Source organism: Elephas maximus, chromosome 11 (assembly GCF_024166365.1).
Source record: "Elephas maximus indicus isolate mEleMax1 chromosome 11, mEleMax1 primary haplotype, whole genome shotgun sequence".
NCBI lineage: Eukaryota > Metazoa > Chordata > Mammalia > Proboscidea > Elephantidae > Elephas > Elephas maximus.
Window position 1 is genome coordinate 97315843 of NC_064829.1, and position 140570 is coordinate 97456412.

At 46.3% G+C, this 140570-nt stretch overlaps 8 protein-coding genes across 11 annotated transcripts; all 8 read left to right on the top strand.

Annotated features, from left to right (window-relative positions):
• Window positions 1–16160: 16160 nt before the first annotated feature.
• KLK12 (kallikrein related peptidase 12) lies at window positions 16161–20754 on the top strand. Of its 2 annotated transcripts, XM_049901111.1 has the most exons (5): window positions 16161–16197; window positions 16724–16883; window positions 17741–18000; window positions 19246–19379; window positions 20599–20754. In XM_049901111.1, exons 1-5 carry the CDS (start codon window positions 16161–16163, stop codon window positions 20752–20754), a joined length of 747 nt encoding a protein of 248 aa, XP_049757068.1. The 2 variants fall into 2 exon arrangements, with proteins under 2 accessions (XP_049757068.1, XP_049757069.1); XM_049901112.1 differs by lacking the exons at window positions 16161–16197; window positions 17741–18000 and having other exon boundaries at window positions 16757–16883.
• Window positions 20755–22797: 2043 nt separating this feature from the next.
• On the top strand, window positions 22798–26567 carry LOC126085560 (kallikrein-11). Its single transcript, XM_049901099.1, has 6 exons — window positions 22798–22847; window positions 23711–23785; window positions 24268–24424; window positions 24807–25072; window positions 25595–25731; window positions 26144–26567. Exons 2-6 carry the CDS (start codon window positions 23746–23748, stop codon window positions 26294–26296), a joined length of 753 nt encoding a protein of 250 aa, XP_049757056.1. The 5' UTR covers window positions 22798–22847; window positions 23711–23745; the 3' UTR covers window positions 26297–26567.
• Window positions 26568–28394: 1827 nt separating this feature from the next.
• KLK10 (kallikrein related peptidase 10) lies at window positions 28395–33362 on the top strand. Its single transcript, XM_049901098.1, has 6 exons — window positions 28395–28450; window positions 28969–29068; window positions 29923–30106; window positions 31276–31550; window positions 32054–32187; window positions 32860–33362. The coding sequence occupies exons 2-6, from the start codon at window positions 28978–28980 to the stop codon at window positions 33010–33012; spliced, it is 837 nt and encodes a 278-aa protein (XP_049757055.1). The 5' UTR covers window positions 28395–28450; window positions 28969–28977; the 3' UTR covers window positions 33013–33362.
• A 4677-nt stretch (window positions 33363–38039) lies between these two features.
• KLK9 (kallikrein related peptidase 9) lies at window positions 38040–45087 on the top strand. Its single transcript, XM_049901109.1, has 5 exons — window positions 38040–38082; window positions 38299–38455; window positions 41686–41951; window positions 44411–44547; window positions 44935–45087. The coding sequence occupies exons 1-5, from the start codon at window positions 38040–38042 to the stop codon at window positions 45085–45087; spliced, it is 756 nt and encodes a 251-aa protein (XP_049757066.1).
• Window positions 45088–47148: 2061 nt separating this feature from the next.
• LOC126085565 (kallikrein-8-like) lies at window positions 47149–52897 on the top strand. Its single transcript, XM_049901108.1, has 5 exons — window positions 47149–47212; window positions 48213–48372; window positions 48879–49132; window positions 51574–51707; window positions 52742–52897. Exons 1-5 carry the CDS (start codon window positions 47149–47151, stop codon window positions 52895–52897), a joined length of 768 nt encoding a protein of 255 aa, XP_049757065.1.
• Window positions 52898–70879: 17982 nt separating this feature from the next.
• On the top strand, window positions 70880–75306 carry LOC126085564 (kallikrein-7-like). 3 transcript variants are annotated; one of them, XM_049901104.1, is made up of 5 exons: window positions 70880–70958; window positions 71525–71678; window positions 71963–72210; window positions 72493–72629; window positions 75151–75306. In XM_049901104.1, exons 1-5 carry the CDS (start codon window positions 70880–70882, stop codon window positions 75304–75306), a joined length of 774 nt encoding a protein of 257 aa, XP_049757061.1. The 3 variants fall into 3 exon arrangements, with proteins under 3 accessions (XP_049757061.1, XP_049757063.1, XP_049757064.1); XM_049901106.1 differs by having other exon boundaries at window positions 70880–70952; XM_049901107.1 differs by having other exon boundaries at window positions 70880–70952; window positions 71531–71678.
• A 13248-nt stretch (window positions 75307–88554) lies between these two features.
• On the top strand, window positions 88555–98302 carry LOC126085563 (kallikrein-6-like). Its single transcript, XM_049901103.1, has 5 exons — window positions 88555–88600; window positions 89173–89329; window positions 94146–94393; window positions 95817–95953; window positions 98123–98302. Exons 1-5 carry the CDS (start codon window positions 88555–88557, stop codon window positions 98300–98302), a joined length of 768 nt encoding a protein of 255 aa, XP_049757060.1.
• Window positions 98303–101567: 3265 nt separating this feature from the next.
• Window positions 101568–111972, top strand: LOC126085558 (kallikrein-5-like). The gene is made up of 6 exons (XM_049901097.1): window positions 101568–101649; window positions 101883–101966; window positions 105386–105644; window positions 106554–106810; window positions 106918–107051; window positions 111696–111972. Exons 2-6 carry the CDS (start codon window positions 101894–101896, stop codon window positions 111849–111851), a joined length of 879 nt encoding a protein of 292 aa, XP_049757054.1. The 5' UTR covers window positions 101568–101649; window positions 101883–101893; the 3' UTR covers window positions 111852–111972.
• The last annotated feature ends 28598 nt before the right edge of the window (window positions 111973–140570 follow it).

Consider the following 140570-nt stretch of genomic DNA (forward strand, 5'->3'; position numbering starts at 1 on the left):
CTTAGAAACTCTATGAGGCTGTTCAACCCTTTCTTATAGGGTCATATGAGTTGGAATCGACCCAACGGCAGCGAGTTTGGTTTGGTTTGAACAACAGCATCTGCTGACATTGGATGGAGGAGTAGGAGAAAAAGGGAAAAGTCAAGGATGACTCCAATGTTTTGACCTGAGCAACTAGAAGAATGGAGTTACTACCATTTATTAAAACTTTGGGAGGAACTGGTTTGTAGTGAAAGATCAGAAGTTTTTTTGTTTGTTTGTTTTTAACTGCTTATTGGACAGGCAAGCGGCAATAAATTCTGCCCTCCAGGAATCTGCAGAAAATAAATAAGCCGAATAATCACAGATTATTATGATTTCTATGTGATCATTTTTGTGATGATTATAAACAGGGTTTTGTGTTAGAGAATGAGGGGAGAACTATTTTGAATAATGAAGTCCCCGGGTGGCACAAATGGTTAAGTGCTCAGCCACTAACTGAAAGGTTGGTGGTTTGAATTCACCCAGAGGTGTCTTGGAAGAAAAGCTTAGCAATCTACTTTTCCAAAAGACCGTAATCATTGAAAACCCTATGGAGTGCAGTTCTAGTCTGAAAAACATGGAATCACCGTGGGTTGGAATCAACCCCATTGCAACTGGTTTTGTTTTGTTTTTTATTTTGAATAGTGTGGTCAGGAAGGGCTTCTTGGAGGAGATGGCATTTGTCTAAAGACTTAAAGGATGAGAAGGAGCCAGCTTTGCCCTGGATATGAGAGAAATATCCCTGAAAGAGGAGGGCCACCAGTTTCAAGCACCTGAGTTTAGCCTACTCCAGGATCTAATGAAAGGCTAGTACTAGTAACTGGAGAGTAATGATGGGGGAAATGAAATTGGAGGATTTCATTTCAGTTAGGCCCAAACACAGAGGATCTTTAGGCAGTGGTGAGGGGTTTAGTCTTTATTCCAGTGGAACGGGAAGCCCTTAGGAGTAGTGAAGACGGGAAGGATCATATTTGAACTTACTGTGGCCACTGGGTTGGGAGGTGAAGAGAAGGAGGTAGGAGGGTAGATTCAGGGAGACCAGTCAGGAGGCTATTGAGGTGACTGGGTGGACAAGGATGAGGGATGGCTTGGGCCAGAATGGCAGCACAGATGGAGAGACCTGGATGGATTGGGGAGAGAGTTTTACAGGAGCATCAAAGAAACTAGTGATATTTGTGGGGGCGAAGATGAGGGAAGTGTGGAGGATGGTGCCTCCATCATCCTTGGTTCCTACAGGGAGAAACTATAGCTAAGTGGTTAAGCGCACAGATGGTGAAGTCTGAATGTTGCCACTTTTTCTCTTGGAAGCCTCAGTTTCATCACCTCAGTTTCATGACCAACTGCTCAGAGCTATTAGAAGGATTGAGAGATAGACTGGCAACACAAAGATACATAATAATAAAGATAATAGCAAAAGATACACAGTAATAAAGATAATAGCAAAAGATATACAATAATAAAGATAATAGCAAAAGATACATACTAATAAAGATAATAGCAAAAGATACACAATAATAAAGATAATAGCAAAAGATACATAATAATAAAGATAGTAGGAAAAGATACACAATAATGAAAACAACAGCAGAAGATACACAGTGATGCAGACAATAGCAGAAGGGAATGGAGATTAAAAGGAATGAAATAAACAAGAAGGGATTTGTACGAATCACCAATGAGGATGTGCTGTCAAATAATTCAACTCTCTCCGCCTGAGGACCAGGAATTATCGAAGTGTATTATTAACCTTTCTTTGTGTGTGATGAACATATATGTAACAGATCATTTGCCATTTCAACATTCTTTATGTGTACAATTCAGTGACACTAGTTATGTTTATCATGTTGTTCAGCCATTACTATCAGCCACTTGCAAATTTTCCCATCACTTTTAACAGAAGCTCAGTGTCCCATAAGCACTGAGTCCCCCTTTTTCCCTCCCTCCCGTGCACTCCTGGTAGCCACTATTAAACTTTGGTCTCCATACACTTCCTATAATAAACTTTGATCTTCATGCACTTGCCTATCTCAGATATTCCATGAAGCGTATTATTTAAACTTCTAAAAATAAATACATCACCTGTGAATAATGTACTCCTTTAAAAAATTATTTATAGGAGACCAAATGGTTAAAAACTACTCTAAAGCAAAGATGAGAAGGTAAGAGGTCAGGGAAACAAACAAACAAAAAAAAGTAGCCTTTGAGTTGATTCCAACTCATAAGGACCGTATAGGACAGAATAGAATTGTAATCTTTATGGAAGCAGACTGCCACATCTTTCTCCTGCAGAGTGGCTGGCTGGTGGGTTCAAAGCCCTGACCCTTTGGTTAGTAGCGGAGCACTTAACCAGGCTGCTGCAGGGAAACTAGGGTACTGGAAATAGTACAACCACAATGGAATGAATGAGAATGATGACACATTATGAAAAATATAATCAATGTTGCTGAATAATTTGTGTAAAAATTGTTCAATGGGAACTTAATTTGCTGGGTAAACTTTCACCTTAAACACAATATTATTCAAATAATAGTAATGTACAATGAAACCTGTGAGAGCCAGAACTTGATGGGACTGCCTTGTTTTTCTGAGTTTGCCAAGTCTTCTGTCTTTGAAAGCATGTCATCTTACCACTCGTTTTAGTGGAAAATATTTGTGTTTTCCTTCTCTGACAGGTTTCCTTCTTATACGGGTTCTGGCTTTTGTAGGTTTTACTGTAATAAAATAACTAAATAGTACTTATTTCAGAGGGCTATTAAGGGGATAACCTGACCTAATGCATGAAAAGCACTCAGAGCAACGCCTACCACAGAGTGAGTGCTTAATAAGTAGTAAAACCCACTGTCTTGTAGCCATCATTATTATTATTGTTGAGATTATATTAACATAATTGTTGTGATGTTTGTCTCCAAGGACCAAGTGGCAGGACAAGCTGCTATGGGTGACAGCTGGAATCTGTGAGAGTGGGAAGGAGCCACCCAAATCCTTCCTGTGGAACAGAAAATAATGACATGCCTGAGCTGGAGATTCTGACTGCCAAACTCACTGCAATCGAATCAATTCTGACTGACCCTGTAGAACAGAGTAGGGTTTCCAAAGCTGTAGATCTTTACAGAAGCAGACTGCCACATCTCTCTCCCAAGGAGGTGGCTGGTGGGTTCGAGCTGCTGAACTTTTGGTTAGTAGTCGAGTGCTTAAACACTGCACGACCAGGGCTCCTGATTGCCAACACTTTAATTCAGAAAGGGCAGCCAGGTGATGAAGTTTTGTTCCTCCCTTCCTCCTCCCTCTCCAGGGATTTCACAGCCACCTGCCTTCTGCTTCCTGTTTGTACACAGGATAATTTTAATAACTATGAAAGCCTATGTAGGAAGGAATTTGGAGAGCAGGCTGAGGAGACAAACTGGAGAAGGCTAGACAGAAAAGTGTGCGTGTGCGTGTGTGTGTGTGTGTGTAGTAGTAGTAGTAGTAGTAGTAGTAGTCATCAAGAGGTGCCTTCTCTAAGGAATAACTGCCCTTCTTTGTATTTCTCTGGCCCAGGTACAGTACTTAAAATCCTTTCATTCTATTCTCAAAGGCCCCAGTTGGAGAAATGTCAGCTTCCACATTTTACTACACCATACCCATTGCCGTGGAGTCAATTCCAACTCACAGCAACCCTGTAGGACAGAGTAGAACTGCCTCATAGGGTTTCCAAGGCTATAATCTTTACTGACGAAGACTGCCACATCTTCATCCTGGATGTAACCAAGTACTTTAACCACTGCACCACTAGGGCTCCTTCTGTAAACATTACAACCTCTGGGACAGTTCTACTCTGTCCTATAGGGTTGCTATGAGTTCCAACCATCTCGAAAGCAGTCTGCCCATTTTACAGAAATATAAACCTAGACTAAGGAAAGTTCACCTGCACCAATGATCTTGAAAACCCCAATCAACACTCCTTCCCTCCCCCTCCCGTTTTCTTTGTCTTGCTAACCACAGGCTTTTTTTGAGAAACATTTTTCAGGAAGTTGCAGCAGGTAGTGGCTCCATTCACTGAACTAGCCCAAGCTACACCTTGAAGCATGCGCAGATTAAAGCAAGGGGTCCCACTACAGGCACATCGGATGGAAGATGATTTAATATCCGGACCTCCAAGTATGGGCTTGAGAGGGCTAAGAGTGGAGAGTTCCGGGTAGCAAACCCAACCCCCAACGTCACTGGAAACAAAAAGCTTCCCAGCCCTCTTAGACGGGAGCATGTGGCCTTATGATCACTAGACACCACGTTGCTTCTTGTCTGTGCAGACAATAAATTTCCATTTTCTGTTTCCCTTACAACTGGTGGTGTGGCATCGGTCTTATTTCCATCATCTAATAAGACAGGACAAGAACCCTCCTTCAGTTACAATTCGAACCCATCCAGGCTGATGAAAGGAGTCCCAGGGTGGCATAAAAGTTTAGTTTGGCTATTGCCCCAAAGGTTGGAGGTTCAAGTCCACCCAGAAGCACCTCAGAAGAAAGACCTGGGAATCTGATTCTGAAAAATAAGCCATTCAAAACCCTGTGGAGGTGGAAACAATGGAGATGTCCGTCAACAGATGAATGGACAAACAAAATGTGGTATATGCACACAACAGAATACTAAAACCCAAAAAACAAACCCATTGCTGTCGAGTGGATTCTGACTCATAGCAACCCTACAGGACAGAGTAGAACTGCCCCATAGTTTCCAAGGAATGCCTGGTGAATTCACCTGCCAACCCCTTGGTTAGCAGCCTTAGCACTTAACCAGTATGCCACCAGAGTTCCAATGGAATACTACTCAGCCTTAAAGAAAAACGAAGCCCCAATGCATGCATCTATATGGATGAACCTTGAGAACATTGTGCTGAGTGAAGTAAGTTAGACAGCCATGGCCGAGCTCAGGCACTTCGCTACCATGAGACTGTGTGGTGTAAGGTACACAGGTGGTATATTAACTTCCTAGGGCTGCCATAACAAAATACCACAAGTTGAGTGGCTATTAAGAACAGAAGTTTATGGTCTCACAGTTCTGGGGGCTAGAAGTCCAAAACAGGATATTGACCATGTTGATTCTTTTGAGGGCTCTGAGGGAGGAACTGCTCCATGCCTCTCTCCTAGCTTCTGGCAGTGACCAGCAATCCTTGGCTTTCTTTGGCTTGCAAGTTGCATCTACTTCTGTTGTCATATGGCCATCTTCCCTCTGTCTCCCTGTCTCTGTGTCTCTTTTCCTCTTTTATAAGGACACCAGTACATAGAATTAACACCCACCCTACTCTAGTATGACTGTTATGGATAGAGTTGTCTCCCCAAAGAGTATGTATCAATTTGGCTAGGCCATGATTCCCAGTATCATGTGGTTGTCCACCGTTTTGTCAACTGCTTTGATTATCCTATGTGTGGTAAAACTTAAACTCTATGATGTTAATGAGGCAGGATTAGAGGCAGTTATGTTAATGAGGCAGGACACAATCTACAGGATTAGGTTTTATCTTGAGTAAATCTCTTTTGAGATATAAAAGAGGGAAGTGAGCAGACAGAAGCCCTCTCCTCATTATCAAGAAAGAAGACCCAGGAATGGAGTGTATCCTTTGGACCTGGGGTCCCTGCACCGAGAAGCTCCTAGTCCAGGGGAAGATTGATGACAAGGACCTTCCCCAGAGCGGACAGAGAGAGAGAAAACCTTCCCCTGGATCTGGCACCCTAAATTCGGACTTCAGGCCTCCTAAACTGTGAAAGAATAAATTTCTGCTTGTTAAAGCCATCCACTTGTGGTATTTCTGTTATAGCAGCATTAGAGAACTAAGACAATGAACTCATGTTAACCTAATTGATGACATCTTCAAAGACTCTATTTCCAAACAGGGTCACATTCACAGACATGGGGGTTGGAACTTCAGCACATCTTTTTGTGGGACACAATTCAACCCATATAACAGTTGGGATTTCCAGTCTAGTGAAGGCAATGGGCATATAAGCCCAAGTTTCCATGATAAGAGGTTAAGTGAGAGAAGCAAACAGGTTGTAGGAAGGTTGAGGAGGCAAGAAATCTAAGTCGGGCTTTTTGGAGAATGGGGACATTTCAGATGCGTACTGAAGGATGATGTGATGGTCATCCTCCAGGAATAGGATGGATTCCCCATCCAAAATTTGGTTCAGATGTCAAGACTAATAACACTATACATGCACCAAGACATCCATCCCATTTCTGTGGGGTGATCACAATAATTGGCACTATGAACAGAATTCTAGGTGATCACCACCTAGAAGCAAGGATGGCGAGACTTCATCTCAGATACTTTGGACAAGTTATCAGGAGAGACCAGTCCCTGGAGAAGGACATCATGCTTGGTAGAGTAGACTGCCAGCAAAAAAGAGGAAGGCCCTCAAGGAAATGGACTGACACAGTACCTACAACAATGGGCTCAAACGCAGCAACAATAGTGAGGATGGCATAGGACCAGGCAGCGTTTGGGTCTGTTGTACGTAGGTTCTCTATGAGTTGGAACTGACTCAATGGTACCAGGCAACACCACCACCACCACAACCATTGTAGTTTTTCTTCTTTTGCTTTGGCTCTGCTGCATGCTGGTGTGCACGTACTTTGAGCTGTGCTGCTTAGTTTTGCATTTGCTGAGTCCTACAAAGCTTCTGGAAACTCTGGTGGCGTGGTGGTTAAGTGCTACAGCTGCTAACCAAAGGGTGTGCAGTTTGAATCCACCAGGAACTCCTTGGAAACTCTATAGGGCTGTTCTACTCCGTCCTATAGGGTCGCTATGAGTCGGAATCGACTCGACGGCAGTGGGTTTGGTTTGGTTTGTACCAAGCTTCTGTTATAGATGTAATCAATCTAAGTCAGAAGTTTCTATAATTGGCATTTCAGGTACCAGAGTGCTAGATTGGGGTGCTCCTTAAAGTGGTCTTGGGTGATGTGTCTTGGCCTGGACCTGTGTATCTGTGTATCTCAGTGTCTTGATTCCATTATACACCATGACTGAGCACTGACTCAGGTGAATGATTCTTACCTGTGACCATCTATTGTGTGTCTCAACCAGGCATTGGGCTCCATTCTATACAGCATGCAGGAGAAAGACTGATACCACATGCAGTATGCAGACCCATTGCATGTCTTTTCTTGTGGTTGGATAAACAAAATGTGGTACCTACACAAAACAGGACGCTACACAGCCATAAAGAGAAATAAAGTCCCTGATGCATGCAACTACATGGATGGACCTTAAAAACATCATGCTGAGCAAAATAAGTCATTGTATGAGAAGAGCGGTTACAGTGTAATGTACTGAGGTCACGCTCCTTAAAGCAGAGGGTTCATTTGTTGTTAGTTGTTGTTGAATTGGCTCCAACTCATGGCGCCATTTAGTATAACAGAACAAAACACTACCCCTTCTTGTGCTATCTTCTAAAGGGCCTCGGTGGCACAGTGGTTAAGCACTTGGTTGCTAACCAAAAGATTAGCACTTCAAACCTACCAGCCACTCCGAGGGAGAAAGCTGTGGCTGTCTGCTGCCATGTTTACAGCCTTGGAAACCCTATGGGGCAGTTCTACTCTGTCCTGTAGGGTTGCTATGAGTCAGAATCCATTCGACAGCAACGGGTACTGGTATGGATGCTCTGACCCAAAGAGTAATAAATTAAATTAAGTTTTTGGCACTTACAATTAGCTTTACAAAATGGGAGCCATTGACACCTCCACCTCCCCACCCCACACTGAAATAGCTGATACAGCTCAATATAAATCAGAACAGGTCCTTCAAGGATTGAACACATTATACAAGATGTATTTAGGGAATAAATGATTCTCTCCACTGCTTCTCCATTTAACAGGCCAATTAGGCCTATTCTGAAATCTGGAAGCACAAATGACACCTCATGGTGGTTTATCACAACCTTAACTGCCATGTCTCCACCAATTAAAGCTATAATACCAAATATTATCAAAATAACATCTCTCCTTATAATCAGCAACTTAGCCCTGGCCAGCAATCACCCCCATCTGCAAATTTTTACAGACTCTTGGACCATTGGAAACCCTGGTGGCATAGTGGTTAAGTGCTGCAGCTGCTAGCCAAAACGTCGGCAGTTCGAATCCACCAGGCGCTCCTTGGAAACTCTATGGGGCAGTTCTACTCCATCCTACAGGGTCACTATGAGTTGGAATTGACTCGACGGCAACAGGTTTTGGGCCATTAGGTCCCTGGGTGGTGCCAAAGATTGGTGCTGGACTACTAAGGTCGGTGGTTCAAACCCACCTAGTGGCACCTTGGAAGAAAGTCCTTAATAGCGATTACAGCCAAGAAACCCCTGTGGAGCACAGTTCTACTCTGTAATACATGTGATTGCCATGAGTCTGAATCAGCTCTTCAGCAATGGGTTTTGTGTGGGTTTTGGTGTGATCGATGACAGCAGCAACAATTTCTTATCCAAGGCTGATCCCTTTGGGGTAAAGAACTCTGCAACTCTCTTGTCTCACAGATACCAGAATATTAACCAAGGTCACATACACATACTAAAGCCACAATCCAAGGCCTCGCCAGGAAACCCTGCTGGCATAGTGGTTAAGTGCTACTACTGTGAACCAAAGGGTTGGCAGGTCAAATCCGCCAGGCACTCCTTGGAAACTGTACCGGGCAGTTCTACTCTTTCGTATAGGGTCACTGTGAGTCAGAATCGACTCAATGGCACTGGGTTTGGTTTTTTGGTTTTGTACACCGTTTTTACTACCCTTTTCCAAATGGTTCCACCACCATGAACATAAACTCTTCCCTGGGTGGTACAAATGGTTATGTGCTGGAATTCTAGGTGAAAGTTGGCGGTTCGAACCCACCAGCGGTGCCTTAGAGGACAGGCCTGGAGATCTGCTTCTAAAAGATCACAGCCTTAAAAATCCTATGGATCCCCAAGACTATCGCCCTGAGATACTCTTTAAACCTTGAACCAAAACTATTCTATGAGGTCATCTTTTAGCTAAATAACAGGTTACCTCATAAAATAAACAACACCACCTTTGAGTACTGTGCTCCTTTAAAAAACCATCTGTCCATCTACCTAAGGTCACCTGATCTTTGACAAAGGCCCAAAGTCCATGAAATGGGGGAAAAGACAGAATTTTTAATAAATGGTGCTGGCAAAACAGGATGTCCATCTGTAAAAAAAAAAAAAAAAAATGAAACAGGACTCATACCTCACACCATACACAAAAACTAAATCAAAATGGATCAAAGACCTAAATATAAAACACAAAACTATAAAGATCACAGAAGAAAAAATAGAGTCAACGCTAGAGTCCCTAATACATGGCATAAACAGGATACAAACCATAACTAACAAGAAGATAAGATAGATAACTGGGATCTTCTAAATATTAAACACGGTCATCAAAAGACTTTACCAAAAGAGAAAAAAGAGAACCCACAGACTGGGAAAAATTTTTTGGCTATGAAAAATCCAACAAAGGTCTAATCTCTAAAATCTACAGGAAAATCCAACATCTCTACAACAAAAAGACAAATAATCCAATTTAAAAAAGGGGAAAAGGATATGAACAGACACTTCACCATAGCAGACATTCAGGCTGTTAACAGACACAAGAGGAAGTGCTCGTGATCACTAGCCATTAGAGAAACACAAATCAAAACTACAATGAAATACCATCTCAACCCGATATTACTGGCACGAATCAAAAAAACAGAAAATAACAAATGTTGGAGAGGCTGTGGGGAGATTGGAACTCTTATGCACTGCTGGTGGGAAAGAAAAATGGTACTACCATTTTGGAAAATGATATGGCACTTCCTTAAAAAGCTAGAAATAGAGACACCATACAATCCAGCTATCCCAGTCCTAGGAATATATCCTAGAGAAATAAGAGCCATCACACAAATAGACCTATGTACACCCATGTTCAATGTAGCATTATCCACAATAGCAAAATATGGAAACAACCTAAGCTCCTATCAACAGATGAATGGATAAACTATGGTACATACACACAATCGAACACCAAGCAACAATGAAGAACAATGATGAATCTTTGAAACATCTCACAATATGGATGAACCTGGAGGGCATTATGCTGTGTGAAAAAAAGTCAGTCACAAAAAGACAAATATTGTATGAGACCACTATTATAAAAATTCACGAGAAGATTTATATAAAGAAAGAAACAATCTTTGATGGTTATGAGGAAGGGGAGGGAAACCCTGTGGCATACTGCTTAAGAGCTATGGCTGCTAACCAAAAGGTCAGCAGTTGGAATCCACCAGGTGCTCCTTGGAAACCCTATGGGGCAGTTCTACTCTGTCCCGTGGGGTCGCTAGGAGTCAGAATTGACTCGACGTCAACAGGTTTGGTTGTTTTTGTTTTTTAGGGAGGGGAGAGATGGGGAGGGAAAAACACTAAATAGACAATAGATAAGTGGTAACTTTGGTGAAGGGTAACACAGTACACGATACTGGTGAAATCAGCACAACTCAACCAAGGAAAGGTCACAGAAGCTCCATAGACACATCCAGGCTCCCTGAGGAACCAAATTACTGGGTTGAGGGCTGTGGACCATGGTCTCGGGGAACATCTAGCTCAAATGACATAACATAGTATATAAAGAAAATGTTCTACACCCTCCTTTGGTGAGTAGCATCTAGGGTCTTAAAAGCTTGTGAGCAGCCACCTAAGATACTCCACTGATCCTACCCCATTTACAGCAAGGGAGATTGAAGAAAACCAAAGACACAAAGGAAAGATTAGTCCAAAGGATTAATGGACCACAACTACCACAGCCTCCACCAGACTAAATCCAGCACAACTAGATAGTTCCTGCCTACCACCACAGACTGTTCTGACAGGGATTGCAATAGAGGGTCCCAGAGAGAGCTGGAGAAAAATGTAGAACAAAATTCTAACTCACAAAAGAAGACCAGACTTACTGGTCTGACAGAGACTCAAGAAACCCTGAGAGTATGGCGCCCATGGACCCTTTTAACTCAGTACTGAAGTCACTCCTGAGGTTCACCCTTCAGCCAAAGATTAGGCAGGCCCATAAAACAAAACGAGACTTAAAGGGCACACCAGCCCAGGAAGGCAGGAGGGGACAGGAAAGCTGATAATGGGGAACCTGAGGTCAAGAAGGGGAGAATGTTGACATGTTGGGTTGGTAACCAATGTCACAAAACAATATGTGTATTAATTGTTTAATGAGAAACTAATTTTCTCTGTAAACCTTCATCTAAAACACAATAAAAAAAGAAAAATATATATCACCTATGTGAGACCAAATGGTCAACACTCACTGTAAATCAAAGACAAGAAGGCAAGGGGATAGGGAAACTAGATTACTGAAGAGGGAACAACTAGAATTGAAATACTGAGAAAGTTGACACACTATAAAATGTAACCAGTGTCACTGAACAAATTATGTAGAAATTGTTAAATGAGAACATAATTTGCTATGTAAGCTTTCATTGAAAACACAGTAAAATAATATTTACTTAAAAAAAAAAAAAAAAACCCTGTGGAGCAGTTCTACTCTGCACACATGAGGTCACCAGAGTCGGAAGCAACTTGACTGTAACTAACAACTACATAAACTCAATGCCCCATAAGCAAAAACTACCCCCCCCACCTTCCTCTTATCTCTGGTAACTACTAAGAATCTTTGGTTTCTATATATTTATTTCTTATAAGTGAAGTCATACAGTATTTATCCTTTTGAGTCCGACTTGTTTCGCTCAGCATAATGTTTTCTAGATTCATTTGTGTAGTGGCTAAATCTATTTTTTACTTTTGACTGCTGACAGCTTTTAAGCCTCACCCCTCCTTCTTGCCCTCTGCCCCACATCTGGGCAAACTGATAAGAAAGACTGTGGGATCTGGGAACAGGTTTGTGGGGAAAGAAGGAGAGCTCATTTTGGGTTCTCCAGGAGGCTGTTGGATGCACAGGGCTGAAGCTTGGAAGAGTGACCTGGGCTGGAGAGAGAGACTTAAGAGCCATCCGGCCATGAAGGACAGGCGAAACAGTCAAGGTGTATGCACTCACTGAAGGAGAGCTTGAGAAGTGAGGAGATCAAAGGGTGAGATGAGGCCCTGGCAACACCCTTGTTTTTAAGAAATTGGTGGAGAAAAGGTGGCCTATTATTCATGAAGAAGCGCCAGTGAAGTAAGGGGGAAACCAGAAAAGTATGGTGCCCTGGAAGGCAGAAGAGGAATGTGTTTCAGGAAGCAGGGAGTGGCCAGCTGTGTCGAATGCAGCTGAGAAGTTGAGTACGATGAAGACAGAGAGGTGACCGTTGGATTGGACAATGTGGAAGTCTCTGGAGACCCAAACAAGACAGTGGCCGTGGAGTGCAGGCAATGGAAACCCAACGGGAGTGAACTGGAAAGAGAAAAAAAGGAGGCAGCAAACAGATCTCTACAGAGAAGTTATGCTGGAAAGGACAGCAGGGAAACAGGGTGGTAACTGGAGGGAGAAGTGGGACTGCTTCTAATTTAGCTCTGTGGGCCCAGCGTGATTCGGAGGCAGACACATAGGGCATCTCAGAAAATGTTTGTTGAGTGAATAAATAAGTGAATGAATGAGAGAGGCAAACACAAAGAGAAACAGAATGAGAGAGGAGAGAGATGAAAAATGAAGAGGGCCAAAGAACTATAGTTGTAACTGATATTTCTTCACATCTAGGAAAAAAGATTCTGTCATCTAAGCTGGCTCTGAAAATTCCTTCTTTCAAAGGAATAAACCGGTAAGGGCAATTCTGGTAGCATATACACTTAACATGCCAGATATTCCCATTCATCTTTTGTTGCTTTTTTTTTTTTTGATGTTCCTGAGAAAGGAAGCAGCCCCATTTTTCAGGTGGAAAAACTGAGATTGGGAGAAGAGATTAAATCATGCAATGAGGAGGTATCAGCCCATATCTGTATGATTCCAAAAACCATCTTCTTTTTTTTTTTTAATATTTTATTGCATTTTTGGTGAAAGTTTACACAGCAAATTAGGTTCCTATTTAACAATATCTATTTTTTTTTATACATACTGTTCAGTATATATACTGTTCAGTAACAGTGGTTACATTTTCCAACATTGTGTCAACATTCTCATTATTTCCGTTTTGGTTGTTTCGTTTCCATTAATCTAGCTTCCCCACCCCCATCCCCTGATCTTTTCATCTTTGCTTTAGGATATGTGTTGACCTTTGGGGCTCATATAGATGATTTTTTTTTTTTAAAGGAGCACAGTACTCATGGGTGATATTGTTTATTTTATGAGCCAATCTGATACTAAGCTAAAAGAGGTAACCTCTGGGAGTGGTTTCAGTTCAAAGTTTAAAGGGTATCTCAGGGCAATAGTCTTATGGGTTCTTCTAGTCTCTACTGGTCAAGGAAGTCTGGACTTTTTTAAAAAATTGAGTTAAATTTGAGATTTTTTATTTGAGCTTTGTTCCACAATTTTCTCCCATTCCATCCGGGATCAACTATTGTTTCACTAATCTGAACGGTCAATATTGGTAGCCAGGCACCATCTAGTTCTTCTGTTCTCAGAATAGATGAGGCCATGGTTCATGTAGTCCAAAAACCATCTTCTTTATTTGAAACTGTAAAAGGATCCATGCCTTTATTTATTCATGTATGTGCATATTAATTCATTTAGTCATTTGTGTATTCATTCATATATTTGGGTAATGATTAAGAATGTAGTTTCTGGAGCCAGCCTGCCTGATTCAAATCCTCGTTCTGCCACTTACAGGATGTGTGACTTTGGGCAAGTGACTTCATCTTGCTGTGCCTCAGTTTCCACATCAATGAGGGGCTCCATACTCTGTGCCTTCACCCCATATGTTGCGATGGCTGGGTTCTTTCTAGGGAATGGGCCTCATAATGAAGTTATTACCATCCCCGACAGTAAAGACTTGAGGCATTGAGACTTGTGAACTCTTGGGAGCTGCCTGGGGGAGATGGCAAGAGGTGTTCAAAGCTCCAAGATTTCTCTGAATGTAGGATCTGTGCGGCTACAAGCCAGTACTTCCCTTCTTTAGGTCTCACTTAAACGGCAAAATGCAGGAGCTGACTTCATCCGGAAGCCATAAATTGGCAGTCCATGGATCAAAAGAGAGCCACTACTGGGGACTATGGTCTTGGGGAACATCTAGCTCAATTGGCATAACATAGTTTATAAAGAAAATGTTCTACATTCTACTTTGGTGAGTAGTGTCTAGGGTCTTAAAAGCTTGTGAGCAGCCGTCTAAGATACTCCACTGGTCCCACCCCATTTGGAGCAAGGGAGAATGAAGAAAACCAAAGATACAAGGAAAAGATTAGTCCAAAGGACTAATGAACCATGAACACCACAGCCTTCACCAGACTGAGTCCAGCACAACCCTGTGGTGCCCGGCTACCACCACTGACTGCTCTGACAGCGATCACAGTAGAGGGTCCTGGACAGAGCTTGAGAAAAATGTAGAACAAAATTCTAACTCACAAAAACAGACCAGACCTACTGGTCTGACAGAGATGGAAGAAACCTGGAGAGTATGTATGGCCCCTGGACACATTTATAGCTCAGTAATGAAGTCTCCCTTGAGGTTCACCCTTCAGCCAAAGTTTAGACAGGCCCATAAAGCAAAAATGAGACTAAATGGGTACACCAGCCCAGGGGCAAAGACAAGAAAGCAGGAGAGGGTAAGAAAGCTGGTAATGGGGAACCCAAGGTCGAGAACGGGAGAGTGTTGAGATGTCATGGGATTAGCAACCAATGTCACAAAACAATATGTGTAGTAATTGTTTAATGAGCAACTAGTTTGCTCTGTAAACCTTCATCTAAAGTACAATTTAAAAAAAGCCATATCAGAGAATTTCAACAAAAAAGAGAGAGAGAAACAGCCACTAGCAAGGTCCCTGGGTGGCACAAATGGTTTGTGCTCAACTGCTAACCTAAAGGTTGGTGGTTCAAATCCACCCGGTGGCACCTAGGAAGAAAGGCCTGGTGATCTGCTTCCGTAAGGATCACAGCCAAGAAAACCCTGTGGAGCACTTCTATTCCATAACACATGGGGTCATCATGAGTCAGAATGGACTCTCCAGCAACAGGTTTGGTTTAGTTTTTGGTGCTTCTTGAAACAGGGAAAGTGAGGGTCCTCCAAGATAATCAAGAGTTGACTGTACATTTCAAAAATTTGATTAGAATCAGACTTCCATAGAACCCAGTTTCGAAATCCTCTTCTCTCTCTCCATGATCCCCTTATGCCTCTCCATGATTGGAGTCTCCTCTCTCCCTCTCTCTGCTCTTGGACTTCCTGCCTCTCACTTCCAATCTCAAGTCCTCTTCTGTTTTCTCAGCCTCAGTGTCCTCTTGCCTCTCCTCTGACCTCGGTGGGATCAGGCCCCAGTTGTCCCTGCTCCCCACCCTCCCTGAGCCCTCATCATAGGAGTCAGGATTAGAACTCAGCTCCTCTGTCACCTTGAGTCATCATGAGTCCAGAGGTGCTGGTTGCTTTGGAGAGAAGGGTAGAGGAAAAGGGGGCTGAGTTTTCCCTCCTGAGCCACCTTAGGCCCCTTTGTCCCTCCCTGCCCCCTCCAATGACCTATAAAGCTCAATTAAGTGTTACTAAGCTGAAAAGATCTTCTACAGGATTAGAGGAGACCTGCCCCACACTTGCCTTCCTTGCCCCACCCTTGCCTTCCTTGTCCCCTTCCCTCAACCAGGAAATTGGATGAGCTGGAACAAAGGGAGTTAAAAGCTTGGCCAGCATCTGGTTTGGGGCGGGCAGACAGAAGGAAGAGGACAGGTGGGGCAGCATGACAGGTGGCTGAGGAGCCAAGTGGCCAGTGGACAAAAGGACAAGCAGGTAGGTATATAGAGAGATAGCAGACAGGCTGACACACAGCAGAAACTCTGACATCCACATAGAGGATCCAGCAGACAAAGAGACAAGGTGAGAAGGGGACAGACAGACACAAAGGAGATGACACACGGGGGTGGGGAACGGGAGAGGATGGGCTTCCCTGAAAAGGAGGAAGACAGGGCAGAGGTGGGAGGGACAGGGAAAGAGTGGAAGGTGGGTTGATAGGGAAAACAGCCATCTTCTGAGAACCTTTACCTTTCCTCCAGATCTTGGTGGTAGCCCCACCATGGGGTCCAGCATCTTTTTGCTTCTATGTCTTATCGGTGAGTTCCCCCAGGGGTCTGGGGCTTGGTCCCACAAAGAGACCCTCATCTCCCCATCTCAGCTCTGGGTCCCAGCCTGGTTTTGAAGAGGGGAGGGAAGTCCCTCTGCCTCCAGCCCTTGGGGTCATACTTATCTTTGTCTCTTTATATTTGATCCATCTCTCTTTCTATCTCTGTCATTGTCTCGAATTCCTGTGTCTCTGAATCTATTTCCCTCCTGTCTTTAAGCATCTGCCTCTCTAGCTCTGTTTCTTTCTCCTCTTTTCTGTGTCTGTCTTGGTGTTTCGCTGTGTCATTTTCTGTACAGCACTGAGTCTTTACATCTCCCTGCCTCTGTCTTTCTCTTGCCTATTTTTCTCTCTGCCTAGGGCTTTCTCTTCCTTGTTTCTCTCTCTTCCCTGTTTTCCTGTTGCCTGTTTCTCTATCTCTTTCTCTCTCTCCATCCTTCTGTGTCTATCCCTGAGCCTTCTTATCTCAAATCCACAATCTCTATGTCCCTGACCCTATCTTTCTGATTTGTCCCCAGGACTCAGTCAGGTGGCCACACTTCAGATTTACAATGGTACCGAGTGTGTCCCTAACTCACAGCCTTGGCAGGTGGGCTTGTTTGAGGGCAACAGCCTGCGCTGTGGTGGTGTCCTCATTGACCGCAGGTGGGTCCTCACGGCTGCTCACTGCAGTGGCAGGTAAGCCTAGTCTGAATCCCTTCCTGGGGTAGTGAAGGGAGCATCTTTGGGGGGGATTGCTAGGATTAAAGTCTCAGGGGAGGGGGATACCAAGGGGTAAGAAGCTGGCCGTGAAGCAAGAGAGTGTGAGGTTAGACAAGTAGAACCTCCTCAACAGTGGCCTGGGGTGGAGTAGGATGAAATGGAGGGGAGGTAAGAGGAGGGCCTTGGGATCTTCCCACCCATCCTCTCCCATTTCTTCACACCTCACTTCTTTCCTAAATGGCAACAATCACCAGCCCCAGCCATTCCCTGACCCAGTCTGGGCCCTGGACCCGTATCTGACTCAAACTCCTTGTGCAACCTCAAAGACTAAGTCTGGTACCTCTCTGGGCCTCAGTGGTCCCATCTGTAAAATGAAGGGCTTGGGCTTTCCAGGTCTGTGCTCTGGATTTTTAGATGCAAGGAAACAGAGACTCAGGGATGGGACAGAGAGAGCCCATTCATTATTCACCCATTCATTTATTCAATTGTTTACAACACTTTCTCTGTGTCAGACAGTCTTCTAGGTTCTGGGAATCCAGCAGGGAACAAGACAAACAGGTGTCCCTACCTTTGTGGAACTCACAGTTAATAGAATCAGAGAGAGACGCAGGTGTACGCATGGGAATCAATACACAGGAGAAATGCGGTGAACACCCAAAATGGGAAGGCAGAGACTGAGACAGAGAATGAGAGCTTGAAAGAGAGAGACGTTGAGAAAGAGTGAGGAAGAGGAGTAATTGAGATGCAGGGGAGCAGAGAGAGGCAGGAGGGTCTAGGAGTGTGACCAGTGGTGTGGGTGCCTGGATGCCTGCTGAGCCACCACGACCTCCCAGCAGGTACTGGGTGCGCCTGGGAGAGCACAGCCTCAGCCAGCTGGACTGGACAGAGCAGATCCGGCGCAGCGGCTTCTCCGTGACCTACCCCAGCTACCAGGGAGCCATGCAGAACCACGACAATGACCTCCGGCTTCTGCAGCTGGGCATGCCCGTCCGCTTGACCCGCGCCGTCCAGACTCTGCCCCTGCCCAGCAGCTGTGCAACCGCTGATACCAAGTGCCACATCTCAGGCTGGGGCACCACCAACCAGCCATGGAGTAAGGAAACCCTGAGGTCAGGGGTCAGGGTGGGCAAACATTTGGGGTGTAAACGAGCAGTCAAGAGTTATGACATCTCAAAGGAAGGGCAGGTAAAGGGTCAGGGTGTGGGGCAAACATCCGGGATCTTGGCTTGGGGTCAGGGATCATGGTGTGTCAGGTGGGTCTTGAGAGTCAAACTGGTTAAGGGATTGGGTATGGAGTCAGAAGTCAGGGGTCATGGATGTGATAAGTTCAGAGTGATGTTAAAACAAACAGACAAAAAAAACATTGCCATTGAGTCGATTCCAACTCATAGCAACCCTATAGGACAGACGAGAACTGCCTCCATAGGATTTCCAAGGAACAGATGGTAGATTCAAACTGCTAAACTTTTGGTTAGCAGTCAAACTCTTAACCACTGAGCCACCAGGGCTCCAAAGTGATGTCAGGGGTCTTCAAACTGGGGCAAACATGTATATAAATATACGGAAACCCTGGTGGGGTAGCGGTTAAATGCTACAGCTGCTAATCAAATGGTAGGCAGTTCAAATCCAATATATATGTAGTAATCCAGGGAAGTCAAGAAGGGGTCACGGATCATGGGCTCTGGTGTTAGAGGTCATTATAGAGTTATGTTCATGGGATCCAGATGTTGCACTACTATCTGGTCACAGTCTAAGAATGGCAACTAAGATTCAATCAAGGATCACATGTCTGGGATTGGAAGTCATGGGGTTTAGGGTCTGGGGCCAGAGGTTAGGGGTTATGGAGTCTGGGGTCAAATAAACTAGGATCAGAGGTCACTGTGGAGTTGGGGTCAATGAAGTAAAGGCTTAGAGGATATAGAGCTGAGGTTAGAGATTAAGGTGAAGGCAAGAAACATGGGGTTAGGAGAGAGAGAAGACAGGTGGTCAAGCTGGGATGGAAAGAGAATGAGATTGAAGGTCAAAGGTCACAGCACCAGGGATTGGATAAGAAGGCCAGTATGGATTCACAGTATCTGAGGTTGGAGGACAGGAAGGTCTTGAGTCCTGGCATTTAAAGTCGTAGGTAAAGGTCATGGGAACTGGGCCAGTGAGCAGGGATCAAGGGTCACCACGAAATCAAGTCATAAATATGAAATTTAGAGGTTTTAGGTTTGTGAGCTAGAGGTCACCAGGGGGCTAGCAGTATTGGCTTGGAGCTGGTGGTCAGAAGCTGGGCTTCCTTGTGAGCAGGGGTGTGGCTTTGGGAGATGCTGCAGCACCCACCTTCCATCCCTAGACCCATTCCCGGACCGGCTTCAGTGCCTCAACCTCTCCATCGTCTCGGATGCTGCCTGCCGTGCAGCGTACCCAGGGAGAATCACAGACAACATGGTGTGTGCCGGCGGCATCCCCGGGGAGGACGCCTGCCAGGTGTGTGAATGCAGGATTCCAGGTCACCCAAGAGAGGAAGTAGAGGACAGGGAAGGGAGAGGGAGAGACTAAAGGCAGGAGGGAAAGAGACAGAGAGCAGGAGGGAGGATAGAGAGGAGAAGGAGTCGGAAAAGGGAATGGAGGGTGGGGGAGAGATGGAATGAGAAGGCAGGAGAGAGCCAGAATAAGGGAGGGAGAGAAGCAGAGGGAGAACCAGGGAACATCGCAGTGAGGGAGGGGGTGGGCAAAGGAAAGAGAGCGAGAGAGCGAACAGAGGAAAGATGGGGATAGTCACAAAAAGAGGGAGAGGAAGAGATAAAGAATGGATGGCAGGACTTTGAACGGTTAGCCAGGACTTGGAACTCAAGCTGGAAACCAGTTGTCTTGGGTTCTGAGTCTTCCCTATACCATCGTCCAGTTGGTGCTAGTCTAGGTGAGGGATGAAGGCAGGAAAGGGAGTCGACGGACCATCTCACTCTCTAATTCTGCATTCTTCCCCTCTTGGGTCCTTCAGAGGAGGTCGCCCCATCCCACTGGCCAGGACCGGACCTACGGTCCTTGAGAGAGAGCCTTCTACCTTTTAAAGTATCCCACCCTCCTCCCCTGGAATTGGTCATTGAATATAATATTGTCTTCACTCATTGGCTAGGGCCCCAGCCGTTATCCTTCAGGGAACCCTTTGCCCTTCTTTGGGACTGGTCCTCGGCGATAGTGTTCTCTTCCTTTATTGGTCAGGGCTCCGGCCTTGTCCTTATAATAATCCTCTGCCCTTTTTTTTTTTTTTTTATGGGGTGCCGCCCTTCCTCCCTGGGATTGGTCGCTGTAGACAGTATTCTCTTCTCTCATTGGGCAAGGCCCTAGTCATTGCCCTTAAGAGACATCTTGCCTTAATAGAGTCCCACCCTTCTTCCCTGGGATTGGTCGTTAATGTTCTCTCATTGGGCAGAGGTCCAGCTATTGTCCTTCAGACAATCCTCTGTCCGTTGTTATGGTGTTCCAGCTCTCTTTCCTTGGGGTTGAATCCCCTGCAGCTTCTTCTCTATTAGTCACGATTCCTGCCATTGTCCTCAGCGGACCTGTCTGTGTATTTTTCCCCAATGACCAGGCTTGGCGTCACCGTCCTCAAGACCCAGGAATAGGTTAGTGGGTTGGGGGGAGGAAAGCCGGAACAGGATTTGTCCAAGATTGAGGAAGTGCTTCTTTTCCTTCTTCCCTCCAGGGTGACTCTGGGGGCCCCCTGGTATGCGGAGGAGTCCTTCAGGGCCTGGTGTCCTGGGGGTCCGTGAGGCCTTGCGGGAAAAAAGGCATTCCAGGAGTCTACACCAAGATTTGCAAATATGTGGACTGGATTCAGAATATCATAAGGAACAACTGACCTGCTCATTCCACCTCCACCCTCAGGTTGGGGGCCACTCATCAACACCAGTACCTCCTCCATCATCACCCACAGCTCCCACTCTTCTCAGTCTTGGAGGCTTCTTCCCGGAACTCCAACCACAGTCGGCCCTTCTAAGACCCATGGTTGGGAGGAGGGTGACTATTTGGAATAAATATAACTGGAAGAAGGGTTATGTCTGTCTGTTTGATGTCCCCATGCTGGTTGAAACTGGATGGAGGGTTCATGGTTCCCCTACCTACAAGTGTAAAAATAGAGATCAGAGAGGGTGAGAGTTTTTCCCCAGGATCACACAGGAATGGAATAGAAAAAGTTACTTTTGACAATAAGATCAAGAACCATTTTTTTCTCCAGTCAGCTTGATGAGAACAAGGCCCAGAGTAAAGCTTTTCAAGGGCCCATGAAGGACCTTAAAAGAAAAAAAAAAGTATTGGCTCCTAAACTAAATGAAAACTGCGAAATAAAAACTTATGACTGTTTAATTAAATGTCTATAAAATGTAACATTCTTTCAACTAGCCAACTGCAATTCGACTCTTGTGTAGTTGAACACTCATTATATTTAATGTGGGATTGGGTGGGTTTATTTTAATATGTCTGTGATGACGAAGGGTGGTGTGCAGCTTTGCAAAGCAAGAGAGATCCTGCTCACCTCCTGGATTCTGTCTTCACCACCTCTCCCAGGACAAAGGCAGGAGGGAATGTGGAAAGAGACCATCTTCTCCCCAAATCCACTGAAGTGGAACTAGAGATGGGAAAGAGTGAGGGACGATCATAACAGTGACAGAACATCTGCTGAGTATATACTGTGTTTGGTTCTTTCCAGTCCTCACCCCAACCCTATGAGGCAGGTTTGCCACCCCCATTTCACATGCATAGAAACTGAGCCTCACAGAGGTGGAGTCCCTTGTCCCAGGTCACACTGGTAGGAATTGCTAAGGCCAGCTGCTATCAGCACCTAGGCTTACCCCACCTTGTTCCACATCTGGTAGGGGAGAGAGGAGAGGAAGACAGAGAAGGAGATCTAACTGATAACAAAGAAGCTGGGAGAAGTAGGGATCAGCACATTTGCAGATGACGAAATTGAGGTGGCTCAGAAATGGGAAGTCTTTCAGCCAAGATCACAAGGAGAGTAAATGCTACGAAGCAGCTGGGTTAGGACCCTAGGGTATCTGGAGGCCTGGGAGGCTGGGAGAGGGAACCAAAAGGAAAGGTCAGCTGGGAAACGCAGCCCCCAGAGGAGCCTTGGGGGTTGGGGAGCCTGCAAAGGCTTAATTACCTTTTCCCGGCCGTGATTCCCGCAGGCCCTGACCTGTCTCCCCCACCCTTCTGCTCCTTCTCCTGGCGGCAGCCCCACTTCTGTGACGCCCCAGTTTTCCCCCTCCTTGGAATGGAGAAGGGAGAAGTGGGGGGGAGGGGCAAAGGAGGGTAGAGCCTGGGCTGGGGGATGGGGAGGGAGGGAAGCAGAGACAGAGAGACACGGAGGTTAGGTGGAAAGAGAAAAAGAGACAGAGAGACAGGGGTCAGAGAGTAGAAGAGAGACATAAGAAAGACAAAGACCAAGCAAGAAAGATATAAAGAATCAGAAAAAGACACAAAAAGACAGAAAAACAGAGAGACAGACAAAGAAAGGTACAACAATGAATAAGAGACAGAATTAGAGCAGAAATACGGACAGGAAGAGAAAAATGACAGGCACACATATACAGAGAGAATTAGGGAATGACAGGGATCAAAAAAGACAGGGAAGGCACAGATTGAGAGAAAGGAGAAAGGAAGGGAAGGACCAAGACTGGCGGACCGACAGAGACAAGAAGTGAGAAAAGCAGAGAGAAGAGGGCCTTGGGGAGGTGACAGTGGTGGCCGTAGAGCCTCCAAGGCCCTGGGCCAGCCTGGGAGGGCCCCCCCACACACCCCGCCTCCAGGGCGATAAGGCAGGGCTAGGAGGCCCCGTGATCCTGGGCCCGCCCGGGGCCACCCCCCCGCCTGCCTGCCCGCCTGTGCCTCTCGCTCCAACCCAGCCTGTCTCCACTGCCACCGCCGCCAGGCCCCCAGAGCCCCAGCCCCAGAGCCGTGAGTACGGGAAGGAAGGGAAGGGAAACTCTCTCCCCCCACACAGCCCTCTCCAGGCTCCTGCCGGCCCCAAGTGCGCCATACCTCTGCCTTCCAGGCCCATTCCTCCCTTGCTCAGACCTTCTCAGCTTAGGTGGTAGATCTTTGCCTCTCTGTGTCTCTCACCCCCAACGAGCTGCCCCAACCTCAGTGACCTCTGACCCAGCTTTAGTCGCTGCTGAGCTCAGCCCTCCACCCCCACCCCCACTGGCCGGGCAGCTGAGGGCACTGGTCCTCCACCTGACCAGCCCCACCCAGCTCTGTCCACCATGCCTCAGAAGAAAAGGGGTTCAGCAAGGTGGGGGCCAGGACATTGTCCTGGGGTGAGTCCCTACTCTACCCTGGGCAGACTTCAAAGGCCCTGTATCACTCTGTTGTTGGGATAAGAAAAATCAGATGGTTACCAAATGGAGCCCGGTCCCCTTATTCCTCCCACCCCAAACCCTGGGCCAGGTCTCAGATGGGCAAGAAAGAAATCATTCTCCAAAATGTGTCTCAGACAGGCGTTCAGTGGCTGACTTAAAACAGGGCCAGCCCATTCCTTGCCCCAAACAGAGCCTCTCCCAACAGCTTCCACATCCTCCTCGGCATACCAGAAGCTTCTAACTGAGATCAGGCCCCTTCCAAGGCCACCCTGGGTACCAGACTTATTTTATACGTTTGGAGGTTGGAGCTCTGTGAGAATCAGGACTTCCCAATCCCTATGGCTTCTCCCTGGGGGAAGCAGGGAGCTAGAGCAGATGAGGGAGAGAGGAGAGGGCATGAACCTGTCCCCAAATCTCCTAGTAAAGTGATTTTGTCCCTGTGTCCCTCCTTGTTTCCAGAAGAACCTGGGGCCTGCCCTTCTCTGCTCCGGGCCATGACGATTCTGCGATTAATCATGTTTGCTCTGATGACAGGTACGTTGAGGGATTGGGAAGGGCAGGGACCTCCTTCTCGAATCTCTAGAATCCCCCAACCGTCTATGCCTGGACATTGACAGGGCTGATGCTTAAAATATAGAACAGCACATAGGGCATCTGCACAGAGAGAGCCGTGAGGAGGCTCTGAGTATGTCCCATGCTGTACCAGGCAAAATCCCTTTAGATGCTAGGATGAGGAGGGGTCAAGGAGGGTCCTGGAGGAGGGGCTAGGGCAGCTGGAGTGGGGTAGGGGACACTTGCATAGAGCTCAGGGCAGTGGCTACTGACCAACCAGTTTGGATCTATGTATTTCAATCATTTAATGCCTAATCCACCTCCACAGTGCATTACAATGGGACATTGAGCTGGGACCCAGACCACCGACCTTCTCTCTCTCCTCACCAACCCCATTTCTTGGAGTCTTCCCATACTACCTCCTCTCATGCCTGAGTCCCCTCTTTTACCCCTACCCCCTCCAGGGCATGTAGGGGGAGAGACCAGGATCATCAAGGGGTACGAATGCACTCCTCATTCCCAGCCCTGGCAGGTGGCACTGTTCCAGAAGACCCGGCTGCTCTGTGGGGCAACCCTCATCGCTCCCAAATGGCTCCTGACAGCAGCCCACTGCCGCAAGCCGTGGGTGCGGGGGCTGGGGTGGGGCTGGGAGGGGGCTGGAAATGGAGAGATGGGTGGAGATGGGTTTGGGGATAGAGAAGATGTGCATGGGGGTGTGGGGAAGTCAGGGTGGAAGATGGGGACAGGTAAGTATAGCACTAATGGTAGGGATAGAGTTGGGATTAAAGATGGAGGGAGGGATGATGATGGAACTGGAATGGGGTTGGGCATTGTGTTGAGGATATGTCTTAGGTGGGGGCTTTGGTGGGAGATGGGAGTGAGGTTGGAAGTGGAGCTATGTTCCTTCATTTTTACAGGTGTCACTCATCTCTCCCTCTGTGTCTCCCCCATCTCATGTCTCTCCATACCTTTTCATCTCTGACTGTCATCTCTTCCACCTCAGCCGTTACGTGGTACACCTGGGGGAGCACAACCTCCAGCGACAGGATGGCTGTGAGCAGACTCGAACAGCCACTGAGTCCTTCCCCCACCCAGAGTTCAACAACAGCTTCCCCAACAAAGACCACCGCAATGACATCATGTTGGTGAAAATGGCGGCACCAGCTTTCATCACCCGGGCTGTGCGGCCCCTCACCCTGTCATCACACTGTGTCACCGCCGGCACTCACTGCCTCATTTCTGGCTGGGGCACCACATCCAGCCCCCAGTGTAGGGGCTCCGAAGGGGAACATGGGGGAGTCAGGATTGGGAGGATCCAGGGAGCCAGAAGAATCTTTAAAAATGAGAATCATAGTGACATAAGAGGAGGCTACCTGGGGGTATCACTGGTGGGATAAGTTGAAAGGAAGAGCGTTAAAGTAAGGGCTGGGGAGGGTGGAGACAAAAGTTTGGGCCTTGGAGTCAGACAGATATGATGTGCGATCCTAGCTCTATACTTGCCAGTTGTAGAACCTTAGGCAAGTGGCTTCACCTCTCTGAAACTTGGTTTTCTTCTTTATAAAATGAGAATAATCAGACCTACCTCCCAGAGTTGAATCAGAGATAATGTAGATAGAGCATCTGGCATAAAGAACTTACTCAATAGCATTATTATTGCTGTTGCTACAAGCACAGAAATGAGTTGGCTACAAGCAGGAAGGAAAGGGAGTCTTTCCAGACATTGGGTTCAGAGCAACCACTACAGGAAGAAGAGGATCCCGCTTCTCACACTTTCTCATCCTGTTTCCACAGTGCACCTGCCCCACACCTTGCGATGTGCCAACATCACCATCATTGAGCACAAGGAGTGTGAGGACGCCTATCCTGGCAACATCACGGACACCATGGTGTGTGCCAGTGTTCGGAAAGAGGGCAAGGATTCCTGCCAGGTCAGAGGGCAAGGCCTGGATCTCCAACTACATTCTTATCTCCATCTCCAATCTCACTTTAAGTCTTCATGTCCATCTACAATCTTATCCTCAATCTCAACCCCATCTCCCCCTGCAACCCTAAATCAGTCTCCATTCCCAATTCCCATGTCCAACCTCAACACAACCTTTATCCCAGCCCCAGCTCCATCCTCATTCCCACCCCCTTTTCCAATCCCAACCATCCCTAAACTCTTTTCCAGCTCTAATCCCACCCCATTCCCATCCCTAACCCCAACCTCCTATCACTAATTCCATTGCCAACTCAATCTTCAATCTCAACCCCACTCCTAACGCCAGCTCATCTACTTCCTAAGACCATGCCCAACACTTCGCCTTTTCTCTGACTGGCATTCTCTCATCCCATCCCCAGGGTGACTCTGGGGGACCTCTGGTCTGTAATGGTTCTCTGCAAGGCATTATTTCCTGGGGCCAGGATCCATGTGCTGTCACTAAAAAGCCTGGTGTCTACACAAAGGTCTGCAAATATGTGGACTGGATCCAGAAGACCATGGAAAGCAATTAGCCGGGATCAGCTTGCCACAGTCCAACCTTAATCCTTACTGGGCGACCTGGTTCCTGTTCATTAAACACTAAACCGGTACCCTTTATGTACCTTCTTTGGGTCTCCTTGACTGCAGTTGGGAATGATGTTGGAATCGACTTGGGGTTTGGAATCAGCAAGACCTGGGTACAAATCTTGGCTCGTACTAACTTGTAATTGTGGAAATGATAACAGACGTTTTGTTTTGTTCAGTGTTTCCTTTTGTTCATTGTTCCCAAATCCCTAAGACAGTTCCTGGCACACACCAAGAGTTCAATAAACATTTGCTGGATGAATGAATTTATTGAGTACTCGCCTTTAATATCCTTATTAGTGCCAGACCTTGGTCTAAAAGCTTTTAAATGTATCAACTAATTTAATCCTCACAAAATTCTATGAGGTTGGTATTATGAGGCACAGATAGGAAGTCACTTACTCATGGTCACACAACCTGTAAGGAGGCCAAAAAACGAAACCCGCTGCCATCTAGTTGATTCTGACTCATAGCGACCCTAAAGGATGGAGTAGAACTGCCCCATAGGGTTTCCAAGGAACACCTGGTGGATTCAAACTGCTAACCTTTGGGTTAACAGCCATAGCTCTTAACCACTATGCCACCAGGGTTTCCTCCTCTAAGTAGAAGAGCAAGGATCTAAAGCTAAGTGGCCTTTTAACTGGAAAAGCTTAGTTTCCTTATCTGTAAAATTATGCATGATGCAAAGCTATGATAGCACAGGGCCTGCACATAGTAAGACCTAGCAAAAGAGCACTATCATTATTTTTCCCAACATCCAAGATGGGTAGTAGCTCATCTAGATCTTTGCTGGCCAGTAGGGTAGCCCCTACCCACATGCGGCTATTTAAACTAAAATAAGATCGGAAATGCAACTCCTCACTCACACTGGCCACATTTCAGGTGCTCACTAGCCACTTGCGGCTGATGGCTGCCATGTTAGATAGCACATATAGAACATTTCCGTTATTGTAGAAAGTTCTAGCAGAAAGTGCTGTGCTATGCAAATTCTGGAGTTAATTCTCGGTGGAGAAGGTATCCGACACCTACTCCAGAACTTGGGATCTTTTCCAAAGGTTCTGCTCACCTTGTAGGGGAAGGTAGCTGGCATGAGGAGTGGGAGGCCAGAGCTGAAATTGAGGCTTCCTGGTTTTAAGGATGATTTACTGTGTGACCCCTGTTGTGAGTCACCTCCCCTCTCTGCACCTCCCATTTCTCACTTGAAGTAAGGGAGTTGGCCAAGCCAATGCTGATGCCCTCTTGTGATTCATGGACCTGTGTGTCATTCAGGGACACGCAGGTGACAGGGAGGATGTGAGATGGCCACACAAAGATGTAATGCGGAGCCTCAGCTCCTCAACCTCCATGAGAAATTGTACAGGGGGAGACATACACTGAGCCCGCTGCTCCAGCTGTGGGGCTGGGCTCATGCCAGAGAGACCAAATCTCTCCATACACTGGGTCTGCATCTTTCTTTTTCTGTCTCCCTGTCTTTCCCTGTTTCTGTATCTTAGCCTTGCTTGGCCTTGGCTTGTTGCTCTTTCCTTCTATTCCTGTTGTCTCCCTCTACCCCTGTCTCAGAGCTAGTCTCTGTCTGTCATACTCTTTCCTTTGATCTATTCCCACCTCTCTGCCTCCCCCTCAACACTCTGGCTTTTCTTACTTAGTCATTTTAAGTATGCATTTCCTTGTTTATTTATTTATTTTCCTCTCTTGATCACCTGTCTCCAACGTCATCCCCACCACCCCCAGGTCCCCTGGGGACCTGCTACTGCTCTTCCCACCAGGGAAGTTTTCTTGGAACAGAGGCATGGGGGAATCCCCACGGAATTCGGCTGGAGAAGGGTGCGGGCACAGCACAGGGACAGGGCTGTGTTCCTGGGCCCCTCCCAGGACAGGAATCTGGGCCCAGGGTGGGTGCCAGCCCCACCCAAGGTATAATTAAGGAGAGGGAAAGGGAGGGGGTGAACCCCTGTGGGGTGGGTGGGAAAGCTTCCGGGCTCTTAGGGGTTAAAAGGGAAGGCCGGGCCAGGGGTCCCCTGGCAGAGGAACCAGCGACAGCCCACACCGCAGGGCAGAGGAGCCTCTGGGTCCCCACCCCCCTTCCCATCCGTGACTCCCAGGTGAGGTGGGATATACCCCACCCAGGTTGGGGCGGTTCGCGAGATGGGTGTGGACCCTCCGGCCACCGGCGGGGATCTGCTTGAGCCTCAGTTTCCCCACCTGCGGGACGCATATTAGTTGCCCGAGCTGTGCGATTTAGGAAGAGGCTCCCACCGGCCCGGAGCCTCCGACCCCTACTCCACCTGCGAAGAAGACGAAGCCCCCGCGCACTGTGTGGTTAGCAAAGCCAGGGTAGCCGGTGTTCGGAACGTGCTCCCCTCGGGCGCAGGGAGGACGCAGGCACACCAGGACCGGCGTCATTAGAATAATTGCTCCCATTACAGCTGATCCGCCCGAATCACCTGTCCTCCTGCCCTTGCAGTTGTCTGTTGGACCGGAAGCCTCTGGTTAAACGCCTCTTCCCCGCCACTCCGACCCGCGGGCTGCGGTGGTCCAGGCTGGGCAAGCGCGGCGGGGTGGGAGTCTCTGACGTCGGCACTTGTCTTAACCCGCGCCCCCCCCCCACTACCCCGCCCAGATCCTGGACATGAGACCCTCGCACCTCCGCCTCTCCGCGGCCTCTGGCGCCCGGGCCCTGAAGAAGTTCCTGCTGCCGCTCCTGATGGCGCAGCTCTGTGGTGAGGCGGCGGACAAGGGGTGGCGGAAGGCGCTGGGGGTTGGCGGACACCTGAGGGTGTGTGCTCTTGTCACCAACCCCGCACACCTCTCCTCTTGGAGCTCCAAGACCCACCCAGCGACCCGGAGCAGGGTCCGTCCCGCAAGTCAGCTGAGCCCCCCTCTGGGAGCCTGGTACCCAATCTGGCCACGCCCCCTTTTCGCTCCACCACCATCTAGAACCCCATTTTCGCCTTCCCGGGTTCTTTCTCCACCCCTTACTCCTTCACTCCGCCCCACTCTGTCCCCGCCCTTTCTCACCGCAGAGTTAGCTCGCTGTCCCTTTTTCCTCCCGTACCTCTGGGACCTCAGTTTATCCCATTTCTTGCCCTATCTCCTGTCTCCGCCCCTCTGTCCCCTTCTCCTCTCCCCTGGATTCTATGCCCGCCTCCTTCTAGCGCCCCTCCGCGTTTTATCCCCCCCATCCCTTTCACTCCACCCCCTTCCAGCCACACCCCTCCTCACATCGAGGAGTTCAGGTTCTGCTCACTTCTCCACCTGTTCTATTCCGCCCCTTGTCTCACCGCTGCTTTCTGTCCCCGCCCCCTTCTCGCCCAGCAGCGTTCTGTTCCAGCCCCTTCCATACTCAGCGGGGTCCTGTACCCTACCTTCTCGTTTCGTGCCGTTCTTCTCCGCCCACTGCTATTCGGTTCCCGCGCGATGCCACAATTTTCCCTTGATGCTTGCGGGCTCTGATAGCGTCCTCTACTGTACCACCCCACGGTTCCTCCCTGACCCCAAACCCAGCCCCTGCCCTACTCTGCCCTGCCCTGCCCTGCCCTGCCCTGACTGCTCCAAACCCCTCTCTTTTCTCCAGCTGCGGAGGTGGCTCTGCTCCCCAGAAACCACACCGGCACGGACCCAGCCACTTTCAGCGCCCCGTGCGCTCATGGCTCGCAGGCCTGGCAGGTCTCTCTCTTCAACGGCCTCTCGTTCCACTGCGCAGGCGTCCTGGTGGACAAGAGCTGGGTGCTCACGGCTGCACACTGCCAGAACAGCGGGTAGGTGGAGCTACGGAAGGGCTGTGAAGGTAGGCCCCCGAGAGGTGTGGGGAAGGACTGGGACACTTGTGGGTATGGCACTTTTCCAGCAACATGTGGGGTCAAGCATGGAGAACTTCCCGTAGGGGGCGGTGTGGTTCTTCATGTTTCTGAGCTCATCTATCGCCCTTGTCCTGCTGATACTCCTTGGTTTCCGTTTAGGTGTAGGTAGTTACATGACTTGAAATCCACTCGATAGCAGTGAGTTATATGCAGGAGCCTTGGTGGTGGTTAAGCGCTCCACTGCTAACTGAAAGGCTGGTGGTTCACCAGCCGCCCTGTGGGAGAAAGATGTGACAGCCGGCCTCCGTAAAGATTACAGCCTTGGAAACACTATGGGGCAGATCTACTCTGTCACATGAGGTTGCTATGAGTCTGAATCGACTGGACAGCAGACAACAACAACAGTTATGTGCAACCACCTCTCTGTCAGTTTGTTGCATCGTGGTGGCTTGTGTTTTGCTGTGGTGCAGGAAGCTATGCCACTGGTATTTCAAATACCAGCAGGGTCACCCATGATTGGCAGGTTTCAGCAGAACTTCCGGGCTATGACAAACTAGGAAGAAAGCCCTGACGATCTACTTTTGAAAATTAGCCAATGAAAACCCTGTGGATCGCAGGAGAACATTGCCCAATGTAGTGCTGGAAGATGAGCCCCTTAAGTTGAAAGATACTCAAAATACAAAGTGGCTGAAATGATGGATACCAACCGTCACAAAGATGGCAATGTTTTGTTCTGTTTTTGGGACCGCCCTGAGTCAGAGCATACGCTAATAAAGTTGTATGCTATAGAGAGAAGTCAGGTCTGATGTGGCTAGGAGTTCAGAACTAGAAGAAAATGCTCACCTCATGAGTCCCCAGCGATGGAAGAAGGGCTGGGCTTACTTAGGAGCCCCAACCTCCAGCCCTAAAATCCTGCAGAACCTAGGATCCCAGACACCTGATCTCTTCTCTCCAGGTCCCAGGAGTCCCACATCCCTCCTCCCTCAGACCCAGAACTCCTAGCCCCCAGCCCTGTCCCACCTCAGGCCCCAGGTGGCTTCCCCCCCCCCCCACCATTTTCCTCCATTCCAGCAGCTCAATCCGAGTCCTTACCGGGATTGCCTACATGTGACTCTTCTCCCCACCAGGCCACTGTGGGCTCGGATCGGGGATGACCACCTGCTGCTTCTCCAGGGTGAGCAGCTCCGCCGGACTACTCGCTCCGTCATCCACCCCAAGTACCAGCTGGGCTCAGGCCCCATCCTTCCCAGGCGCACAGACGAACATGACCTCATGATGCTGAAGCTGGCCAGGCCCGCTGTGCTGGGGCCCCGAATTCAGACCCTGCGCCTGCCCTACCATTGTGCCCAGCCCGGAGACCAGTGTCAGGCTGCTGGCTGGGGAACCTCAACCGCCCGAAGAGGCAAGAGCTGGGGACCCTGAAACCTGTCTTGGGGAAGAGGGGGCAAAAGGAAGGGGGAAGCCAGGACTTCTGGGTCTAAGAGAGGAGGGGACTGAGGGTCTGGACTCCTGGGTCTGAGGGAGAAAGGGGCTGGAGACCTCCTGGGGTCTGAGAGAGGAGAGGGCTGGGGGTCTGGACTCCTCAGTCAGAGGGTGGGGGGGCTGGGAGTCTGCACTTATGGGTCTGAGGGAGAAGGGAGGAGGGAGCTGGGGTCTGGACTCCTGGGTTTGAGGAAGGAAGAGGCTGGGAAGCCTGAACTCCAGGGTCTGAGGGAAGAAAGGGCTGGGGGCTTGGATTCCTGGGTCTGAGGGAAGAAGGGGCTGCGGGCCTGGGATTCTGGCTCTGAGGCAGGAGGGGGTTAAGGGCCTGGTCTCTTGAGTGCTGGGATGGGAAGAGTCTGGATTCCTGGGTCTGGAATCGTTGGGGGCTGAGGCCAGGAATTACCCGGTTTTCTTCTCCATCAGTGAAGTACAACAAGGGCCTGAGCTGCTCCAGGGTCAGTGTTCTGAGCCCTAAGGAGTGTGAGGTCTTCTACCCTGGTGTGATCACCAACAACATGATGTGTGCTGGACTGGATAATGGGCAAGACCCTTGCCAGGTAGGAACTGGCCAGAGAGGATCTCTGAGTCATAGGAGGAGGGATAGGGAGGTTATGGGAAAACAGAAGACCCCACCCCTGCCCTCAACCCCATAGCCTCCCTCAGCCCCAACCATATACCCAACACTATCCCACACCCTACCCCAAGTCCAACCCCATCCCCAACTCTACCTCCTTGGGTTCCATTTCCTTATCCCCAACCCCAATCCTAATCCCCTCCCCAACTCCATCCCTATTATCCTCAACCCCATTCCCATCCTCATACCATTCCCCAATCCCATCCCTATCTCCAGATCCATATCCATCTCCTAACCTACCAAGAACCACAATTCCAACTCCACCTCCTCTCTGTTCTCATCCTCATACCATTCCCCAACCCCATCCCTATCTCCAGACCCATATCCATCTCCTAACCTACCAAGAACCACAATTCCAACTCCACCTCCTCTCTGCTCTCATCCCCCAGTCCAACCCACATAGCCCCAAGTCCAACTCTATTCCCACCCATCACACCCGCCAACCTCAAACCTAATTCCAACCCCAACCCAACCTCGTCTTTATCCCAACTCAACTACCCTAACCACAACCTTTTGCCCATCACTGCCCCAGCCCACAAAATGGCAGCTCCCAAATTGATGTATTTGTTTGATCTCTCCTTCCTCTTACCTCCAGAGCGACTCAGGTGGCCCCCTGGTTTGTGATGAAACTCTGCAGGGCATCCTTTCATGGGGTGTTTACCCCTGTGGCTCTGCCCCGCATCCAGCCGTCTACACCCAGATCTGCAAATATGTCCCCTGGATACAGAAAACCATGAGTTCCAAATGACCCAGATGCCTAGTGCTTTCTTTACTACCTATCCTGTTCCTCTGACTCCTGCCCTTCCTCACCTGTTAACATCTCTCTTGTCCACTCATTTCCTTTCCCCCTCCCGATTCTCTGTCTACACTGTGCAGAAAAGTGGTGGTAAAATTTTGTTCCAGAGAAGAAAGAAAGCTCATCACCCAGTCTCCAAGAAAACTTACCAAAGGTTATGTGGAGTTACCCAACTTGATTTCCTCTACCTCTTCCTTCTGTGTGACCTCGGGCAAGCCAAATGCCCTCTCTAAGCCTCAATTTCCTCACCTGAAAAAGGGGCACAATGAAGTGCCTACCTCATTGTTATGAGGAGCCCCCTCCCACATGATATAATATGGATTAAATCCTTATGGTGATTATCATGTGTTTAAAAAGTGTTTAACATAGTAGAGGTGATGCTCTCTGAATAAATGTTACCTATTGTCAGGATCTGAACAAGTTTTAGCAAGAGTGTGTGTGACTCCGTGTCCGGGGCAAAAAGCCCCCAGTGCCAACCCTGCAACACTATCCCCATCCTCTGGGCTGATGGAAGGATCACATTCCCTGCTATTCTCCCCAAGGTCCAGAAAGCACCTCTTAACCACTTCCTCCTTCCCCTCCCACTATTTCCCATTTCTGGGTCCACCCAACACCAGTTTCTCCTGTCCCAGCAGGGTCTGGGCGAGCTCTGAGTCATCTGGTGCCTTCTCTGCCTTGATGGGGCCACTGGAACTCAGGGGACCTCACCCTACATCCATCCCAGCCTCCAAGACCAGAAAGCTGAGCAAGTGGGTAAAGGCGGGAGACATACAGAGGGAAAAAAAAAAAATGAGAAAAACAAACCCATTGCCATAAAATTAATTCCAACTCATGGCGACCCCATGTGTTACAGAGTAGAACTGCTCCATAGGGTTTTCTTCACTGTAATCTTTATAGAAGCAGATCACCAGGCTGCGGGTGAGTTCAAACCACCAACCTTTTGGTTAGTAGTTGAGCACAAACCATTTGTGCCAACTAAGGACTTGTGCAAAGAAAGCCCTCTGAAATCTAGGGAAACCATTTTTGGTTTATTTGCTTGTTAATTAGCTTTTGTTTTCGCCCCACTCCCCCTGAAAACTTGGGAGAATAGTTTTCCTCTCCCTGAAATTGTCCCTGTGTAACTATTGCTATTTCTATGCTGGTGAGGGGGCGAGTCATATATAGAATCCAGCCAAAACTAATAGATGTCTGTGTGTCTCAGCTTAGCATAGACTTTGGAGCAGTAACATAAGCTGAACGTATACACAACAGAAAATTTCCATAAAGCATAGGTTGCTTTTGTTTCTCTTTTCAAACACCAGCTTAAAGGTACTGACCATCTATTATATGCTTGGAGTCCCTGGATGGTGAAAATGGTTAAGCGCTCAGCTACTAACCCAAAGGTTGGAAGTTTGAATCCATCCAGGGTGCTTCAGAAGAAAGGCCTGGCCATCTACTTCCGAAAGATCACAACTATTGATACAAAACCCTATGGAGTGCAGTTCTACTCTGAAACACGTGGGGTCACCATGAGTTGGAATTGACTCTGCAGCAACTTTCTTTTCTTTTTCTTTTTTAATGTGCTGAGTGCTGGGGTTTAAGTGGTGAGCACAACACACGTAAAGCCCACAGAAGACTGGTATACAGGGCCTGGTATACATGAGGCGCTCAAGGCATGATTATCAGATCCCTTCCACTGACTCTTCCCCTGCCCCTAGTTAGCACACCCAGGAAGCATCAGTCAGGCATATCAGCTGAGTTTGTCACCCAAGAATTAGAAGGGAAGTAGGCGGGAACTTGAAAACTCAATTTTTAAAGGCAATTCACCCATTTGTTGAGTCACTCCGCAAATGCAAATGTTTATTGAGTCCCGTCCTGTACTAAGCCCTGGAGATGAATCAGACCAGGCCCTACCCTCAAGGAGCTGCTAGTCTAGTCTTGGAGACTGGCAGGGTTTGCATTCTTCTCATTCAGGCCTCTACTCAAAGGTCATCTCCTCAAGGAAGCCTTTCCAGATTGCCCTGGCTAAAGGATCCCCCCCGCAATCACCAATTCTACTGCTTTGTTTATTTCTTTTGCAATACTTGTTATATCTGAAATTATCCCATTTATTTGTATACTTGATTATGGTCTGTCTCCCCCCAGCCCTCAGTCCATGAGAATTTTGATTTGTTCATTGTGATTTTCAAAGCACCTGGTTCAGTGCCTGGAACACAGACGTCACTCAATGCACTATTGAATTAATGAATAACCGCACCATGATAGAAGAAGATACAGGGCGTAGGTACAGGGACAAAGGACCCTGCCTGAAGAAATCAGAGAAGGCTTCTCAGAGGTTTCTGTGGGGTTTTTAAGGATAAGTAGGAGTTTACCAGGTGCCCTGGTGGTGTAGTAGTTAAGAGCTTGGCTCCTAACCAAAAGGTCAGCAGTTCAAATTCACCAGTTGCTCCTTGGAAATCCTATGGGGCAGTTCTACTCTGCCCTATAAGGTTGCTATGAGTCGGAATCAACTTGACGGCAGTGGGTTTTTGGTTTAGGAGTTCAACAAGTAGAAAAGGAAATGCATTCCTATCACTCACTGTGTAATCTTAGACAAATTACTTGAATGCTCTCTCTACCTCAATTTGTCCCTCTGTGAAATGGAGATAGTCATAATGGCTGCTTGATTACACTCTTGTGAGAGTTAAATGAGATAATATACGTAAAATGCTTACCAAACTGCCTGACAAGAAGTAAACAACAAAGGTATCTATTAAAGTACATTTAAAAGCAGTTAGTATGGCAGTTAGTGCATAGTGGGTATTCAGTCACTGGTCTTAAAGAGTTCCCTCTCTGGAGAGGAAGTAAGACAATTTTAGTACTGGGTGATATGTGCTGTAACAGAGCCCTGGGATCCATGGGACGAGGATAAGCATATTTATTGAGTGCTCACTATGTACCAGGCACTGTTGTAACTGCTTCATATGTGACAATTAATGTAACCTCTCCCCACAACTCTGGTTATTATTACCACTTAACAGATGGAGCAACTAAGAGAGATCCCATGACTTGCTCAAGGCTAAAAACCAAAAACCCATTGCCATTGAGTCTATTCTGACTCCTAGCGACCCTATAGGACAGAGTAGAACTGCCCCGTAGGGTTTCCAAGGAGCACCTGGTGGATTTGAACTGCCAACCTTTTGGTTAGCAGTCAAACTCTTAACCACTATGAAACCAGGGTTTCCTGCTCAAGGCCACACACTTAATAACAGTCAGTGTTGAGTTTGAACCCAGGTAGTCTAGTTCTCAAGTCCTCGGGTGGTGCAAATGGTTGATACTTGGCTACTAATCAAAAGGTGGGTGGTTCAAACCCAGCCAACAGTGCCATGGGAGAAAGGCCTAGCAAACTGCTTCTGTAAAGATTACAACCAAGAAAAGCATATGGAGCTCAGTTGTACTCTATAATAGATGGGGTTACCATGAGTTGGACTCACCTTGATGGCAACAGGTTTGATTTTTTGGTTTGGGTCCAGTTCTAGAATCTGTGCTCCAAACCACTACACCGTAGTGATGGAGCATTCAAGGTGAGCCCAGACCCAGCTTGATAATCAAGGCTGTGGTAGAGGAAAGTGGAAGGGGCTATGAGTGCCCAGGGGAGGAAAAAATTGATTTTGCCTGGAGAAATCAGAGGTTTCCTGGAGGAGGGGGCATTTAGATTGCTTTCTGAAGGATGAGTAGGGGTTCTCCAGGAAAAGAATATGGAGAAAGATGTTCACTCATTCAGTTAACATCTCCTGAGACCTCCCCTGAGCCCAGCCCTGAACCAGGTGATGTTGGGGACAGAGAGATGAGTCAGACCTGGGCTGGACATTCCAGGAGCTGTTCACCTGGTGAGAAGGAGAGATGGAGAGAGAGATAAGGAGGATGGGGTGATGGGAAGGGCAATGGTGGACAGATGGGTTGGAAAAAAATAGGACATAAATCTGATGATACCAAGAGAAGGGGAAAGGTGTTTGGTTCTAGGTAGGTTGGACACCGAAGTCTTTCGGGGTAGTAGAGTGTGGGGAAGGGGGTTTTCCTCCAGACAGGAATGAGTTAATTCAGTTGGGACTGGAAACCAAAACCAAACCAGTTGTCTTGGAGTCAGTTTGGACTCATGGGGGGCCCATGTGTTGGAGGGTATAACTGTGTTCCATAGGGTTTTCATGGCTGTGATCTTTTGGAAGCAAATCGCCAGGCCTTTCTTCCGAGGCACCTCTGGGTGGGTTCGAACAATGGACCTTTCAGTTCACAGCTGAGTATTTAACCATTTGTGCCATCTAGGGGCTCAAATTTCCAGGGCAGAGAGGGCTCTTAGGGTGAGTACATGTGTACAGCTTTCATACTTGGTGCTCTTTGTCTGTCTCTCCCTGGGTCCTTCCGTGTCTCTATCTCCCTCTCTTTTTTTGTCTCTCTTTCTCTGTCCCATCCCCTATGGTGCCTGCCTTCTTCCCTCAGAGTCCTGGTTCTTACCCCCACCCCTAGCCTGCTTTCTGGGCCACCCCCCGCCCAGCCTTCCCTATGACATCAGAGCCAACTCACTCCAGCTTAATTCAAGACAAACTTGATTCCTCCCCCAGGACCCTGCCTTTAGGGATCTTCCTCCTCTCCCTCTTCCTTCTCCAGGCTACAAACTATCCTGTATCCAGATCTTGCATCCTGAGGTCATGGGGATGGGGATTGCCCTCTGGTGACCCGAGATAATCCCACAGCATCTCCACATTCCACCACCCCCTCCCCCAATCTAGCCAAACTTCCAATGAGCTGACAGCCAGCTCATCCTGACAGGGGTTCCCTGCCTTGCCTATCCCTCCCAAGGTCCCGTCATGGTCCCAGGGCTTCCCCCTCCCCCTGTGGCATTACCCAACTCTGATTAATCAGGGAGGCGGCCCCAGGGTGGAGGAAGGTGATGGCATGGCTTACCATAAAGAAGCACCCTGGGCAAAGGAGGGCAGGTTCGGAGACCCAGGCGTCTGGAGGTCATGAAGCTAGTGTTGGTTTGTTCTCTGCTCTCTCTTCTGGCAGGTGAGGCCCCTGCCCTTCACCACCGCCCCCACCCGCCATCCATCCCGGCTGCCTTTCCCTGGTCCGGGTCACCACCCACCCATCTTGCCCTTAGCTCCCCCACTTCCACCACTCTGTGCTCTAAGCTTCTCAGCATCCCCTCAGCGTCCACCCCCCCCCGCCCCCGCCATTTCCATTTGCCTTTCATGAATCCTCTGCTCCCCACCTCCACTCCAGGGTACATCTGGGCAGACACTCGGGCCATCGGGGCAGAGGAATGCCGCCCCAACTCGCAGCCCTGGCAGGTAGGCCTTTTCTTCCTCACCCACCTCTTCTGTGGGGCGTCCCTCATCAGTGACCGCTGGCTGCTCACAGCCGCCCACTGCCGCAAACGGTGAGTGACCCGGGCTAACTATGCTGGCGGGGCGGGGGGGGGGGGTGAGAGTAAGGGAAGGATGGAGGAGCCCCTGTTAGGGAGCTGTAGGCAGGAGCTTTTGTAGTTGTTGTTAGTTGCGTTAGATTGTGGAGGCCCCATGTGTGCAGAGTAACTGCTCCATAGGGTTTTCAAGGCTGTGACCTTCTAGGAAACAGATCATCAGGTTTCCGAGGCATCCCTGGGTGGGTTCCAACCACAAACCCTTTGGCCAGTAGTCCAGCACTTAACCATTTGTGCCGCCCAGGGACCTAAGCAGGAGCTGTAGCAGCCTCTATGTATGTTACCAAAAGTTCAACTCTTAGTAGACTTCCCAAATTCTAAAACTTAGAGAATCTGAAGGTATTTGATCTTTAGAGTCTAAGACTGGAAACTTAGGCTCTTAGAACCCTAGACTGTGATCCAGAGAAATCTGGAGTCTTGGAATCTGAAAGTCTTGGATCCTTGAAAGTCTAGAACTTTATTACCAATTCTGGCTCATGGCGACCCCGTGTGTACAGATCAGAATTGTCCCACAGGGGTTTCAAGGCTGTGATCTTTCAACAGCAGATCTCCAGGCCTGCCTTTTGAGGAACCTCTGGGTGGGTTCAAACCACCAACCTGTTGGCTAATAGTCAAGTGTTTAACCATTTGCACCACTCAAAGGCTCCTCTAAAACTCTAAACCAATACCAAGCCCATTGCCCTCCAGTCAATTCCCCCATAGGATTTCCGAGGGTGTAAATCTTTATGGAAGCAGACTATTGCATCTTTCTCCCACAGAGCAGCTGGTGGGTTCGAACCACCAATCTTTCAGTTAGCAGCTGAGCACTTAACCACTGTGCCACCAGGACTCCTTCTAAAACTCTAGTCCTAAAATATTTGATCCTAAGAGTCTAAGCTTGGAAACTTACTTAGCCTCTTAGAATCCTAGACTGTGATCCAGCAAAATCCAGTTTTAGAATCTGAAAGTCTTGGATCCATGAAAGTCTAGAACTTTAGCCTCAGAGAATTCTAGAATCATAGATTCTGAGTATTAGAATACTAAAATTCTACAGCAGCACTGTCCCATAGAAATATAACACAAGCCACACACCTAAGTTTAGGTTTTCTAATAGATGCATTAAAAAAGTGAAAAGAAACACGTAGAATTGATTTTAATAATAGATTAAACCTGACCTATTTGAAATATTGTTATTTCAACATGTAATCAAATTTTTAAATAATTACAAATAAAATATTTTTTTCTTTTTGGGGGATAATAGACCTTCTAAATCTAGCATGTATTTTGCACTTATGGCACATCTCAATTTGGACTAGCCACATCAGAGCACAGTAGCCGTACTGAACAGCACAATACTAGAATCTCAGATTCAGAGTATTTTATGTTCATTGAATATATGAACAGTTCTATAATCTTTGACTCATGGCACTCTAGGATACTGTGATTCATGGAATTCTAAAAAGCTTAGAATCCTAAATGCCTTACATTCATAACCATCTACAATCTAATGGACCTAATATCCCAGAATATTACCATTCCAGATTCTTAAAATCCTGAAAGCTTTAATTCAAAGAGTTCTAGAATCGTAAACTATTTGAATCTCAAACCCTTAAATGTCTAAATCCACAAATTTATAGAATTCCAGAATGGTGAAATTCTAGTCTTATTATCCCAGAGTCATGGATTCATAGAATGTTAAAACCCCTTGCCGCTGAGTAGATGCCAACTCAAAGTGACCCTACAGAACAAAGTAGAACTGCTTCGTAAGGTTTCCATGGTTGTAATTTTTACCGAACCACACTGCCACATCTTTCCCCAGTGGAGCAACTGGCGGGTTTGAACTACCAACCTTTCAATTAGCAGCAGAGTGCTTTAACCACTGTGCCCTAGGGCTCCTTCATAGAATGTTAGAATCTTAGCATTCTAGAATCTCTGGTTCTGGGCATTCTGAAGTCTTAGAATCCTAGAGTCTACCTGATGCAGGAATCTTCTCTACCTGATCTCTGAAGAGTGGCCATCCATATTGGTCCAATATTTTTCCCTCCAGAAATGATGCACAGATATTAGGACATCTATGTGAGAATTTCCCATCATGCATTGCTCCCCAGTGGGGCCTCTTTTAGCTCAGGCATGTACATCAGGCTGAGAGAACAATGGTTGGATTTCAACCCAAAGACAGAGCAAGATAGAAGCAGAGATATGGAGGTAGAAGAAATTCAGAGGCAGACATAACAGAGAGAGGTATACAAGGCTGGCCTCTCAGACACAGAGCCAAGATAAAGAGGGTGACAGAGAGGGACGGAGATAGAAATAACACCCCACACTCCCCAAATCCTGAATTCTAAGTCATTTAGCTGGGCCCTTAATGTCAGAGGCTAGAAGATGAACATGTACAACCCCAAAGGGTCCTTATCTGTCCAGAGCACAGAACAAGAGCAGAGCAAGTGGGCTGGGACTGCAGCAAGAGGGCTTGAGGTTAGACTGCAGAAAGAAATGCATTGAGGGGTGAGGGTTATGGCAGGCTGAAGCCCAAGGTCACAGGCTGAGCCAAGACGACCAATTTGGGGATTTTTCATATCCCCTCCTCCTCCGTACATACACACACAAACACACACACAGCCACTTCCCACAGAAACCACCTGACCTGCGGGAGTATGAGGTGGGGCTGTTGTTGTATGGTGGGTGGGGCCCCCATGTGCCCACATAGTTCCAAGAGACCCAGGTCACTACCAGGGCTCTGGGTGGGACAGAGAGGAAGGTGGCTTACTCAATATGGAGCTAGGAGGGTCTTCAAACTTTTGGGAGAGGGATCTGAAGATACAGGCAGACAAAGAGAGAGAGTTGGAGCAGGAGCCCAGAGAGGGCGTGTGGTTTGTGGTGGGCCACACAGCACTCTGGTGGAGAGGAAAACAGAGAGGGTGTATGCCTTGCTTAAAATCACACAGTACCCTGGGTCATAAATACATGATGGGGAACCAAAGAGTATATGTGCCTAGCTTAAAATCACACAGCACCCTGACACACAAGAAAATAGAACGTGCGTGTCTTGCTTAAAATCACACCCTGGGTCACAGATAGATGATGGGGGCCCGGAGAAGGTGTGTGTCTTGTGGAGGGTCACACAGCACCCTGGTAGAAAGAAAAAGAGGACCGGGGCAGAGAAGACACCCACCTTGCCCCAGCTTGACCTCCAAGGCCTGTCCCCACAGGTACCTGTGGGCTCGCCTTGGGGAGCACCATCTCTGGCAATGGGAGGGTCCAGAGCAGCTGTTCCGGGTCACAGACTTCTTCCCTCACCCTGGATTCAACCAAGACCTCAGTGCCCAAGACCACAATGATGACATCATGTTAATCCGCCTGCCCAGGAAAGCACACCTGGGTCCTGCTGTGAAACCCCTCAACCTCAGTGAGACCTGTGTCTCCCCAGGCACCCAGTGCCTCATCTCAGGCTGGGGGGCTGTGTCCAGCCCAGAAGGTATGGCCTTGCCTGCAATATAAACTCCTGTGTCCCATGTCAAGGGTCTGGCTCTGCTCTCTCTCTCTTCATGTCTATCTATCTATCTATCCATCCAATTATCTATCTATCTACCATCTACCTATGAGCGTTGGTAGCACAACGATTAAGCACTTGGGAGCTAACTGAAAAGTTGGTGGTTCAAACCCACACAGTGGCTCCGTGGGAGAAAGACCTGGCAATCTGGTCCCATAAAGATTATAGCCTAGAAAACTGTATGGGGCAGTTCTACTTTGTCACATTAGGTCACTATCAGTCAAAACTGACTCAACAGCACCTAAAAATAACATCCATCCATCCATCCATCCATCCATCCATCCATCCATCCATCCATCCATCCATCCATCCATCCATCCATGTATTTCATCAAATACAAGATGCTATAAGTTGTAAGCTGCATCATTATTTTATGAACCACTAAGCATGGGAAAAAAATGGCCGAACTGATCATTGTATGACATCATTTACTGAAAGACATATCCTGATTTCAGAAATGTTTAAATATGAGGGAAAAAAATGCTCTTAGAATGGAAATAAGGCATATTTATTTTTGAAAGAACAAATCTGTCTTAGAAGAAATACAACCAGAATGCTCCTTAGAAGCAAGGATGGCAAGACTACATCTCACATACTCTGGACACATTATTAGGAGGGATCAGTCCCTGGAGAAGGACCCATGCTTGGTAAAGTAGAAGGTCATCATAAAAAAGGAAGACCCTGAGCAAGATGGATTGACACAGTGACTGCAACAATGGGCTCAAGCATAACAACAATTGTGGACATGGTGCAGGACCGGGCAGTGTTTTGTTCTGTTGTGCATGGGGTCACTATGAGTTGGAACCAACCCGATGGCACCTAACAACAACAACAGTCTCTGAGTCACAAATCAGCAATCCGTTAGCCAAATTTGGCCTCCTAGATCAGAGCTGGTTTTCAAAGTATCTTGACAAAAGTATGAATGTTGCTGCCCTCATCTAAAACCTGAGAGATATTATGTGAAAGCCAGATTTCTGGATTTGCTTGAAAAATTCAAAGAATTGACATTCTAAAAGAATACTAAGAATTGGCATTCTTAAAATAGCAACTATTGTAGATTTAGTAGAGGTTGCCCCTCCAGACGTGACATGAGTTCACTGGTTCACTACAGTCCACCCCATTGGAGACTGTCCCCTTGCACAGTCCCCTTCATTCGTATTACCCATCAGGGCCCTGGAGGCATCTGAGTTTGAACCCATATATTATATACGTTTATATGTTTATCTATATCTGTTTCTAGGAGCCCTGATAGTGCAGTGGTTAAGTGCTCAGCTGCTAACTGAAAGGTTGTCGGTTCAAAGCCACTAGCTGCTCCACAGGAGAAAGATGTGGCAGTCTGCTTCTGTAAAGATTTACACCATCTGAAACCCTATGGGGCAATTCTACTCTGCCCTATAAGGTTGCTATGAGTTGGAATCCACTGCATGGCAATGTTTTTTTGTTTTTATTTTTAAATATCTGCTTCTGGAGTCACTGGGTGGCACAAATGGTTAAGCATTTGACTCCACCAAGAGGCACCTCAGAATAATGGCCTGGTGGTCTGGTTCTGAAAGGTCACTGCCTTGAACACCTTATGGAGCATAGCTCTACTCTGCACACATTGGGTCACCATGAGTTGGAATTGACTTGATGGGAACTGGTTTGGTGGTCTTTTTTTTTTTTTAATTTGTTTCTATTTCTTAACTGTTGTTGTTAGGTGTCGTCGAGTCGATTTTGACTCATAGTGACCCCATGTGACAGAGTAGAGTTGCCCCGTAAGGTCTCTAAGGCTGTAATCTTTACAGAAGCAGATCACCAGGCCTTTCTCCTGTAGAGTCTCCAGGCGGGTTTGAACTGCCAACCTTTCAGTTAGCAGTTGAGTGCTTAACCATTGTTCCACCAGGGCTCCTTACTTCTTAACTATCTACCTCTATATATCTAGTGTCTGTATATCTCTATCTCTGTCTCCATCCATGACCATCTCACTATGTCTCTTCCCATTTTTATCTCCCCGGCACCTTCCCCCTTGATGTCTCTGAGCACGTTTCTCCTTACTTTCTTCATTGTATCCTTGGAAAATCTCTTTCCACTTGAGAGGTCTCTACGTCTCTCCATGGCCTCTATTTATGTCTGCATGAGTTATGTATGTATCTGCCCTTGTCTCTTTTCTCTCTACATCTTTTTCTCTCTCTCACTCTCTCCCTTTCCTCCCTCGCCTTCTCCCTCTGTTTCTCTTTTATGCTGTGATTCTATGTCTATTCTTCTGTCTCTTGTCTCTCTCTGAACCTTACGCTGTGGCCCCACGGTTCCTCTCTTCTTTGGGATGGCTGCAGGGAGGGTCCAAAGGGGGGACTGTGTGTGATGGAGGTAGCTGCTGATCCTTTGTGGTCCTCCTCCCCGAATAGTGGAGTACCCAAAGACCCTGCAGTGTGCCAACATCAGCATCCTGGAGCCCAAACTCTGCCATTCGGCATACCCAGGCCACATCTCTGACCACATGCTGTGTGCCGGCCTGTGGGAGGGCGGCCGCGGCTCCTGCCAGGTAAGACCTTATTCTGGAAAGAGGGTGCTAGGTCCTGGGCAAGAAAGGGTTTGGACCCCTTAACTTTCTGGGTCAAAGGGAAGAGGGAGATGAGACGCCTGAGTCCTGGGGGAAAATGGACTGGGCGCCCAGACTCTTGAATCAGAAGGGAAAGAGGATTGGGGGTCAAGACTCCTGGGACTGAGGGAGAAGAAGTTGGGACCTAGACTCCAGGGAAGAGGGGGCTGAGGACTGAACACCCTGGGTCTGAAGGACAAGGGCCTGGGAGCCTGCACCCCTGGATGTTGGAAGAGGGGAGAACTGGAGGCCTTCCTGAGGAGAAGGTGGTCAACGTAATGATCAAGAATAGACCTGTCTAACCATTTCCTTTTCCTATCCCGTCCACAGGGTGACTCTGGGGGCCCCCTGATTTGTGATGGGACCCTGGCCGGAGTGGTCTCTGGGGGCGCAGAGCCCTGCTCCAAACCCCGGCACCCCGCCGTCTATACCAGCGTATGTCACTACGTGGACTGGATCAGAAAGACCATGGAGGAAAATTGAGCCCCTGCTTTAGTAAGCTAAGAGAGGACTCTGGGACGGAGGTCAGGAGAGCTGCAGGGCTCCAGCCTCAAATGGCCTCAGCCCTGGGCCTGCAGCTGCTCTTCGGACTGTTCTGCATATTCAGACTCCGCCCCCTCAGCCACTCTGTAGCCCTGCCCCCTGGGACGGTGCAAAGAGAAGCCTCCGCCCCTCGTGGTCTCGTCTATGTGACGTCACCGACAACTGACACCACTCCCATGGAGCAAAGCTCCTCTGCTGGATCAGTCCCTTGGAAGCTTGCACAATGGAACTTACAGTCTGGCCTCCATCCCTTGTGGCTCCGCCCTCTTAGCGCAGGGATCCCGCCCCCAGTGAGGTCAAGGATGTCGAGGATGCTATAGCTCCGCCCACTTGGAACTGGCTAAGCGAAAAATTCCTTCCCTCGCGGCCCCGCCCTGGGCGTGTTCTGGGTTCGAATCCCGACGGCGACGTGATTGGGGGAAGTTGAGGGATGTTCTCCGTCCCTTCAGAGTCAACGACTGATTTTGCAATAAAAGCGAGGAGCCGCGCCTTCCTTCTGTTTGCGTTGTGGGATGAAGGGAGGGCGACGGTGGGCGGTGGAGCGAATCCGCGCCACGTTGCAATTATCCTTGAGCCTCTAGTAAGTCCTGCCTAAAGCTTGTCTCCATCAGCCCTGTTGCAGCAAGGCTCCTGGGTTGTGCTTGGGCTGAACCTGCCGCCGCCAGAGGAAGGGGAAACCAGGTCAAGGTGCCTCCCAAACCTGCCTTCCCAGATCCCCAACCTCTCAGGGGGCAGAAGGCGGGTCTGATTTGCCTTCGGGTCTCTGAACCAAGAAGACCCTCCATTTTTCGTTCCAGGTTACAGATGACCGCCTCCTCCCACCAGAATCCAGCTGTCAATTCCCTCTTCCTCAGACCCAGACTTCAGCCCGCAGTCCCCTCCTCCCTCAGACCCAGAAATCCAGACCTCCAGGCCCCTCCTTCATCAGATTTAGGAGTTCAGGACCCCAAACACTTCCTCCCTCAGACCTAGGAGTCAGGGCTCCCTGTCCTCCTCTCCTCAGACCCAGGAGTTCGAGCCCCCAGCCTCTTCTCCCTCAGACCCAGAGTTCAGGCCTCCATCTTCCCCCTCCTCAGATCCAGGAGTCACAGTCTTGAGCTCCTCCTCCCCGGTGCCTCAGGAATCCAGGATTCTACCCTCCCCATCAGGAATTCTTCTGTAGACCCTCAGCCCCTCCTCACTCAGACTCAGGCTTCCAGCTCCAGGATGCTCCAAGGGTTCAAGTGCAAAAGGAGGCGGAGCAGGAGGCGGGGATTCCCAGTTAAAAGGCTCCAGAATCGTGTACTGGCCATATAGAACTGAAGTTCTGGGACCTCTTCCGCTAGGTCCGAATCAGTAGGTGACTCCGCCCCCTGGATTCTGTGAGGTGAGATGCAGAGGTACTCAGACACAGGCATCAGGCCCCTAGCACTCTCCTCCCCTAAAGTTCAGGACCCCAGCTTCAGACCCCCTTTTTCCTCAAGACCCAGGAATCCAGGTCTCCAGTTCCCTCATCCCAAGGCTTAGGTCCCGATGCCCACCTGCCTCTTCCCTGAGACCCAGGAATCTGACACCCAGCCCTCTCCTCAAGACTTTGGAATCCAGGACCCCAGTCTCCTCCTCCCTCAGACCCTTCAATCTGGGTTCCCAGCCCCCTCCTCCCTCAGACCTAGGAATCCGGGACCCCAACCCCTCCTCCCGAAGATTTAGGGTTCCTGATTTCCAGCTCCCTCTCCTTTCAGACCCAGGAATCTGGGCCCCAACTCATTCCTCCCTGAGGACCCAGAAGTCTGGGACCTCTACTCCCATTCTCCCTAAGAGCTTAGGAATCCAGTCACGCGGCCTCACCCCTCAAATTCAGGGACCCGGGTCCCCCAGTCCCTTCTTTTCTCGGGACGCGGGAGAACAGCTCCGGATGGACTTCTCTCAGCTCCGTCCCAATTCCAAGATACCTGTACTAGAATTTCAGGCTCCTGCTTCCTTCTCTCTCAGCCCCACCCTTTCCCTCTCCCAGACCCCAGCATGCGACGCCCCCTACCTGGTGTGGTCTTGACCTGGACGTTCCTACTTTTCCTGTTGGAAGCAGGTGAGGGGGCCGGGGAAGGGGCTGGGACACACCCGTGGCTTGTGGGGGACGTGGAAAGCGTGTGATTGCATGCGGGAGCCTCTGTGAGCTTTCCTGAGGATGGGCGGAGGGTTGGAGAAAAGGCCTAGGGAGGAAGTGGTTAGAGGGGGGATTTGCCCCCGGGCTCCAGTGCAAGGGGGCACCTGATGAGGCCGGCCCGGGAATCACACCCCACCTCGGTCGACAAGGCTGGCTTGGGTGGGGCGCTGCGCAAATTTAGAGATTGCCCCTGGGCACTCCTTACCCTTGCTATGCCTCTGGCGTGGAGCCTGTAGAACAGGTAAGAGTTTGAATTATGCCAAAAACCAGCGATGGGATGATTGCTGAGCAGTGCACACAGGGGAGCACGCCGGAGTGTGTGCGGGCATGTGAGAACTTGTGGAAATGGGCTTGGGTGTGTGACTCCATTAGTGATGACTCACGGGCTTGATTGTGTGTATGTATGAATTCGTGTGGCATCGTGTGGAGGCCTGGGGCTTCACGCCTGGGTGTGTGTGCAGGTGCGTAGCCATGGCATGAGGCAAGCATAGAACTTGCCATGGTTCATCTGAACAGTATTGTATTGGTCTTGGCCAGTACTGGGAGGGAGAGGGGGAGCTGGTGGGCCCAGTGGACCCCAAGCCATGAGCAAATCTTGGCTCCAAGGAGGAGACAAAGAAGGGAAAGTGATTGTGTTCTTAAGATGCACAGGTGGCCCAAGCTGGACCTTGAAGTTCACTATATAAATAGGAGTGATGGGGGAAAGAGAAGAAACTAAAAGATTGTTGAGCAGGGCTCAAAAAAAAAAAAAAAAAAAAGTGGATAAATGAATGAGTAGATGAATTAGATGAATGAATGAATGTTCTCCCTTTGTAGTGGAAAGTACCATGCTACGAGCCCTTTTATTGAACAAAACAGTGCTTCTCCCGGCCCTGTCACTGCCTGAGAGGGTCGCGGTCCAATTCTCTCCCTCTTGCCATAGGACACTTGAGGGCACAGGAGACCAAGGTGCTGGGGGGTGAGGAGTGTGAGCCTCATTCGCAGCCTTGGCAGGCGGGCTTGTTCCAGGGCATCCACCTGCTCTGCGGGGGTGTCCTTATCCATGGCAACTGGGTCATCACTGCTGCCCACTGTAAAAAACTGTGAGTGGATGCCCGGGCAGAGGTGGGCAGGGGCCTGTGGAGAGAGGGGACTGGAGCATCGACTCAGGGAGGAGGGGGCTGGGGCCTCGGACTCCTGGGTCTGAAGGAGGAGGGAGCTGGGGACATAGACTTCTGGGTGTGAGGAAGAACGGATCCAGGGGTCCAGATTCTGGGTTTGAGGGAAGAGAGTTCTGGGGGCCTGGAATTCCAGGTCTGAGTGAGGAGAGGGATAGGAGTCTGGGCTCCTGGGTCTGAGGGAAGAAGGGCTTGAGGACCTGGACTTCTGGGTCTGGGGGAGGAGGTGGTTGGGGTCCTGGACTCCTGGGTCTGAGGAGAGAAGAACAGGGAGCCCTGACTCCTAGGTCTGAGGGAGGAAGTGTTTGGGGTCCTGAACTTCTAAATCTGATGGAGGAGGGGGCTGGGGGCCTGGGCTCCCAGAACTTGTGAAGGAGAAGGTTAGGGTTCCAGGCTCCTGCCTGGGTTTCAAACTACCCCCACTATTACAGGAAGTACACAGTTCGCCTGGGAGATCACAGCCTGCAGAAAAAGGATGGGCAAGAAATGGCTGTAGCTGAGTCCATCCCTCACCCGCGCTACAACGGGAGCAGGGAGGACCACAACCATGATGTGATGCTCATTCGACTACGGCGTCAGGCGTCCCTGGGACCCAAAGTGAAGCCCATCAAGTTGGCAGATCACTGCCCCCAGGCTGGCCAGCAGTGCACCATCTCAGGCTGGGGCACTGTCACCAGCCCCCGAGGTACTGGGCTTGGCCAGTACTGGGAGGGAGAGAAGGAGTTGGTGGGCCCAGTGTCCCCAGGAGGAGACAAAGAAGGGAAAGTGATTGTGCTGTTGAGATGCACAGGTGGCCTATGCTGGGAACCTTGAAGGCCACAATATTAACAGGAGTGGTGGGGGAAAGTGAAGAAACTAAAAGATTGTTGAGCAAGGCTCAAAAAAGAATGAATGAGTAGGTGAATAAATGAATATCTTTTCTTCATGGTGGAGAGCACCATGCTATGAGCCCTTTTGGTGTACAGAATTTTAAGTAATCCTCTTTTCAGATTTGGGATATACAGGCTTCTGGGGGAGGAGGATGGAACCCATACGGTTTTCTTGGCTGTAATCGTTATAGAAGCAGATTGCCAGGCCTTTCTTCTGTGGTGCTGCTGGGTGGGTTCAAACCACCAACCTTTCAGTTGGTAGTTGATTACAAACTGTTTGCGCCACCCAGGTACCTTGGGCTCCCCAGGGACCCAGAAAACCAGGCTTCTAAGCACCTCTTCCCTCTTGAACCCCAAAGTGCTGGCCCCCAGCCCTCTCCTCCCCTAGAAACCAGGAGTTCAGGCTCTTCCTTTCTTAGGACCCAATGGACTAGGACTCCAGTTTCCTCTTCACTCTGGCCCCTAAAGTCTGGGTCTCCATGGAAATCCTTCCTTTGGGAATTCAGAGTCCAGGCAGGCCTTCACCCCACCTCATAGGTGAAAATATGGGCTCAGTTCTGAGAGACAACTTGACTTGTAAGTTAATGGCAAAGCAAGGATTCAGGTCTGCGCCTGTCTGACTCTGTGATGTTGTGGAAGTCGTCCAGCTACGAATCAGGCAGATAGGTTCAAAACGTGGCATTGTTCCTTTTCTCTGGGCAAGTCCCTCCCATCTCTCAGCTACTTGCCTCCTTTGCAAAATGACATAACAATCCAATAGATTTTGAGATCCAAGAGGGCTTGGGTCACAACTGTTTCCTTCTTTGCTGTGTCCCTAGGGCTCAGGATGGTGGCTGGCCTACAGTAGGTGCTCAAGAAATATTTGTTGAATGAATGAGGAAATGAATAGTTGCATCCCTCCTTCAAAGAGCTGCTATGAGGTGCCAGATGAAAGTTTTTTTTCTTCCTCAAGTCTCTTCCCCAAAGGAAGTTAATGAGAAAGACCCATTTCACTTTCATTCACTAATTCAAGACATATTTATTGAGTACCTGTCTTGGTGTGGTGCAAACTATTAAGCGCCTGACTACTAATCAAAAGTTGATGATTCAAACTCACCCAGAGGTGCCTTGGAGGAAAGGCCTGGCAATCTGTTTCCAAAAGGTTACAGCCTTGAAAACCCTATGGAGCAGTTCTATTCTGCTCACATGGGCTTGCCATAAGTCAGAACCTATTTGAAAACAGCTGGCTAGTATGACCCAGGTGCTATTCTAGGTACTGGAATCCAGAGGTGAATAAACCATTAGACATCCCTGTCTTCATGGAATTGCATGCTAGGTGGGGGAAATAGACAATAAACAAATACATACAAAATAAAATTTCAGGTAACGGCTATAGTGAAATAGTACGCAGGTTAAGAGGATAGGTAGTGATGGATGGGTGCTGTTTTAATTAGAGTGGTCAAGGAAGGCTTCTAGGAGGAGGTGACATTGGGAGGAAGTAAGATTTAGCTGAAATTGAAGACCTGGTAGTCTGTCGGGAGGAGAAGAGCAGAAAACTGAGAGAAAGAGAGAGTCAAAAGTGTCACGAGGGGGCACCTCCAAGTCCCTCAGCCACTAGAAACAAAAGGTAAAGTCCGAGGGCCCCTTTTTGGTGGAGAAAGATGAATAGCATGGCGTCATTTTGTCACACCCCACGGGACCAGCAATCGGAGTGGCTATGAGGGGCACAAGTCAGATTCCAAGAAAAGAGGTGGAAAAAGCCAGGCTGATCAGACAAGGCTTTATTAGGGAACTTACATACAGAGGCTGGCGCTAAGATTTCTCACAACGGACAGCAAAGGGTAGAGCATCCCTCAGGGCAGAGGTCTGGACGGGGCAGTGCGGGGCAAGGGTTTATATAACTAGTTCTTATGTGCAAGGATACTTGCAAGGAACCAGGAAAAAACATGTCTAATCTAAGATGGATGGTGTTGTTTTTGTACCATTTAATGGGTTCCAACTGATGTTACCATGCAGTCAGGTGTTTGGGTTTTTGTTTTTTTTTTTCCTGGTCCAGGTCACTAGTTAGGTACTCTGGTTCTCTCCCAGAGTCCTTTGTAGGCAAGATTTATCTTGTATGTTCGTGGCCCCCACATATTTACTGTGAGGAGAAGAGACACACCGTAAAAATATGTCAGGAAACTGCCCATGCAGCAGCAAACAGCAGGGAGGTTAGACCCAGACAGGGATGGAGCGAAAGGATTGCTCTTTTCTGGAACTTATAACCTTTTCCCCTCAGAGAATTTTCCTGACACCCTCAACTGCGCAGAAGTAAAAATCTTTCCCCAGAAGCAGTGTAAGGATGCCTACCCCGGGAAGATCACAGATGGTATGATCTGTGCCGGCGACAGCAGCGGAGCTGACACCTGCCAGGTGAGTGACATCCAAACTCTTATCTTCCTCCCTCGTTCCCTCACCTCACCAACCTGTAGAGGCTTGAAGCTTGGAGGGGGAGTGTGCCCAAAGACTTAGCACTCAGAGTGGTCATCCCTATCTCAACGGAGTGAGAACCAAGTTCAAGAAGGGCAAACTCTCAGCTGAAGGTCACACAGCACAGGGGTTGGGAGTGCTGAACTGTTACTGCTATTTTCTTGGAAACTCCTGCCTCCAGTTTGGGGTGCAAGCTGGAGTGAGGGGATCAGAGGCAACGAGATAAGGTGTCAATGAAAGAGAGTTAGAAGCGAGAGGTTAGGCAAGCACCCTACGTCCCTTCCCAGTGTTAGTTCCTGGAATTTGGACCGACTCTACCTCTGGCCAGGTAGTCAGGCTCTTTCCCTTGGGACCTGGTTGGGTTCCCAAAGGAGCCCTGGTGGCCTAGTGGCTAAGCACTCAACAGAAAGGTCGGCAGTTAGAATCCATCAGCTGTTCCGTGGGAAAAAGATGAGGTAGTTTGCTCCCGTAAAGATTACAGCTTTGGAAACACTATGAGGCAGTTCTACTCTGTCTCATAGGGTCACTATGAATAGAAATCAACTCTACAGCCATGGTTTGGGTTCCCAAGCATGGCTACCTTCTCCTATGATTGGTTCCTTGGAAAATAATGTCCTCTTCCCAATTGGCTGGGAAATGGCACCATTCTCTTCACCACTGGCCATGAATGCAGGACACCTCAGCTCTATCTCCTCTAAGTAATCACCACTCTCTTCTCTCTGGATTGGACCCTCAAGACAGCATTCTGTTCCCTGATTGGCCAGGATTTTTGCCAGTGTCCTTAGACAACCTGTCTGTATCCTTGTACATGGAAGCCCTATCCATCTCGTATGATTTGTCCCAGGGGACAATGCTTTTATCTCCATTGTCTGGAGGGGAGCTATTACGCTAAACAACTGTCACTGAACACTGGCTGCCACAGGGAAATGAAACTTGTGGTCTTGTTAAGTGAAATTCCCCTTACTATCCCGGTACAGGGCGATTCTGGGGGCCCGCTGGTGTGTGGTGGCGTTCTCCAGGGCATCACATCCTGGGGCTCAGACCCCTGTGGGCAGCCGGAGAGACCTGGTGTTTATACCAACCTCTGCCACTACCTGGACTGGATCAAGAAGACCACAGGCCGCAAGGGTTGATCCTCAGAGTCCTTTATTCCCCTCAATAAACTAAAAACTCCAACCTGGCTTCTTGCCTGTCTTTCTTTGGCTCTGCGGGGAAGGGTGGGTGGAGGGGGTGGGCCCTGCTGGGAGATTTAGTGAGAGTTCTAGAGAGACTAGGACCCCAGAAGTCATCACTACTGCTTGAAGAGACTCCCCCCCAACCCCTTTTTTCTATAAAGATTGGAATGTCAGAGATTTATTTCAGGAGAGAAGACATACAATGGTTTCCAAACAGCCAATAGGCTGCTCTGTAAAAGACAGACTTGAAGAGATTTTTGTTAAGTTTTTCTGAGCAGATAAAGTGTTTAAAAGCTTTTTGGGGGGTGGCGGGGTACGGGGTTCTCTTTTAATTGTGAAATATGCATACACAAATAGAGAATTGACCAAACCCAAGCCACTTGCCCTCGGGTAGATTCCAACTCATGACAACCCTATAGGACTGACTAGAAGTGCCTCATAGGGTTTCCAAGGCTGTCATCTTTACTGGAGGAAGCCCTGATGGTGCAGTGGTTAAGTACCTAGCTGCTAACCGAAAGGTTGGCTGTTCAAATCCACCAGCCATTCCACAGGAGAAAGGCATTGCCGTTTGCTTCCATGAAGATTCAGTCTTAGAAAGCTTGCGGGACAGTTATACTCTCTCCTACAGAGTCACTATGAGTCGGAATTGCCTCGATGGCAATGGGGCAATAGGTTAATCTTTACGGAAGCAGATTGCCACATTTTTCTCCCTCAGAGAACTTTCCGTTAGCAGCCAAGCACTTAACCACTGCCAAGCACTTAACCACTGTCACCAGAGCACTGGCAGCCCCTCAAAAGTCTGAGATGAGGTAGTGGTGGTTCAATGGGAGGATTCTCACCTTCTGTGCAGGGGACTCGGGGTCGATTCCCAACCAATGCACCTCATGCAAGCTACCACTGTCAGTGGAAGCTTGTGTGTTGCTATGGTGCTGAACAGGTTTCAGCAGAGCTTTCAGACTCAGACAGACTAGGAAGAAAGGCCTGGCAATCTACTTCCAAAAATAAGCCAATGAAAACACTGTGATTGCAATGGCTTGATCAGCAACTGACCATGGGGATGTCACAGGACTGAGAAGCGATTCATTTGGTAGTGCGTGGGGGCGCCACAAGTTGAGGACTGACTCCATGGCAGCTAACAAAACAATAAAAGCCTGAGACACGATTATTTTTTTTTTAATTTTTATTGTGCTTTAAGTGAAAGTTTACAAATCAAGTCAGGCACATTCAAAAATTTATATGCACCTTGCTATATACTCCTAATTGCTCTCCCCCTAATGAGACAGTCTGCTCCTTCCCTCCACTCTCTTTTCATGTCCATTCCGCCAGCTTCTGACCCCCTCTGCCCTTTCATCTCCCCTCCAGATAGGAGATGCCAACACAGTCTCAAGTGTCTACTTGATCCAAGAAGCTCGTTCTTCACCAGTATCTTTTTCTATGCCATTGTCCAGCCCAATCCCTGTCTGAAGGCTTGGCTTTGGGAGTGGTTCCTGTCTTGGGCTAACAGAAGGTCTGGGGACCATGACCACCGGGGTCCTTCCAGTCTCAGTCAGACCATTAAGTCTGGTCTTTTTATGAGAATTTGGGGTCTGCGTCCCACTGATCTCCTGCTCTCCTGCTCTCTCAGGGGTTCTCTGTTGTGTTCTCTGTCAGGGCAGTCATCCATTGTAGCTGGGCACCATCTAGTTCTGGTCTCAGGCTGATGTAGTCTCTGGTTTATGTGGCCCTTTCCGACTCTTGGGCTCATAATTACCTTGTCTCCTTGGTGTTCTTCATTCTCCTTTGCTCCAGGTGGGTTGAGACCAATTGATGCATCTTTGATGCCCCCTTGCTAGCGTTTAAGACCCCAGACGCCACTCTCCAAAGTGGGATGCAGAATGTTTTCTTAATAGATTTTATTATGCCAATTGACTTAGATGTCCCCTGAAACCATGGTCCCCAAACCCCCGCCCCTGCTACGCTGGCTTTCGAAGCATTCCGTTTATTCAGGAAACTTCTTTGCTTCTGGTTTAGTCCAATTGTGCTGACCTCACCTGTATTGTGTGCTGTCTTTCTCTTCACCTAAAGTAGTTCTTATCTACTATCTAATTAGTTAATACTCCTGTCTCTCCATCCCTCCCTCCCTCCCTCATCTTGTAACCATCAAAGAATATTTTCTTATCTGTTTAAACTATTTCTCGAGTTCTTATAACAGTGATCTTATATAATATTTGTCCTTTTGCAACTGACTAATTTCACTCAGCATAAAACCTTCCAGATTCCTCCATGTTATGAAATGTTTCACAGATCCCTCACTGTTCTTTATTGATGCATAGTATTCCATTGTGTGACTATACCATAATTTATTTATCCATTCATCCATTGATGGGCACCTTGGATACTTCTGTCTTTTTGCTATTGTAAACAGTACTGCAATGAACATGGGTGTGCATGTATCTGTTCTTGTAAAGGCTCTTATTTCTCTAGGATATATTCCAAGGAGTGGGTTTGCTGGATCGTATGGTAGTACGGTAGTATGGCAGTTTTTTTAATGGTAGTTCTACTTCTGGCTTTTTAAGGAAGCGCCAAATGGATTTCCAAAGTGGTTGCACTCGATTATTTTTTTAAAGAGAACTAGGAATCTTCCTGCTGGTATTCTCGGCTTTCAGCCAGGATCCATCTGACTTCAGCAATGATATCCCTGGTTTCACATCCTGTTCTGAAACCAGCCTGGATTTCTGGCAGTTGCCTGTGAATTACCTACTGCAGCCATTTTTGAATGATCTTCAGCAAAATTTTGCTTGCATGTGATATTAATGATATTGTTCTATAATTTCCACATTCATTTCGATCACCTTTCTTGGGAATAGGCATAAAAATGGACCTCTTTCTCAGCTCAACTGGACTGGACCAAAAGCAAAGAAGTTTCTGGGATAAACTGAATGCTTCAAAGGTCAGTGGAGCAAGGGCGGGGGTTTGGAGACCATGGTTTAAGGGGACTTCTAAGTCATTTGGCATAATAAACTCTATTACGAAAACATTCTGCATCCCACTTTGAAATGTGGCATCTGGGGTCTTAAATGCTAACAAGCGGCCATCTAAGATGCACCAATTGGTCTCAATCCACCTGGAGCAAAGGAGAATGAAGAACACCAAGGTCACACGATAACTAAGAGCCCAAGAGACAGAAAGGGCCACATGAACCAGAGACCTACATCATCCTGAGACCAGAAGAACTAATTGGTGCCCAGCCACAACCGATGACTGCCCTGACAGGGAGCACAACAGAGAACCCCTGAGGGAGGAGGATATCAGTGGGATGCAGACCCCAAATTCTCACAAAAAGACCAGACTTAATGGTCTGACTGACACTAGAGGAATCCCGGCGGTCATGGCCCCCAAACCTTCTGTTGGCCCAGGACAGGAACCATTCCTGAAGACAACTCATCAGACATGAAAGGGACTGGACAGTGGGTAGGAGAGAGAGGCTGATGAAGAGTGAGCTATTTGTATCAGGTGGACACTTGAGACTGTGTTGGCATCTCCTGTCTGGAGGGGGGATGGTAGGATAGAGAGAGTTGGAAGCTGGCTAAATTGTCACGAGAGACTGGAAGGGCTGACTCATTAGGGGAGAGCAAGTGGGAGTACGGAGTAAGGTGTATATAAACTTATATGTGACAGTTTGACTTGATTTGTAAACGTTCACTTGAAGCTCAATAAAAATTAAAAAAAAAAAAAAAAGGACTTCTTCCAGTCAGTTGGCCGGGAAGCTGTCTTCCACATTTCTTGGCGTAGACAAGTGAGCACCTCCAGTGCTGAAACTGTTTGTTGAAACATCTCAGTTGATAGTCCATCAATTCCTGGAAGCTTGTTTTTCGCCAATGCCTTCAGAGCAGCTTGGACTTCTTCCTTCAGTACCATCGGTTCCTGATCATATGCCGCATCTTGAAATGGTTGAACATCGACTAATTCTTTTTGGTATAATGACTCTGTGTATTCCTTCCATCTTCTTTCTTTTTCTTTTTTATAATTTTTATTGTGCTTTAAGTGAAAGTTTACAAATCAAGGCAGTCTCTCACACAAAAACCCATACACACCTTGCTACACACTCCCAATTACTTTCCCCCTAATGAGACAGCCTGCCCTCTCTCTCCACTCTCTCTTTTTGTATCCATTTCACCATCTTCTAACACCCTCCATCCTCTCATCTCCCCTCCAGACAGGAGATGCCAACATAGTCTCAAGTGTCCACCTGATCCAAGCTCACTCCTCACCAGCATCCGTCCCCAACCCATTGTCCAATCCAATCTGTGTCTGAAGAATTGGCTTCGGGAATGGTTCCTGTCCTGGGCCAGTAGAAGGTCTGGGGGCCATGACCACTGGGGTCCTTCCAGTCTCAGTCAGACCATTAAGTCTGGTCTTATGAGAATTTGGGGTCTGCAACCCACTGCTCTCCTGCTCCCTCAGGGGTTCTCTGTTGTGTTCCCTATCAGGGCAGTCATCAGTTGTAGCCGGGCACCATCTAGTTCTTCTGGTCTCAGGATGATGTAGTCGCTGGTTCATGTGGCCCTTTCTGTCTCTTGGGCTCGTAATCACCTTGTGTCCTTGCTGTTCTTCATTCTCCTTTGATCCAGGTGGGTTGAGAACAATTCATGCATCTTAGATGGCTGCTTGCTAGTGTTTAAGGCCCCAGATGCCACTCTTCAAAGTGGGATGCAGAATGTTTTCTTAATAGATTTTATTATGCCAATTGACTTAGATGTCCCCTGAAACCATGGTTCCCAGATCCCTGCCCCTGCTACACGGACCTTCAAAGCATTCAGTTTATTCAGGAAACTCCTTTGCTTTTGGTTTAGTCCAGTTGTGTTGACCTCCCCTGTATTGTGTGCTGTCTTTCCCTTTACCTAAAGTAGTTCTTATCTACTATCTGATTAGTGAATGCCCTTCTCCCACCTTCCCTCCCTCCTCCCTCTCATAACCACAAAAGAATGTTTTCTTCTCAGTTTAAACTATTTCTCAAGTTCTTATAATAGTGACCTTATACAATATTTGTACTTTTGCAACTAATTTCACTCAGCATAGTGCCTTCCAGGTTCCTCCATGTTATGAAATGTTTCACAGATCCCTCACTGTTCTTTGTCAATGCATAGTATTCCATCATGTGAATATACCATAATTTACTTATCCATTCATCTGTTGATGGGCACCTTCGTTGCTTCCATCTTTTTGCTATTGTAAACAGTGCTGCAATAAACATGGGTGAGCATATATCTGTTCGTGTAAAGGCTCTTATTTCTCTAGGATATATTTCAAGGAGTGGGATCGCAGCAGTGTATAAGTGCTCCAGTCTCTCCAACATTTATTATTTTGTGTTTTTTGGATTAATGCCAGCCTTGTTGGAGTGAGATGAAATCTCATTGTAGTTTTGATCTGCATTTCTCTAATGGCTAATGATCGTGAACATTTCCTCATGTATCTGTTAGCTACCTGAATGTCTTCTTTAGTGGTCTATTCATATCCTTTGCCCATTTTTTAATTGGGTTATTTGTCTTTTTATAGTTGAGTTTTTGCAGTATCATGTAGATTTTAGAGATCAGGCGCTGGTCAGAAATGTCATACCCAAAAACTTTTTCCCAGTCTGTAGGTAGTCTTTTTACTCCTTTGGTGAAGTCTTTGGGTCAGCATAGGTGTTTGATTTTTAGGAGCACCCAGATACCTAGTTTTTCTTCTACATTCTTAATAATGTTTCGTATACTGTTAATGCCATGTATTACAGCTCCTAACATTGTCCCTATTTTTTCTTCCATGATTTTTATTGTTTTAGATTTTATATTTAGGTCTTTGATCCATTTTTACCTCATTTTTGTGCATGGAGTGAGGTATGGGTCTTGTTTCATTTTTTTTGCAGATGGATATCCAGTTATGCCAGCACCATTCATTAAAAAGACTGTCTTTTCCCCCATTTAACTGTTTGGGGGCCTTTGTCAAATATCAGCTGCTCATATGTGGATGGATTTATGTCTGGATTCTCAATTCTGTTCCATTGGTCTATGTATCTGTTGTTGTACCAGTACCAGGCTGTTTTGACTACTGGGGCGGTATAATAGGTTCTAAAATCAGGTAAAGTAAGGCCTCCCACTTTATTCTTCTTTTTCAGTAATGCCTTATTCATCCAGGGCCTCTTTCCCTTCCATATGAAGTTGGTGATTTGTTTCTCCATGTCATTAAAGAATGTCCTTGGGATTTTGATCGGAATTGCATTAAATGTATAGATCGCTTTTGGTAGAATAGACATTTTTATAATGTTAAGTCTTCCTATCCACGAGCAAGGTATGTTCTTCCACTTACATAAGTCTCTTTTGGTTTTTTGCAGAAGCGTACTGTAGTTTTCTTTGTATAAGTCTTTTACGTCTCTGGTAAGATTTATTCCTAAGTATTTTATCTTCTTGGGGGCTACTGTAAATGGCATTGATTTGGTGCTTTCCTCTTCGATGTTCCCTTCCATCATCTTTTGATGCTTCCTGCCACGTTTAATATTTTCCCCATAGAATCCTTCACTATTACAACTCAAGGCTTGAATTTTTTCTTCAGTTCTTTCAGTTTGAGAAATGCCGACTGTGTTCTTCCCTTTTGGTTTTCCATCTCCAGCTCTTTGCAAGTGTCATTATAATACTCTACTTTGTCTTCTCGAGATGCCCTTTGAAGTCTTCTGTTCAGTTCTTTTACTTCATCAATTCTTCCTTTTGCTTTAGCTGCTCGACATTCGAGAGCAAGTTTCAGAGTGTCCTCTGACATCCATCTTTCTTTGCTGTCTTTTCAATGACTTTTATCGATTATGCAAAGGCACTCGACTGTGTGGATCATAACAAACTATGGATAACGTTGCAAAGAATGGGAATTCCAGAACACTTAATTGTGCTCATGAGGAACCTTTACATAGATCAAGAGGCAGTTGTTTGGACAGAACAAGGGGATACTGATTGGTTTAAAGTCAGGAAAGGTGTGCATCAGGGTTGTATTTTTCACCATACCTATTCAATCTGTATGCTGAGCAAATAATCAGAGAAGCTGGACTACATGAAGAAGAACGGGGCATCAGGATTGGAGGAAGACTCATTAACAACCTGCGTTATGCAGATGACACAACCTTGCTTGCTGAAGGTGAAGAGGACTTGAAGCACTTACTAATTAAGATCAAAGACCACAGCCTTCAGCATGGATTGCACCTCAAATAAAGAAAACAAAAATCCTCATAACTGAACCAATGAGCAACAGCATGATAAGTGGAGAAAAGATTGAAGTTGTCAAGGATTTCATTTTACTTGGATCCACAATCCACACCCATGGAAGCAGGAGTCAAGAAATAAAAAGACACATTGCATTGGGTAAATCTGCTGCAAAGGACCTCTTTAAAGTGTTGAAGAGCAAAGATGTCACCTTGAAAACTTGGGTGAGCCTGACCCAAGCCATGGTATTTTCAGTTGCATCATATGCATGTGAAAACTGGACAATGAATAAGGAAGACCGAAGAATAATTGATGCCTTTGAATTGTGGTGTTGGTGAAGAATATTGACTATACCATGGACTGCCAAAAGAACGAACAAATCTGCCTTGGAAGAAGCACGACCAGAATGCTCCTTAGAAGGAAGGATGGCGAGACTGTGTCTTTCATACTTTGGACATGTGGTCAGGAGGAATCAGTCACTGGAGAAGGACATCATGCTTGGCAGAGTATAGGGTCAGTGGAAAAGAGGAAGACCCTCAATGAGGTGGATTGACACAGTGGCTGCAACAACGAGCTCAAGCACAACAACAACTGTAAGGATGGCTCAGGACCAGGCAGTGTTTCCGTCTGTTGTGCATAGTGTCGCTATGAGTCAGAACCAACTCGAGGCACCTAACAACAACAACAACAGGAATCTTCCTGACAGTTTAAAGCTGCTAGGGTGTCTGCCGTTGGGGGAAGGAATGAACATCTCATCGCTGCTGGTGTCCGCATTGAAGCTTGATACACACTAAGTGGAGGAAAGGGCATTTTGAGGAGTTTTCATTAGAGCAGAGGTTTAATGCAAGTTGTCTTGGAGAAAGACACGTGTGGAGAAAGGCAGTTATTTTAAGGATATAAATGAATTGGAACAGAAATCTAATTCTGTATAGACAGCCTCCTCCTATGTCTGCCTCTTCACTCTTCGTGTCTGTTCACTTTCTTCTTACAACCAACCATCAGACTCATTTCTTTGACTCTGGAACTCATTGCTGTATTTCATGACTTTGGATTCTCATAGCTTTTGCTCCTTTGTGGACTGCTCCAGTCTCTCTTCTCATTTCACACCCTTTCGACTTCATCTCCCACTCTCATCTGCCTCACTCTCCCAGGATTTCTCAGATTATGAGCTCAAAAAAGAGAATTCGATTGGTCCAGCTCATCTTTTCTCCTTCAGTAATAGGTCACTGAATTGCCAATGATTTGGCTGCATTCAGGTCAGGTGACCAGCCCTACCCAATAAGTGGGTATTTAGAGTCATGTGGTATGAAACATGGCCACCTGGAGCTGAGTGCAGGGCAATTTCCAAGTAGCGGTATGGATGTGGGAGATGTCTTGCAGACATCAGCCTTTCTGATCCATTGTGACAGTTCCCCCACAATTTCAGAAATCCTGAGGAAACCTTTTGGATCCTTTACTAAATCCCTGGTGCTAGGGATACATTTCTGGAGGGGCTACTCAAGGGACAGCTCAAACCAAATAGTTGTTTGTTAATTTTTTATTGTGGAAAATTTCAAACGTGCACAATAAAGGGAATAGTACAATGAACCTACATGTACCACCACACAGCTTCAACAATTAAGAATACAAAAAACTCTCGTTTCACCTATACTCCCACATGCTCTCCCAATGCTGGAGTATTTTGAAGCAAATCTCAGTCATCCCATCATTTCATTCTTAAATATTTCATCATGTATCTCTAAAACAGAGGTTGGAAAACAAGTTAGTGGGCCAAATCCCACAACTAAAAATGAGTTTTACAGCTAAACGTTTGTAATCGATTTGATGATAGAGAACACTAACTTTGCAGTCTTAATAAGCAAGATGTTGTCCCCTAAAAAAGAATTCCATTCTTTGTTGTTGTTGAGTGCCATTGAGTCAATTTCAACTCATAGTGACCCCATGTGACACAGTAGAACTGCTCCATAGGGTTTTTTAGGTTGTAATCTTTACAGGAGCAGATCACCAGGTCTTTCTCCCATGGAGCTGCTGGTTGTGTTCGAACCTCCAACCTTTTGGTTAGTAGCTGAGCACTTAACTGTAGGGTCACCAGGGCTCCTATTCATCTCATTAGTATACCTGTGTTACAAAAATTGTACTAAATTATTGTATTTTAAATTTAATTGATTAAAAATGTGTGGAGAGGAAGAATGAGCTCCTTGGATCAAGTAGACACGTGAGACTATGTTGGCATCCCCTGTCTGAAGGGGAGATGAGAAGGCAGAGGGGGTCAGAAACTGGCCGAATGGACACGAAAAGACAGAGTGGAGAGAAGGAGTGTGCTGTCTAATTAGGGGGAAAACAATTAGGAGTACATAGCAAGGTGTTTATAAATTTTTGTATGAGAGTCCAACTTGATTTGTAAACTTTCACTTAAAGCACTATAAAAAAATTTTTTTTAATGTGCGGAAATTTGTTTTCTCTTTTGTTATGTAAAAACCTATATGATAGCCTCAATTTTGCCTCTTGGTTCACAAAGCCTAAAATGTTTGCTATCTGTCCCTTTACAGAAAAAGCCTGACAACCTCTGCTCTAAAAGGAGGGATTCTTTTAAACATAAGCGCCCTAGCATTATCACACTTTACAGAATTAATGATAATTCCTTAATATGATCCACATCATAATATTCCACAATATGATATATACATTTCCCCAGTGGAACAGAAACTAGAGTGGACAGTGGACTTGAAGGTTGATTCGTGATATTAAGCGGAGAGGGTGGTGGCTGAGGTCTGGGAGTGGAAGGAACTTGTCCAAGGTCGACCAGCAAGCCAGGAATAGAACCACGGACTGTGGAATCTAACAGGAGATTGGAGTACTAGCAATAGGCAAAGGCTGGGAGCACTCGTTTAGTTGACAATTTTATTTCTGCCTTAGACAGGGAAATTTTGAATATAAGTGTTGGAGCCTCAATTCAAACTGCCTTAATTTAAGCAAAAGAAGGAATTTGTTGGTATAGGTAATCAGGAAAGCTGTGGGGGTGGCTCAGGACATTAAGAGAAGAGACATGTGTACCAGGCCTCAAGGACTAGAAATGGGGACTTAAGCCAGTCAACCCTCTCTCTGGCACTTTTTTCTATCTGTCTGTGTTTCTATTTCCCATATGTATGAGCTGTTTCTCACTTCTGCTTATCTACTTGCTTCTCCTTTGGGTCTCATTCTAGCCTTATGTAGGCAGATTTCTTCATGTGGAGGGAAAATAGCAGACCCAGTTAAGCAAACCCAGCAGAAGCAATGGTCTCCTTTTTCCCACATCTTGACAGTAGTCCAAGTGAAGAACTCAGATTGGTTCAGCTTGAACTGGGCCCACCCCTTGGATTAATCACTGTCACCAGGGGGAAAGCAGTGTTCTTATTGGCTTGGCCTTGATAGTGTGCCCATCCCAAAAGATGGGTGGGTGGGTGGAGGTGGAGAACTATGACATTTTCACCAGAACTATATGAAATCGTCAGGGGGGGGGCGCAACTCCCCAAAAGAAGTGGAGTTCTGTTCTTGAGATGAGGGAGAAGGCAATCTGGGAAATCAGAAACAATGGGCCTTCAGAACTTGGGGACTGAGTCAGGAGGTGCCAGGGTCACAGTGTCCGAGATCCTGCAGAGTAGGGCCTAGCTGGCATGATAGAGTCAGATGCCAGCTCTCAGGTGCGATCATGAGCTGGAAGAGGAGTCATCCCGCAAAGGTTCAAGACATAGGTCTGAGGACGAAGGAGGTATGAGGCTGGGTGCCTGGGTGGGTCTTAGGAACAGGTGCTGGGACTAAACTCAAAGGAAATAGGAGTGCAGGCTATCACTTCATGTGGGGGCATGAATCATAATAGGAACCAGGGGTTCCAAGTATTGTTTAAGCCAAAGGAGACTCCAGAGATATGTTAGTCATGGTAATACCATGGGCTTCTAAATCCCCAACATTCGAATTCTGACCCTTCCATTCCTTAGCTGTATTACTTTGGACAAGTGATTTAAATTCTTTTAAACCTCTGTTTTCTCATCTATAAAATGAGGATGACTGTTCATTTGGACTGATGTGAGGGGCAGAAATTAGGTCTGCAAAGCACCTAACACATCCCATAGTAGATGCACAAGAAATGGAAGCTACTTCATTCTCTGGATTACGGGGTAAGGAAGCTAATATTAATTGACCACCTGCTGTGTCCCCATGAATGCTCAGCACATTATTTTATTTAATCCTCACATTTGCCTCAAGAAGTAGATACTGCTCGCCCAGTTTAAATATGGACAAAGCGAGGCTCAGAAAAATAAAGTCACTTACTTGAAATCACAAGATGGGGAACTAGGATTCAAACGTGGATGGGTCTGGCTTGTGAGGCCAAGTTTCTCCTACCCCACCTCATGGCTGAATGGCTCAGAAATCAAGGCAGGAATGAGTCTAAAGGTGGTGGATCTATGGATGACAATGGTTGGTAAACTAATATTTATTTAAGTCCCTCTGTGTTCCTCATCTCGGTTGGGTGATGAAAAAAGAACAGCATATTTCCTACCCTTGTGAAGATAAGTGTTTAGAAACAAAACTGGATTAAGTAATTAAGAACATGACTTACATAATGACAAATATGCAGACCACGGCAGAGGAGAGGTTCTTATGATTTAGGAGTGAATGACAAGTCTCCAGGGTAGCTAACAGAATGTTGAGGAAAGAATCCAGGGATGAAGACTTGGGCAGTCAAGAACAAATGAAGAGTCTTGATAAAGTTCCCCCTTACGGAAACCAGGGGGGAAAGACACAAATTGCTGGATCATGGAGCCATGAGAAAATAACTGGGTGGTCAAGTGTCCTGAAGTCTGTCCTGCTTGACCTGGCAAGACGGGAAGGTTGACACCTCTCAAAGTCAAGGTCCTTCTGTGAAATTGGTAAGGTCAACAGTTTAAGTTCTAGGATCTGATTTTGGACTTGATGAGTGTAAATGTCTCAGAATGCTTAGGGACTTGAATTTAGTTAGGGTGAAATTAACATTAGTATGATGTTAATTGGCTGACTTTTAGAGTTTAAAGTTTGTGTGAAATGAAGGGTCAAAGTTGTGTGTTGGCAACTGAAGAGATGAAAAGGGTGTGGGAGGAGTTGAGCATGAAAATAAAGATGAGGTTGCAGGTAGAAATTAGGTTACTATGAGAGTAGACAAAGAGCTGGGGTCAGAGTGTTAGGATTGGTGTTGGATGTGAGTTGGGGATGGATTCATGGGGAGGATTTCAATGTAGGCTTCCTGGAATATGATTGGGGTGGAGTTCAGAATTCAGAGCTTCAGGGATAATGTCTGAGTCCTGCATTGGGTCATGCTTGGGACTTAGGCTATGGTGGCATTAAAAGTGTTGGGTAAAGGTTGAATTTGACGTATGGTTCAGGGTTAGAATAAAGAGTCACGGTTAAGGGTGGTTGAGGTGAGGGTACTAGCCTGAGTTGATATTTGAAGTCAGGAACTGGATAAAAATTTAGGTTTAGGATTGAGGTATAAATTGGGGTTGGTCAAGATTGAAGCAGGATTTGGGGTGACTTGGTGTTTGTGGTGAGAGATTGAGGCTAAGATTTAGGTCCCAGGGTAAGGTATAAATTAAGGCTAGTCAAGATGGAGGCAGAGTTTGGATTAGAATTGGGTATGAGTTGAGGTTTGGGGTCAAGATTGTGTCAGGGTTGGTTATATCAAAGTAAAGGTTGGAGTTAGGGTTATGCTCAAGAACCTGGGGGTCTTTCTCTCCTCTCAGGAGCATTTGACATACATGATCATGCTTTCTCAGTGAATGGCACGATCGTTCATCCAGAAAGAGATCTTGATATTTTAACATCTTCCTCTCCCTCACCGCACTTTCCATTCAATCCATCAACAAGACCTGCTGATTCTCTTCCCTAAACGCATCTTGCATCCATCCACTTATCACCATCTCCACCTCCCAGCTATGCTTATCCAAGTCACTATCATTTCTCACCTGGACATCAGCAATGGCCTCCTCATGGTCTCCCCATGTCTCCACATCTTGCTAAAACCCATTGTTCATTCAGCAACCAGAGTGGTATTTTGAAAATACAAATCTTATTATGTCACTCCCCTAACTGAAGCCCAAGTGGCTCACCATTGTTCACAGGATAAAGACAAGCTCACCATGACACACAAGGCTCTTCATTGTCTGGTCCCAGACAACCTATGGTCTCTGAACTCCATCCATACGCCCTTACGGGCCTTTGCACATGCTTTTCCCTCTACGTATTACACTCGCCATGCCCTCCCATTTTCTGCTAGTTAATTCTTACTTTTCCTTCAACTTTCAGTTCAAAGTCACTTCCTGGGTCAAATTTCTTCGTGAAATACTTTCAAAATACTCTGCACTTTTTCTTCAGGGCATACATATTTTATAGCTGTGATTTTAAGCTTTGTTGTGAATTATTTGTTTTACTTCCACACATCTGTGGACAAAACAGACAAAATTTTCTGCCTTCATAGAAGCTTTTGTTCTGGTGGGTGGAGATAGTCCATACAATAATAAGTACCTAAAATGTGCAGTAAGTGGTATGGAGAAAAATAAAGCAGGAAAGAGGGTTAGGGAGTTATCAATATCCTCCATCCTTCACGACTCCTAGAGTTATAATATTATGAAAGATGGTCTCCATGAGAAGGTGATATTTGAGCAAAATTTTGAAGGAGGTGACAGAGAGAGCCATGTGGCTGCCTGGGGATAGAATGCTCCAAGCAGAGCAAACAGGCAAGTAGTGTGGCTAGAATGCTCTAGCAAGGAAACCATTGCAGCTGGAGCTGAGTGAGTAAGGGGAAGAAGGGCAGGTGATGAGGTCAGAGACAGGAGAGGGTTCAGATGATATAGAATCTTGAGAACCAATGTAGGACTTTGACTTTTACTTGGACTCAATCCTGATCCATAACCCAATTCTAACTTTAATCATAGTTTGACCCATTGTGGTTATTGTGTGCCGTCTAGTCAATGGAGACCCCACATAACAGAGTAGAACTGCCCCATAGGGTTTTCTAGGCTGTAATCTTATAGAAGCAAATCACCAGCTCTTTTTCCCAGGGAGCTCTGGGTTGGCTCGAACCACCAACCTTTTGGTTAGCAGCCAAGCACTTGAGTGCTTAACTCTTGTGCCACTAAGGCTCCTGTTTGACCCACAGTAGACATTATTCTTGCCCACCAAGACATTCACCCCTCCTAGCTGACTATCAGAACCCTGATTTTGTTTGGAAAATCTTTTATCCTCATCATGACTATAAATTTCATTATACCAAGCATGGAAGCCATATTCTCCTGCCAGTAATTGGTTAAGAAACAGATAAGTGATGCAGTTCAGGCCAATGAGGAGTGAGGGATTGTGAGACAAAGAACTAGATTTGGCCTTTGTCTTTGGTTCCTAGGGACCATGGAAGGAAGTGGCCTGCAGACCAAGCCAAAGCATGGCAGATGGTCAAACTGAGAGATGTGGATAACCTGGGTCTTTGATGAGGTTGCTGAGCTGGTGAATTAACTGTTAATTCATGACAAACTTTTTCATTATAAATACATAATATGTATGGAGACTCTCAGTGGTGCATGCGGTTAAAGTTCTTAGCTGATAATCAAAAGGCTGGAGGTTCAAGTTCATCCAGAGGTTCCTTGGAAGAAAGGCCTGGCGATCTACTTTTGAAAAATCAGCTATGGAAAACGCTATGGAGCACAGTTCTACTCTGACACACATGGGATTGCCACTAGTAGGAAATCGATTTGACGGTAACTGGCTTTCTTTATATGTAAGAACCTATGTATAAATAACATTACTAAAAATGAATATGAGAACACAGACTAAACTGATAACAGTAAGCATTGAGTGGGAGTAGAGCTAGGGAAAGCCTTCTCTTTTAAGTTTAAACCTCTATTAGGATTCCAAACCCTGGTGGTACAGTGATTAAGCACTCAGCTGCTAACAAAAAGGTTGGCAATTCAAGCCCACCCACTGGCTCCGCAGGAGAAACACCTGGCAATCCGCTCCCATAAAGATTATAGCCAAGATAGCATTAATCCCATAAACACAAAGTGATAATTGTTGGAGAGGTTGTGGAGAGGCTGGAACACTTATACACTGCTGGTAGCAATGTAAAATGGTACAACCACTTAGGGAATCGATTTGGTGCTTCCTTAAAAAGCTAGAAATAGAACTACCATATGATCCAGCGATCCCACTCCTTGAAATATATCCTAGAGAAATAAGAGCCATCACAGGAATAGATCTATGCACACCCATGTTCATTGCAGCACTCTTCACAATGGCAAAAAGATGGAAACAACCTAGGTGCCCATTAACGGATGAATGGCTAAACAAATTATGGTATACTCACACAATGGAATACTACGCAACTATAAAGAACAACAATGAATCAGCAAAACATCTCATAACATGGATGAATCTGGAAGGCATTATGCTGAGTGAAATTGGTCACAAAAGGGGAAGTTAGCACAACTGGACCAAACCAAAAGCTAAGAAGTTTCCTCAATAAGACCAAACAGTTCGAGGGACAGAGTAGCAGGGGCAGGGGTCTTCTGACCATGGTTTTGGGGGACATCTAGGTCAACTGGCATAATAAAGTGTATCAAGAAAGTGTTCTACATCCTATTTTGGTGAGTGGCATCTGGGGTCTTAAAAGCTAGTGAGCGGCCATCTAAGATACAACAATTGGCACCAACCCACCTGGAGCAAAGAGAATGAAAAACACAGAAGATACAAGGAAAATATGAGCCCAAGAGACAGAAAGAGCCACATAAACCAGAGACTCTATCAGCCTGAGACCAGAAGAACTAGATGATGCCCGGCTACCACCAATAACCGTCTTGACAGGGAACACAACACAGAGTCCCTGATGGAACAGAAGAAAAGTGGGGTGCAGAACTCAAACGCTAGTAAAAAGACAAGACTTAATGATCTGACTGAGACTGGAGGGACCCCAGAAGACATGGCCTCCGGACTCTTTGTTAACCCAGAACTGAAACCATTCCTGAAGCCAATTCTTCAGACAAAGATTAGACTGGATAATAAGACATAAAATGATACTTGTGAAAAGAGTGCTTCTTAGCTCAAGTGGACACATGAGACTAAATGGGCAGCTCTGCCCGGAGGCGAGATGAGAAGGCAAAAAGGGACAGGAGCTGGTTGAATGGACATGGGAAATCCAGCGTGGAAAGGAGGAGTGTGCTGTCACATTACAAGGAGAGCAAGTAGGGCCACATAACGATGTGTGCATAAATTTTTGTATAAGAAACTAACTTGAACTGTAAACTTTCACTTAAAGCACACACACACACACAAAAGATTATGGCCAAGAAAACCCTATGGGACAGTTCTACTCTGTCACATGGGGTCACTATGAGTCTAAATCAACTGAAGGGCACCCAACAACAGTAACAACATACTAAAAACAAACAAAAAAACTTACTAGGATTGGAAATTGGGTTCAGCTTCAGAGGCAGACAGGGATCCAGCTTGAACAAGTTTCTACAGGCTGGTCAGAATTAGAAGAGGGGTAGGGGGCCTGAACCATTCCCAAATAGGGCTGAAGGCAAGAAAATGTCCTTGGAGAAGGACCCAGGCCAGAGTCTACTCCCTTGAGACTGCCCTCCTTGAATTCTGTCCTCACAGCTGGTGCATCTGGCCCCTCCCCAGAGAGCAGCCATGAGGGACAGTGGGACCAGAATGTGTGGGGGCAGAGGAGCAGGGTCTGCCCCACCTGGGCCTCAGGTGGTAGGATGCCAAGACAGTAGAGTAGGGCCGATTGCTTTGGCTGCCTCAGGGGTTCCAGATAAGCACAAACTCAGGAAGAGGACAGACGTCCCAGAGCCGGCTCCGCCCGCACCCCAGGGCGCTGGGGGCGGGTGCGCGGGAGCGGAGGTGGTATAAGAGGGCCGCCCTGCAAAGGGCTGGAGACGCTTGGCTCCCAACAGAGTCTGAAGTCTCAACCTGACCCTCCTGAGGTGAGAAAGGCTCCTGATAGGGTGTGCGTGCTGGATACTTAACTCCTGTTCCTAAGAGGAGGAGGCCTGAGGGGTCTGGACTCCTGGTCCTGAGGGGCTCGGAGTCTGAAATTTGGGGTCCCTTGGGGGAAAAAGGACTTCTGGGTCCCAGGGGGAGGAGGTGGTTAGGGACCCAGGTCACAGGTGTCCCTGGGTCCCTAGGAGAGAGGGATCCTGAGGAACCAGAGAACTGTGTCCTGGGAGAAAAGGGGTTTTGGACTCCTGAGTCTTAAAGAAAGAAGTCTGGAAATTTGGACTCTTATGTCTGGTGGGGAGAGGATTTGGACTCCTGGGTCCTGAGGAAGGAGAGGACTGAGGACCTGGACTCTAGGTATGAGGGAGGAGGGGTTGGGGACCTGGAATCCTGGGTCTAAGAGAGGAAGAGGGGGCTAGGGGCCTGCACTTCTGGGTCTGAGGGAGTGCTGGGTTTGAGGGGGCAGGGGACTGGGGACCTGGACTCCTGGATCTGAGGGGGAGGGGTTGGGTACCCAGACTCCTGGTTCTGAGGGAGCAGGGGACTGGGTTCCTGGGAGGAGGGAGCTGGGGGCCTGGACTCCTGGGTCTGAAGGAGGAGGGACTCAGACTCCTGGGTCTGATGGAGGAAGGGATCCAACTTCTACTTCCTGAGCCCTTTTCCCGTTTTTAGGCCCAGCAGTAGAGCCCCTTCCTCTGTTCTGGAAGCCCCTGAGAGGCTCAGAGAGGCCACCATGGCGAGATCCCTGCTCCTGCCTCTGTTGATCCTATTGCTGTCTTTGGCCTTGGGAGCTGCTGAACAAAAAGGTGAGGGCTGGACTGGGAGGACTATCCTAGCCTCTGGATCCCCCAGTGTCCCCATTGACCCTCTCCAGGACCCCCTCTGTCCAAGCAGTCCCTGAGCCAGAACCTCACCTCCTTCAACACTTCCTCCCGTGGTAGACAAGCATCCCTTGCCTCATGCCCCTTTTCTTCCTGCTTCCTTCTGCCTCCCTGGGTCTCCAGCTTCTCCAGGTTGTCTTCTGCACTCAGTGTCTCTCCACAGAGGTGGTGGTCACCAGAGAGGTGCTGTCTGTCTGGAGTGTGCCCTTTCTGAGTGTGCACCCTCTGTCTCTCTTCCTCTCCACCTCTCATGTTCTCTGCCTGCCTCCTCTGCCCTTGGTTTCTCTCTTCTTAGTTGCCTCTTCTTCAGGGGGCATTTGAATTCCTCTCTTTCTCTGCACTGTTCTGTTTTTGCCAGTCTCCTTGTCTGCCTCTGCATTTCTCTATGTGTATGTCTGTCTTTCTCTGTCCATCTCTGGCACTCTGAATCCCTGGGCTCTTGCCTCAGCCTTCCTTTGACAATAGCTACCCACATTTTTCTTCATGTCTCTATCCAGCCCAAGCTGATGGGGACAGGATTATTGATGGCCACCCATGTCCAAACCACTCCCAACCCTCGCAGGTGGCCCTGCTCAAGGGCAATCAACTACATTGTGGAGGCGTGCTGCTCAACAAGTGGTGGGTGCTCACCGCTGCCCACTGCATGATGAAGTACGTGCTGCCTGAATAGGTGATTGGTGGAGAGGAAGTGCTATCAGGGACTCCAGCTCTCTCCTTGGGTCTCTGTCCCTCCCACCCCGTCTCTGTCCCCTTCCCTCTGGGTCTCTGTCCCTCTCTCCCTGGGTCTCTGTTCCCCTCTCTCTGGGTCTGTGTCCCCCTCTCTTTGGGTCTCTGTCCCCCTCTCTCTGGATCTCTGTCCCCCTCTCTCTGAGTCTCTGTCCCCCATCTCAGTCATAGTATCTTATTCTAAATGTTGCTTTAAATGTCCCTCCCAGTGAGTATAATGTGTACATGGGCAGTCAAGTACTGAACGACAGGAATGCCAAGAAGATCAGAGCCACAAAGTCAATCCGTCACCCTGGCTACTCCACACAGACTCATGTCAATGACATCATGCTGGTGAAGCTAAGGTCCCCGGTCAAGCTGTCATCTAGTATGAAGGGTGTCACTTTGCCCTCCCGATGCGAGCGCCCTGGAACCCAATGTACTGTCTCTGGCTGGGGCACCACCAGCAGCCCTAATGGTGAGGCTGCCTCAGTGACTCAAGAATCGGGCCCCCAGCCTCCTCCTCCCTCAGACCCAGGAGTCTGGGCCCCAGCCCCTTCTCCCTCAGACCCAAGAGTCTGAGCTCCCAGCCCCCACCTTCCTAAGTCCTGGGAGTCTAGGGCCCTCCTCCCTCCTTTCTCAGACCCGGGAATCTGGGACCCCAACCCCTTCCTCCCTCAGACCCAGGAGTCCAGGCTCCAGGCCAGCCCTGTCCCCAGGCCCAGGCCTCTAACTGACCACTCTTCCCATCCAACTGCAGTGAAATTTCCATCAAAGCTCATGTGTGCAGATGTCAACCTCATCTCCCACAACGACTGCAGTAAGATTTACAAGGACCTGTTGGGCAAGTCAATGCTGTGTGCTGGCATCCCGGGCTCCAAGAAGAACGCCTGCAATGTGAGACTCCCTTCCTCCCCAGTCCTGGGCTCCCTGTCTGGTTCTCTCAATGCACAGTCCCTTCTTCCTTTTCTATCAAAGCCCCTGGCTCAGGCTCTGTACCCCACCCTAGGTACTGAGCCTTCCCCCCAGACACCCTCCAGATCCAGCTTTCTTAGCACTCTCTACCTCATTCCCTGCCTAGGCGAGGAGTGGAAGCTCTTTTAGGGGCTGATGTGGCCCTGGGGGTGGGGCAGAAAGTTTAATGGGTGGGAGTTGGCAGTAGGAAGGATAAAGGGCTCTGCCCTCTCTGAATGACTGGCTCCTGCCTCAGCCTAAAACCAAAAAACAAAAACCAAACCCAGTGCCGTCTCATAGCGACCCTATAGGAGAGAGTAGAACTGCCCCATAGAGATTCCAAGGAGCTCCTGGCGGATTCCAACCGCTGACCCTTTGGTTAGCAGCCGTAGCACTTAACCACTATGTCACCAGGGTGAGGAAAATGAGGTACTCACCTCAAGCACAAAATTTAAGGGGGTGAAATAAATCATATCCTAATGCAATGTTTTGTAAAAAAATGAACGCAAAAAATTCCACGATGATCAAAATATCGCAATCTTAAGTAAAGAGCAGGTCAGTCTTCTGAATTTTCTTTTTGCCTCAGGCTCCGATATAGCTCAGCACAGTGCCTTTTTAAAAAATTTGAGTATTTTGTTCATCACAGATTCTTTTTTGCATTGATATTTGTTTTTTTAAGACTGCAATAAAATGTTATTTATTGTGATTACAGAGCTTTTTGGAGCCCCCCCCCCCACCCGCCTTAAATTTTATGTCTGAGGTGAATGCTTCACTCACTTTACCCTAATCCTGGTTCTGGGAAAGAACTGTCTTCCCTCCCCCCATGTTTCCCCTTCCTTTTTTTTTTTTTAGTTTTCCTTTAGGTGAAAGTTTACAGCTCAAGTTAATTTCTCATACAAAAATTTGTATGCATATTGTTATGCGACACTAGTTGCAATCCCTACAATGTGACAGCACACTCCCCCTTTCTACCCCAGGGGGTTTCCAGTGTCCATCCAATCAGCACCTGTCCCTTCTTGTCTGCTCATCCTGCCTCCAGACAGGAGCTGCCCATTTGGTCTCATGTATCTGTTTGAACTAAGAAGCACACTCTTCATGAGTATCATTTTATGTCTTATAGCCCAGTCTAATCTTTTTTTGAGGAAAGGCTTCGTTATCTTTTGTATCGGCCTTTCTGTCTCTGAACATCCTTTATCACCTTTCCCTTTTTGCCTAATTTGATTTCAATGTTTTCCTCTCTGTATTTGTGTTTCTGTCAGGTTCTTCCTTTCATCCCATGTGTCCACTTTCCTTTGTCTCTGATTCTTCCCTCCCCTATGTTTCTGCTTCTCTACCCTCCTCCTGTAAATCTTTATGGGAGGAGATCACCACGCCTTTTCTCCTGCAGAGCCGCTGATGGGTTCCAACTGCTATAGCCTGGGAAACCCTGTGGGGCGGTTCTACTCTGTCATTTAGGGTTGCTGTGAGTCGGAATTGACTCAACAGCACACAGCAACAAGAACCCTCCTCCTAAGGAGTCCCTGTGTCATGCAATTGGCTAGGCGTTTGATTACTAACCGAAAGGTTGGCGGTTCAAACCCACCCAGAGGTGCCTTGAAAATAATGCCTGGTGACCTGCTTCTGAAAGTTCATGGCCTTAAAACCCTATGGAGCAGTTCTACTCTGTGCACATGGATGGGGTATCCATGAGCCAGACTGACAGCAACTAACAACAACAAACCTCTTCCCCCTTCCCATTTCTTCTCTCTACTTTCGTCTTTCCCTTCTCTTTGTCTCCTTCCCTCTCTGTTTGTCTCTCTCTCCATACCCCTTTCTTTTCTCTTATTTGCACCGTCAGCTGTCAGGGGAGGTGCGATGGTGTGTATTGGGGACGGAGGTTATGATATAAGAGTGTGTGTCCTAGAGAAGAGGGGGGGATCCCCCTTCTCCCTTAATCAGAGCTGGCTGGCTTCACGAATGTGCAAGCCATGCAATCACGCAGGGCCCCATGCTGAGAAGGTTCCCGAGCTTGGTTTAATGCTCTTCAGTCGCCATCTTAAAATTCTTTTTAATTTTTGGATAAGGATTCCACATTTTCATCTTGCACCAGGTCTTGAAAATCATGTAGCTGGTCCTGTCCCTGGCTTCCAGGACCATCCTGGCCCCATTTCATGCCCGAAGTGCATGAGTGGAGTCCTTAACACTGGAAAATAAATTGCGCTCTGATTCCTGGAAGCCCCACCCCCTGTCCTGTGGTCGATCCCATTGGCCATGGCTCACAAAGAACCTGATCCGTCGTCTCCACGACAACACTAATCTTTGCCCTCCCATTGGCCACCGTAGACAATGAGTCTGTTCTCATTGGTCAAGGTGGCGTGCATGGTCTAGCAGGACAAAGATAACTGGGGGAGTATAACGAAACTGAAGTGGGAATAGGGGTTTACTCTGAAGCCAAAGCTAAGCTCTCATTCTCTCTGCGCTCTAGGGTGACTCAGGGGGACCACTGATGTGCAAAGGAACCCTGCAAGGCCTGGTGTCCTGGGGAACGTTCCCTTGTGGCCAGCCGAACGACCCAGGTGTTTACACCCAAATCTGCGACTTTGTTCCTTGGATAAAGGAGACCATGAGAAAGAATAGATAAAAGTTGAATGACCATGTGATATGAACAGAAAATAAGGACGTCAGTGACCTATAAAAACACAATATCAAAGACATATTAAAGCCCCAACAATATGCCATATTTTAAACCAGTCAAATTAGCAAGGATTTAAAACCAAACCAAAGAAGCACAAAAGCCTCAATGTTGATGAAGTTTCAGTGAGACCAGCACTCTCAAACACTGGAACTGTAAATTCATACAATTGTTACGGAACACTGTTTGGCAATGTGATCAAAACCCTTATTCAACACTTTTGCTTCTTTGGCACAAACCCTAGTTTTGGAATGACATTACAAAAAGTATCCAAAATGTGGCACAAGATTTAAATTCACCACAATATTACTCATCGTAAGAAAAACGTGAAAACACTGACTATGTTCCAAATGAGTGGACTGTTGAAGTAAATGACAGGCCAATTTGAGAGAATATTATGAAATCATCAAAAATAATACTTATGCAGAATTCTTAGTGTTGTGCAAAAATGTGTGCTGTATAATGTAAAATGAAAAAAGAAAGACATGAAAATAAATACGTATGTGATCCTAGCCATGTCAAATTAAATATTCACAGAATAAAATCCGAAAGGACGTGTATCAAACTGTATCTGGTGGTAGTCGTGGGGTGCTTTCTTCCTTCCATCTACATTTCTGTGGATGTGTACTTTTATAACCTGAAAAAGAAAAGTGGAAAAGCTCTGAAGATTGAATATTGAGGTGAGGAGATCTTAACAGAGACTAGAAAAAAAAAGTATGATTTTGAGCTCTAACCCTGCCTTCCTGCACTGGGGTGTGTTTTCATTTCTCAGGTCTCAGTTTTTCTCAACTGTAGAATGGGAGACAGAGCCAAAGACAGAGAGAGAGGTGATGCCTGTTTCATCAGGGTGGAAAGGAATGTGAAAGTGTTTCTGAGCATTTCACAGGTGATAATTAGGGAGAGAGGGACGAGGCTTTCAGCAAGGGTTAGGGATGACAGGTGAATGACAGTCCTGCCTAAAGTGAGCAGCCAGTCTCCAGGTGCCAGAGGAAGGTAGGTGACGGGAACCTGGGTAGGTGGGCTTCCCCCACCCCACCCTGCCCCGCTAGAGAAGGCAGGGAAGGAACCTCTGGAAGAAAAAAGGGAAGAGGAAGGAGTCATCTGTGACTCAGAGGCTAGCCCTGCCCCAGGCCACCTGCCATCAAAAACTCTGGACAGTCACGCCTCAGATGCTGCTGACAAAGGGATCAGATCTAGCCCCAGGACTTGGCTCTCCTACCTATGCTTCCTGTTTCTCTCCCAGAATTCTTTCCCCGCCAACATCTTCCAGATCCCTCCTCTCCTAAGCAATAAGTCTCTCCTAACTATGCCCACCTCGCCCCCACCCATCGTATTACAAAATGTAGGCAGCCACTTCTCCTTCGGTGGTAGAAGCCTAGCCCTTCTCCTCACTCAGAACCAGGAGTCCATGTCCCAGCCCCCTCCCCGCTCAGATCCAGGAGTCAGTGTCCCCCAGCCCCCTCCTCCCTCAAATCCTGGTCCTGCCCTTCCTCTGGACCAGGAGCAAGTTCCAAGAATCAACAGGTTTTTAACCATCAACTCCCATAAGTCCTTATCAACTTCCCTCTACCCCAGAGAAATATTCAATCTAAAAATGTTCAAAGCAGCAACACCTTGCAGTTGCCCTAAATCAGCCCCAATGTCCCTGGCCTGTCCATCTGCTCCTCCTATACAAAGGTCTGGAGGTGGATAGAATTTCAATGACTTGAGACAGCACTCAGTTGAATTTTTTAAAAATAACTTTATTTTTTGGGGGGCAGACAGTATAGTATAGTAGTTCCAAGCACTAACTCTAAAACCAGGCTTTTTTGATTCAGTTCTCAGTTCCGGCACCTACAAGCTATTTGTCTTCGAGCAAATTACTTCCCCACCCTTATTCCTTCATTCTCGAAATAAAAAAAATAATAATACATTTTAAAAACCCTACTCCATAGGGCTATTAGGCAGATTAAATAAATTAGTGTAGCAGTCAACAAATCAAATGACGTATTGCATTGGGCAAATCTGCTGCAAAAGACCTTCTTAAACTGTTAAAAAGATGTCACTTTAAGGACTGAGGTGCACCTGACCCAAGCCATGGTGTTTTCAATCACCTCATATGCATGCGAAAGCTGGCCAATGAATAAGGAAGACTGAAGAAGAATTGATGCCTTTGAATTATGGTGTTGGTGAAGGATATTGAACTACCAGGAGAATGAACAAATCTGTCTTGGAAGAAGTACAGCTGGAATGCTTCTTAGGAGCAAGGATGGCAAGACTTTGTCTCATGTAATTTTGACATGTTATTAGGAGGGATCAGTCCCTGGAGAAGGACATCATGCTTGGTAACACAGAGGGTCATCGAAAACAAGGAAGGCTCTGAATGAGGTGGACTGACACAGTGGCTGCAACAATGGGCTCAAGCCTAACAACAATTGTAAGGATGGCGCAAGACTGGGCAGTGTTTTGTTCTATTGTACACAGGGTCGCTATGAGTCAGAACTGACATGATGGCAACTAACAACAACAACAATCTACTGTACGTGCTTAGAGCATTGTCTGACAGAGAATACACCCTCAACATGTGTTTTTTGTTTTTTTTTTTTAATTGTTTATGACTTCTGGTACTGTTTTCCACTTCTTCTTATTCTTAATTACTGTGAAGTCGATTCTGACTTGTGTCGACCCCATGTATGCAGAGTAGAACTACTCCATAGGGTTTTCAAGGCTATGACCTCTCAGAAGCATGTCACCAGGTCTTTCTTCCAAGGCACCTTTGGGTGGGTTCAAACAGCCAACCTTTTGGCTAGTAGTCAAGTTTTCCACTTACACTCTCATGAAGTTTCCTCATAAATTTCATTTTTATTGAAAACTTTTGTACAGCAAGTCCATTTAGAGAAAAATATCCAGCAAATAAGTATAGGTGACATGTGACAATGGTAAATGAAGTCATTGGCAAATGACTAGAGTTGGGGATGTTGTTCTCTCTTTTAGAATTTCCTCCACTTCCATGGTCTGCTTCTTCTCTCCTTTCCCTATGTCTCCCTAAACTTGCTCGTAGTAAGGTAGACCCAGTGGAGGTGCCAAGAGATGGGCCACATCCATGAGCATGCTAGAAGTTGAACTTCAGTTCAGGCTCTACAGCTTCCTGAGTGTTTGAAGTTGAGCAACTGACTTCTTCTGTCTAAGCCTCAGTTTTCTTATCTGTAAAACGGGAGTGGGCGTAATTAAGTCATTTGGTCAACATTTCCTTTGGGTGTCCTCTGGGCCAGGTTCTCTGTGGGTTCTTGGGACACAGGAGTGAATCAGCCCCAGTACCTGCCCTCAAGGAGCTCACAGTCCAGTGGTGAAGATGAACGTGGATCCAGATGGTCACGGTCCAGGGTGACACACGGGAGGCACCTGCTGTCAAGCTTACATAAGAAAATGACTAATTCAGCTGCAGGGGATGGAGGTTGGGTAGTGTTCAGAGGAGACTTCCCGAAGGAGGTGGTATTCAAGCAAAGACTTGAAGGGCAAGTTGTTGTTGCCAGGAAAAGGTAAAAAGAGGATTCTAAGAGGAAATAGCATGGGTAGAAGGCCCCAGAGGCCAGAGGGCTTGACACAATGCCTGGAAAATTCAAGTAATCTCAATGGCTGGAATTTAAAGAAAGAAATAGACAAGAGCTGTGCAGTAGGCGAGCCACTTCCCACACCCGGCTCTTGAGCACTTTAAAAGTGTTGATTTCAAAATGGGATGCGCTCTAAGTGTGAAATATACACCAATTGGAAAAGGATAGCAATAATGGTTGTTGTCGTTGTGTGCTGTTGAGTCAATTCCAGCTCATAGCAGCCCCATGTAACAGAGTAGAACTGCCCCCATAAGGTTTCCTAAGCTGTAAATTTTAGGGGAGCAGATTGCCAAAGTATTTTCTCCAATGAAGCCACTGGGTAGGTTCGAATTGCCAACGTTTTGGTTAGTAGCTGAAGGCTTTAACCATTGCTTCACCAGGGCTCCCTACAGGGCAGTTCTACTCTGTCATATGGGGTTAACAGGAGTCGAAAATCAACTTGACAGCACCTAACAACAATGGTGATAAAAAATAAATAAATAAATAACATGAAAAATGTAATCAATGTCATTGAAATGTAAACGTGGAAGTTGTTAAGATGGCAAATGTTCTAGTGTGTGTATTTTCATCACAATAAATATATATATACACACACACATTGGATTTCAAAGGCTGAGTATGCAAGAAATAAGAAGGCAAATTATCTCTTTAAAATTTTTCTTATTTTGATTTAATGTTAAAATGATAATATGTTGCATTGTTGTTAGCTGCCATTGAGTTGCTGAGTTGGCCCGACTCATGGTGACCCCATGCAGAATGGAACAAAACACTGCCCGGTCCTGCGCCATTCCCATGATCAGTTGCAGATAGACAATTGTGATCCATAATAGGGTTTTCTTTGGCTGATTGTCGGAAGCAGATCGATAGACTTTTCTTCCTAGTCCATCTTACTCTGGAAGCTCCACTGAAACCTGTTTAGCATTACAGCAACAGGCAAACCTCCACTGCCAGATGGCCAGTGGCTGTGCATAAAGTGCATTGGCCTGGAATTCAACGTAGGTCTCCTGCATGGAAGAAGAGAATTCTACCACTCAGCCACCATTGGGATTGGGTTAAATGAGATAATAAAATTAATTCTACCTGTTCCTTTTTTTACTTTTCATAATTTTGGCTGTTGTTGTTGTTAGGTGCCATCATCTTCAATTCAGCAACACCACATGACAGAGCAAAACTGTGCAAATAAGGCAATTGTGGCCCACCAAGGGGACTGGTCAGTTTTGCCTTAAAAGACAGCCAATTCCAGAATAGAGAAAAGAATCCCACCATCACCAAGGAAGAACAGCCAGGAGCAGAGAGCATGTCCTTTGGACCTGGGATCCCTGTGCTGAGAAAATCCTAGAGATCAAGAGAGGGAGAGAGAGAGAGCTGCACCGCTGAAGACAGCCAGGAGCTGTGGGGAGAAATAGTGGCAGAGAAAAGGCAGCAGGAGAGACTGGCAGGAAATGGTGTGATAGGCTTCCTGACCCACAGAGCTAGAGCTGAGCACCTTCGGGCTGAGGCTTACTGGAGGAGTGGGGTGCCTCTGGGCACTTATCGGCAGAGCTAAAAGAGCTTTGTAGCACTTGCCTGAGCAGGGCAGAGTCCTAGGGCCAGAGAGAGACATGCGTATGAGCACAGCTGGGAAGAGGCTGTCCTAATGGAAGAGCTATATCCTGAGCGTTTCTGAACCTGAATTGTAACTGTTACTTTCTTAATAAACCCCATAATCTTGAGTATTGTCTGTGAGTTCTGTGTGGCCATTGTAATGAATTATCCAACCCAGCAGAGAAGTACAGAATGCTGTGGGAAGGGCAGCTGGTGTCAGAATTGGTAAAGATGGTGGAGTGAGGAGGCATGTCTGACCTCTGCCTCATAGGAATCAGCATTGGGCTGCTGATCTTGATTCTCCTTCCCCCTTGCAAAGTTAAAGGTGGTCAGACGCTCCCCTCATACTGTTTTACGAGTTCGAACCACCAACCTTTCAGTTAGCAGCTGAGTGCTTGACCGTTAGCACAACCAGGGCTCCTTATTGTGGCTGCTAGAAAATTTTAAAAAGTACATGTGTGGCTTGCCTTATATTTCTACTGGCCAATGCTGCTCTGAATAATGAAGGTCCTCAAACACTAGCCTGAGTGGCTGGGGTGCTGGACGGAAGGACATAGAGAACCACAATGGGGCTGTAAGAAGGCAAGGGACAGGGTCAACTCTGAATGCAGAAAGACCCCTCTGAGGTTAACTGAGAGATACCGAGGAGGGGAAGGGTCTGGGGCAATGGTCCAGGTGGGAAAGGACCAAGGTTGACCTTAGGCCAGGGACATGGGGGACAGAGAGAAGAGGATGATGCAGAGAGAAGCAAAGGGATCAGTGGGTTGTGAGGAGTCTGGATTGGTATCTGGGAGGATGGTGGGTCTTGAGAGGAGGATCATGATTCAAGAAAGATGCTCGGTTCAGTGGAGATATAAGTATGAGGGACCTTGGGGGAACTAGGGGAAGGAACCCCAGAAAGTATATCAAGTGGCAAATTGGTCTTCACTCTGGGAGTGATGAGGGCTGAGCAAAGGTAGTGACAACTAGATATGTTTTTTAATTTATTGTGGTGAATATATACAAAACAAAACATACACCAATTCAACAATTTCTATATGTACAATTCAGTGACATTGACTACATTCTTCAAGTTGTATAACCATTCTCGCTATCCTTTTCCAAATTATTCTATCACCATTCACATAAACTCAATGCCCTGTGTTAGGTATCTACTGCTGCTATAATAGAAATATTACAAGTGAATGAAGAGAAATTTATTCTCTCACAGTCTCAGAGGCTAAAAGTCCAAATTCAGGGTGCGAGCTCCAGGGGAAGGCTTTCTCTCTGTGTCGGCTCTGGAGGAAGGTCCTTGTCGTCAATCTTCCCTGGCTGAGGAGCTTCTCAGCGCAGGCACCTCAGATCCAAAGGATGAGCTATGCTGCTGGTGCTTCTTTCTTGATGGTATGAGGTCTCCCTTCTCTCTGCTCACTTTCCTCTTTTATATCTCAAAAGAGATTGGCCAAACACCAATAAAGAAAACTACAAAAAGGAAATCAGGAAAACAATATCATTTACAATAGCCCCTAAACAAAAAAAATACTTAGGAATAAATCTAACTAGGGATATAAAAGACTTATGCAAAGATGACTACAAAACAGTACTGCAGGGAACCAAAAGAGATCTACATAAATGGAAAAGCATACCATGCTCATGGATAGGTAGACTTAACATTGTGAAAATGTCAATTCCACCCAAAGCAATTTACAAATACAATGCAATCCTGATCCAAATACCAACAGCATTCTTTAAAGAGGTGGAAAAACTAATCATTAACTTTATATGGCAAGGGAAGAGGCCCCGGATAAGTAAAGCACTATTGAAGAAGGCTAAAGTAGAAGGACTCACACTATCTGACCTCGGAAACTACTATACAGCTTCAGTAGTCAAAACAGCCTGGTACTGGTACAATGACAGACACATTGACCAATGGAACAGAATTGAGAACCCAGATGTAAATCCATCTACTATGGTCACCTGATGTTTGACAAAGACCCAAAGTCCATCAAATGGGGAAAAGACTGTCCTTTTAACAAATGGTGCTGGCAAAACTGGATGTCCACCTGCAAAAAAAAAAGTAACAGGACCCACCCATACCTCACACCATACACAAGAACTAATTCAAAACGGATCAAAGACCTAAATCTAAACCAAAACTATAAAGGTTGTAGAAGAAAAAGTAGGGTCAACTCTAGAGGCCCTAATACATGGCATTAACAGGATACAAACCATAACTAACAATACACAAACACTGGAAGATAAGCTAGATAACTGGGATCTTCTAAAAATTAAACACTTATGCTCATCAAAATTCTTCACCAAAAGAGTAAAAAGTGAACCTACAGACTGGGAAAAAATTTTTGGCTATGACAAATCTGACAAATGTCTAATCTCTAAAATCTATAGGAAATCCCAACACCTCTACAACAAAAAGACAAATAATCCAACTAAAAAATGGGCAAAGGATAGGAATAGACTCTTCACCAAAGAAGACGTTCAAGCGGCGAACAGATACACGAGAAAATGCCTGCGATCACTAGTTAGAGAAATGCAAATCAAAACTACCCCAACATTACTGGCACAAATTAAAAAACCAGAAGATAAATGTTGGAGAGGCTGCGAGGAGACCGGAACTCTTATACACTGCTGGTGGGAATGCAAAATGGTACAACCATTTTGGAAAACAATATGGTACTTCCTTAAAAACCTAGAAATAGAAATCCAACTCCTAGAAATATATTCTAGAAAAATAACAGCCATCACACAAATAGACATATGCACACCCATGTTCATTGAAGCATTGTTCACAATAGCAAAAAGATGGAAACAACCTAGGTGCCTTTCAACAGCTGAATAGACAAACAAACTATGGTACATACACACAGTGGGATACTTTGCAACCATAAAGAACAATGATGAATCTACAAAGCATCTCACGACATGGATGAATCTGAGGGCATTATGCTAAGTGAAATAAGTCAATCACAAAAGGACAAATATTGTATGAGACCACTACTATAAAACTCATGATAAAGTCTACACGCAAAAAGAAACAATCTTTGATGGTTACTAGTGTAAGGACAATAGACAATAAGTAAGTGGTAACTTTGCTGAAAGATAAGACAGCACACAATATTGGGGAAGCCAATAAAACTTGTCCAAGGCAAGCTCCATAGACACATCCAAGCTCCCTGAGGGACCAAACTACTGGGCTGAGGGCTGTGGGGACCCTGATCTCAGGCAACATCTAGCTCAACTGGCATAACATAGTTTATAAAGAAAATCTTCTGCATTCTAGTTTGGTGAATAGCGTCTGGGGTCTTAAAAGCTTATGAGTGGCCACCTAAAATACTCCACTGGTCTCACTCTCTCTGGAGCAAGGGAGAATGAAGAACACAAAAGACACAGGGAAAGATTAGTACCACAGCCTCCACCAGACTGAGTCCAGCATAATAGGATGGTGCCTGGCTACCACCACGACTGCTCTGACAGGGATCACAATAGAGGGTCCTGGACAGAGCTGGAGAAAAATGCAGACAAAATTCTAACTCTCTCTCTCACACACACACACACACACACACACACACACGCACACACAAACCAGACTTACTGGTCTGACAAAGGCTGGAGAAACCCCAAGAGTATGGCCCACAGACACCCTTATAGCTCAGTAATGAAGTCGTTCTTGAGGTTTACCCTTCAGCCAAAGATTAAACAGGCCCATAAAACAAAACAAGACTAAATAGGCACACCAGCCCAGGCGCAAGGACGAGAAGGCAGGAGGGGACAGGAAAGCTGTAATGGGGAACCCAAAATTGAGAAGGTGAGAGTGTTGACTTGTCATGGGGTTGGCAACCAAAGTTACAAAACAATACGTGTATTAATTGTTTAATGAGAAACTCCTTGTTCTGCAAACCTTCGGTAAAACAAAATTAAAAAAAAAAAAGATTGGTTTAAAATACAACCTTATCTTTTAGATTGAGTCCGGCCTCATTAACGTAACTGCTGCTAATCCCACATAATTAACATCATAGAGGTAGGATTTATAGTACACAGGAAAATCACTTCAGATGGCAAAATTGTGGACAATCACACAATACTGGGAATCATGGCCTAGCCAAGTTGATACACATTTTGAGCAGACACAATTCAATCTGTGAAACCCTCTAAGCAAAAATTCTCCCGTTTCCCCTTCCTACCACCCCTGGTAGGAGCCCTGGTGGTGCAGTGGTTAAGAGCTCAACTGTTGTCCATAAAGGTCAGCAATTCAAATCCAGTAGCTGCTACTGGGAAACTCTATTGTGCAGTTCTACTCTGTCCTATAGGGTTTCCATGAGTCAGAATCAATTCAATGGCAATGGGTTTGGCTTTTTAGTTTATATATTTGCTTAAGGAGCTCTGGTGGTGCAGTGGTTAAGCACTTGGTTGCAAGCCGTAAGGTCGGCAGTTGGAAACCACCAGTGTTTCCAAAGGAGAAAAATGTGGCTGTCTGATCCATAAAGATTTACAGCCTTGGAAACCCTGTGGGGCAGTTCTACCCTGTCCTATAGGGTTGCTGTGAGTTGGAATTCAACTTGATGATAATTGTTGTTGTTGTTGTTGTTGTTGTTTTGTCTGCTCAGCATAACGTTTTCAAGGCTTATCCATATTGTGGCATGCATCAGGAATTAATTTCTCTTTATGGCTAAGTAATATTCCATTGTGTGTATAAACCATATTTCGTGTATATATTCGTCTGTGATGGACATTTTGGTTTTTTCCACCTTTTGGCTATTGTAAGTAGCGCTGCAATGAATATTGGTGTACATGTGTTTGTTAGTGTCACTGCCTTCAAGTCTCTTGGGTATGTACTTAGGAGTGGAATAGCTGGGTCATATGGTGCAAACGGTTAAACGCTCCGCTACTAACAGAAAGATTGGCTATTCAACCCACCTAGAGGTGCCTCAGAAGACAGGCCTGGTGATCTACTTTCAAAAGATCACAGCCTTGAAAATCCTATGGGGCACAGTTCTACTCTGCACATGTGAAGTTTCCACGAGTCAGAATTTACTCAACAGTAACTAACAACAACAACGTGGTAGTTCTGTGTTCAGCTCTTTGAGGAACTGCAGAACTGTTCCACAGCAGCTGTACCGTTTTACATTCCCACCACCAATGGATGAGGGGTCTTGTTTCTCCACAACCACCGACACCTATTATTTTTGGTTTTGTTTTGATCATTGCCATTCTAATGGGGATGAGATGGTATCTCATTGTGGTTTTGATCCACATCTCCCTAATTAATGGCTAATGACGTTGGACAACCGGATTTAATTCACACACAAAAAAAGCTTTCCATAGTATCAGGTCCAAGCAGATGGTGAGGTGGACATTATTAACATATTTGTCTTTATTACCCAACAACTTCCCTATGAGTCCTCACTCCCATTCACACACTCCTCATCTCCCCAGTCCCTGGTGACTGCCACTCCCCTCTTCATTTCCTTCCACTCATACACACACAACGTCACTCTTCCAGGCCACACCAACAACTGCCTGCTGCTTCCAGCACATGCCAAGATTCTCATACTCCCTCTTCCTGGCAAACACCTCTCTCTTCTTCCAAGGCCCAACTTCCAAAGCATGGATCCCTAGGGCCGTAGATTTCCCATACCTCCATTTCTCATAATGCTCCTAGTCGCTTTCCAACTTCCTTGCATTCCTGCTTATTTTCACATCCCTGAATCTCATGAATAAGTCCTCAAATCCTCTTATGTTCCACTAGCATCCCTACTGCTCCTCATATCACCCCCTAGCTCCCTAGGAACCTACCCCACTGCATGCATGCAAATGTATTTCTCCTGGAAATCGAGGAGGAGCTCCGGAGACAGGTAAGCAGAGAGAGACTCGGGGAGTGTTAACATAGACTTAGAGAATCAAACGGAGAAGAAGAGAGAGAGGCAGAGAGAGGGGGAGGGAGAGAGAGGGAAGAGAGGGGGGAGAGGCACAGAGAGAGGGGTACAGAGAATGAGGGAATTAATGGAGATAGGGAAGGATGTAGGGAGGGGAAATTTTTCTTAAAGGAAAGGAGAAAGAAAAACAGAAGTGAAGACAGAGATACACAGATAGAGATGAATGGAGGAATGGAGGGAAAGAGGTTTCAAAAAAAAGAAGGAAGGAAGGAAAAGAGATGGACAGAAGAGAGAATGAAAGAATGGAAAGAATTTTTTAAGGAGAGGAAATTGAAAGAGAAACAAAGAGATATAGAGACAGAGATAGAGAGTAATAGAAGGAGGGAGAGAGACAGACACACACACAAACACAGAGACTGAGATGAACACAGAAAAACACAAAGAGAAAGAGAGAGACAGACATGGTTACATCCCACACACATCCAGACAGAGATGGAGGGAGAGACCTCCAGAGGTGGGCAGACTTGGAGTAGAGTGACCAGAGTCCTGAAATTTCCAGGCAAAGGCAAGTGGCTAGCCAGGAAGCAGTAGCAGGAGGGTAAAAGGAAGGGACAAAAAAAACTATTGACTTAGCAGCCTGCCCGGAAGAAAAAACCGGAAGAGAGGTTGAGAAATGGAGCTGCCAGGAGCACGGCACTGGGGTGCTGGAGACGGACAAAGACCTATTGTTCAAGGCCCTTTCCCCATAGTGCTTGGTTTGCACCCAAGCCCAGGGTAGGGGCGGTGCCAGCATGGTGACACACACTTTCTCATGAGCACGCGCTCTCTCTGGTGGGGACACAGATGTCGTTGGCATCTACAGAGGGACTTACCGGCAGGTGCGTGAGTCAGCCCTGACCCTACTGAACCAAGGTGGCCTGGTTCCCAGTGCCCCATGGCTCCAGACACAGGTGTGAGGCCTGCAGGTCCCTGTCTGCACACAGATGGAGGAGGTGGGGCTCCTGCAGTCTGAGGAAGGGGCTGCCCATTTGCTTACCTGGGATGCTAGCCTTTGGGTCCTCAGGCCCTTTCTTTCTCAAGGGTCTAGAAGTCTAGAGACTCAGGAGAACAAGCCCCATCTCCCTCCCTCTCAGACACAGGAGTTCAGACTTTAAGACCCTCTGCCTTTGAGAGTCTAGAAGTTGTTGCTCCCAGTCCCCCTCCCCCGTCAGACTCAGGAGCCCAGCCCCTCGCCCCCTTATCCCCCAGACCCAGGAGTCCAGGCCCCCAACCCCCTCTTCCCCCAGACCAAGGACCAGAGACCAGCACTCAGGGACCTGTGTTCCCTCCCTAGAGGCTTGGGTCAGGGGGTCATCAGGAGCAGGGCTGTGGGGGTGTCAGGAATGTGTGTGGGAAGCCTGGCTAAGGAGGAAAAGGGTGGGGCCAGTCAGCCTGCCTCAGGGACCTGGGGAGACAGGGGTTAAAAGCAGTAGTAGTGTCTGAGAACAGGACTGGCCTCTTCCAGGGAGCAGTCCCTTGAAGCCCTGGGCCTCACACCCCTGGGCCCTACAGCCCCTCCATCCTCTACTCTCACCTGCTCTCTCTGCCTCTGATTCTGAGGCGTCCTCTCTGCTTTCTGAGTCCCTTTTCTCCTGTCGCTCCCTGCATTTCTGACTCTCTCCGGTTCTCTGTCTGCCTGTGATACTATGCTTCACCCAGTAGGCAGCCAGCTCCCAGCAGGTAAGATCCACCTGTCCCCAGCTCACACCCACATCCCAGAACCTACAAACGTAGAGGTGGGTGACCAGGTGAGCACAGAGCCAAGGTGCAGAGGAAAAATTTGGAGAGGGAAGAAAGCCAGGAGTCTCCCTAGGATAAACTTCCCCTATTACTAGGACAGCAAACTAGACAGCCCAGAGAAATAGAAAGATTTAGTCAATACCATATTGTTAAGTCAACCACTGTGGCTCCAGATTTTCTTCAGAGCCTGCCTTTTTGGGACCCTCAGAGGGAAGGCATGGATTGGGGAAAGGAGACATCAGAAGCCTAGATGAGAAGGACATAAATCAAGAGTCAGGGGAGCATAGCAGGCCAGAGAGGAAGGAGAGGATGAGGAAGAAGAAGAGGGGGGCGTCTTGGCTGACTAATCGAGTTTCTGGATTCCTTTCTCAGGAATGGTTATGAAGATGCTGATTCTAACACTGGTTCTCATCACAGCAGGTGGGAAGAAATGGAATGGGAATGAGGAAGAGTTGGAGATAAGATTGGGTTCATGATGGGAAGAGATTGGATTGGGAACAGAGGTATAGATAGGGAAATAGGTGGGAGGTTGGTTTGAAGATGGGGAAGAGTATGAGGATGGGGCTGGCTTTGGGGATGGGGATGGAGATGGAGAAGGGGAGGAAGGTTGAAGATGGGGAAGTTTTTAGATGAGGTTGGTTTTTGGGGATGGGGATACAGATGGGGAGGAATGGTTTGAAGATAGGGAAGCATTTGTAGATAGGGTTGGTTTAGGGGATGGGCTATAGACGGGAAAGTGGGTGGGGTGGTTTGAATATAGGGAAGAGTTTAAGGATGGGATTGGCTTTGGGAATGGGGATATGGATGAAGAAGGGGATAAAACGGTTTCAAAAGTAGGAAAGTGGTTGTGGATGGGGTTGGTTTTGGAGATGGGTATGGGAATACATTTGGGGGCTAAGATGGAGATGATCTTCATGGTTAAGATGGTCTTGGGGTTCATTCACCTTGGGGACTCTAGACCTCCTCTCTGACTCATAGCCTCTTTCCTTCAGCCTGGGCAGAGGAGAAGAATAAGCTGGTGCAAGGATCATCCTGTGAGAAGAGTTCTCACCCCTACCAAGCTGCCCTCTACAACTCAGGCCACTTGCTCTGTGGTGGGGTCCTCATTCACCGAGAGTGGGTTCTCACCGCTGCCCACTGCAAAAAACCGTGAGTCTTTACACGGTGCATGGGGAGTGGTTGCAGTTAGAGCCTGAGGGTGTCTTGGAGATTTCAGGCATGAGGTGACAAATACATCCCCCTGTCCTATCGGGAGTCTATCTGATAACCTCATTCATTTGGTCAATATTTAATTGAGTACTTAATATCTGTCAGGCACTGTTTGGGACCCTGGGGATATATCGGTGAATTAAACAAGCAAAATTGCTGCTTCCACGAACCTACTTTTTAATGAAGGAATCTGATTATGCAAGGCCTTGTAAGGAGGGGTGAGATGTTTGGATTTAATTCTAAATACAAAGGGGAGAAGCACCATTTCATTTACATTTTGAGAGCACCCTGTTGCCGTGGAAAATAGACTGGGCAAGAGGAGAAGAAAGGGGATCTATGTGGAAGCTATTATAGCCATCTTTTAAGGACTTAAGAGGAAACCCTGGTGGCATAGTGGTTAAGTGCTACGGTTGCTAACCAAAGGGTCAGCAGTTCCAATCCTCCAGGTGCTCCTTAGAAACTCTATGGGGCAATTCTACTCTGTCCTATAGGGTCACTATGAGTCGGAATCGACTCGATGGCACTGAGTTTGGTTTTGTTTTTTTTTTAAGGACTTAAGATGGTGGCTTGGATTAGGGTGGTTGGGAGTAGGAATGGAGGAAAGTTGAAAACCTTGAGATATTTTGAGACTAAGCAAGCAGGACTTGGTGATGTAGGAGGGGAGGGAAAGAGAGGAAGGAAGGCTGACTTCCAGGTATTTGGTTTTAACAAATGGATGTGTTGTTGTGTCTTTCTTTGAGCTGGGGGAGATGGAAAGAGAAACAAGTTGGGTGTGGGCGAGGAAGCATCAGATATTTTGTTTTGGCCAAGGTAAATTTGAGATGGCTTGGAGACGTCCAACCAATGATGCCAGGTAGGTGGTTAGAAATCAGGGGAGAAGATAGAGAAGAAGGTAAAATTGGATGAGGAAACTGAGGCTCAGAGAAGTAACAAGGGGCAACTCAAGTCTTTGGAAACCAACAGGTGCTACTTCTTATTGTGGAGGGAAGGGCCTCATCATGTAGAGTCATGGACTCAGGGTAAAAATTAAGATGTTATCAGAAAGCTGGTGGTATTTAAAGCCATGAGCCTCATCAAAGACGAGGTCACTCAAGTATGGAGCATAGATAGAGAAGAGAAAAGGACCCAGGACTAAACCCTGAGGAACTAATAATAACTAGTTATATTAATCTTAACCAGTTATATTATTAAGTAGCTTTATATCATATTGTATGATTTGTATTGCATTGTATTATTATGTTATTATTATATTATAGTGTATCATAGCATACTATATGGTATGGGGGAGTCCTCTGGTGGCGAAAATGGTTAATGTGCTTGGGTGTTAATCAAAAGGTTGGAGGTTCAAGTTCACCCAGAGGTGCCTTGGAAGGAAGCAGTGGTGATCTACTTAGGAAAAATCAGCCATTGAAAACCTTATGGAGCACAGTTCCACTCTGACACACATGGTGTCACCATGAGTCTGAATCGGATTGATGGCCACTGGTATGGGAGGAAAAAAGAGGAAGTAAATCTGTCCCCAATATATTTTATAGATAATAAAATATAATACACTATAATGTAATATATTAACTAGATATATGAATGACACCTGCCATTTTGTTCCCTGCTAACTATGGGCCAAGTGCTGCATTCAGCACCCCTACAATAAGCACCCCCATTCTTGCAGATGAGTAAACTGAGGTTCAGAGAAGTAGAAAGGGGCAATACAAGTCTTTGGAAATCAACAGGTGCAACTTCTTACTGTGGGGACAGGTCTCGTCATACAGTCATGGACTCAGGGACCCCAAGGTGGTCTCCCCCAAGCTCAGGGAGACCTGGGATGACTCCCACTATCCTCGCTCATTTATTCTACAAACACTGATTAAGTGCACCACTAAGTGTCAGGTATTGCATTGGGCACTGGAGATGCAGTAATGAATGGGAGAGGCAACACACCTCCTTTCAATAAGGGAGGTGGACTAATAAGAAAGGTGCAGAAAGGTAGCTCTTAAGCAAACAAAGCCTTCGAAAACCTTATAATTACAAATTACCCTAATCCAAAGAAGGAAAAGAACAGGGGTGGTTCCATGAGAGAAAAGAAAATCTACTTTAGATGGTGGAGGATAAGGAACGACTTTCTTATAAGATGATATTCAAGCTAAGACATGAAAAATGAAAAGGGGTAGCTAACTAAAGAATGAAGAAAGAGCAGCGCAGAGGATATGTAAGGCAAAGGCCCCTAGTGGAAACTACCTGGAATGTTCTAAGAAAAGAAAGCTACCAGTTCACTGGAGGGCAGAGGATAGTGGGGTATAAGGCTCAAGAGTGGGTGAGACCAGATCATTTGGAGGTACAAATGCTAAGCTGAGGCACTTGGGCTTTATCTGAAGGGCAATAGGGAGCCATAGGAGAGTTTTGAGCAAGGGAGTGGCTCTTTGATTTATTTCACAAATATTTATCAAACACCTATCATGTGCCAGACACTGTTCTAGACACTGGGGATACTGTATCTGAGCAAAATAAAAATCCCATCTTGACATTCGAGAGCTGTGCTATCTAACATGGTAGCCATTAAGCTACATGTGGCTAATTAAATGTATAATGCTTAAAAGAAAATCAAATTAAAAATTCATGAGCTACGTTTCAAGTGGCTCGATGGCACTGGGTGGGCTGGGTTAGCGTCACTGTATCAGACAGCACAGGTATAGAACATTTCCATCTTCGCCGACAGTTCTACTGGACAATGCTGCTATGGGCAACAGAAACAAACAGGCAAACAAAAAACCTGTTGCCATCAAGTCAATTCTGACTCATAGTGACACTATAGGATAGAGTAGAATTGCCCCATAGGGTTTCCAAGGGGCACCTGGTGGATTCAAACAGCTGGCCTTTTGGTTAGCAGCCTTAGCTCCTAACCACTACGCAACCAAGGTTTCCATGGACAACAGAGAAACTATAAAATAAATAAATATTTAACAGTACATATGGTGCAGTGATTAAGAGCTTGGTTGTTGTCTTAGCTATCTAGTGCAGCTATAGCAAATACCACACGTGGACAACTTTAACAAAGAGAAATTTACTCTTTCACAGTCTAGGAAGCTAAAAGTCCAATTTCAGGGTGCCAACTCCAGGGGAAGTCTTTCTCTCTCTGTCGGTTCTGGGGAAAGGTCCTTGTCATCAATCTTCCTCTGGCCTAGGAGCATCTTCAGCTCAGGAATCTTGGCTCCCAAGAACATGTTCCTGTCCTGGTTCTTCATTCTTGGTGGTAGGAAGTCCCCCATGTCTCTCCTCTCGCTTCTCTCTTTTATATCTCAAAAAAAGATTGATGTAAGACACAAGCTAATCCTGTAGGTTGAGTCCTGCCTTGTTAACATAACTGCTGCTGATCCCACCTCATTAACATCATAGAGGTAGGATTTACAACACATAGGAAAATCACATCAAATGACAAAATGGTGGACAATCACACAATACTGGGAATCACGGACTAGCCAAATTGACACACATTTTTGGGAGGACACAATTCAATCCATAACAGCTGCTAACTAGGAGGCCAGCAGTTCGAATCCACCAGCCACTCCTTGGAAACCCTATGGGGCAGTTCTACTCTTTCCTGTAAGGTCCATATGAGTCAGAATCAACTTGAAGGCAACAGGTTTGGTTTTGGTTTATCTAGTATGTCAGGTGGTGATAAGTTCTCTGGTGGAAAAGAAAGCAGAGGAGGGAGACAGGAATTGTCTGTTGGGGTATTTGCTTTTTAATTGGGTGGTCAGGGTTCACCAAGAAGGTAACATTTAAAGGAGACAAGGGAGTGAGCCATGCAGATACATGGAGGAGAGAGTTGTCACCAAGAAGGACAGCTAGTGCAAAGGTCTTGAGGTGCATTGTGTCAAGGAAAGGCAAAGAAGCCAGTGTGGCTGGAGCAGAAGGAGAAAGGAAGAGTGAGAGGGGATAATATCTGAGAGGTGATGGGGGCAGATCATTCAGAGTCTTGAGGGCCTTGGTGAGGACTTAGACTTTTACACTGAGTGAAATGGGAGCCATGGGGGGGGTTCTGAGCAGAGAAGGGACAAGACGAACTTATATTTTTAAATTATCTCTGGCTATTACTGCATGGGGAATAGATTATAGGGGGGCAAACGCAGAAGTAGAGAATCCAGTGAAGAAATTACTGCTGTAGGCCAGGTGAGAAATGAAGATGGCTCGGACCAAGATGGTAGCAGTGGGAGAGGTGAGAAATGGTCAGATTCTGGATATACAGTGAAAGAAGAGCCAAAAGGATTTCTGACTGCTCGAATATGGGGCATGAAATAAAGAGAGTCAAAAATAGGACAAATATTGTATAATCTCACTTATATGAAAAAAGTAAATATATAGAAACCAAAGATTATTAGCAGTTGCCAGGGGCAGGAGGGAAGGGGAAAGGCAGAGCCTTTGATTAGGAGACACTGAGCTTATGTGAAAGGTGGTAGAATGATTTGGAAAAAGATTGTAAGAATGGCTGCACAACTTAAAGAGTATAATCAATATTACTGAATTGTACAAGTGGAATTTGTTGAGGTGGCAAATATTTTGTTATGTATACTTTCACCACAATAATTTTTTTTTAACCATTGGAAAAAAAAAGGATAGTCACCAAGGCTACTCTGGAAGAATGGGGAAGACTGTGGTAGAAGCAGGTCACATGATTCATAGTACAGCAGGCCAACCCTCTCTTGGAGCCTCAACTGCAGCTCAAGGGCTTCAGGTAAAACCCAGGCCTCCTCCCTTCCAGGAATCTTCAAGTCTTCCTGGGGAAGCACAATCTTCATCAAACTGAAAGTTCTCAGGAACAGATCTCTGTTGTCCAGACTGTGACCCACCCTGGCTACACCAATGCCACCCATGACCAGGACATCATGCTGTTGCGCTTGGCACAACCAGCTGATCTCTCTGACCTCATCAGGCCACTGCCCGTGGAGAGGGACTGCTCCTCCAGTGAAACCAACTGCCAAATCCTGGGCTGGGGCAAGACAGCAGATGGTCAGTAGGGGGAGGAGATCAATGGGTCAAGGGCCATGTGGAGGTAGACCAATGATGAAGAGCCATGGGGGAGGTAGACCAATGGTGAGGGCAATAGGGAAATGGACCAATGGTAAAGGTCCATGCGGGAGGTGGGCTAATGGGTGAGGACCATGGAAGAGCAGGCCAATGGCTGAAGGCCCATGGGGAGATATACCAATGGATAATGGACCATGGGGGAGGTAGAGCAATGAGTGAAGTGCCCTAGGGGAGGAGGACCAATGGATGAGAGACCATGAGGAAGGTGGACCAGTGAGTAAGGAGATACGATGGAGGTGGACTAATGGTGAAGGGCCATAGGAGAGGCAGACCAATGCTAAAGGGCAATGGGTGAGGTAAGGGGCTGTGGGAGAGGGGGACTTATGGTAAGAACCAATGGAGCAGTGAAGGGTCAGTGGAGAGGGAGGATCAATGTGGAAGTAAGGTCAATGAGTGGACAGTAGACCAGTGGATGAATGGTATGGCAAAGATGGGTGCATAATGAAGGGTCAATGAGGGAAAATCAGATGATACAGACTAATCAGGAAAGAGGCCAATGGTAAAAAGGCATCAATCAGGATGTGTTAATGAGCAAGAAGAGATGGAAGAGTGACTAACGAATGAGAAGAGAACAATAAACCAGGGATAGCCAACTGAATGAGGCATGTATAGAGAGTTAATGGTGTAGAATGTGCTAATGGATGAGGAATCAATTGGGAAAAGGGTCAATGGTCAAGAGAAGTCACTAGAGGAAGGACTAGTGGAAGAAATAAGTCCAATAGATGAGCAGGAACAATTGAAAAAGGTGGACTTGAGAGTGAAGGGCCAATAAGGGAGGCGGATCATTGGATGAAGGGCTAATAGGAAAGGAGAGCCAATAGGGAAGGGAAGGCCCAGTTAGAAAAGGACCAGTGGGAAAATGGTGACCAGTCAGGATGAACCAATGGGAAAGAAAGACTCAATGAAGGAAGGACTAATGAGCAGGAGAAGTCCAATAGAGGAAGGACTAACGGATAAAGAGAGTTCTACAGATCAACAGGAGCTAATGAAGAAGGTAGGACCAATGGAAAAGAATGGAGACAGGACCTAAAAGAAAGGGACTCCAGCAGGAAATGAGGACTTATGGAGAAAGAGAGATTATTGAAGAAGACAGGCCAGTAGGGAAGGGAAGAATGATGGAAAGAAGGACCAATGTGGAGGCAGGGATGGTGAAAATGGGGTCTAAGAATTAGATATTAATAATAAGAGAGAACCAATGGGAAATATGGACCAATTGGGCAGGAGAGGATTTATAGCAGTTGAAGGATTGTTGGAGAGGACTTCTAGAAAAAACTACATGGGAAGGCACAGAGGAAATGTGGGAAGGGCAGGGTGTAGGGTAAGCCTGGTCCATTTCTCTCTGCAGGTAATTTCCCTGACACCATCCAGTGTGCACATGTCAACCTGGTGCCTCGTGGAGAGTGTGAGCGTGCCTACCCTAACCAGATCACCCAAAACATGGTGTGCGCTGGGGATAAGAAGTATGGGAGAGATTCCTGCCAGGTGAGGCAACCAGGATCTGCCAGATACACAGTGTATTAGCTTCCTATAATTTCTGTAACAAATTACCACAAACTTGGTGACTTTCGGATTGTTATGAGTCAGAATCGACTCAACAGCAAACGGGTTTGTTGTTTTTGGTTTTGTTGACTTAAGAAAACAGGCAGTTATCCTCTCACAGTTGTGGAGGCCAGAGTACAAAATCAAGGTACTATGGGCAGGGCCATGCTCCCTCCAAAATATCTAAAGGGGAATCCTTTGCCTCTTCCAGCTTCTGGTGGCTCCGAATTGTCCTTGGCTTGTGGCAGCATCACTCTAATCTCTGCTCCACCCTCACATGGCCTTCTTCTCTGGATATATTGGTGTCTTCTCCCCTTCTCTTCTCTCCTAAGTACATGTCATTGGATTTAGAGTCCACCCTATAGGTTCATTATGAGTTGGAATCAACTCAACGGCAATGGGTTTGGTTTGGTGGTTTCTAACCCAGGAAGGAGTCTCTGGGTCATGCAAATGGTTAAGCACTTGACAACTAGCTGAAAAGTTGGTGATTTGAACCCACCCAGGTGTGTTTCAGGAGACAAGCCTGGCCAGCTGCTTCCAAAAAGTCACAGCCTTGAAAACCCCATGGAGCAGTTCTACTCTGCACGCATGGGGTAGCCATGAGTCAGAACCGATTCCACGGCAGCTATCAATAACTAGTTCAGAATGATCTCATCTCAAGATCCTTAATTACAGCTTCAAAAACCCTTTTTTCCAAATAAGGTTGCATGTACAGGTCCTGAGTGGATGTATCTTTTGGGAGACCACCATTCAACCCACTGCCCTCAGTCAAGGGCAGAGATATGAAAATACAGCCAGAGACACGAAGAGGGTGAGAGGCACAGACTAAAATATAGCTTTACAGAGCCAAGCTGGGGTACAATCAGAGGCAGGAAAAGGAAGAGTGACTCAATCACAACACAGAGAGACACACCAGGGACGGGCAGAGATATAAAGCCATAGTCACCAGAGACAAGAAAATGCACGGGCAAGGATGGAGGAGGAGAGACACAATAAGGAGGCAGATGGACGGTGTAAGGAGACTCCCCTTCTTAAACCAACCAGTTGCCATGAAGCTGATTCTGACTTAATGGTGACTCCATGTGTATCAGAGTACAGCCGCGCTCCATAGGGTTGTCAATGGTTGACTTTTCAGAAGTACATTGCCAGACCTTTCTTCCCAGACATCTCTGTGTGGACTCAAACCCCAAAACTTTCTGTTAGCAGCCAATGCTAACCCACGGACTCTCTTCCCCAAACATAGTCCCGCAAGTCCTGCTTGGAAACAGCCGAGCTTGGGAGAAGAGGGACCCTAGCTGAAGAGAGAGAATGCTTAATCTCACTCTGTAATACCTTTAACTTTGGTTTCCTCCATCATTGCCATTGTGTCTCTCCTCTTTATGCCAAACTGATTCCAGTGCATTGAAAGACATGCAGAGAAATGACAGACTCATAAGCACTTTTCTGAGACTGACCTGAGGATGGGAGGTGGAGAGGTACCCCCGGAGAGAATAAACATCTCTCTCTGGGTCTCTGTCTCTCCTGCCTCTCTTCTCCTTTGTCTTATTGTATTGTGTCTCTTCCTGTATCTTCCTGCCTCTGTCTCCCTCAGGGTCTTGGGCTATTTTGCCAGTATCTTTAGATATATTTGTTCCCTCTTCCTCTTTCTCTCCATCTCTCCTTCCCTCCACTTCTCTCTCTCTCCCCCTCTCCCTTCCTCTCTCTCCTCTTTACTCTCTCTCTCTCATTCTCTCCATTTCTCTCCTCTCCCCCTCTCCCCCTTTCTTTCTCTATCTCTCCCTCTCCATCCCTGCCCCTTTGCCACTCTTGCCACCTTTTGGTCTCCACCCTTAACCTTTACTCTGCTTCTTTATCTTTATTTATCTCTCTATGCCTCTCTGGATCTTGGTGTTCCTGTCTCTCTGTTTCTCCATGTGTCTCCTTCAGCCTCTCTCCATCTTTCTGTGTCTGTGACTGTGTGTGTCTCATTGTCTCTCTGTCTGTTTCTCTATCCCTGTGCCTTTCCCTCCAACTCTGTGTGTCTCTATTTCTCTCTCTCTGTCTCCTTCTGTTCCTTTACCTTACTCTCTGTCTCTGGATTTCTGTATCTGACTCTCTCTCTTTTCTTCACAGGGTGATTCCGGGGGTCCCCTGGTGTGTGGAGGCCGTCTCAGAGGTCTCGTATCATGGGGCAACATCCCCTGTGGGTCAAAGGAGAAGCCAGGAGTCTACACCAATGTCTGCAGATATTTCAATTGGATTAAAAAAACCATTAATGCCAGGAGACGCTGTCATGAGACATTCAAATGTTGACCTCCAACCCCGCTGGCTGGCTCCAGAATATCTAAGACCAGGATCTTGCCTTCCCTTCCCACCTGCCCATATTTAATCCTTGATGCTTAATGAAAGTAGTGTCGGGAACACAAATTCTCCCTGATTTTATCCCAGCCCCATCCTTGCATCTCTGGGGGTGAGCAAAGCCATATAGTAAGTTCTTACCCTCACCACTAAGAGGATGCAGGGAAATTCCTTCTAACTATCTCTTCCTCTCTGGTTATTCCACGGCCTTGATTTCTCCCTACTGAGGGGTAGTTACAAGCCTGGAAGACCTTAGTTAGAATCCCAGCTCTTCTGCTTACTAGCTGTGTACCCCTGATTAGTGACTTCCTTCACTGTGTATATTTTCTCATCTATTTTACCAAGCATCATGTATGCGTCTACTTATAAGAAATATCTGTTGTTGTTGTTAGATGCTGCCAAGTTGTTTCCAACTCATAGCAACCCTATGTACAACAGAACGAAACACTGCTGGGTCCTGCACCATCCTCATAATCGTTGCTGTGTTTGAACCCATTGTTGGAACCACTGTGTCAACCCATCTAGAACAGGCAAATTCATAGACACAGAAAGTCAGTTATAGGTTAACAGGGGCTTGTATGTATGTGTGTGTGTGGGAGGGGTGGGGATCAAGGGAGGAATAGGGTGATATTGCTTAACGAGTAGAGTTTCTGTTTTTGAAATAGTGGTGATGGTTGCACAACATCACAAATGTAAATAATTCATTTAAATTAAAATAAACTAAGAAAAAACAAAGCTTTGGAATAGATATTGTTTTGTATGTTTCCTGTGCATGAAAACCATCCTCAAGGGCTCTAAAACCTGCCCTTTTACAGATGCTGGATTATAGAGGTGAGCAAGGTGGCCAGGTCCCTGCCCACAAGAAATGTGAGCTCAAAAAGGGCAGCCTCTTCAAGCATCTTTGCCAGTTTTGTTCACTGGTTAGATGGGAGACTGGCACACAGCAGGTGCCCGGTGAATATGTATTGACTGAAAGTTTGACACTTACATCCTCCAGGGATCTGATGTAGAAACAAAGTTAAAGTCAGATGCAGAGGCACAAAGCTGGGGGCAGAGAGAGAGAAAGAAAACCTGGAGCAGAGAGGAGATCAGGAGAGGCAGCCCTGATGGCCCAGGACTGAGGAAGAATGCCCCATTTCCCAAAGGGCCAGGACCCACCCTCCCCCCTGTTCCAACTTCTGGATCTCTTTCCCCATCGAAAGGTGGCCCTGCCTAACTCACCCACGCTTGCTGCCTGGCTCCGCCAGCCAGGCTGAGGCACCCACGAGTGAGGGGGGAGCCCAGACTGGATCCCTAACTCTTCCCGCCAGGTGGTCTGGGTGAGGGACGGGGGTGGGGGGGGGGCTGAGGGGTCTCTTCCCAAAGTAGCATCTGCCCAAATGCAGGTTGAGGGCGACAGAGACAGAGATACTGAAAGGCATAGAGATACAGATACTCAGAGCCAGCAATGTAGGGAGAGAGGGAAGGAGGGAGGAAAGGAAAGACAATGAAAGAGAGAGACAGAAAGGAAGAGACAGAGAAAGAGAAAAAAGGAGAGCAAGAGATGGAAAGAGAGAGGGAGTGAGAGGCAGAGAGAGGGAGGGAGAGGCAGAAAAAGAGAATGAGAAAGAGACAGAGAGGAACAAAGAAAAAAACAAGAGAGAGAGAAAGAGAGAGGGAGATGCAGTGAGAGAGAATGAGATAGAGAGGGACAGAAAAACAAAAGGCAGAAAAAGAGATGGAAAGAGAGAGGGAGGGAGAGACAGAGACAAGAGAGAGAGGGCAGAAAGAGAGAGAAAGTGGAACAAAGAAAAAGAAACAAGAGGGAGAGATAGGGAGAGAATGAAAGAGAGACAGAGAATGATAGAAACACAGAGAAAGTGAGAAGGATCAGTATCACAGAGAAAAGAGATGTAAGAGACAGGAGGAAAGATACAAAAAGACACAGAGATGCAGAAAAAAAGAAATTAAAAGAGAATCACCTAAAGGGGCTCCAGGAAACTTTTCGGGGTGATGGGTATGTTCATTATCTTCATTGTGGTGATGGTTTGTTGGGGGTATATATATAAGATCAGAGGAAAAACACAAAGAGATGGGAGAGTTTGGGAGAGACAGAAGTGGAAAGAGGAGTGAGAACAGGGGGCAGAGAAAGGTGGAAAGAGTGTGAGGCATAGAGATATATATACCCCCACCAAACCATAGGTATATGTTTTATATATGTCAAAACTTCATCAAATTGTACCATTTGAATATGCACAGTTTATTGTACCTCAATTACAACTCGATGAAGATATAAAATAATAATAATAAAGCAGAAGGGAAAATACAAGGCTTGAGAATTCTAAGGTATATTTAATAAAGTTTTCAGAACCATTAAAAGGAGGGAGAATCACAGACACAGAGATAAAGGGTAAGACGTAGAGACCCAGAAAAACAGAAGGTGAGAGAAACAGGGAGGGAAGGGGGAGGGGGAAAAGAGGGAGACAAAGGGGGAGAGAAGGTGATAGAGATCCAGAGAGAAGGGGACAGAGACCCAGAGACGGGGGGGCGGGGACAGAGACCCGGGGCGGGGGGGGGGGCAGTGATCCACAGAGAGAGAGAGAGGGATAGAGACCCAGAAAGAGAGGGGGACAGAGACCGGGGAGGGGGGGTCAGAGGCCCACAGAGAGAGGGGGTCAGAGACCCAGAGAGAGAGACAGAGAGGGATAGAGACCTAGACAGAGGGGGAGTGAGGGGAAGAGGAAGGAGGGAGGGAGGCAGAAAGTGAGAGAGCAAAAAAGAGATACTGTGTAGATGCCAGATATTGAGAGAGACTCAGAAAGATAAGAGGAAAAACACAAAGAGATGGGAGGGTTTGGAAGAAGAGAGACAGGAAGTGGAAAGAGGAGCAAGAATGGGGGCAGACAAAGGTGGAAACAGCCTGAGGCACAGAGAAGAAATTAAAAAAAAAAAAAAAAATTCCTTGCGCCGGGAAGAGGGACCCAGAAGTGTTGAGAGGCTGAGGAGGAGGGGCTCTGACCTCTGCAGACTCCTCCCCATCCCCCCTGAGCCTGGGTGGTAGGGAGCGGCGCTCGGCAAGGGGTGGGGGTGGGGGGTGCTCTGGAGGCGGAGGTTGGGGGAGGCAGGACGAGTGATTGCTAAGGTCGGCCAAGGCGCCTCACCAGCCGGGAATGTGCCCCGGGGACCAGTGGGTGGTTATAATCCAGGCCGAGTGCCGGGAGTCCAGGAGGAGGCTGCAGCGGCAGCAGGACAGGGTAAGCTTGAGAGGTCTGCTGGACGACCTGGGAGCGGGCTTCCCACCCCCTACCTGGGGAACGTGGCAGGTGAGGCTTGGGGGGCTCAGCTGGTGGGGGGAGTGGGGAGAGGTCTCCGTGGCTGCCTCTGGTCTCTGGTGCACCCCATCTCTCTCTTTAGCCCCCCACTTCTCGCCCTCATTGAAGGTGCTGAAGGTGGATGGGACAATGTCCGCAGCCCCTCTGTCGGGATGAAATGGGGAAAGCAGGAAAGAGAGTGGGCTGAGGGTCCCCAATATCACCTGGGCCTCTCCTCCCCCTAGGTGCGGTGGCCATGGCTACAGCAGGAGCCAGCTGGACCTGGATGCTCTGCACCCTCATCATGGTCCTGATTCTGGGGGTCACAGGTAGTCAGACCCCCGCGTGTGTGCTGGCTAACTGTGTGAAATTGTAGGTGACTGTGTATGAAGGAGCCCAGGTGGTGCAGTGATTAAGCAACTTGGCTGCTAACTAAAAGGTCTGCAGCTGGAACCCACCAGCCAGCCATTCCACCAGAGAAAGATGTGGCAGTCTGCTTCAGTAAAGATTACAGCCTTGAAAACTCTATGGGGCAGTTCTATTCTGTCCTATAGGGTCTGACAGCAATGGTTTTGTTTTGTTTTATTTCTGTGTTTGCACTAGACTAATAGAAAGATGGCCAGTTCAAACCCACCATTGGCAACCTGGAAGACAGACCTGGAACCTGCTTCTGTAAAGATTACAGCCAAGAAAACCCTCCAGAACAGTTCTACTCTGTAACACATGGGGTCGCCATGAATAGGAATTGACTCAATGGCAATGGGTTGTGTTTTGGGTTTGTTTATTGATGTATTTTGGTATGTGTAACTGTGTCATTGCCAAGCTGGATGTTGGTGTGTGGCTTTGGGGCTTTCCCCATGTACATATGATACTGTGTGTGTGTGTGTGTGTGTGTGTGTGTGTGTGTGTGAGTGTGTGTGTGTCAGAGTGACTGAAGGTGGCTGTGTTGGTGAACGTTGTGTGTGACTGCACGTGACCCTGTGATTGGGTATGTGATCGTGTGTATGTGTGTGTGCATGCAGTGTTTTTTCCCATATCAAGTCTGTGACTGACCCTTTGAGGCTATGTATGTGATTGTGTGACTGTGTGTGGGCACATTTAAGATCATGCACAGTTCTATGTGGAGTCCCTGGGTGGCGCAATCGGTTAAGTGCTTGATTACTAACCAAAAGGTTGGTGGTTGGAATGCACCCAGAGGTGCCTTGGAAGAAAGTCCTAGTGATCTGCTTCTGAGACTTTGCAGCTGTGTGCCTGGAGTTCCTGTCCCTGCCCCACTAAATCACCGGTGCAGAAACGTCTGTCACCACGAGACCATGGCTGTATGCTTGGGGGTGCTAGCTCACTGGTGGTGCACATGCTTAAGTGCTCAACTACTAGTTGAAAGGTTGGTGGTTCAAAAGGCCTGGCGATGTGCTTCTGAAAGGTTACAAGCCAGGAAAACCCTATGGAGCGCTTCTACTCTGCACACATGGGAGCGCCATGAGTCAGAATTGACTCAAAGGCAACAAACAATAACAGCAGGTCACTTGCATTGCAATATACTGGGTATGGCCGTGCAAACATCCACTGAGAGTAATTATCACCAGGTAACCAGCCTGTGTGCACGTGTGTGTGTGTGGCGGTCTCTACATACATGCACACACATCATGAGCGTGTGTGTGGTCTTATGTAAAACTTTTTGTGTCTATAGCGGTCCCCGAGTGTGTACCCGGGGGGGGGTGTGTGCCCCAAACCTGAGCTGTGCATGGAGCTGTCCCCGTGGACACCATGGGTGTCTTTCTTTGTAATGGCATGTGTGCTTCTCTGTGACAGTAGCTGTGTGCGCATTTCTTGGAGTGTCTGTGTGAATGAAGGTGGTGCCAGGGCTTTACTGCTCAGGTTCACTGGCAAGAATATAAACCAACAAGCAGACCTGGGGAAGGGGTGAGGGTACTGGTCGCTGAGTGGATGGCTGCTATATCTGTCTGTGGGTCTGGTAGGGAAGGAGGGTAGGGACAGAGGAATTCAGGAGGCACATTTGTGTCTGGGAATTCAGAAAAACCAGCCCTGTTCTCCCCTTTCACAGGAACCCCCAAGCTGAGCTGTTTTCCTGGTTCTGTATCCCTAATCCTTGCTCAGCCCCACAAGCTCTGACCCCATCCCTTCTCCTCAACAGTGCTCCAAAGTCAAGCTTTGCCTATAGTCAGAGACTGCCTTCTTGGGCTGTGCCTCCCCCAATCAGGCCACTTCTTTATGGCACACCCCCTTTGGCTGGGCCCCACCCTTACCCCAGTCTTGCCAGTCAACTCCTAGAGCACAGCTCCCACCTCCCCTCCCAAAGCTTTTGTTGCTGTGTGCCATCAAGTTGATTTCTGACTCATACTGACCCCATGTGACAGAGTAGAACTGCCCCACAGGATAGCACTGGTGGTGCAGTGGTTAAGCGCTGGCTGCTAACAGAAAGGTCATTGATTTGAACCTACCAGCTGCTACACCAGAGAAAGATGTGGCAATCTCCTTCTGTAAAGATTCACAGCCTTGGAAACCCCATGAGGCAGTTCTACTCTGTCCTATAGGCAAACTATGAGTCAGGATTGACTAGGAGCACTATGAGTCAGGATTGACTGATTGACTTGATGGCAATGGGTTAATCCTTACTGGAGCAGATTGCCAGGTCTTTCTCCCACGGAGACTCTCGGTGGGTTAGGACAGCCAACTTTTTGGTTAGCAGCCGAACTCTTAACCATTGCACCAACAGGGCTTCATCTAAAGTTGTTTTTTTATTATTGCTGTGTGCAGTAGAGTCGATTTCTACTCCTAGCGACTCCATAGGACAGAGTAGAACTGCCCCATAGGGTTTCTCAGGCTGAAATCTTTATGAGAGCAGATCACCAGGTCTTTGCTTCTGTGGAATGGCTGGTGGGTTTGAACCACTGACCTTTTGCTTAGCAGCTGAGCACTTAACCATTGCACCACCAGGGCTCCTTCTTTCAAATTTAGGGCTCATTATGTGATCGACTCTCCCAGGTGACCCTGGCCTTGGCTCTGCTCAAGTTCACTCCAAGCCCCTCCCCCATCTCAGGCTGTACCACTTCCAGCCCTGACCCCATTCACTGAGGCCTGACCCTGTTTTCTAAACCCAGGCCCCACTCCTAATGTCCTGGCTTTCTTCCCTAAGCTCTGCCCCTGAGGTTGCTCAGGGCTCCTGAACCCAACTTTGCTCTCCCCTGTCCAGCCCTCTAGGAGTCCCTGGGTGGTCCAGATGGTTAATGTGCTGGCTGCTAACCAAAAACTTGGTGGTTTGAGTTCACCCAGAAGTGTCCTGGAAGAAAGGCCTGGCAATCTGCCTCTGAAAATTCAGCCATTGAAAACCTTGTGGTGCACAGTTCTACTGGAACACACACAGGATTGCCATGAGTCAGAATCAACTCCATGACAACTAAGTCTCACCCTCTGAGCTTCAGCTACTCTCAGGAATCCTTGAAGTCCAGTCAGAGTTCAGTCTCAACACCCGAACTCTGGCTGTGTCCTTGACTCTAAACCTCCATCTTCGGTAGTTCAGTGCTTTATTCTCTAGGCTTCTCCTCAGAGCCTTGGCCCCGCCCCTAAAGCCTTGGTCACGCCCCTTCAGGGAGGTCACATCTTCTGGCTGGTCCCTCATCTTGAGATTAAGACCCACCCACTGAGCCCAAGCCCCGCCCTGACTGCAAGCTAGCCCCTGGCTCCACCTCCAGCCTCTGAGCCCCGCCCCGCCATGTTCTGTCCCCAGAGCCTCTTCTCGCAGATGAGGGTTCCTGCGATAATCCCTCACCTACTGGGCCCTCTGGGAATAACCGGGACCTTGAAGCTGGAGCTGAGGAAGACACTCGGGAGGACGACAGCAGCAGCCGCATCCTAAACGGGACCGACTGCAAGGCACACTCCCAGAAATGGCAAGCGGCGCTGTTGATGAAACCCAACCATCTCTACTGCGGCGCAGTGTTGGTGGCTCCGCAGTGGCTGCTCACGGCTGCCCACTGCAGGAAGCAGTGAGTGGGGACTCCAAGACCAGGGCTGGACAGGGGTTGGGGAGGGCTGAGTGGGGGATAGCGGTGTGGAGGGGTGGTTGTGGAGGGGATGGACTGGGAGTGAGGGAGCAGGAGAGGTAGAGTTGGGGATGGAGTTAGTGATGGAGTTGGAGAGGAGAATGGGGTGGGGTTGGGGTTCCCTTAGGGAGAGGGTTGTGGTAGGGAATGAGAGTTAGGGATAGTTTAGTATAGAGATTGGAGATTAGAAGCGGGGGAGGGGTGAAGATGGAGCTAGGAATGGAACTGGAATTGGAAATAGATATGGAGTTTATAATGGGGTTGGTGTTAGAGTTAGTGATAGGTTTGGGGATGGATAGATTTGAAGCTGGGAATCCATATGTCGATGGTTTGGGAGTGGGGGAAGGATTAGCGCTGGGATAATAGTTGGGGTTGGCGATGGGATGGAATGGATTTGGGGTTGGGAATATATATGTTGATGGTTTAGGGGATACAGATGGCCTTAGGGTTGGCTCTAGAACTGGAGGTGGGTATAAAGATGAAATTGGGGATAGATGTAGAGTTGAGGATAGGGTTAGGGTTAGAGTTATGGATAGGGTTGTGGATAGTTGGATTTGAGGTTGAGAATGACTGGATTTGGTGTGGTTGAATGTGTATGTTGATGGTTTAGGGTAGGGAAAGAATTAGAGCTAGAGTTAGAGTTGGTAATGGGATGGGCATGGGGTTGGGGAATAAAGACGTGACTGAGGTGGGGATAGGCATGGGATTGGGAATAAAAATGGAGTTGGGAGTGGTGTTGGGGCTGGAGTTGAGGATGGGGTGGAGGGACAGGGACTACATTTGGGGCTGGGGTTGTCATTGGATTTGGGAGTAGCGATCAGGGTGGGTGGCGATCTGAACCATCCTCCTCAGTATTTCCAGAATCTTTCTTGGTCGACATTCCCTGTCACCTGTCTATGAATCCGGGCAGCAGATACTCCAAGGGATCAAATCGATTCCCCACCCTGGCTACTCTCACCCAGGCCACTCCAGTGACCTCATGCTTATTAAAATGAATAGAAAAATCCATGAGAATCAGAACATCAAGCCCATCAACATCTCCTCCCATTGTCCATCTGCCGGGACCACCTGCATGGTATCTGGCTGGGGAACAACCAGCAGCCCCCAGCGTGAGTGCCCAGGTCCCTCTTGATGCCCGCCCATATCTATCTTCCTCCTTGCCTTGTCTTTCTCCACCTCTCATTGTGGTTCTGATATGTGTGTCTCTGTTGGACAGTTAAATTCCCCAAGGCCCTTCAGTGCTTGAACATCACTGTGCTGAGTGACGAGAGATGCAGGAAGGCCTACCCAGGCCAGATAGATCGCACCATGTTCTGTGCTGGAGACAAGGGGGGCAGAGACTCCTGCCAGGTGAGAGAGAATTCGAAACTTCTCCATTTACTCAGTAGATACACACTAAGTGCCAACTATGTTGCCTGGAACTGCGCCAAGTGTTGGGGATCTCGTGATGATCAAAACCATTAGGACGCCTGTTCTCACAGAGTTTGTGTTTTGGGGTAGTGCTGTCTGATAGTAATGTAATGTTAGCCACAGAGGTAGTTTTGAATTTTCTGGACGCCACATTGAAAAAGTAAAAAGAAACCAAAACCAAAAAAGCCCACTGCCATCGAGTCAATTCTGACTCATAGTGACCCTACAGAACAGAGTAGAGCTGCCCCATAGAGTTTCCGAGGAGAGCCTGGTAGATTGGAACTGCCGACCTCTTGATTAGCAGCTGTAGTTGTTAACCACTGCGCCACCAGGGTTTCTGTAAAACAAGTGAGGTTAATTTTAGTAATATGTTTTATTTAACCCAACATATTCAAAATACCATCATTTCAAAATGTAGTTAATATAAAACAGTTATGAAGGAGATATTTTAAATTCTTTTTTTCTTTTGGACTCAGTCTTTGAAAGGCAGTGTGTATTTTACAGTGGCCAACCAAACCACTTGCCGCTGAGTCAATTCTGACTCATGGTGACCCCACATGTGTCAGAGTAGAAATGTGCTCCGTAAGGTTTTCAATGGCTAATTTTTTGGCAGTAGATTGCCAAGCTTTTCTTTCTGGCACCTCTGGGTGGCCTCAAACCACCAACCTTTCAGTTAGCACCAAGCACGTTAACCATTTGCACCACCCACTAGCACCACATCTCAACTCAGACTAGTCATGTTTCAAGTGCTCAGTAGCACAGTAACCAAAAGGTCAGCAGTTCAAATCCACCAGTGGCTCCAGGGGAGAAAGATCTGGTGATCTGTTCCCATAAAGATTTCAGCCTAGGAAATCCTGTGGGGCAGCTCTACTCTGTAACACATGAGGTCACCATGAATTGCAGCTGACTTGACAACACACAACAACCTTTCCCACCCCAGCTCCCCAACTCTTCCCATCCAATTTCTGGCCCTTCCTTACCAGTGAGCAGCAGCACCAGGCTCAAGGAGAAGTCTGGATACTTGGCCAGGACATGGGGCACTTGCAGAGGGAAACTGTCCTGCAGGGCCTGGGAGATGCGGTTCCCAACCAGGCTGTCCAAGGTAGTGCTCCAGGCCCTGGTGACACTGGCAGCACCTGCAGGAGGAACGTTCATCTATAAACATTAATTGAACCCTGACTATGTTCCAAAGGAGCCCTGCTGGCACAGTAAGCGCTCCTCCGCTAACCCAAAAGTTGGTGGTTCGAATCTACCAGCCATTCCTCAGGAGAAAGTCCTGGCGATCTGTTCCCACCCTGTAGAGATTAAACAAACAAGCAAAAAAAAAAAAAAAACCAAACTTCTTATTGTCAAGTCAATTCTAACTCATAGCAACCCTACAGATTACAGTTTAGGAAATCCTATGGGGCAGTTCTGCTCTGTCACATGGGGCCACTGTGAGTCAGCACCCAACAACTCTAACCCAAAGGTTGGTGGTTTGAATCCACCCAGTGGCTCTGGGGGAGAAAGACCCGGGGATCTGCTCCCATAAAGGTTACAGCCTAGCAAACCCTATGGAGTAGTTCTACTCTGCCCTATAGGCTCGCTGTGAGTTGGATTCGACTCGACGGGAATCAACAATAACAAACCCTGGGCTCAGGCAGAGCTTCAGAACTTAAAGATTTTACAGACCTGACAATTGCAACAACCTCCCAGGTCTTTCTTCCAGGCAATTTCATCTCTGCCCCCACTTAACACCGTAGGCACACACATCTTCATGTGGACCAGGTGTTGGGGTAAAAGGAATTTTATCAGAAGAAGAATTCATCTTCTTCAAATTCATCTGATTTGAATTCAAACCTTTTAAACAATATAGCCTTTCCATAGCCAAAGTCAGTTAGTACTTTGTTCTTTTGGGGAGCCCCTGGATGGTGCAAATGGTTAACCTGTTCACCTGCTAACTGAAAGTTTGGAGGTTTGAGTCCACCCAGAGGCACCTTGGAAGAAAGGCTTTGTGACCTACTTCCGAAAAGTCAGCCATTGGAAACCATGGGAGCACAGTTCTACTCGGAATTGACAGCAACTGGGTTTTTTGTTTGTTTTTGCAGACTTCAAGTTGCATTTTTGTACTTGGATGTGTTCTGGGTGTGGCCAGTAAAAGCTACAAGCAAGAAATGATAACAACACTAATAATACAATAATGTTGTTGTCAGGTGCCCTTGAGTTAATTTTTGACTCAGAGGACTCCATGTGACAGAGCAGAACTGCCCCATAGGGTTTTCTAGGCTATAATCTTTACAGGAGCAGATCACCAGGTCTTCCTCTTCAGAGCTGCTGGATGAGTTCAAACAACCAACCTTTTGGTCAGCAGCCAAGCACTTAACCATGTGCCACCAGGGCTCCTTAGTATAGTAATAATGGCAGCTAATTAATTGCCTGATACTGTTTTAAGCAGTTTACATGCATCAATTCATTAACTCATTTAATCATTATTATTAGCCCCATTTTGCAGACAAGGAACCAAGGATCCAAGCAGTTAACTAACTGGCTCTCAAAAGAAAGACAGGAGAACTCTGCAGGGATATTAAACAAACAAACAAAAAATCAGAAAAATTCAACCACAAGAAAGTAAAAATGTAGATGTCCAGGCAGCCAAGGTCTTCCACCTTAAAACAGTGTGTTCTAGTGGGGAAAGAAGCCAGGTTCTTAAGCTTCCTTCTAATTGATACAAGTTTATTACCAGTTTCCACTGACTCTGGCACCCATATGTGTCAGAGCTGAACTGTGCTCCATAGGGTTTTCAATGGCTGATTTTTCAGAAGTAGATCTCCAGGCCTTTCTTCCGAGGCACCTCTGCATGAACTCTAACCTCCAACCTTTCGGTTAGCAGTTGAGCACATTAACTGTTTGCACCACCCAGGGGCTCCATGTGTGGTTATTCATATTTTGCATAAACATAAATAATAAACCCATGGCCATGGAGTTGATTCCAACTCATGTAGGAATTACTGAATTGGCATATGCTTTGCTTTTTTTGTTGTTGTATAAATCTTCACCACAAAAAAAAAAATTCTAGCACAGAAAAACCATAAAACCAAACCTGTTGCTGTCGAGTTGATTCTTACTCATAATGACCTATGGGACAGAATAGAGCTGCCCCCATAGAGTTTCCTAGGCTGTAATCTTTATGGAAAAAAACCAAATAGGGTCACTATGAGTCGGAATCGACTCGATGGCAGTGGGTTTGGTTTTGGTTCTTTTAATCTTTATGGAAGCAGATTGCCACATCTTTCTCCCACGGAGCAGCTGGTGGGTTCAAACTGATGACCTTTTGGTTAGCAGCCCAGCCAAGCACTTAATCACTGCACCACCAGGGCTCCTTAAGATAAGTAATAAATGATGATAAGGAGTGGTATTATTATTATAGGAGGGTAATTACAGGACTAAAGGAGCCTTGGTGGTGCAATGGTTAAAGCGGCTCTATGGGAGAAAAGACCTGGTGATCTGCTCCTGTAAAGACTGCAGCCTAGGAAACCCCATGGGGCAGTTCCGCTGTGTCCTATGGGATTGCTGTGAGTCAGAATCAACTCTACAGCGAAGAGTTTTTGTTTTTGTTTTTATGGGCAACTCAAATTAGTCCAAGACAATGGTTCTCAACTGGAGGTGATTTTACCCCCCAGGGGACATTTGGCAATGCCTGGAGACATTTTTGATTGTCATGACTTTCAGGGGTGGGGGCATGCTACTGGCATCTAGTGGGTAGAGGCCAGGGATGCTGCTAAACATCATACAATGTTCAGGATAGCCCCCTACAACAAAGGACTATCTGTCCCCAAGTGCCAACAGTGCTGAGACTGAGAAATTCTCCTCTAGGGGCAGGGACCTGCATATCTTGAAAGTGAGGTTTAAGTACAGGATGGATTTGAGTTGAGGATGGGTGAGGAGTTGAAGAAGGGGAGGAAGAAGGAGAGCATGCAGTAGGAGAAATAAGGTATCCAAAGGCTGGAGGGAAGAGCAGAGAGATATAGAGAGAGACAAAGAGACACACAATGAGGGAGACAGACAGAAACAGGGAATAGAGACAAAGAAAGGAGATGCTGAGAGGTAGAGTCAGAAATGAAGATGTTTGGAGAAAGACTGGTTATTGTTAGTTGCCATCAAGTCCATTCTGACTCATGGCAACCCCGTGTGTTACAGAGTAGAACTGCTCCATAGGATTTTCTTGGCTGTAATCTTAATGGAAGCAGATTGACAGGCCTTTTCTTCCATTGTGTGGGTTCGAACTACCAACTCTTTAGGTTAGCAGTCCAGTGCAAACTGTTTGCGCCACCTAGGAACCTTAAGGGTTGGGTAAAAAAAAAAAAAGTAGAGAAGGGCAAATGAGGTTTCTAAAGGTTGCACTTGGGGTGACATATTAATAACATTCTTCCTCTCTCTTTTTACCTGTGTCTCCATCTCTTTTTCTATGTCTCTTCACCTCTGTAATTTCTACTTCCACATCTGTGTCTCTTGCTGTCCTTGTCCATCTCCATCTCTCTGGAGTCTCCTGTCTCCTTCCTTCCACATCTCTGCCTCTCTTTTTGCCTCCCTTTCTTCCTGCCACAGGGTGACTCCGGGGGCCCCGTGGTCTGCAATGGCATGCTGCAGGGCCTCGTGTCCTGGGGAGATTTCCCCTGTGGCAAACCCAGCAAACCCGGCGTCTACACCAACCTCTGTCAGTTCACCAAGTGGATCCATGGCACCATCAAATCGAACTCATGAGTCATCCCAGGACCCAGCATTCAGCTCCCGTCTCCACCACCACAAGTCCCCACTCCTGCAGGGACCCCCAACACTCCTTCCAGACCCCCGTTACTTCTGAAGGATGTTAATGTCTCCAGTCCCCCACCCCCAATGTCTCTTGGAGTCAGAAGATCCCTTCTCTGACATTGCACTGACCTTGTCTGTCTAGTTGGATCCTGGGGACAGTTCCCAGAATGACCAGTCTCCACAGAATGACCAGCTTCCTCCCTCAGGCTCAGGGCCTATCCCTTCTCTGTGGTGGTGACCCTAATCTGGTCCCAGAAATAAAGTGTCTAAGGAGAATTGGACTCTGTGTGTGGCTGTTTTCCCTGTGTCGCTCATTGAATCGCTGGATGTCTTAGTTACCTGGTGCTGCTATAACAGAAAAAACACAAGTGTGTCACTTTAACAATCAGGAATTTATTTTCTCACAGTTTAGGAGGCTGGAAGTCCGAATTCAGGGCACTGGCTCTAGGAGAAGGCTTTCTGTCTGTGTTGGCTCTGGGGAAAGTCCTTGTCTCTTTTCAGCTTCTGTTCCTAAGTTCCTTGGTGATCTTCACGTGATGTGGCATCTATCTTTCCCCATATTTGCTTGCTTGCTTCTGTTCCTAATGCGCTCTTTTTATTATCTCAAAAGTGATTGGCTTAAGACACACCCTACACTGATATGTTCTCATTAACATAACAGAGAAAACCGTATTCCCAAATGGGGTTACATCCACAAGTACAGAGGTTAGGAGTCCAACACATATTTTGGGGGGACACTTTCAATCTATAGCACATGTAACACTTCTCCCCTCTGGGTTACTGTGTTGGCTATCTTAGGTTATTTCTGTTGCAAGAAACAGAGACCCACTCAAGCTGCTTTTCCTCTTCTTAGCACTTGTCGATGGTGTTCGCTTCCCAGGGCTGCTGTGAGAACGTGCCACAAAGTGGGTGGCTCTAAACAACAGAAATCTTTTGTGGTGTGTTTGGTAAATGTATGGTTAAGAAAACATTTGCCATTTCAACCAGCTTCACATGTACATGTTTTCAATTGCCTCATATGCCTCTGAAAGCTGGACAATGAATAAGGAAGACCAAAGAAGAATTGATGTCTTTGAATTGTGGTGTTGACGAAGAATATTGTATATACCATGGACTGCCAGAAGAACAAACAAGACTGTCTTGGAAGAAGTACAACCAGAATGCTCCTTAGAAGCAAGGATGGTGAGACTATGTCTTGCATACTTTGGACATGTTATCAGGAGGGATCAGTCCCTGGAGAAGGACATCATGCCTGGTAAATAAAGGGTCAGAGAAAAAGGGGAAGACCCTCAATGAGATGCATTGACACAGTGGCTACAATCATGGGCTCAAGCATAACAACAATAGTGAGAATTGTGCAGGACTAAGGCAGTGTTTTGTTCTGTTGTACATGGGGCCACTATGAGTTGGAACCAACTCAACAGCACCTAACAACAACACATGTGCAGTTCAGTGACATTAAATATGTTCGTCATGTTGTTCAACCATCTGCATTAACCATTCCTGTATTTTTCCATCACACCTATCAGTATCTCAGTGTCCCGAAAGTGAAACAACACAGATTTATTGCCTTACAGTTCTGGAGGCTGAATTCAGGATGCCAGTACGGCCATGTTCTCTGAAGGCTCTAGAAGAAGATCCTTTCTTGTCTCTCCTCACTTCTAATAGCGCCTGAGTAGAAAAGGGAGGCAAAAGAATATCCATGAATTGAAATTGGAAAATCTCCAGACAGATGCAGCTGCCTGCGGGAACTCTCACTCTTAATGATCTTCTCTCATGGTCTCTCTCTTCACATTTTCTCCAGTGGGCGTCTTCTGCTTCCTCATCATATCAGCTCCATGTGACCTCCCATAGCTTCTGCCTCCCCTTGATATTATTGGCTTTTCTTAGTTCAAGGTGAGTATGTTTGTGTGTGTGTGTGTGTGTGTCTGTGTGTGTGAGAGAGAGAGAGAGAGAGAGAGAATGGTTGACTACTCTTGGGTCAGGTGCTGACTCTGGACCCAGTCAGCTGTGGCCAACCAAGGTGGGGCCATATCCCACAACCAGGATTCCCCAACCACCCCTTCCTTCATCAGTAGCTAGGGACAGGGCAGTTCCCCGACAGAGGGGCATCTAAGGAATAATATGTATGATATGTGCTGTGGGCACCACTTGAAGGGATGCAGGCACCGCTGAGCAGTTTCTATTAACATCGCAATTTCCATCACATCATTCAGCAAGCTAAAACTACTACTTTCATATTTGAGAGCCTCCATGGATCAAGGCAGACTGTATGATCTTGCTCTGCTGAATGTAGAAAGAGAAGAAACTGAAAAAATGACTTTGAGCACATCTTAGACCAATTCTCATCAGTGAAAGCAAGGAAGGGGCAGTTGTAATTTTCGTTAGTGCCATAATGTGTCAAATAAAAAATTAACAAGCTTGACTTGTGTTTTTGAGTCGATACTACGGTAAAGTCATCTAAAAGATAGGTGTCAGACGTTTGAATGGGGCACAATTTCAGGGCTTGCCATAGGCACTATTTTCCGTAGATATGCCTCTGAGTTCCCCTAAGAAGGTTGCGGGCATGGCCGTCAATGAAAGGGATACCCACCTGTGGTATTTCTGTTACACTTGTGGTATTTCTGTTACAATAACACTTAGAAAACTAAGGCATATGCTGACCCAACATCCACAGAGACTATGGTGAAAAGGGTTTAGGGAAGCAGTGTCCTTGATCCTCTACCCATCCAAGATGCGAGCACCGTCTCCAAGCACCTCATCCTGATGGAAGAACCTGGATGTATCCCCGTTGGGGTTCAGGCTTAGGGGTAAGGAGATCAGAAATAGAGGTGCGCGGACCAAGAGGCAGAGGGTGATGTTTTCTGAACTTGTCTAAACTGGCACTGGGCAAGCTGGGCGCAACTGAGATGTAGTCGTCAAACACATGTACATGATGAGGCTCACTCTCTTGGTTGCCCACCCAATACCCATTCTCCCCACTTCATTCCCACCTGTGCCAACCATTGCTCAGGGTGGCAAGTGACCTGGAGAAAGGTGTGCATTCTCCAGCTGGGTGGCCATGTGATTCAGTTCTAAGAAATATGACGTAAGCTGAAACCTACTGGCTGGGCTTTCCTGGGAAGTTTTTCTTCTGTTGGCAAGAGGGAGAGGGTAAGGTTTGACCCTCCTCTCTTCTCACCTGGAATGTAAATGGCTGGAGGTGGGCCAGCCACCCTGCACCATGAGGATTAAAGCTACAGGTTAAAGATAGGACTGCAAGAAGCAAGAAGAAACCCATGTTCTTGATGAGTTCCTCATGCAAGCACCTGCTCCAGGCAGAGGTATATCTAAGGTACGACAGGTATGACATGTGCCCTAGGCACCACTTGATGGCAGTGGAGGGGGGAGACCAGCAATGTGCAGTTTCTATTAGCCATCTCAGTTTCCATCACCAGCTGTGAGGGATCATTCAGGCAATTTAAACTAATTGCCATAGGCTCTGTTTTTCTTTGATTCTAGGCGTAAATTTCCAGCATCTGGGCTTGGAAAAGGGAGAATCAAACCCTGTGTCTGGGCTACTGTAGGTGGTTGTCTTAATTTTTTAGTGCTGCTGTAACAGAATACCACAGGGTATTTAACAAACAAAAACGTATTTTCTCACGGTTTGTTGTTATGTTGTTGTTGGGTGCCGTCGAATTGATTCTGACTCAGAGATCTCATAGGATAGAGTAGAACAACCCCATAGGGCTTCCTAGGCTGAAATCTTTACGGAAGCAGATCAACAGGTCTTTTCTCCTGCGGAGCTGCTGCATGAGTTCAAACCACCAACCTTTCAGTTAGCAGCTGAGTGCTTAACTGTTGTGCCACCAGGGCTCCTTTTTCACAGTTTAGGAGACTAGAAGTCTGAATTCAGGTCGCTGGCTCTAGGGGAGAGCTCTGATGGCTTAGTGGTTAGGTGCTAAGCTGCTAACATGGCAGCCTGCTTCCATAAAGATGGCAGCCTTGGACACCCTGTGGGCCAGTTCTACTCTGTCTTACAGGGTCGCTGTGAGTCAGAATTGACTCCATGGCAACAGGTTTTAACAGCTTTAGGAAGGCTGTCTCTTTGTCTGCTTTTGCAGTTGGGGAGAATCCTTGTCTCTTTCAGCTTCTCTTCCTTGGTTCCTTGGCAATCTCATGTGATATGGCATATATCTTCCCTCATCTGTGACTCCTACCTCTATGCTTGATCTTCTCTTTTTATATCTCAGAAGTGATTGGTTTAAGACACACCCTACACTGATCTGGACTTGTTAACATAACAAAGAAAAACCTATTCCCAAATGGTATCACATCACAGGTGTAGGGGTTAGGATTTACAGCACATATTTTGGGAGGACAGAATTCAGTCCTTATCAGTGGGGTATAGGGCAGAGGGGAATGAAGTCTTTAAGAACTGAAAGCTGAGCTAAGACATCATGCAGACTTCTCTCGGCAGGCTCGACTTTCCCTTCTTAGATAAGGATGGATATTTTTTCCAACATGGCTGATTCCAGAACAAGGAAGGCATAGATACCTGAGAATAGTTCCTGTTGAGGGTGGAGATGAGCTGTGTGTTTCTTGCATGATGACATAAGCAGTAGGCAGAAAAGGGCCATGGTGGTGCAAGAAATAAGCTTCTTGCCCTACTAGCTATGAAGACATCCTGCAAAACAAAACAAAAAAAATTTTAAGTATGATATTAGTGCAAGAACAGACAAGTGGACCAAGGAGACAGAGAGAGCTTTCAGAAAGAGAGCCATATGGAAGTTAAATTAATATCACATAATCTGTGGGGAGTTAATATATGATAAAATACAGCCCAAGTTAATGAGGAAATACGGTATATTTAATAAACAGTGTTGAGAAAATTGGCTCACCGTGTGGAAAATATAAACTTAGATGGCTATCTAATACCACACACGAAGATGGAGCAATATGTGAAAGATAGTCTTATAAAGCTAATAGGAAACAATGAAGGAGAATATCTTTGAATTTCTGTGACAGGGAATGGCTTATTAAGACTTCAAAAGCACAGATCATGAGACAAAACGTTGATTAACTTTATTATATCAAAACTAAGAATTTCTTCTTAAAGAAGATTAAAATGGACAGAGTTCCGGTGGTTGTCAAGGGTTCGAGGAGATGGGGAAGGACAGGGCACTTTTATGGCAGTGAAACACTTCTGTATGATACTCTAATGATGGACACATGACCCTATGTATTCAACAAGACCCATAGCACTGTACAACACAAAGAGTGAGCCCTCAAGTGAACTATGGGCTTTAGTTAATAAATGTATTAATATTGTTTCATCAGTTGTAACAAATGCATCACACTAATGTAAGATGTTAATAGTAAGAGAAACTGTGTGCAGGTGGAGAGGAGGTAAATGAGAATTCTCTGTATGCCTAATGCTACACTATAAATGAAGTATATAAAAATGGACAGAGTTAATAGACATTCTTTCAGAATGGGAGAAGGTAACTGTAATATCAAAAACTGACAAGGGATTAATATCTACAATATGTAAAAAGTACTTGTGAATTAACAAGAAAAAGATGAGCATCTTATGGGAAAATGGGCAAAGGACAAGAACAGACAATTTGCAGAAACAAAAACTCCAAAAGCTGGCATGCATATGAGGAGATGTTCAAACTCACTAGTTACCAGAGCCGTGTAAATTAAAGCAAAAAAGAGATATCACTTTACACCAATTAAACTGTGCAAAATTGGAAGGCTGGATACTGTCAGGTGTTGCAGGGATGTGAGGACACCAGAATGCTCAAGCAGTTCTGGGGTGAGCATGGTGCCTCCAATTCCAAAGACAGATCTGACACTGTGTCATCAAATTAAGTATACACATACGCTATGGCTCAGCGATTTCTCTCCGGGCTATACATCTCAAAGAAATTCTTACACACCCATAAGGCAACACGTACAAGGATGTGCATTGCAGTGTTTTACGTGGTGGCCAGGAGTTGGACTCTATCACATGTCATTAGGGGGAAGAGCTGGGTAGATGTGGTTGACACCTACCATGGAGTTATCATACAGGAGTTTGATGTATTGGGACAGATGTATGAACACATAACAACATGGAAAGCTCATAAAGCAATAGGACTCCATCACCTGGAGTAGCAGAGGAAGGAGAGCCAAGAATTAGAAGAGGAAATGCTGCCACCATGAACATCTGTCTTCTGTGCCATGAGACCAGAAGAACTAAATGGTGTCCAGCTACCATTACTGGAAGTTTTGATATAAGATTCTATAGAAGAATCCTGATCAACAGGGAGGAAAATGGTAGACGGTCTACTCTGTCACATGGGGTTGCTATAAGTGGAAAATCCACTCAGTGGCACCCAGCAACAACAATAACAACCACCGTCAAAATGTTCCCCAATTTGCAAATTGTATATTAAATAAAGTTCAAACAATTTCTTAAAAAAAAAAAGAGGAAAATGGAACAGAATTTTAAATTCTCAACAGAATCCAGAATCTTTGGAGTCATTGATGTTGGATAAATACCCAGAAAATATTGCCCTGAGATAATCTTTAAGCCTTAAATTTCAAGCCAAAACTTTGCCCAGAAGTCTGCTTTGAACCAAACAACAGTTTAGTCTAATTAGGAAAGAACATCCGCCTCGAGCATTGTGCTCTCAAAGCCTTATCTATGTGGGATAGAATTCTCAAAAGGTTAGCTAAGAAGCTTAGGGGGCAGTGACTTTACACCAACAGTGGCAGAATAATTTGGAAAAGGATAGTGAGAATGGTTGTACAACTTGAAGAATGTAAACAATGTCACTGAATAGTACCTGTAGAATTTGTTGAAACTGTACATCCTTTGCTGTGTATATTTTCACAAAAAATAAAATTAAGTAGAAAAGGGCTGTTTGAAAGTGTTTTAAAATAGAATGAGATGCATAATCCAACATCAATTACATAAATTAAAATACATGCACAGTATGCCATGACATGGTTGAAACTTGAAAACATCATGTTGAACAAAACAAGTTAGTTGCAAAAGGACAAATACTGTATAATCTCGCTTATATGAAATAAGCAAATTTATAAAAGTCAAAGATTATTATTGGTAACTGGGAATGGGGCAGGTGGAAGTGGGAGGTTTTGCTTAGGGGGGCAGTGAGTTTACCTTAACGGTGGTGGGATAATTTGGAAAAGGATAGTGGAGAGTAGTTGTACACCTTGAAGAATGTAATCAATGTCATTGAATTATACATGCAGAAATTGTTGAATTGGCATTTTTTTGTATATATTTTCATCACAATAAAAAAAATGCACAGAAAAGCCATAAAACCAAACCTGTTGCTGTGGAGTCGATTCTGACTCATAACAACCCTACAGGACAGAGTAGAACTGCCCCACGATGTTTGCGAGACTAATCTTTATGGAAGCAGACTGCCACATCTTTCTCCTGCAGAGCGGCTGGTGGGTTCAAACTACCAACCTTTTAGTTAGCAGCTGAGTGCTTAACCACTGTACCACCAGGGATCCTAGAAGAACCATACTACATATTTTATAATACTGAGGGAGGGTGGAGGGAGAAAAGGAAGGAAGCAAGATGTGAAAGAAAAAATCACACCCAACACTGTTAAAAGGGGCAAAAGAAAAGCTACCATGGAGTCAGTTCTGACTATGACAACCCCATGTACTTCAGAGTAGAACTGTCCTCCATAGGATTTACAATGGTTGATTTTTCAGAAGTAGATAGCCAGGTCTTTCTTCTGAGGTACCTCTAGGTGGGCTTAACCTCCAACCATTAGATTAGCATCCGAGCTCATTAACCATTTGCACCACCCAGAGACTCTGTCAGAATTATATCACGCACAGAAGGTATCCTGCAGCTGTGCAAACTTCACTCCCCCAACCATGGAGATGCTGGGGGCCAGAGAAGCTGTATGTACTTGGTATGTTCCTGCTCACTCTGGCCACCTGGTTTCTGATGATGTTTCACATTCTTGACTTGTTAAACCAGACACACTGTGGTTGTGTAGTGTGGACTCCTACTGACTATGTACCCTCTGAAGTAGACAGGATCTCAGAGTGGCTGCAACTAAGTGCAAAAAGAGTCAGAGGGTGTGGCTTGGAAAGCTGATGCCTCCTCCTCCACCCTGGCTCTCGGGGTTGTTGATCCTGGCTAGAAACCAAGGTCAGGGAGTGGCTTTAATTTTACTGATGGGAGTGTCCTCCCCATGTATTCCACACACCAGATAAGCATCTAATGGGTGGCTACAGAGAGGTCGATGCGGGTTTCCTTTTATTAATAATAATAGTAACGATGATGGCAGCAGCCATTTACTGAGCGCCAGACACCTCGCTGTGTTCCCTGCATGCCTTGTCTCACTGGGTCCTGACAGCAACCTTAGGAGGGAGTCCCTCAGCCAGTGGAGCTAGAAGGATGAGAATCAGGGAGGATGGGTGGATTTGGTTCAGTTTCTGCAGCTGATAAGTGACAGAGTTGGGGGTTGAATCAAGGGAATTGGAGTTCTGAGCCTCTGCCCACAACCACAATGTTTGAGCCAACAAAAGCTGACACAGGGACAGCTGGAGAGTTGAGGTGAAGGGGCGGGGGGCGGGGGTGGGGAGAGAAAGAGGCTAGAAGAAATTTAAAGCAGATAGAAAGACTCAGATTTAGAGAGAGGAAGAGAGACTCAGAGAGCTATCTTTGGAGAGCTTTAAAGAGAGAAGCTGAAGCATTCCATAAAGGGACTGAAAAGGGACTTAGATTGAGAGAGAGCAAAAGGGACTCAGACAGATAGGTAGGTAGGTAGACAGACAGACAGACAAACAGGTAGGTAGGTAGGTAGATAGACAGACAGAGATAGATGAGGGGACTGAGAGAATGACTAGAAAAGAATTCAAGACAAACAGACCCAGAGATTTAAAAAGATACTCAGAGATAGAGATGCTGACGCTTTAAAGAGAGACTAGAAGAGATTAAAGACAGAAAGACTCAGAGAGACTTAAAGAGTCATTTAAAGAGAAACTGAGAGAGAGTGCTTTGGGGAGCTTTAAAGAGAGAGACTGAAAAGGATTAAGAGAGATCTAGAGAGAGCAAGAAGGACTTGGTAAGATGGATGGATGGATGGACGGATGGACGGATGGACAGATGGATGGATGGATGAATGGATGGACAGATGGGCAGACAGACAGATGGTTGGATGGGTGGGCGAGTGGTTGGATGGGTGGATGGTTGGGTGGGGGGGTGGGTTGGTGGGTAGATGAGTGGGTAGATGGATGGGTGGGTGAGTGGACAGATGGATGGATGGACAGATAGGGAGATAAACAGACAGACAGATAGACATATAGATGGATGGATGGACAGACATAGATAGGCAGGTAGAGGGGAAGGTAAGTAGGTAGATAGATGATAGGTAGGTAGGTAGGTAGATAGGTAGGTAGATAGATGATAGATCAATAGATCGATAGATGATAGATCGATACATGATCGATAGATAGATGATAGATAGATAGGTAGGTAGGTAGGTAGATAGATGGATGGATGGATGCACTAACAGAGAGAAAGGAAGGTAGAAATGAAGGAAGGGCAGACAAATGAGCATTTCTGGGGTGAGAGCTTCAAGGGAGGCAGCTGAAGATCCCAGGTTAACTTTCCTGACCCTTGACCTTGCTCTCCCTCCATTTCCAGATGCCTAAGTGCCCCCTTCTCTTTACCCCTTGGCTTACAGCCAGGCCTCCACAGCTCCCATGCCCTGACTTAGTGCCTCATGGATAGTGTCTGTGAAGGCATGATGAGTGCCGCACACTCACTCACTTCAAATCCCAGCACCACCACTAGCTGGCTGTGTCTCCTCAGGCAAGTGCCAAAACCTCTCTGTGTGTTTCCTGTTCCATAAAATGGGGCCACTTCAGAATCGTTGCGAGTATTAAAGGAGAGAATGCACATAAAGACAAAGGCAATAGCACAGAGCCTGGCACATAATATCCATTGCCATTGAGTTGATTCCAACTAATCTCAACAGTGTAGGACAGAGGAGAACTGCCCCATAGTTTCCAAGGCTGTCATCTTTACAGAAGCAGACTGCCACATCTTTCTTCTTCAGAGCAGCTAGTGTGTTTGAACCTCTGACCTTTGGGTCAGCAACCAAATGCACAACCCAGGGACTCCCAAAACAAACAAACAAACAAAAAACCCATTGCTGTCCAGTAGATTCCTACTCTTTAAGAAAGCAGAATGTCTGATTGGCTACTCACAGCAGATGCCATTATGGAGGTGATCACATTATATCAAATCTCATCGTGGAAGTGGTCACATCATCATACGGCTGCCAAACTACGTCATAAATGCCAAACCACTTAGAATCATGGTCCAGCCAAGTTGACACACAGCCTTAATAATCACAGATGGAGATGGGGGGAGTGCTGACACTTTGTAGGGGAATGAAACCAATGCCATGGAACACTTCATGTACAAACCATCTAATGGAAAAATAATTCGCTCTGTAAACTTGCACCTAAGGCATAACTTAAAAAAATTTTTTAAATTAATTAATTAGCAGAGCTGCTGATATGTTTTCAGTACTGCTCAAAGTGGAAAAAAAAAAGAAGGAAAACAGACTGCCACTCCTGTGGTGCTGCTGGTGGGTTCAAACTGCCAGCCTTTCAGGAAGCAGTTCAGCTGCTTAACCAGTGTGCCACCAGGGAAGTTCAGGGACTCTGGGGAGAAGTAATTTTAAACGCGTTGTTAAATCCATTATTCACTCTAGTGCAGTGGTTAAGACTTGCCTGCTAACCAAAAGGTCAGCAGTTCAAATCCACCAGCTGCTCCCTGGAAACCCTAGGAGGCGGTTGTACTCTGTCTTGTAGGGTCGCTAGGAGTCGGAATTGACTCCACGGCCACAGGTTTTTGGGTTTTTTTGTTTACTCCATAGTGCCACCTTGAGTCTGTTGAAGAACCGACCTGGGAAAGCCATGGGCGTGGCACACAATTAGGAGTTCTGCAGCCCTGGGAGCCAGTACTCTGCTGCTTAACTTTGGGCAAGTGTCTTGACTTCTCTAAGCCTTGAATGGGTCAAACTCCTCATGTGTAACGCAAAAATGACAATGCTGCCACATGCGCACTGCCTGCCCTACAGGGTGCTGAAAAATGTTGTACCATGTTTACGATGCCCCGTTGTGTGAGAGATGAGGCCTGGATGTAATTTAGGGGGCAGGCTACTGAATCTGTGAAAAGGTCCATATCCACTACGTAAACCAAAAAAGTGGATTAGAATACCTCAGGATCTCTTTCTTCCAAATGAAGAAATTAAACGCAGGTCTACTTTAAAACACCACCACACGTCTGTCAGTGTGTCCTACTGTTGTGGCTTGCGTGTTGCTGTGATGTTGGAAGCTATGCCACTAGTATTTCAAATACCAGCAGGGTCACCCATGGTGGAAAGGTTTCAGTAGAGCTTCCAGGCTAAGAGAGGACGAGGAAGAAAGACCCGGGAATCTACTTCTGAAAATTAGCCAATGAAAACCTGGATCACACCCATAACCAATGATCACAGCAGAACGTTGTCATCAGGACGGATCAATTGTTGGAGAAGGACATCATGTTTGATAAAGTACAGGGCCACCGAGGGTGAGGGAGAGCCTCAGTGAGATGAATGGGCGTAATAACTGCAAGGATGGACTGGAACATGCCAGAAATTGTGAGGATATGCAAGACAGGTGTCTTAGTCATCTAGTGTTGCTGTAACAGAAATACCACAAGTAGATGACTTCGACAAGAGAAATTTATTCTCTCACAGTCTAGTAGGCTAGAAGTCCAAATTCAGGGTGTCAGCTCCAGGGAAGGCTTTCTCTCTCTGTTGGCTCAGGAGGGAGGTCCTTCTCATCAATCTTCCCCCAGACTAGGAGCTTCTCCATGCAGGAATCCCAGGGCCCAAAGGACACGCTATGTTCCCAGTGCTTCTTTCTTGGTGGTGTGAGGTCCCCACTCTTTGCTCACTTCCCTTTCCTTTTTATCTCTTGAGAGATAAAAGGTGGTGCAGGCGACACTCCAGGGAAACTCTCTTTATATTGGATCAAGGATGTGACCTTAGTAAGGCTGTTACAATCCCACCCTAATCCTCTTTAACATAAAATTACAGTCACAAAATGGAGGACAACCACACAATAGTGGGAATTATGGCCTAACCAAGTTGACACATATTTTGGGGGGACACAATTCAATCCATGACAACAGGGCAACCTTCTGCTCTGTACCTAAAGTCATCATGAATCAGAGTTGACTCAATGGCAGCTACCTATCTACTTTTCAACAGAATATATACAAATGGACAATAAGCACATGAAAAGATGCTCAGCACCTTTAGTCATGAGAGAAATGCAAATTAAAACCACAAACAGCCACTACTATACACCCATTAGAGTAACTGAAATTTAAAAAAGAAACAAATCTCCAAAATTTAGCAAAGATATGGAGCAGCAACTGACAAGGATCACAATAGGGGTCCCAGGCAGAGCTGGAGAAAAATGTAGAACAAAATTCTAACTCACAAAAAAAAAAAAAAAAGGACCAGACTTCCTTGTGTGACAGAGACAGGAGAAACCCTGAGAGTATGGCCCCCAGACAACCTTACAGCTCAGTACTGAAATTGCTCCTGAGGTTCACCCTTCAGCCAAAGATTAGACAGGCCCATAAAACTAAACAAGACTAAATGGACACACGCACCAGCCCAGGGCCAAGGATAAGAAGGCAGGAGGGGACAGGAAAGTTGGTAATAGGGAACCCAAGGTCGAGAAGGGAAGAGTGTTGACGTGCCATGGGGTTAGCAATCAGTGTCACAAAACAATATGTGTACTAATTGTTTAATGGGAAACTAGTTTGTTCTGTAAACCTTCATCTAAAGTACAAAAAAAAAAAAAAAGATACTGTGCAGCCAGAGCTCTCATACATTGTTGATGGGAGTGTAAAAAGCTATAACCCCTTTGGTAAAAAGTCTGATGATTCCTTATAATATTAACATACATTTACTCCATGACTTATCAAACGGTTTAACACACTCAGCTGCTAACTGAAAGTTTGGAAGTTTGAGTCCAGCCAGAGCCACCTTGGAAGAAAGTCCTGGGGATCTAATTCTGGTGGCATGGCCACAAGTTGGAGTTCACTTGATGTCAACTGGTTGTTGTTGTTAGGTGCCGTGACATCCTTCTCCAAGGACTGGTCTCTCCCGATAACATGTCCAAAGTACGTGAGACAAAGTCTCACCATCCTCGCTTCTAAGGAGCGCTCTGGCTGTACTTCTTCCAAGACAGATTTGTTTGCTTTTCTGTTAAAACCAAAACCCATTGTTGTTGAGTAGATTCTGACTCACAGCAACCCTATAGGATGGAGCAGAACCGTGTCCTAGAATTTTCAAGGAGCGGCTGGTGGATTTGAACTGCCGACCTTTTGGTTAGCAGCCAAACAACCACCGCGCCACCAGGGCCCCTTTGGTTAGTAGCAGTCTATAAAACGACAAGACCAATAGTACAACCTGATGCGCTGTTGCAAGGATACAGCAACGTAATAATCAACAAAGCTTTGTATTTGGACTTGGGTCACAAAACTATTGAGAAATCGTATTACCAAAACACCTGTCCGGGGTACTAGACAAAGAAGAGAGAAATTGTTCGACTTCACAATTAGGAGCTTGTGCTGAGTTTTTACAGCTTTTTGAAACAACACGCCTTAAGAAAGAAGCCAGGGAAGCTTCAGGGCTGTATCATTTCACTGATAACAATTAAGAGTCAGCACTAGTTTTCACCCTTAGTCATCGTTCCATAACTTCTGCAATTAACTAAATGATGTTTGAAAACCTTTTAGCTAATTCAAACATCGTCTTTAATGTATACCAAAACAAAACAAAACCCCTTGCAATCAGTCAAGTCAATTCCCAATCACAGCGACCCTATAAGACAGAGTAGAACTGTCCCATACAGTTTCCAAGTAGCGGCTGGTGGATTCAAACGGCAGACCTTTTGGTTAGCAGCTGAGCTCTTAACCACTGTGCCACCAGGTCTCCCTTTAATGTATAAAAAAAAAAAAAGAAGAAAAAAGCAAAGGAAACACCGGTGGTGTAGTGGTTAAGAGCTACAGCTGCTAACCAAAAGGCTGGCAGTTCAAATCCACCACATGCTCTTTGAAAACCTTATGGGGCAGTTCTACTCTGTCCTATAGGGTCACTAGGAGTCGGACTAGACAGACAACAGGTAAGTGTGGTTTTCTTTTCTCTCTGTTCCCTTCCTTCCCCTCCCTTTTCCTCCCTTTTTCTTTTCTCCTCCTTCTTCTTTTCTTCTTCCCTTCCTTCCTCCCTTCTTTTTTTTTTCTTCCCCATTAGAGGCAATGCAGCCCAGCCTAATGCCCCTGGAGTCAGGCTGCCAGAGTTCAAATCCCACCTCTGCCACTTACCTGCTGTGTGCCCTTGGACAAGTTTTTCTATCTGTAAACAGGAATATTAACAGAAACTGCAGCCTCAGTCTTTTGTGAAAAGTGAGTTAATGTGCACAAAGCATTTTAAAAACGTCTGCAGCAATCAAAAGGAACAATTGACACACGACAACTTAGATGGCTCTCAAAAGCATTAACATGAGTGAAAAAAGAAAAATCGTTAATCTCAAAGGGTTACATACTGTATGATCCCATTTATATAGAAATGTCCTAAAAGTGACAGAATTACAGTGATGGAGAAGGAACTAGTAGTTGCCAGGGTTTGGGGTTGGGGGAAGGGTGTGATTAGTAAGAGGTAAATTTCTTCGTGGCTCCCTGGGTGGAAGAAATGGTTAAGCACTCAACTACTAGCTGAAAGGTTGGCTGTTCAAACTCATGCAGAGGTGCCTTGAAAGACAGGCCTGGCGATCTTCTTCCAAAAGGTCACAGCCTTGAAAACCCTACAGGACAGTTCTGCTCTGCACACATGGGGTCGTCATGAATCAGAATCGACTCAATAGCAACTAACAACAAATTTCTTTGTGGTGATAGAACAGTTCTATATCCTGATTGTGGTGATGGTTACTTGAATCTACACATGTGATAAAATTCAAAGGACTGTATAAACCAAAAACCAAACCTTTTGCATCGAGCCAATTCAGACTCATGGTAATCCCATGTATTACAGAGTAGAGCTACTACATGAGTTTTCTTGGCTGTAATCTCATGGAAGTAGATTGCCAGGCCTTTCTTCTGTGGTGCTACTCGGTGGGTGTGAGCCATCAATCCGTTGGTTAGTAGTCGAATGCAAACCATTTGTGCCACCCAAGGAATAGAGCTGTATACTACTCCATTCCAACTCATGGCGACCCCATTTGTTACAGCATAGAACTGCTCCGTAAGGTTTTCTTGGCTGTAATCTTTATGGAAACAGATCACCAGACCTGTCTTTCGCAGTGCCACTGGGTGGGTTCAAACTACCATCATTTAGTAGTCAAGGGCAAACTGCATCCACCCCCCAGGGACCTAGGACTATATAGTCTCCCAACTACCCACAAATGACCATACGTAAATACTGGTAAAATCTGAATAAGGTGTGTACTTGAGCTAACAGATCATTGTTGGCGGTCGCTGTTGAGTCGATTCTGACTCACGGCGACCCCATGTGTTGCAGAGTAGAACTGCCTCAGGGTTTTCAAGGCTGTGACCTTTTGGAAGCATTTGTCAGGCCTGTCTTCCGAGGTGCCACTGGCTGTGTTTGAACTGCCAATCTTGCAGCTAGTAGCTGAGCGCTTAACCATTTGTACAACCAAGGGACTCCAAATAGCATCATACCAGTGTCGATTTCTTGGTTTCGCCAATGTACTATGGATATATGTAAGATGTTACCGAGGGAAGCTGGGTGAAGAGTACACGGGAATTCTCCATGCTATTTTTTACAAGTTCTTATGAGTCTTAAACTATTTCAGAATAATGTTGTTGTTGTTATTAGGTGCCATTGAGTCAGTTCCGACTCATAGCAATTCTATGTACCAAAGAACGAAACACTGCCCGGTCCTGTGCCATCCTCACAATTATTGCTATGCTTGACCCCATTGTTGCAGCGCTGTGTCAATCTATCTCATTGAGGGTTTTCCTATTTTGGTTGGCCCTCTGTTTTACCAAGCACGATGTCCTTCTTCAGGGACTGATCCCTTCTGATAACACGTCCAAAGTATGTGAGACGTAGTCTCACCATCCTTGCTTCTATTTCAAAATAACAGGTTATAATAAAAAGAGTGTCTCGTCAATAGTTTAGCTTAATTGGTAAAGGATGTCTGCCTTGAGCATTGTGCTCTTTTAAGATCTATCTCCGTAGCCCATTGCCATCGAGTCAATTCCAACTCATAGCAACCCTGTAGAACAGAGTAGAACTGCCCCATAGGGTTTCCAAGGAGTGGCTGGTGGATTTGAACTGCTGATATTTTGGTTAGCTGCTGACAGAGCATCAAATTGACAACAGCAACTCCAAAGATTAGATAGGAAACTTAAGGGGTAGCGAGTTTATGCTAACGGAGGAGGAACAACTCGGAAAAGGAGGGTGAGAATGCTTGTACACCTTGAAGAACGTAATCAATGCCACTGAGTGGTACTTGTAGAAACTGTTGAATGGGTGTATGTTCTCCTGAGGATATTTCCAATAACAACAACACAAATAAAATAAATGAAATTAAAAAAAAAAAGGGCATCTGCCACATTGGAAGTGCTGACGAAACATTAGTTATCCCTGTCCTGGATCTCTGTATGTGCACTTTCCATTTGCTCTACAGGTAGTCCCCGGCTTATGACGGGGTTCTGAGGTAAGTCAAATACCTCTCTCTCTTTTTTTTTTTAGTTTTCATTATAACTGATTTTTATTAGTAGTATCTATAAATGGCATCTTTGAATATCTGCAGGTAAATGTCTGAGAATGATAGCATCAGCAAATTACACACTGCCACATTGCATGTGGTACATATTCCTAACGATAAGATGTACACACACAAACACACACACACACACGGACAGTTGTAAGTGTGGTTCATCGTAACTCAAAAACATCACAAGTCAGGGACTAGCTGTATTTCAATGTCCATTTTCTGGCCAGTCCTCATCATCATAAAGAGCAACAAGTTCCCTTCAGGAAAAAAAAAAAAAATGGAGCAGCCTCCCACTGAGTTTTTCTCAGGCCGAATGACTTCCCACTGGAAAGCTTTCCAGCCACAGATATGAGTCACCTCTGATCTTCACACCAGTCACTGTTTTATAACTTATGTTATATAAACAGTGTTTCACAAACCTTGAAACTAACCAGGCATTCCAAGTCCTTGATGCTTATATAACAGGCAGTAAGCAGTAGGAGATGCCTTTCTTTGCTGCCAGAGGAGCCCAGCCTGGTGGTTAAGGGTGTCACACCCCATTGGACCAGCAGCAACAGCAGCCCCAAGGGGCACAGGTCAGATTCAGAATAAAGAGGCTGCAAAAGCCACAGAGCAGGCTTTATTAGGGAACTTACATACAGAAGTCAACGCCAAGATTCTCACAACAGACAGTGAAGCATTGAGTGTCACCTGGGTAGAGGTCTGCCCGGGGCAGTGTGGGGTGTGTGTTTATATACTTAGTGCTTACATGCAAGGATACATGCAAGGGACCCAGGAAAAAACATGCCTAATCTATGAGGGGTGGGATTGCTTTTGTACAGTGAAACCTATGAGACCCGAAACTCAACAGGACTGCCTTGTTTTTCTGGGTCTTGCAAGTTTTCCTGCCTTTGACAGGGTGCAGTCTTACCACTTTTCTATTGCTCTGTATTAGTGAAAAATAATTTGAGTTTTCCTTCTCTGACAGGTTTCTACCTTACACGGTTTCTAGCTTTCATGGGTTTTACTATACTAGTTAATGGATTCCGATTGACATTGCCATGAAATCAGGTGTTGGTGTGTTTTTTCCTGGCTCAAGCCACTGCTCAATAAGGTGTTTGTGGGCAGGAACCATCTTGTATTTCTCTCTCAGCAAGACAGAAATAAGAATACATCTTTGTATTCGCTTATGTGCGATGGAACCCTGGAAGACAATCAAAGGAATATATTCTAATTGTTATCCTTTGGGGAAGGGAGGAGAACACAACAGATGGGGAGACAAGGGTATTGTCTTGGTCATCTAGTGCTGCTATAACAGAAATACCACAAGTGGATGGCTTTAAGAAACAGAAGTTTATTCTCTCACAGTCTAGGAGGCTACAAGGCCAAATTCAGGGCATCAGCTCCAGGGGAAGGCTTTCTCTCTGGAGGAATTTCCTTATCATCAATCTTCCCCTGGTCTAGGAGCTTTTCCACACAGGAAATTTGGGTCCGAAGGATGAGCTCTGCTCCCGGTGCTGCTTTTTTGGCGGTATGAATTTCCCATATCTCTCTGCTTGCTTCTCTCTCTTTTATATCTCAAAAGGGATTGATTGAGGACACAATCTAATCCTGTAGATTGAGTCCTGCCTCATTAATGTAACTGCTGCTAATTCCATCTCATCAACATCACAGAGATAGCATTTACAACACACAGGAAAACCATATCAGATGACAAAATGGTGGATAGTCACACAAGGGGAATCACGGCCCAGCCAAGTTGATAGATGTTTTGGGGGGACATAATGACAGGTATGATGGAGGCTTATCACTTTATACCTTTTTTTTTTTTTAATGGACTCTATTTTTTAGAGCAAGGAGCCATGGTAGTGCAATGGTTAAGTGCTTGGCTGCTAACAAAAAGGTTGGCGGTTCAAACCCACCCAGCTGCTCTGCAGGAGAAAGACCTGGCGCTCTGTTCATGTAAAGTTTACAGCCTAGAAAGCGCTATAGAGCAGTTCTACTCTGTCACATGGGGTAGCTATGAGTCGTAATCGACTCGACAGCAACCAAAACAACAACAATTTTTTAGAGCGGTTTTAGGCCTATAGAAAAGTTGTGCAGAAAGTACAGAGATATGCTTTTTGACTGTTGTAAAAATATAGGTAACATACCATTCACCAATTCAACATTTTTCATGTGTACAATTAAGTGATGCCAATTACATCAATAATGAGATATAACTTTATTTAAAAAAAAATTTTTGTACCATATGTTATTTATTCAAAAAGTTAAACAGAAATGGTGTTACACACACACACACACACACACACACACACACACGGGTTCTTGTACCAGACTAGCCTGGTTCAAAGCTGGCTGTTTCTTATTGTGTAACCTTGGAAAATAACTTTAATCTTCCCGTGTCTCAGTTTCATGTCATGTATAGTAGAGATAACAATAGTAGCAACTTCCTAGGATTGATGGATGTGTTGCAATGGATAGCTTTTATATGGCTTTTCTCACTATGGTCTTATAACTCCCACCAAATGACTGGGTGGGGCTATGCAAATAAGGTGCTTGTGGGCCCACCGAGGGGATTGACAGCTGGCTAAAAATACAAACAAGGTGCATGGCACTCTTGTGGGGGTAGGACCATGCAAATAAGGCATATGGAGCCCTAATGAGGAGATTGGTTAGCTTTATCATTCTGCTAGGCTTAAAATGAGCCATCCTAGAGATGGAAACGAGAGGATCCTGCTACCACCAGGAAAGAAGAGCTGAGAGTGAAGAATATCCCTTGGACCCAGGATCCCTGCACTGAGAACCTCTGAGACCCAGGGGGCAGAGACAGACAGCTATAACACCAGAGATGGTGAGAGACAGGGAGAATTAACAGCAGAGACATGGCGGCAACAGAGGCAGCAGAACCAGGAGACCAGCACAAGATGGCGCGGTGGGTTTCCTAGCCCACAGAGTAAGGCAGTTACAGTGGGCTTACCAACCCACAGATCAAGAGGGTTGAGCACCTTAGGGCCAAGGCTTATTGGCAGAGTGGGGTGCCTCTGGGCACTTATCAGTGGAGCTAAAGAACTTTGTAACACTTGCCAGAGCAGGGCAGAGGCCAGGCCTGTCCAAGATGCTCAAGTGGCCGAGGAGCAGAGGGGCCAAGGGCCACAGAGAGGTGTGCCTGTGGGGACAGCTGAGAAGAGGCTGTCCTGACTAAAGAGCTGTATCCTAAATTGTAACCTGTTACTTTCCTAATAAACCCCATAACTGTAAGTATGATTTGTGAGCTCCATGTGGCCATTGCAATGTATTACCGAACTCAGCAGAGAAGTAGAGAGTGCCATGGGATGGATGGCTGGTGTGAGAACTTGTAAAAAGGTTGGACGGTGAACATATATATGTCTGACCTCCCCCTCACAGCAATAAGCCTTGGACTATTGACACTGATAATGATTCTCCCCCCACCACCTTGTGAAGTTAGACAAGGAGGTCCAACTTCTCCACCACATCACTCTTACAATGGATGAGCATAAACGAGTTTATCTGTTTAAAGCCCTTCAAGCAGTTTACAGAGTATTCGCTTGGCAGATATTAGCAATTAGTGTTCATATACCTCCCTTGAGTAAGTAGTTGTCCCTGGGTGGTGCAAGTGGTGTGCTATCAACTACTAACCTAAAGGTCAGTGGTTCGAAACCACTCAGCAGCAACACAGAAAAAGTCCTGTTGATTTGCTTCCATAAAGATTACAGCCAAGAAAAGCCTATGGAGCAGTTCTACTCTGTAACACACTGGGTTGCCATGATTCGGAGTAAGTAGAAGCAAAAAAAGTATTTGCTCCCCCCGCCCCCACCAACCTAACAAATCCAGCCGGCAGTGCTTTTACTGAGAAAAATGGATTTCCTTTTATAATGAGAACATTCATATTTCTGAATTTATCTTTTCTTTTTAAAGACAGGATCATACTTTTTTCCATAAGATTAAGTGTACTAACCCCAGTTAAACAAATTTTATAACTGTTTTATGCATTTTTTTTTCTTTTTTTAACTTCTTGTGCTTGTTTTAGGGTTAGGTGTAGGTTTAGCGTTAGGTTTGGTTTTAGGATTTGGTTTAGAGTTAGGTTTAAGTTTGGGGTTAGGTTTAGAGTTAGGGTTGACATTAGGGTTAGATTTATGATTAGGTTTTATGGCTAAGGTTAGGGTTAAGGTTATGTTAAAATTCAATTGTTGATGTTACAGTTATGGTTAGTGCTAAGTTTAGGATTAACATTAGGGTTGGGGTAACATTTGTATTAGGTTTAGGGTTGGGTCAGATTTAGGATTAGGGTTAGTGTTAGGTTGAGGGTTAGGACTACGATTAAAATTAGGTTTAGGGGGGTGGTTAGGGATAAGGTTGGTGTTAGGGTGAGGATTATTGTTGAGCTATAAATTCTTATTATCATCCCTACGATCATTATTGGGTATACATGCACACAGAAGAAGTGCAGAGAGGTTATGGAAAACACCCAAAGTTGCTATGGTCCAAGGAATAAACAGAGATGATGACCCTGATGTTGTCTCCAACTGTTTCCCGTTGGAAACAAATGCTTATTAAATCAACGCATTAATAGCAATAATTAAGGGTAACATTTTCTGGATTCTCGATGTATGCCAAATATGTGCATGACCCCATTGAAACCTCACACAAATCCATGCATGTCATTACCCCCAGCTGACAGAGGCATAGACTGAGGTTAGAAACACACAGCCCCTTATTCAAGGTTGCACTTGAGCAGGTCTGACTCCAGAGGCCACACTCTTACCATTAAAAACAAAACTCAAACTTGTTGCCATTGAATCCATTCTGACACATGGCGACCCCATCCGTCTGTTACAGGGAAGAGCTGTAGAACTGCTCCATAGGGTTTCTCCCGGCTGTAATATTTACAGAAGCAGGTCTCCAGAGCTTTCTTCTCAGGCACCATGGGGTGGATCCCAACAGCCAACCTGTAGGTTAAAAAAAAAAAAAAAAAAACCCGTTGCGATGGAGTTAACAGAGTAGAACTGCCTTATAGGGTTTCCAAGGAGCAGCTGGTGGATCCCCACCGCAGACGTTTTGGTTAGCAGCCGAGTTCTTAGCCACTGTGCCACCAGAGCTCCAAACCTGTAGGTTAGTAAAAGATTAAAATAAAAAAACGAAAACCACTGCCGTCCAGTACATTCTGACTCATGGCAACGACAGAGAGCAAATCTATTGTACCACTCAGGGACCTATCCGTACCATTTAGTATCTGAGAGACCCCAGGCCAAGTTCAAGGCGCTTCCAGCCCGTTTCTCCTCCTTCCTCCAGGTGCAAGGCTCAGATAGCCACCTCCTCTGGTCCAGTTTCTGGAGACAGATCTGGGTGCCGAGGTCCCGGGTGACGGGCACAAGAGAACTTCGGGACCCTCCTTTGCATCCCGCCACGCCCCTCCTTTGCCGCTCATACCTCACAACCTCTTACTCTCTACCTGTGTGTTTCCCTGGGTCCACAAGGTGGCAGTGTTGTATAGTGAGTAGGCTCACGAGCATCGAACTCCGGAATTCCAGAAGTTCAAATCCTACCACTTACCAGCTCTGTGTCGGCAGATAACACTTAGCTTCTCCATGCCTCGTTTTTAATCTGTAAAATGGAGTTGATAGTAGTTCCTACCTAATAAGACACTGGGAATATTAAAATAATTAATATAACATAACTACTCTTTAACTGTAAAACAACAAAGAAGGCCTGGTGATGCCGTAGTTAAGGGCTTGGCTGCAAACCTAAAGGTTGGCAGTTCAAATCCACCAGCTACTCCTTGGAAGAAAGATCATAAAGGTCACAGCTGCGGTGTGATGGATCGTTTTTGTGTGGCCTTTCTGGCCATGGCCGTGTAAGTCATTTGGGTGGGACTGTGCAAATAAGGTTAGTTGTGCCCCACCAAGGGGATTGGTCTGTTTTGCCTTGAAAGAGAGCCAATTCCAGAGCAGAGGGAGGATCTCACCACCACCAAGGAAGAAGAGCCAAGAGTGGAGCATGTCCTTTGGACCTGGAATCCCTGCGTTGGAAAGCTCCTGGAACCAGGAGACAGAGAGAGAGAGAGAGCCCTAACACCGAAGATGGCAAGAAACAGTGGCAGAGAAGTGGCAGGAGACACCGGAAGGAGATGGTACAGTGGGCTTCCCAGCTCACAGAGCGACAAAGCTGAGAGCCTTTGGCAGGAGGCTTGCTGGAGGAGTAGGGTGCCTCCAGGCACTTGGTTGAGCTAGGTTTGCCAATGGAGCTAGAGCTGAGCGCCTTCATGCAGAGGCTTACTGCCAGAGTGAGGTATCTTTGAGCACTTATCAGCTAAAAGAGCTCTGTAACCCTTGCCTGAGCAGGGCAGAGGAGGAGAGGCCAGAGAGAGGCATACCTGCGAGCGTGGTTGAGAAAAAGATGTCTTGATGAAAAAACTGTATCCTGAGTGTTCCTGAACCTGAACTGTAACCTGTTACTTCCCTAATAAAACCCATAATTGTGTATCATCTGTAACTTCTGTGTGACCATTACAAGGAATTATTGATCCCAGCAGAGAAGCAGACAATGCTGTAGGAGGGACAGTTGGTGCCAGAACTGGTAAAGATGATGGAGAGAGGAGGCATGTCTGTCTGACTTCTGCCTCATAGGAATCAGCCTTGGGCTGTTGATCTTGATTCTCCCTCCCTCTTGTGAAGTCAGAGGAGGTCAGACACCACCCCCACGCCATTTTTACAACAGCTTTAGAAATCTTATGGGGGCAGTTCTACTCTGTCATATAGGGTCACTATGAGTCAGAATTGACTTGATGGCACACAACAAGAGTAACTATGACCATGATGATGATGAGTATGACACTACTACCACTTCCACTAACCAGTTAACTAGTTGCCATTGAATCTATTCCAAATCATGGCAACCCCATGCGTGTCAGAGTACAACTGTGCTCCATGAGTTTTCAATGGCTGATTTTTTGGGAAGTAAAACACCAGGCTTTTCTTCTGAGGAGCCTCTGGGTGGATTTGAACTTCCAACCTTTCAGTTAGCAGTTGAGAACATTAACCATTTGCACCACCCAGGGACTCCTCCACTTCAACTGTCGTTGTTAGTGTTGTTTGCCGTTAAGTTGATTCTGACTCATAGTGACCCTGTGTGACACAGTAGAACTGCCCCATAGGGTTTCCAAGGCTGTAATCCTTGTGGAAACAGACTGCCACATCTTTCTCCAAAGAGCAGTTGGTGGGTTCAAACCTCCGGCCTTCAATTAGCAGCAGAGCACTTAACCACTGTGCCGGCAGGGTGCCTTCCTACTACCACTCGTTGTTGTTAAGCTATTAGGTGCCACTGAGTTGGCTCCAACTCATTGCCAGATTTGGTATTTGGATACCAGTGATGCTACCAGCAACACAGCAACACACAAGGCCCCACAGTACGACAAACTGACAGACGCATGGTGGGGGGGATCGCCTATCGCTATGATAGTCTGGGATTTCAGTTACTGCCTCCTAAGACCCTGGAGCCAGTGGTCCCTGCCCCAGCTTCTTCATTACCTCAGGGTCACAAGCCATATACACTGTCCTCCATCCCCCAGGCCACAGCACTTGTTTCCTCAGGAGACAAGAGAGCAGTCCCTAGCCCTCTCTTTCCCTATGTCCGTTAAAAAAAAAAACCCATTGCCATCGAGTTGATTCTGACTCATAGTGACCCTATAAGACAGAGGAGAACTGCCCCATAGAGTTTCCAAGGAGCTGCTGACAGATTCAAACTGCTGAACTTTTGGTTAGTAGCTGAATGCTTAACAACTGCCCCACCAGGGCTTCCAATGTGCAGGACCTAGGAATTTCCACCCACAGTCACGTCACCCCCCCTCCAGAATCCTGAACCCTGCCTTCATAACTGGTTTGGCAGAACAGCCAGTGTGGGGAGATGGAGGAAGTACTGCAGGCAAAACATCCACGGTCGAAAAGGGCCGCTTGCCACACCTAAAAATGAAGCAAATACTCATCACCTCCCAGGACCTTGTCACCCTACTGGGCCACTGCAGAGGGGGTAGAGGATCCCTGAGGACAGAGGTCATTTCCCTACATCCTACCCCTTTCCTGTGCCCTGCTCTACCTACAAATTCATCACCTGTGCCTTCTTCCAATTCCTGTAGAAGTCCCAGATTTTTTGTTTTGTTTTGTTTCTTATCAGTGTCTTCTACCTTTTACAATGACTGCCCATTTTTTCCAAAACTATCTCAATATCTGTAGGGCCTTGGGAGAGAGACAGAGGGGAAAGTACCAGAGACCAAGAAGCCACCTGTGATTTAAGGTAGAGACAGGGACACTGGGTAAAGCTCAAACATGTGGTCAGTTGGAACCAGTTATTTAAGGTCACCAACCTGTCACAGACATCAAATGAATGTGGCCACTCAATATGTATGGCACACAGTCTTGGCCCCAGAGTATGGACATCTCAGCCAAATTCAGTGAGTCATACAAGGACATAGATGTGGTCACACAAGGTCATGGACCTACACACATTCAAAACCAGGTCTTCAAACTTAAGTACAGACAAGAACAGCACTTTGTGTTGAAATTCAGTTGCATGAACAGGTGTTGTAACATCCAGAATCACAACACACACTGACTGCTCTGGGAAGGATCACAATAGGGGGTCCCAGACAGAGCTGGAGAAAAATGTAGAACAAAATTCTAACTCAAAAAGAAAGTCTAGACTTGCTGGTCTGACAGAGAATGGAGAAACCCTGAAGGTATGGCCCCCAGACATAAGTTCAGCTTAGTAATGGAGTCACTATTGAGGTTCACCCTTCAGCCAAAGGTTGGACAGGCCCGTAAAATAAAATGAGACTAAAGGGGCACACCAGCCCAGGTGCAAGGACCAGAAGGCAGGACGGAACAGGAAAGCCGGCAATAGGGAACCCAAGGTTGAGAAGGAAAAGCGTTGACATGTTGCGGGGTTGTTAACCAATGTCATAAAACAATATGTGTACTAAGTATTTAATGAGATACTAGTTTGTTCTGTAAACCTTCATCTAAAGTACAATAAAAAAAAAGAATCACGGGACGGGGCCACGATGGCGGACTAGGTGGACGCTACCGCGGATCCCTCTTGCAACAAAGACTCAGAAAAACAAGTGAATCGATCACATACATAACAATCTACGAACTCTGAACAACAAACACAGATTTAGAGACGGAGAACGAACAAATACGGGGAGACAGCGATTGTTTTCAGAGCCAGGAGCCAGCATACCAGTCAGCGGATTTTCTGGAAAAACTAGTTTCCCAGTGATGGCTCGGAGACAGCAGTCCATATCAAACCACATAAAGAAGCAGACCATGACAGCTTCTCCAACCCCCCAAACAAAAGAATCAAAATCTTTCCCAAATGAAGATACAATCCTGGAATTATCAGATACAGAATATAAAAAACTAATTTACAGAATGCTTAAAGACATCACAAATGAAATTGGGCAAACTGCAGAAAAAGCCAAGAAACACACTGATAAAACGGTTGAAGAACTCAAAAAGATTATTCAAGAACATAGTGGAAAAATTAATAAGTTGCAAGAATCCATAGAGAGACAGCATTCAGAAATCCAAAAGATTAACAATAAAATTACAGAATTAGACAACACAATAGGAAGTCAGAGGAGCAGACTCGAGCAATTAGAATGCAGACTGGGACATCTGGAGGACCAGGGAATTAACACCAACATAGCTGGAAAAAAATCAGATAAAAGAATTTAAAAAAATGAAGAAACCCTAAGAATCATGTGGGACTCTGTCAAGAAGGATAACTTGTGAGTGATTGGAGTCCCAGAACAGGGAGGAGGGACGGAAAACACAGAGAAAATAGTTGAAGAACTCCTGACAGAAAACTTCCCTGACATCATGAAAGACGAAAGGATATCTATCCAAGATGCTCATCGAACCCCATTTAAGATTGATCCAAAAAGAAAAACACCAAGACATATTATCATCAAACTTGCCAAAACCAAAGATAAAGAGAAAATTTTAAAAGCAGCCAGGGAGAAAAGAAAGGTTTCCTTCAAGGGAGAATCAATAAGAATAAGTTCAGACTACTCAGCAGAAACCATGCAGGCAAGAAGGGAATGGGACGACATATACAGAGCACTGAAGGAGAAAAACTGCCAACCAAGGATCATATATCCAGCAAAACTCTCTCTGAAATATGAAGGAGAAATTAAGATATTTACAGATAAACACAAGTTTAGAGAATTTGCAAAAACCAAACCAAGGCTACAAGAAATGCTAAAGGAGATTGTTTGGTCACATGACCAATAATATCAGGTACCAGCACAATACAAGGTCACAAAACAGAACATCCTGATATCAACTCAAATAGGGAAAGCACAAAAACAAACAAATTAAGGTTAATTCTAAAAAATAAATAAATAAATAAAATAATACACATAACAGGGAATCATGGAAGTCAATAGGTAAAAGATCACAATAATCAAAAAGAGGGACTAAATACAGAAGGCAATGAACTGCCAGTTGGAGAGTGATACAAGGCGATATAGAACGATACAAGTTAGGTTTTTACTTAGAAAAATAGGGGTAAATAATAAGGTAACCACAAAAAGGAATATCAACTCCGTAACTCAAGATAAAAGCCAAGAAAAAGTAACGACTCAACTAACATAAAGTCAAACACTATGAAAATGAGGATCTCACAATTTACTAAGAAAAACGTCTCAGCACAAAAAAGTATGTGGAAAAATGAAATGGCCAACAACACACATGAAAAGGCATCAAAATGACAGCACTAAAAACTTATTTATCTATAATTACCCTGAATGTAAATGGACTAAATGCACCAATAAAGAGACAGAGAGTCACAGACTGGATAAAGAAACACGATCCATCTATATGCTGCCTACAAGAGACACACCTTAGACTTAGAGACACAAACAAACTAAAACTCAAAGGATGGAAAAAAATATATCAAGCAAACAATAAGCAAAAAAGAAGAGGAGAAGCAATATTAATTTCTGACAAAATAGACTTTAGACTTAAATCCACCACAAAGGATAAAGAAGGACACTATATAATGATAAAAGGGACAATTGATCAGGAAGACATAACCATATTAAATATTTATGCACCCAATGACAGGGCTGCAAGATACATAAATCAAATTTTAACAGAACTGAAAAGTGAGATGGACACCTCCACATTTATAGTAGGAGACTTCAACACACCACTTTCGGAGAAGGACAGGACATCCAGTAAGAAGCTCAATAGAGACACGGAAGACCTACTTACAACAATCAACCAACTTGACCTGACTGACTTACACAGAACTCTCCACCCAACTGCTGCAAAATATACTTTTTTTTCTAGCACACATGGAACATTCTCTAGAATAGACCACATATTAGGTCATAAAACAAACCTTTGCAGAATCCAAAACATCGAAATATTACAAAGCATCTTCTCAGACCACAAGGCAATGAAACTTGAAATCAATAACAGAAAAACTAGGGAAAAGAAATCAAATACTTGGAAACTGAACAATACCCTCCTGAAAAAAGACTGGGTTATAGAAGACATCAAGGAGGGAATAAGGAAATTCATAGAATGCAACGAGAATGAAAATACTTCCTATCAAAACCTCTGGGACACGGCAAAAGCAGTGCTCAGAGGCCAATTTATATTGATAAATGCACACATACAAAAAGAAGAAAGAGCCAAAATCAGAGAACTGTCCCGACAACTTGAACAAATAGAAAGTGAGCAACAAAAGAACCCATCAGGCACCAGAAGAAAACAAATAATAAAAATTAGAGCTGAACTAAATGAATTAGAGAACAGAAAAACAATT

Excerpts from the sequence above, each read along its gene's own strand:
- KLK9 (XM_049901109.1), top strand. The coding sequence starts at position 38,040 with ATGAAGCTAGTGTTGGTTTGTTCTCTGCTCTCTCTTCTGGCAG. Across the intron at positions 38,083-38,298 it reads TCTGCTCTCTCTTCTGGCAG|GGTACATCTGGGCAGACACT; the intron begins GTGAGGCCCCTG and ends CCTCCACTCCAG. Across the intron at positions 44,548-44,934 it reads GCGGCCGCGGCTCCTGCCAG|GGTGACTCTGGGGGCCCCCT; the intron begins GTAAGACCTTAT and ends TCCCGTCCACAG.
- LOC126085563 (XM_049901103.1), top strand. The coding sequence starts at position 88,555 with ATGGTTATGAAGATGCTGATTCTAACACTGGTTCTCATCACAGCAG. Across the intron at positions 94,394-95,816 it reads CTGGGGCAAGACAGCAGATG|GTAATTTCCCTGACACCATC; the intron begins GTCAGTAGGGGG and ends TTCTCTCTGCAG. Across the intron at positions 95,954-98,122 it reads ATGGGAGAGATTCCTGCCAG|GGTGATTCCGGGGGTCCCCT; the intron begins GTGAGGCAACCA and ends TTTTCTTCACAG.
- KLK10 (XM_049901098.1), top strand. The coding sequence starts at position 28,978 with ATGAGACCCTCGCACCTCCGCCTCTCCGCGGCCTCTGGCGCCCGGGCC. Across the intron at positions 29,069-29,922 it reads CCTGATGGCGCAGCTCTGTG|CTGCGGAGGTGGCTCTGCTC; the intron begins GTGAGGCGGCGG and ends TCTTTTCTCCAG. Across the intron at positions 32,188-32,859 it reads ATGGGCAAGACCCTTGCCAG|AGCGACTCAGGTGGCCCCCT; the intron begins GTAGGAACTGGC and ends TCTTACCTCCAG.
- LOC126085564 (XM_049901104.1), top strand. The coding sequence starts at position 70,880 with ATGGCGAGATCCCTGCTCCTGCCTCTGTTGATCCTATTGCTGTCTTTG. Across the intron at positions 71,679-71,962 it reads GCTGCCCACTGCATGATGAA|TGAGTATAATGTGTACATGG; the intron begins GTACGTGCTGCC and ends TGTCCCTCCCAG. Across the intron at positions 72,630-75,150 it reads CCAAGAAGAACGCCTGCAAT|GGTGACTCAGGGGGACCACT; the intron begins GTGAGACTCCCT and ends TCTGCGCTCTAG.
- LOC126085558 (XM_049901097.1), top strand. The coding sequence starts at position 101,894 with ATGGCTACAGCAGGAGCCAGCTGGACCTGGATGCTCTGCACCCTCATC. Across the intron at positions 101,967-105,385 it reads CCTGATTCTGGGGGTCACAG|AGCCTCTTCTCGCAGATGAG; the intron begins GTAGTCAGACCC and ends TTCTGTCCCCAG. Across the intron at positions 106,811-106,917 it reads AACAACCAGCAGCCCCCAGC|TTAAATTCCCCAAGGCCCTT; the intron begins GTGAGTGCCCAG and ends TCTGTTGGACAG.
- KLK12 (XM_049901111.1), top strand. The coding sequence starts at position 16,161 with ATGGGGTCCAGCATCTTTTTGCTTCTATGTCTTATCG. Across the intron at positions 16,198-16,723 it reads TTTGCTTCTATGTCTTATCG|GACTCAGTCAGGTGGCCACA; the intron begins GTGAGTTCCCCC and ends ATTTGTCCCCAG. Across the intron at positions 19,380-20,598 it reads CCGGGGAGGACGCCTGCCAG|GGTGACTCTGGGGGCCCCCT; the intron begins GTGTGTGAATGC and ends TCTTCCCTCCAG.
- LOC126085565 (XM_049901108.1), top strand. The coding sequence starts at position 47,149 with ATGCGACGCCCCCTACCTGGTGTGGTCTTGACCTGGACGTTCCTACTT. Across the intron at positions 47,213-48,212 it reads ACTTTTCCTGTTGGAAGCAG|GACACTTGAGGGCACAGGAG; the intron begins GTGAGGGGGCCG and ends CTCTTGCCATAG. Across the intron at positions 51,708-52,741 it reads GCGGAGCTGACACCTGCCAG|GGCGATTCTGGGGGCCCGCT; the intron begins GTGAGTGACATC and ends ATCCCGGTACAG.
- LOC126085560 (XM_049901099.1), top strand. The coding sequence starts at position 23,746 with ATGACGATTCTGCGATTAATCATGTTTGCTCTGATGACAG. Across the intron at positions 25,073-25,594 it reads CACCACATCCAGCCCCCAGT|TGCACCTGCCCCACACCTTG; the intron begins GTAGGGGCTCCG and ends CTGTTTCCACAG. Across the intron at positions 25,732-26,143 it reads AGGGCAAGGATTCCTGCCAG|GGTGACTCTGGGGGACCTCT; the intron begins GTCAGAGGGCAA and ends TCCCATCCCCAG.